Raw genomic sequence first — 131,582 nt, 5'->3', positions numbered from 1 at the left:
AGAATAGTACTAGATGAAGCTCAGACTATTAAGAATCATAGAACACAGATGGCGAAAGCCTGTTGCACTCTTCGAGCCAAACGGAGGTGGTGTTTGTCTGGAACGCCAATACAGAATACGATTGACGATTTATACAGCTACTTCAGGTTCCTCAGATATAATCCGTATGCCGTGTACAAGTCATTTTACGATACAATCAAGCAACCAATTTCCAAAAATTCTTTTCATGGTTACAAGAAGCTTCAAGCTGTTCTAAGGGCTATAATGCTGCGCCGTACCAAAGGTACTCTGATCATCTCTCCATTTCTTCGATGTTTGGTTGAGTGATTAAGGATTTTGTACTTGATCATTTCCGCTTGGTGGTAGATTTTTAGTTTTCTCTTATCATATTCGGATGTAGCTGTGCTGCAGTTGATGGTTTTTGCTAAATGTCTACTGTTCTGATATCTAGGAACAATTCTTGACGGGCAACCCATAATTAATCTACCTCCAAAGAAAATTAATTTGAGCAAGGTGGACTTTTCAGTAGAGGAGCGGTCTTTTTACAAGAAGCTTGAAGCAGATTTTCAATCACAATTCAAGGTTCTCTTTTTTTTGTCCTCAATTTATCAGTTCATACTTGGTTTGAAATTGATGTGCACTATTTGGAAAAGAAGAACCGTCTATAGCAACTCGTTGTTTTATAAATGTGACCTGGTAGTTATGCAGGAGCTTTCTTGGAAAATCATGTTCTGAGTTTTTCCTTTTGTTAAGCCTTTTGTCCTGCCAGTGATACAACAGAAACTCGTACTTGTACCTGCTAAGATGATATTTCATATCTTCTGCAGGCCTATGCTGCTGCTGGAACTGTTAGCCAAAACTACGCAAATATTCTTCTGATGCTTTTGCGTCTACGCCAAGCTTGTGACCACCCAGAACTTGTTAACGGATATAACTCGGATCCTGTTGGAAAAGTATCAGTAGAAGCAGTTAAAAGACTCCCTAGGGAGGCTCGAATCAACCTGCTCAATCGTTTAGAGTCGTCATCTGCCATCTGTTATCTCTGTGAAGTAAGTGCAGAGTAATTGATGGCTAGGAATAGCATGTCCTCAGGCTCATTATTCTGTAGTTAGGCTAGTTCTGACCATTTTTATTCTTCGTATTCTGTTACCTGTTTATCTGCAGGAACCACCTGAAAAACCTGTTGTTACGTTGTGTGGCCATGTATTTTGCTATCCGTGTGTTTCCGAACGTATCACTGGGGATGAGAACATGTGCCCTGTACGGAGATGCAGAGAAGAACTTGGGCATGATGTTGTTTTCTCTAAATCTGCCCTTAGAAAGTGCATCGCCAATGATTTAGGCTCTAGTTCTTCACAGGATAATGGTCTCTCTAAATCAGTTTTTCTAAAAAGCGAGTTTTGTTCATCAAAAATCAAAGCTGTCCTAGATATCCTGCAGTCGCTTCCCAAACAAGGCAGTCCAAACTCATCACAGCATAGTCAAATGCCTTCTTCCTCACAGCCATATGACGATGACGAGGACGATGTTACTATTTTAGAGCCAATGACTTCTCACTCATCTTCACCTAGCCAGGGGCCAATAAAGACGATAGTATTCTCTCAGTGGACTGGTATGCTTGACTTGGTTGAGCTGTGTTTTGTTGAAAATGGTATAGAATTCAGAAGATTGGATGGTACAATGAGTCTAGCAGCAAGAGACAGGGCTGTAAAAGAATTCAGCAAGGATCCAGATGTAAGTGATATATAAATTTCCAGAATACTTTTATTAGTCATTTCTCTGAAACATGGAATGTCATGGATTATCCATCTTGAGGGTCTCTAACAGTGGAAAGTTTATTAACAGGTAGAGGTGATGCTGATGTCTCTAAAAGCTGGGAACCTTGGGTTGAATATGGTAGCCGCATGTCATGTTATTCTTTTGGATCTTTGGTGGAATCCAACAACCGAAGATCAAGCTATTGATCGTGCACATCGTATAGGGCAAACTCGGCCAGTTACTGTAACTCGCATTACTATAAAAGATACAGTTGAGGATAGAATTTTAAAACTTCAGGTATTCTTCACAATCGATCAGCTCGTTCTGGCTTGGGATTTGATGTCCATTAGTTTCCTCTTCAGATTAAATGTTTATTGTAATGCAGCATTATCATTTGAATTTTTTCAGGAAGATAAAAGGACAATGGTTGCATCTGCGTTTGGTGAAGATCATGGTGGAAGCTCTGCGACTCGACTGACAGTAGACGATCTCAGATATCTTTTTATGGTCTAGACTACTCATTGTGTGCTCTAAGCGTAGCCTTCCAATCGCTGCTTGAATTAGTGTTGCATAGTACAAAATATGGGAGATTATGCCCAGAGTTTTTTGATCAGTAAGAAACCTCTTGCTGCTTTGTATCCTAACTTTAATACTGTGGCTCTCCTAGGATATCGTGTTTTGGTTTTGTGAGGCTTGAAGCCAGTCTAGGTTTTTTGTGTTTCGGAGGTGCATCGATTGGAAACATGCCGTATGTAAATAACTAAATCGTTTCATGGTATATATATCGCGTAGGAGTTTAACCGACAAATTTATTGCTGGATGATTGATACCTTTGGCACCTGATCTTTTTTTTTCATTATTATTATCATGAGAATTGTTAAGCATTCTTGGCTCTGTTATATCATGCCATTCCAAGCAATCTTTACAAAAGGCAGGTTCATGTCTGCTTTGGAAACACCTGTTTTGTGCATCTATACATTGTCCTAACTTCTTCAGCAATGTAGATGAGGTGAGAGATCCTCTGTATGTACATAGCTTGTTTCTTCATGGTGCTTTGATTAAAGCAGATGAGGATGGTTTCCTCTAGTCAGGTCGTAGTAACTGAGTCAACCAGCCTAGGTACGCCTTTACTAGCTGCTATCTTTCAGTTTGATGCCTACCTGTTTCTATGGTTTTGGACTGGAATACATATATGATGAGAAAATGCAGAGAATCCTTTTTTTTTTGAAGTGGGAGATACACTCAAACAATGGTTTAGAACAAATAAATGCAGAACTTTGCGCATTTTAGGTGGGAGATTAGGGAAGGAACCAATGCTGTAGTATGACTGATTAGTGAGAGAGCAGGTTATATATAGATATATAGATACACTAATAACAAATCATGAGTGGGAACTGCAAAGAAAGTGAAAGTTTGGCTGTGCAACAAACAGCTTTGGGTTTCAAGACGATGAATCATTAGTGTTATACACAGTAGTGGAACTTTTTATTGATTAAATGCCCTATGAAGGGGACAACATAGAAGACAATGGGACCCCTTTCATGTATGACTTTCTTTCTCTCTTTTTTTTCCCTTTAGTCATTTCTCTTTTCCATTTTTTACCAGAGGCTTTTTTTTTTTTTTTTTTGGTCGAACCAGAGGCTTTATTATATATATTGGGTTTAGTTTTCACAAGAGGTTGATAATTATGATTCATTGGTATGAATGCACGTGCTTCTCGTCGGCTAGTGCTCTCTGCTCATTTCATCTCTTGTTTCTTTTCAAGTTAACAGTGTGAACTGAAAAGAGAATTGACTGTGTTGTTAAAATTTTCAAGGTATCCAACGGCTAAGTAAGTATCACTAGAAAGAAGAAAAAGTCGGATAAAAGAAGAAAGACAAAAATTATTCTGACAGTTTTATAGGTACATTTCTGGGCCTTTTCATCCATGAATCAACCAATATTGGGTCCTGCGTTTTGAGTCTCCTGTAATTATCATGAAACCCGCTTTAAGGATTTCTTTTTAAAAAAAAAATGTGAAAGCTGAAAAATATTGGATTTTTTTTACTTTTCTTTCCAACGAACTTGTAAAATATCACGGGGAAGTAATGAATTGAAGAGGTGGATCACGTTTAAGCAAAAAAAAAGAAAGAAGAAGAGGTGAATCACGATTGTGACTAGAGATTATTAAGTTGCTTTAAATGATACCTTTCACTTTTTAAAATAAATTTCCAGCCTTTGTGGGTCTCTCTCGCTCAGGTACTCATATGTACAAACTTAAAGACTGGCACGAGATAACTTTGCCCATCAGGCCTGCTTCTTCTAGTCTCTGCCAAATCAAAAAAAAAAAAAAAAAAAAACATCACCTTTTTTAGTAAAACATATCAGATTATGTTAAATTCACACCCTTATAGAGTTTGGAGGTTATGAATGTTATAGGTCGTGTAATTTTATACGTTTAAATGTCCATTACCAATAAAAAGAAAGCTCAAACTTCAGTTCAGTGCTCATGAGCATATGACTTTACTTCAAGAGCATGTGATGCTAACTGCTTTAGTAATAAACTTATTTACTGTAGTAATGTGAACTTTGGTAAAATCAAATGGTTCACTCCCCAATGTCCTCACGCTTCACCAAAGTGTTTAAAAAAGATATTGCAATGTTTAGCCTTTTCCTGTGTATTACTTTTTGACTTGAAAGTTGGTTCACTCCATTTTGTATCTCACAAATCAAACAGTGACCCAAAATTACAGATGCTCCCAATCAAAAAATCAAGACACAACTTAGGTCAAAACATATACATTTCAGTACTCTCTCTATACTAATTATTATTACTTAATAAAACTCTCAAACCATAACCTAATAAATAAGACAGATACATATATATATATATATAGTTTGAGACAAAAGTTTTTTTACTTGCTAACAAACAAAAATCGTAAAAAAAGTTATCATTTTTTAAAAACGCTAGCAAACGTTGGGACCAAACCCAACAAAGCCATTGGCTCCGTCGAAAGATACTTGAATCCCTTCCTGTTGTATGTTCCCTATTATCGACAAACCCGTCGGAGACGCCGCAAACGCGAAACAGTACGTTCCCGAATCGTCCACCGGCATTAAGAAATTTCTCGCCGGTAATGTCAAAACCGGACCTTCCGTGAAATAGAACGATACGGTCGGTACTCGAACCGAAACAAACCCGGACAGATCATAACACGTGTCGAATATCGATACGCCGGAAGCTCGCGGCAAATTCGCTGTCTGCGACTTGAATCCGTCCCGGAAAGCCGCGTAAGCCGCCGTGGGTAATCTCGTGACGGCGGTTCCGGTATCCATAACCACACCACCGTCACCGGTTTCGGTTAAATCGAAAACCGCGTCCGGTAAAGGAATCCGAACGCCACCGACCCCAAGGCCCATGAGCCCAACGTAGTAGAAACTCGGTGCTCGCGGGTTACGAACCAGCGGGACCCACGACGCACCAACGGGCAAAGCTTCTCTCCCGAAAACCAACGAACCGGTCGACTCGGTTCCGCGACTCACTAAACAATAACCGAACGCACCGCCGGTTTGACCGGTTAATTGACCAACGAAAGACATTGAACCGCCTCCGATACCCAATAACCCGGCGGCTCCAATGAACATTCCTCTGTTCCGGTGACCACATCCCATCGCGACGTTTCGAACCACCGTCCGACCAAACGTCAGCGTTTCGAGAGCTAGTGTTCCTTTAGTGTAAGATCCGTCTCCGTACATGACCTCGTAACGACACCCGCCGGAGTTGCAGCCGGAGTTTTCGATCCGGTCGCAGACGGAAGAGCCGCAAGAGACTCCGGTGTAAGAACCGGATTTAGCCGGGTCGAAAACCGGGTCGGATTGTTTGTAACAGAGCTTGCAAGGCTGACATTGAACCCAAACCATATCGCTACCGGAATCAATCACCATGTACTGATCTCTCGGCGGACTTCCGACGCCGATTCTGACGAAGTACTCGCCGCTTCCTTGATCCATACCGGAAACCACATCGGAGCCGAAATCGTCGACCTCGTACTTGGAATTGGAAGGAGGTACAGATTTCCCAGAAATGCGGCGGAGAATGGCGGCGACTCTGTCGGAATCTCTGCGCATACGGGCATGGAGACGGTGGTGGTGGTTGCGATAACTGACGGAAGGGAATTTATCGCGGTGGAGAAGACGAAGAGTGTATTTGGACTCGTCGGGGAAAGTGGTGTTGTTGAAATCGGGAAGAGTTCCGGTGACGGAAAGAGGAGGTTGTGAAACGTCGATGATCTGAAAATCAGGGAAGGAGATAGAGGAGGAGGAGAGATGGAGATTGAGGAGGAGGAAGAGGAAGAAGAAGAGAGGAAGCAGCATTGTTTACAACGCCACCAAAACCCGTGTGGGAAGGGAGAAATTAAGCGTGAAGAGTGTTCTTGGATTTTGGGTTTTTATGTCAGACTGAGTTTTTTTTTGGTGTCGTCTTCTTCTTCTGAAAAAAAAATAGGATATTTGTTTTTTTTTTGTTTTAATTTTATTGGATTGAGTCCACTTGAGAGACTTGTGATTATAGAAATTTTTTTGGGAAGTGATGGGTCGATATCTCTTATTGCCTACGTGGAGGGTATGAGTGGGACCCTCTATCTACCTCCGTTGAATTTGGACGTCGATATCGAATTCGATCCCCTTCTCTACTTCATTCAGTACGCTCTCCCTCTAGTCTTTGGTTAAGACTTGAGAGTTACATTATATGTAGATTTTCTTGAATTCCGGTCCATTTCTCAAAATTTAAACATACGAGGTATCTTATTATATACTGTATACTCTTACATCCAGAGTTCCCGATAATAAAGTTTTGATTCATTTAACAAAATATATATCAACAATTACTTGTGAAAACTAAAACCCTTTTAAGTTTCTTTGTTTTTTTTTTGTATGAAATTTTCTTTGTTTTGTTGTGAAATAGACTTTTATTTCTTTTAATCTTCAATGTTCTAACTTTTTTTTTGGGGTTTTTAATATTTGTTATTACTTGTATTATGTTGTTTTTGCGACATATAATAGAAATGTTTAAAATTTTTATTAACATGTCTGAAAAACCTGTTCTATTAGGTATTTAAGTTGTTAAAATGTTATTGGAATTTTTACATAATTTTGAATAGACAATGATGGTTGAAATTTCGTGTATCGTGTGACCATTCAAAGTGTTGTCATGTGAGTAACTCAACCAGAGTTTTAAGAGTTAAATTGAATTTTTATTACTTCCGACTTCTGGTTATAGGTTGAATTAGAACTCATATGGCTCAAATAATTAGTTTTAAACGATCCAACGACATATAGATAGATACCTTCTCAGCTTTTGCCACAGTCACAGATGCCAATAAACAAACCCATTAATCGCCTTGAGCGTGCAAGGTACTCCACGCAGAACATTTCAAGCAATAAAGATCGTTAAAAGCGATTTGCTATGCGACCTAGACATATGTTATGTACCACATGAACTACTATGAAAAGAATCATTTTTAAGATACTGTGAAAACATAAACCTTTTCTTTTAATAACCAATGACATGCACTTGATGTAAAAAAGTTCATATATTCAATCTCCATTGCTAACGTCGAGAATTTAAGCAATGAATTGTAAGAACTACATATGTATATGTCACGATCAATGTCTATTCGTATATGATGAAAGGCACTACTTATCTCACGATCAAGGACAAAGTTCGTCGTATGAGCCAAAAACATGATTAAATTGAAAATATTATCTTTGATTTTTTTTTTAATTAACGCCAACTAAATACATATTTTGATACTGGACTTAGTGCAAGAGTAGTTCGAAAGCAAATTTTGGTTGCAACTATACATAATATGGTTTCTTAGCTCATCATTTTTGGCATATTTGTACCATCCAATCTTCTCGAACTATATTAAAACAGTGTCTAGCTCATACTTGGAACCACGAGATATTTGAAAAGTATATTGAATAAAGAAGTATACTTGGTCATTGTGGAAATTACATGGTAATATCGTAGGTCTTTTAGATAAACCTTAGATTCAATTCAGCCCAAAAAAAACAAAAACAAAACTCGCCATACAAACTGAACTAGATCCGAATTTAATCGCAATTATATGAGTTTTTGTTTGGGTTGGTATTGCACGAGAATGTGTAGTCCAATTTGCGGAAAATTGGCCTTTTTAGACCCCAACTATTCCATTATGTTAATCTCAAACCTGACTTTATGTATCCGACTAAAACATACTTACACTTCTATTTAATTTGAGTATCATACTTAAACAATGTTTCTTGTGCATAAACATACTTTAACACCAAACGTCGTTAAAAAAACCGTCAACCCTTGTCGATGTGGAGGCCAGGTCAGAGATCTCGTTCTAATGCAAAACATCATGGGGTTTAGGTGTAAACGACGTCGGGTTACTTATTTTTTTCTTCTTGTATTCTTCTTCTTCAACATCTCTACAATGGACTCTTTCTCTGGTGTCTTTCGCTTCCTTCCCGGCCAACATCTCCTCTCTAAATGTCCATCATGCCACTAAATCCCCTCTTAATTCCAAAAATCTCATCACCATCGCAATCTCCGCCGTGACGTCCACCGTTTTAGTCGCCACGCTTATCGAATTGCTCTATTGGCGTAGAAGAAGAAGAAGATGACAGGATAGTAACTTACCTGATGATAGCAAGACGTGGACAACTGACAGTAGCCACCGAGTTTATCCGCCTCCTCTGTTGGTGGCGCCGCTAAGAGGGTAGGAATAGTAAGCAGAGAACGACGGCGAACATTAGCTTAGAGTTTCTTTACTTAGGAACGATGGTGAATCCAAGAGGAATTGAGAATCGATCGGCTAGTAAAAATGGTTTGAGTTTCTTTACCAGTCTAAATCGGGAGCTTGGTTCAATAGGAGAGGAGGAAGAAGAAGAGTTATACTTCTCCTGGTCGTCGTCAAGCTCACCAGGAAGATCGACCTTCATCAGCATTTCTCCGCGCGTCAATGAGTCTGAAGAGATCCGCCGGTGGTAATCTCCGCCACAGAGCTGCCGCTGAAGACTTCTCGGGGAAGCTCTTAATCATCACCAGCGAAAGTATCAGAAAAACCAGATTATATATTCTTGAGGTTTCTATCACTGCCGGGATTTTGCCTGGCAGAAAAACGCCGATGAGAGATTAGGACCAAATCTCAAGATCTCTGGTGGTCAAATGATGTCATTTGTTTTTTTTTTCTCAGATTTTGAAAATCTGATGTAGCTGTTTACGTGGATGCCACATATACTAGATTTAACAGAGTTTGAACAGCGTTTAATCGAATGATGTTTTACGTAAAAAAAAAAAGGTTTAGGTATAAAGTTCAAATTATTTAAAATTAGGTATAAATTTAACATTTTTGCATAGTTTACGGAGGAAAAAGCCAATTTTCCTAGTTTACGGAGGAAAAAGCCAATTTTCCTCTAATTTGCTGATGCTGCAACTTTAGAACATTTCCCATTAGATATCAACATACATTCAATCTGATTAAATAATAAATTATAAATCGTGGAAAGGAAACTATTTACGAAAAGAAATGGTGCTACGTGATTCATACATGATACATTTGTGGGCGTCCCAAAAAGTTACATTTGTGGGCGTCCCAAAAAGTTTTAAAGATATCGAGCATAAAAAAATTATATATATTCAAGGGCTATTGCTATAGCATGTAATACAAGTACGACAACACCAACTACAAATAATTTGGAAAAAAGGAGAGAATATATATATATATATATCTTATGCTTGTATGCACCACACGGTCGAATGGATAATAAATTTTAATTAAATGGTCATGCTTTCTAATGGAAAAATTATAGTTGGGTATTACATAAGACATGCACCACTTATCAATAATTGAACAATTATTACATCTAAAAGTTGCTCACATTTTATAATCCAACGTCGATATATATATATATATAACTATTTAATTGTGGGCAGTTCCATACAACATGAATGTGAAAAGAATATCAAGAATTCTAGAATGTAATCATCCGATCCGGTTATGTACATAAGCATACGCATCAAAACGTGTTAACACTTGCATCAATTTGTGTATGCATAACATGATAGGCTGGTTCTGCTCATGTGTTTAGAATTATATATGAATCATATGATAGTCAATGCATAACATGTATAAATCACAAAATAACCGCTTAGGTCGCTTACTTTGTGTATTCTTGCACAAAGAATATTGTCCCAAATGATTTAATAAGTTCCAAAATTGCTACACCATTTTAGGTTTGGACTTTGGAAAGAGATTTTAAGAATTTAGGAAGGAGTTCTAAATGATTTGCTAACTTTTATAAACTTAGGGGATTATTTTAAAGTAATGGTATGTTTATTAGAACTAAAACTAGATTTTATGGTATTTGGGGATTTTTTGTTTCCATAATTTCTATGTTTTTAACTGAAAGTGAGCTCTTCAAAAGAATATACTATTGACTTTCATAGAGAGGGTGTTTTTACAAAAAGATGACAATGTTATAACACATATCATATATGGACTCTTATACCGGCTCATTAGGCCCATCAGGGCATTGTACTTAACCTAGATTCCCTATGTATTCTATATATACATTCCAGTGATTAATAAAGTTTCTAAGTTTTCACAACACGTTATCAGCACGATAAGACTCTCTGAGCGAAAAACCCTAATAAATCCGGCCATCACCAAAACCCTAAAAGCAAGTCGAAACTTAAAAGACGCATATCTTCCAAACCGTGAGGAACCAGAAGACGATCTACATATCAAATCGAAGCCCTCGACGAGACGAATCTACTGGTGAAAACCGTTTGTCGATCCAACGTCGAACGCGCCCTCACGCACACTTACAGTACACGACGATCAACCGAAAAAAAAAAAAAAACCAGATCCGAGTTTTTCCTTCTTCAACCAGCAGCTTCTCCAGTTTTGGTGATCAATCCTTGGAATTTGTAGCGGCTAACTGAGGTCTATTAGCTCCCAGTTTCATTAGCCTGTCAGAAATCCAAAGGTGGAAAAATGTATCTTCTAAAACTGAGAGCCATAGAACCTGTTGTTTAAAAAAAAAAAAAAAAAAAAAAAAAAAAAAAAAAAAAAAAAAAAATCGATCTCTAATTGATTGAAAGTGTTTGATACTCTGATGATTGATTGATAACTTGTTGATTGATTGTTTAAATTACAAGTTTATGCATGTTCAAAGGTTTTAAACTCGTTTTATAAAACCCTAATCTACAAAAACCTAACAACCGTTTTTGGCCATGTTTATGGCATAAACCTATTCGATTTTCTTCAGCTTTAATAAGCTTGTTGCAGCTTATTTGATTGTTGATTCTCTTGCTTGAAACACTTGATTGAATAAACTAAGAAAATCAACCCTAAATCCTAAGCTTGATTCACGATTTTGTAATCTTCAAAATCGTAAGTCATAATGCTTAAACCCTAGTCCTTTTCACGTGATTTCTTTGTTGTCCTTGTGAAATTATTAAAACCATCGACCACAGATCCTATAGATCTCGAAATCACATCCAAAATATGTTTTCCAAACCGTTAAAACCCTAGATAAAACCCTAATCATATTCGGCTCCCTTAGGGTTCCTTCTAAACCGCCTAAAACCGGCTAAACCTGGTTCTCATTAACCGAAATTATATTCGGCTTTAACCGATTAAATCACAGCTATTAAACCGACATCATGTTCGGGGTAACTAAAACCATACCCTTTAAAATTTACTATTTCCGAGAAAGTTCCCTCTAATAGAAAGTTTCATCATATAAAAACTTTCCTCATATAGAAATTTTCCCGACATAGAAACTTTCCTCATTTAGAAAATTACCCAAATTAGAAACTTTCCAAATTTAGAAACTTTCCTAAAATAGAAATATTCTCAAAATAGAAAGTTTCATCATCAGCATTCAAAATTTTCTCAAAACAATCCCTAACAAAATCAATCTCATGTTTCAGATGTCAAACATTCAAAAATGTGAATTCGAGGCCCTTCACGTCTCCGGGGATAACTACCTCGAGTGGGCCCTAGACATGCGCTTGTTCCTTGCATCGAAAGAACTCGATGCGTGTATTACCGACGGTAACACTGCATCCCGTAAGGGACAGTCTCAGGCGATATGTCACATACGCCATCATCTGGCCCCGAGCCTTAAGCAGCAATATCTCACTCTTGAGAATCCACTTGAATTGTGGCAAGCGCTGAAAAAGCGATATGACCATCAGAAAATGGTCCAGTTGCCTCAGGCAGATTTCGACTGGAAGAACCTTCGGTTCCAGGACTACAAATCCGTAGATGATTACAACAACGAACTCTTTCGTATTGTTGCCATCCGGAAACTCTGTGGCGAGGATGTGACAGATAATGATCTCCTCGAGAAAACATTATCCACATTCAGCACAGAGAATGTTGTGCTCCAACAACAATACCGTGCAATGAAACACACATTGTACGAAGACTTGTTGTCCTGTCTTCTCCTCGCTGAGAAGAATAACCAGCTGCTTATGAGGAACAGCGCTATGAGGCCCCCGGGATCGGCTCCTGTCCCAGCTTCTCGTCAAGAGTCCTACCATGTTCAACCCGATAGATCCTCAGATCACCGCCGTGGACGTGGTAATGGACGTGGTAATGGACGAGGACATGGACGTGGAAGACGTGGACGCGGACATGGTCGTGGCAACCGACCTAACCTCAGTTATGGTCCTGGTTGTGGTCGAGGCATCACCAAGCCGACCCGCCACACCAACCCCGATCACTCTGCTTGTACCAGATGTGGGATGTTCAACCACCCAACAAAGCAATGTCGCACCCCCAAGATCCACTGCGATCTATACCAGAAGTACGGAAAAGATCCTGCTGAAGCCAACATGACTCAACCAGTCGATGCTGCTAACCTGGAAGGTGACGACCTCCTTGATGATGAGAACACCACAAACGAGCAGACCGACCCCATGGACTATGAAACAGCTGATCTCCTCGATTAATTCAATCATCTGAAACTCTGATACAATTTGATTTTGTTCTTTATTTTTTTCATTTTGGGATTTGTTTCATTTTTTTTTTTCCATTTGCCTTTATTCTCAGACACTGCTTTACTTTATGATTTATCACATTTTCTGAATTCCTCAATACTGGATTCTATCTTCTATTCATAATGAAGCACACCAGCAAATGGAAACCATAGTCGTAGATAGTGGATCCAGCCACACTATCTTAAGAAACAAAAGTTACTTCATAAACCTAACCTATCAAACCGCAAATATTAGCACCATCGCCGGTCCCTCAAACCTTATCGAAGGATATGGCCATGCCTATGTGTTGCTATCAAATGACACACAACTTGAAATACCAGATGCTCTATATTCTCCTAGTTCGAAGAGAAACCTTCTGAGCTTCAAGGATATAAGACAGAATGGTTTCCACATAGAAACCCAAGGTCAAGGGAACAAAGAATCCCTCCTAGTCACTAAAACCGTAGACGGCCATAAACAAATCCTCGAAACCATACCCGCGCTCTCTACTGGACTTTACCATGCTAAAGTCAGTATGATTGAAGCTAATACCACTCTCAAAGCCCGGTTTACTGATTATACTATTTGGCACGACCGGCTCGGTCATCCCGGTGCAAATATGATGCGTAAACTAATTCAAAACTCTCAAGGGCATACCCTCAAAGAAAACCGAGCTTATCCTCAACACCTCATGTGCACAGCTTGTTCTCAAGGCAAATTGATCACTCGGCCTTCACCAGTTAAAATCTCTAAACAAACACTTCATTTCCTAGAAAGAATCCAGGGCGATATCTGTGGACCTATACATCCATCTTCCGGACCATTCCGGTACTTCATGGTCCTTATAGACGCATCGACCCGTTGGTCATATGTTTGTCTCTTGTCCTCTCGGAACCAAGCCTTCGCTAGGTTCTTGGCCCAAATCATAAAATTGCGGGCCCATTTCCCTGACTTCCCACTAAAGACTATCCGCCTTGACAATGCTGGTGAATTTACCTCACAAGCGTTTAATGACTACTGTATGGCCATGGGGGTAACCGTGGAACATCCTGTAGCACATGTCCATACTCAAAATGGATTGGCTGAATCATTCATTAAACGCATTCAATGGATAGCCCGACCATTACTCATGAGATCAAAGCTCCCGGCCTCAGCATGGGGACATGCAGTATTACATGCTGCTGAACTCATACGCATCCGGCCATCTAGTGAACACAAATATTCCCCATCCCAACTACTCTCGGGTCATGAGCCAGACATCTCCCATCTCAAAACATTTGGGTGTTCAGTATATGTACCCATTGCTCCACCACATCGAACCAAAATGGGACCTCAAAGAAGGATGGGAATATATGTTGGTTTTGACTCTCCCACCATCATAAGATATCTCGAGCCAACCACTGGAGATCTCTTCAAGGCCAGATATGCGGATTGCCAATTCGATGAATCGGTATATCCCTCTTTAGGTGGTGAGACAAACAAGCTGGTCAAAGATCTTTCATGGAATCAAACATCATTAAATTGGCAAGATCCTCGGACTCTAGAATGTGATTCAGAGATCCAAAAGATTATTCATTATCAAAAGCTAGCTAATCAATTGCCAGATTCCTTCGCTGACCCGACCAAAGTAACCAAATCGTACATCCCAGCTTGTAATGCACCAGTACGAATAGCTGTCCCAACGGAACAGACCCAAGTTGCTACAGAGTCTGCACCACGTCTCAAACGGGGCAGACCTCTCGGTTCCAAAGATAAGAATCCCCGGAAATCAAAGAAAGGTGCAATAACCGAAACCGGGATTCCTGCAATATCAGACATAGCCGCGGCTGAGACTCAATCTAATGAACCCTCAATGGAAGTTCGGGACGCCGAATCTCCAGGTTCAGAAGATAACAATGAGATCTCCATCAATTACAATATGTCCGGAATACAATGGAATCGAAAAGAAGTCGACTTAAATGCACTCTTTGCATACAAAGTAGCACTTGATGTTGCGCTCACGCAAGAGGATCTAGAACCCACGTCAATAACACAGTGTACACATCGAACAGATTGGCTAAAATGGAAAGAAGCCATAAACGTGGAGTTAAAGAGTCTCAAACTCAGAAACGTGTTCGGTCCGATCATCCGGACCCCATCACACATCAAGCCAGTGGGCCACAAATGGGTCTTTCTGCGCAAAAGGAACGAACTCGGTGAAGTCGTTCGATACAAAGCACGGCTTGTAGCACAAGGATTCTCACAGAGACCCGGAATCGATTATGAGGAGACTTATTCTCCAGTGGTGGATGCAACAACATTCCGATTCCTCATAAGTCTGGCCATAAGAGAAAATCTTGATCTGCGGTTAATGGATGTTGTAACCGCATATCTCTATGGGCCCCTGGACAACGAAATATATATGAGACTCCCAGATGGCATTGAACTAAAAGACAAAAATGCATCTCGAGATCAAGACTACATCAGGCTGAACAAATCCTTGTATGGACTGAAACAAAGTGGGCGTATGTGGTACAACCGCCTCAGCGATTACCTCATCAAAGAAGGCTACAAAAATGACCCCATCAGTCCATGCATCTTCATCAAGAAGTACTCAAACAAAGGATTTGTAATCATAGCAGTATACGTGGATGATCTAAACATCCTCAGAACATCTGGTGAGATCTCCCAAACAGTCGACTGCTTAAAAGCAGAATTCGAAATGAAAGACCTAGGCAAAACAAAGTACTGTTTGGGATTACAACTTGAGTACATCAAAGGAGGAATCCTTGTGCATCAATCGGCTTATATCGAAAAGGTACTCAAGCGATTTAATATGGACCAAGCTCACCCATTGACCAGCCCAATGGTAGTTAGAAGCTTAAGTGATGACCCTCTTGGTCCCAAAAAGGATGATGAAGAAATCCTTGGTCCTGAAAAGCCATACCTCAGTGCTGTAGGAGCGTTAATGTACCTGGCTAGTCACACTAGACCAGGCATATGTTTCGCCGTGAACCTCCTCGCTCGATATAGTTCATCTCCAACTCAGAGGCACTGGAACGGTATAAAACATCTCCTAAGATACCTTCGAGGTACTCAAGACTTAGGACTCTTCTATACTAACCAAAATAAAGATGGGTTAGTCGGCTTCGCCGATGCAGGATATCTATCAGATCCGCACACTGCCAAGTCTCAAACTGGCTACGTTTTTACGCATGGAGGAACAGCCATCTCTTGGAGATCAATGAAGCAGACACTCACTGCCACTTCATCAAACCATGCTGAAATCCTAGCCATTCATGAGGCTAGTAGGGAATGCGTCTGGCTGCGCTCCATGACTCAGCACATCCGCAGAGATTGTGGTATGGACGAAGACACACAGCCCACGGTGATGTATGAAGACAACGCGGCATGCATAGCTCAGCTCAAGGAAGGATATATCAAAGGAGATCGGACGAAGCACATTCTACCGAAGTTTTTCTCAACCTCAGACTGGCAGAAGGACGGCACTCTCAGCGTTCAGCAGGTCCGATCCAGTGAGAATTCAGCTGACCTCTTCACCAAATCATTGCCTACTTCAACACACCGGAAGCTCGTCAAACAGATAGGAATGTATAGACTTAGAGATCTGCAGTGATGCTACAATCAGGGGGAGTAATGCGTGTTGTACTCTTTTTCCTTCACCATGGTTTTGTCCCACTGGGTTTTTCCTGGTAAGGTTTTAATGAGGCAACATTCCCCAGCGCATTATCGAGATCCCGATTGAGTAGCTGACCCGATTCACTCGTCCAAGGGGGAGTGTTATAACACATATCATATATGGACTCTTATACCGGCCCATTAGGCCCATCAGGGCATTGTACTTAACCTAGATTCCCTATGTATTCTATATATACATTCCAGTGATTAATAAAGTTTCTAAGTTTTCACAACAGACAATATTATATTTTTCAGGATACTAGATAGATAGGATTTTACTTAGTGCCCTATTATCCCTAATTTCCACTACATTTACTCACAACTATTATCCCTAATTTCCATTACATTCAGGAACAAGAATAATGAATGTTAATGCCTTGCCGGAAGTGTCGGTATATACATAATCAAACTATTTATGCACAATTTCTATCTGATAATTCTGTCACCAAAAACAAACACAAGCTATTTATAAGCGAAACCACAAATTAGTGTAATATTATTTAGGTTTAGATCAGATATAAGCAATTTTAGAACATTATTCTTTAATGTCATTTTAGTTTGTTAACAGAACTCAGTGGAACTCACTTCTCAATGTATGCTTATAGTTTCCATGTATATTTTGTTGTATATTGTGTAACATAATACATGAACGTCAAAATACTCATATTTGTGTTTAAATAGAGTTTAACTCTCATTGATGATGAATTTTTAAAATTACAATTATCAAATATAATTTCTTCAAGAGACAAATTGACTAAATTATTGGTGTGTGTATTTTGATATATTAGAAATTCAAAACAAATTCAATGTTATTGGTTCAATAATTTTAAAATCTGGTGTTATTAGTTTTATGATTTATAAATACAAAAATTCAAATCATATATTATTCAATCCTACTGATTTACTTATGGATTTGACTTCAGAATGAATTTTAGTGTATCTAGAATGATTTTCATGTAAAAAAATACAGAGATTCAAATCCGAAGGAAAACCTACGGATTTGCAAATACAAATTAAAATCCACATGTTAAATTTAAAAATCGGTAAATTCTAAAAAAAATTCTAAATTCTATATGGATTTCCAAATCAATTAAAATACATAAACGAATAATAAGGGTACTAAGATAAGGAGAGATAGTCAGAGAAAGGCCTCCTTAACGCATGACCGACTCTTTTACAAAGGAACGGCCAGCCGAGCTGCAAAACCCCAAGATTAAGCATTAGTGGAAATCTAAAAAATTGAAAAGGGTAAAAAAAGTGGGTTGGTTACTCACGAATATTCGAGGTGGATGTTCATGAATCTCCGGTTCTCTTTGCTTTGAGAAAGTGTCACAGAACCTTCAATGAGTTGGTCTTGCTCTACGTCTATTGGGTCATAGAAATATACAATCGCCTGTCCAAAAAAGTGGTGCAACACCAAATGGTCACCAAGTGTTAAGCTACTTTTCCCAATAACATAAGCAGAGACAGAAATCGAGTTTTAAATGTAGTATCATTGATCTTCTTGATATAAAACCAACTTCCTCTGATCTTTACCATTTTAAGAGGATTTACTGAAAAGTAAAACTGACAGAAAGTTTGAGAAATCGAGGGTATCTGCAAAAAAAATGGTCTTACCTGCTGCCAATGCGTTGGAGGAGCCTCAGGAGAGGTGGACAACACGAGTGCATCACTCGGATTAGTCCTCTTCTTCTGATTTCCTTCTCCAGAAGGACTCATCGATGAAGAACCGCTACCAACACTCGTTGCACTAATATTCTTGGCAGGCGAAGAGGCCGGTCCGCTGAATTCTACGTCAAACCAAAATGCAAAACCATGCATAGGAGCTACAACAAGAAAAAGGAAAAAGCCTCAGCACATAAAAGAAGCAAGACTATCTTCTCTCTAAGATGGACTGATAACTGATGAAGGGAAAAGTGATATACCTCTCATCATTGACTTGAATTTATATCTTGCAGTAACGGAGTCTAGCTCTTGGATTTTTATTGTTTGACAGTCTATATGTTTAACCTGCATTTTAAATGCTCTATGTTAAATATAGCGGGTGGCCTCAATTATCATACCTGCGAGCTCAAAGAAATTCAAGGTAACAAGCATTAAGAGGACCGAGGAATACCACTTCTGGCCATGTTAGAACGTTCTCGCCTGATATGGACTCTACGCTAGGTTCTTCAAACGCACACTGTTTAGCTAGTTGCATCATTGCAGACACTGCAAAAAACATCAGACATCATCACTGAAATCTTACAGCCAGGTGCTTCTTTTCGACTCTATAAACTTTACTATCTATTTGAATACAAGTTCCCCAACGTGAAGGTGAGTGAGAAGCAGACACTTCAATTGATACTTATGATCTGTCTAGGAAATGACCAAACTCCCTGCCTATCGTTTTTTCAATATGACAAGCTCATATTTTAAAATTCATGCCAGCTTATTAAAAACATCCCATCAACATAAGATTGAAGAAAGCATAACTCAATTTTAACTAGTATACCAATCAAATTTAACATAATGATGGTCCCAAAGTTCAAGTTGATATAATACTTACTATCAATTCCATAAACATTGCGCCAAAAATCAATACTGTGACTGTATCTGTCAGGGTGTGAAATAGGTGCCATGTATAACTGTCAACAGAGAGTAAACATCAACATATTAATTGTTGCCTTGTTTCCAAAAAGTCATTAGACCACACTGTGATATAATATTTGAAAGGATCATAATCATACTGTTGCGTGTGATGGAAGAATTAAACCTCCAGGCTTCAACCAGCGATCTCTAGCCGTAATAACGCTTCCCAGCATACTCTAAATCACATCAACAAACAAAATACGAGAATGAGAAATCATGGAGAATAAGGTAAAGTAATAATTCAGGAGTTAATAATTTGGACATCTAACATAAAATATTATATACACAAGATAAGGAAATAACCTCATACAAGAGCATGTAACCCATCCACTCTGAAATTATAACATCAACCTCCTCGTCGATTTCAACATCCTGAAGAGCATAACAACAGAGTAAGAATTACTACAGAACGAGGGTTTGCATACAACTTGGATGTTTAACCCAACCAATCTATCTCAATAGCGGTGTAGAGGTATATAATATCCCCAATTTCCATTACATTCATTTATATCACACCTTTCGGCATACGGACACCAATTTGTCTTTTTGAAACTTATATAGACATCAACCTTAAGCATACAAAAAACCAACCAACTTGGCGAAAAGATTTTACCTCCACTCTCCCATGCAAAACAATGACCTTGTCAGATAAACCGTTGGCTTTCACAACTTCCTTTGCCTGGTGGTATTAGGAAATAAGGGGGTGAATAGAAGCCATTGTGCAAAGTAAGATTAACAAATTCATTTCAATTCTGATAGGGAACAAACAACAAATGAAAATCATATGCAGAGCTAAAAGACAGATTCATGCTAAATTCCCTGTTAGATAGATGAGCTTCATAGAATCATAAAATTTCAGAAACATTCACAATTTTTTTTTCTTGATCTGACTGATGTCGAGGGTGATACAAACCATGAAGCAAAATAGAGATTTCGATTAAGATTAAAATTAAATAATACAAACGAAGTTCGGGTCAACGTCAACTAAACTGTTTAAATTTGAAGCTTACTCCACATTTTTAGAAAATAAGACAAACTATCATCACATACTAAACATACTCCCACCAAAGGCAACATACAACACATTATATTGAAGAACTCCTTTTCTATTCCAAGTTCAAAATTTCATATATGGGTATATGGCAACATTTGATGAAATTACAAAATCCCAAACTATTCAGCTGGAACTTTTCCAAGCCAATAACAATAGATGATAAGAAATGGCCAATCTCATTGCTTCACAAAAAATACAGAAAATAAACGCTAACGAGATGATCAAGAGAAATCCTTTATGCCCAGGTTACTGGGTAAGGAAAACATCAGGAATAATACCTGGACTGCAATATCACTGGCATCTACAGCGTATACCTGAAAGAGAATTAACTTTTGTAAGGAAACACATTAACAGTATTGGCTTTACCCATGCCGTCTATGGAACAACAACAGATACATAGACACAAACAAAATATCCATATACACATGCTACATTCTTCACAACGTTCCAAATCTTTTGTAAACAAGAAATATCGAATTTTTTGAAATCGTCATCAACAATATAGTTGCGTCTATACATAACTCATACCCGTTTTGCACCCGCTTGAGCACAGAAGATTGAAAGGATGCCTGTTCCACAGCCAACGTCCACCACCACCTGTTACAAGCAATCGTTGCAGCAAGAGGTTTTCAAACAAAATGCTTAATTACCTAAACATACTTTTGCTAAAGAAGTCTTCACAACAGGAAACGAATCCTAACACAGACTAAGCAAAAACTGAAAAACAGTCCCAATTCAATTGGTGAAGATAAAATAAGAGAATCGTTCAGAAACCAAAGCAGCGAGAGTATTACCTTGCCTTGGATTAAGCTCTGATGCTGCATTATAGCTTCCCTATAAGTTTCCGTCCTTGCACGATCCTGTATCAACCAATAATATTCCACAAAGAAGTGAGAAACCCAGAGAACAGCAGAGTGCAGCGAAGAATGAAGATACAAAACAACCTAACCTTGATGAATATGAACAAGTCAAAATTCTGCAGACACAAGTTTTCGATAAATCGAACTGGAAAATCCAAATTTGGTTCAAGAACTAGAAATTATATAAATCAAAGTAATGGTTTTTCAATTCCTTTCAATCTCGAGCTCTCGGACATGAATAATGATAAGCAAAAGGGAGAAAAAAAAAGAGAAGAAGAAGAAGCGAAAGAAAGTGCCTTGATCATCTCTTCGTGAATCCCGACGTGAGCATAGGAATGAAAATAGGCAACATCGAAGTCGGTGCAAGGAGGAGGAGATTCCGAGGTCTCCAGTGACTTCTGGTCGGAAAGCTGGTCGGAAACCCTAAGCACATTGGCGAGATTGCCTCTAGGGTCACGAGCTCCGCCGCGAGTGCGTCTCTTGGCTCGGCCAAAAGAGCTGAGACCGGGGACTTGCTTCTCTTCCAACTCAAGCTCGCGGTGATTGTCGCCGTGAAATCCGTTGGTGTAATCGCCGCGAGATTGCATATTCAGGTTGAACTCAGGCAACCCAAGAGACCCTTCTCTGACGCTTGACGACGACTGTTGTAAAACTAAACTATACTAGTAAACAAAGGAGCCTCCTTTTTCTTATTAAAGTCCCCCAATGGTTTTTTTTTTAATTAATTTATTCGCATAGTTTTTGCATTATTTAACCCATTCTTTTGGGTTTCTTTATTTAATTTACAAATTGAAGGGTCTATACGTAAATAAATTGAAAATCGTCTACCAGACCAAAAAAAAAAAAAACATTTTTCATGGTTAGGTTTGAAAGAGAAAATTGATGACAAAAAGGAGAGAAACTGTATAAGTTTTTTTGTAAGAACTGATTTGAACACAATAACAGACTTAACAGTAAGGAAAACATATGTTAGGTACACTACTATTAGTCTCTCCACCACACAGATACGTAAAAGAAAAAGAACAATAAAATCGTTTTTTTAAGCAATGGTGGTGTAAATGATTTACATTGTTGAAGAGAGCCTGGACCGAAGAAGCTATAGCATAGATGAGAACACAACTATATGGTACTGACAAAGTGTTAATCATTTTTCATTGGCGACGTATAACAAAGCTACATGTTTTGGTAATTGGTATCATCATGAAAAGCAAAGGCTGCTCCAAACTGATGTTGGTGATTGTGGACGATGTATGCATATGCTCTTCTCCATGGCAATGAGAGGAGGCTAAAGATGAACCGTGACGACGAATGGGAAATATATGTTCGGTTTGGGGAAAAGCTCCATATCATAGGTGTATGATCATTAGCCTCAGTTTAGTTTACGAATGTCTGTATATCAGTATATGGTTTTTTGTTTTGTCATGTCGGTTCTAGGATTAGATCATCCTTCATTTCTTCATTTGATATTCTTTGATATTGTATGTTTCTTTGATTCTAGATTTTGAATTTATGAGTTCCTTTTGACGAAATGCAATAATTTTGTTTATTATGAATTATCTAGTTACAGTTGATTTATATTTTCACCATGTTCAAACCAATCATGCTACTTATTATTTTCGAAGAAAATTATGCAACTTACGCTTGTACGTTTCAGTTTGCAAAAACCAATTACAAATTGTTTTAAAAAGAAATAATGCAAATTTTTTTTATTAACAAACTAAATTACTCAAACTGTTTTGAAGAACATTATGTAAATTGCGATAGAAGTATAATTTCAGTATATAAATGCAACAAACAAATAAGAGTATTTCATTAATATTTCCATTAATCTGATTGCCTTCCAAAATCCATAAAATTTATCTCCCTCGCTCGATATTTGTCGCCGGAAGGAAATAACTTCGCCGGAGATTGTTGTCCGGAGGAACATTCGGAAGAATCGAGGGTCACAGAGATAATTTAAAAAAAAATGGCGCTTTTTGCTGGGGCGGTTTGATTTTCTCTTGTTTCGTTTTAATCTGTGGTAACGGAAAAGGCGCGAGGAGAAAGGAATCGTAAAAATGGGGTTTTTTCTGAATCGGTCATATAAAGCTTCTGATTTTGCATTTCGTGCCCTCTGATTTTTAGACCTTATAAACTGCCTCCTTCGTACGGACACGCTTGGCTTTGCTTGAGGTGTATTGAGTATTGACATTAGAATGGGGAGGGTGTTGGTGATGTTGACGGCAGCCGCGGCGGTGCTGGCTTGTTCGGTGGCGACGGTGATGGTGAGACGGAGGATGAAACGTCGGAGGAAGTGGAGAAGAGTGGTGGGGATACTCAAGGATTTGGAGGAATCTTGTGAGACGCCTTTGGGAAGGTTGAGGCAGATGGTGGATGCTATAGCTGTGGAAATGCAAGCTGGTTTGGTCTCTGAAGGAGGTTCTAAGCTTAAAATGCTCCTCACTTTCGTCGATGATCTTCCCAATGGGTGAGATTTGAAGTTTTTTTTCTTTTGTTGTGTTGCTTGATTGTCACATTGTTAAAGCCTCTTTTGCTGTAATTGTGTGAAACCTGTTTTTATCTATCTCAGGAGCGAGAGAGGAACTTATTATGCACTTCATCTTGGAGGCTCTTACTTTAGGATAATAAGGGTTTATTTGGGTGGCCAAAGATCATCTCTTCATGTTCAAGATGTTGAACGACATTGCATACCGGCATCTTTGTTGAATAGCACCAGCGAGGTAATAACAATGCTTTTTTTTTTTTTCACCAACAGTGCTCCGTTTATAATAACCAGAATCTCAAAATGCTCACTGTTTTACTTGATTTTGTAGGTTCTCTTTGACTTTCTCGCATCATCCTTGCAGAGGTTTATTGAAAAAGAAGGACACGAATCCATTTCGTCACGAGATGTAAAAAGGGAACTTGCGTTTACTTTTTCTTTCCCGGTCAAACAAACGTCTCTCTCTTCAGGAGTTCTCATCAAATGGACCAAAGGTTTTGCAATTAGTGAAATGGTTAGTTCAAGACGCCTGTTAATTCTACGGCTGCATTATATCATTTCATACTGTGATGGAATTAGAATAAATTATAATTTTCTGACGCACAATTTGATCATCTTCTAGCATTTTTGAGTTCGGTTTTTGGAAACCAACAATGCAAAGTTAACCATTTAGCTTATGTTCTTGACACATTGTTCCTATTACTTTTAGGCTGGGGAAGACATTGCTGAATGTCTTCAAGGAGCGTTGAACAAGAGAGGGCTAAATATACACGTTGCAGCTCTTGTAAGTGCTTTTTGTTACTGCAATAAAAATCATAACCTTTCCTTTGAAAGTTCTGCTTTTGTTTCATATTCCGTCCACAAAAATTCTCCTTAGGCATGGGGATTGGCATTGCATATCTCATTGTTTGGTTCTAATATTAGTTTCACATCACCGTTGGAGCAGGTGAATGATACAGTTGGGGCCTTATCCTTTGGACATTATCATGACGCAGACACGATTGCAGCTGTTGTCTTTGGAACAGGAAGTAATGCCTGTTACCTTGAACGAACTAATGCCATAATCAAGTGTCAAAATCCGCGCACAACTTCTGGAAGCATGGTAAGAAAATCTGCCATCAAAGTTTTAGATTCCCCTATCGGTTTGATATAAAAATATTTTATCTTATTCTTACAATGCTTTGGTCTTATTTGTTAGGTGGTCAACATGGAATGGGGAAACTTTTGGTCGTCTCGTCTGCCAAGAACTTCATATGACATTGAGTTGGATGCAGAGAGTCTTAATTCAAATGACATGGTAATGTTTTGCTAACTTCCCTTTGTTTTTTCTGTTCGTTTTATCCTGTTTTCAAGGTTTATTATCAGGTAATCAATGAGCAGTGAAGATCAATTGGTGGGTGTTTTTGATATAGGGATTTGAGAAGATGATAGGAGGGATGTATCTGGGAGACATTGTTCGTAGAGTAATTCTCCGTATGTCGCAAGAGTCGGACATCTTTGGACCCATCCCATCCATTTTATCGACGCCTTTCGTTCTAAGGTACATTTCCTTTTGTGTCTTCTTCTGTATCTGTTCAGTTTATCTATACATTTCTAAATTTAATCTTTACTCCATTCACAGAACAAATTCTGTCTCAGCAATGCATGAAGATGACACACCCGATTTACAAGAAGTAGCAAGAATCTTGAAACATTTAGGGGTGAAGTCTTGCTTTGTTCAACAATCATCAAAGACAAATGATGAATGATGATACCTCTAAATCTCATGGACTTAACGAAAGAGGCATTGATCTTGGTTTTCTTTCTGGTTCATAACCACAGGTATCGAAAGTGCCATTGAAGGTGAGGAAACTTGTAGTGAAGATATGCGATGTGGTTACACGAAGAGCGGCTAGGCTAGCAGCAGCAGGAATTGCAGGAATCTTGAAGAAGGTAGGGAGAGATGGGAGCGGAGGAGGTAGAAGGAAAAGCGATAAGCAGACGATGAGAAGAACGGTGGTGGCAGTAGAAGGAGGTCTCTATTCGAATTACAAGATGTTTAGAGAATACATGGACGAAGCTTTGAGAGATATATTGGGAGACAACGTGGCACAACACGTAGTGGTCAAGGCCATGGAAGATGGCTCCAGCATTGGCTCTGCATTGTTGGTGGCTTCATCGCATAGTGTTCGAACCATACCTTATGAATAAATTGTGCACAGATTTAGAATGTATAGTTTGATTTTTTTTTAGGCGCATGTAGCTAAGGGTAAATATTGTAGGATCTTTTATTTATTTGTTTCTTCTCCTCATGAGTTGTTAACTAAATTACGGTTTGTAAAACAGAAATAGACCCTGTAGCAGTTAAAGATGCACCAAGGCAGGACATCGAATACATAAAATGTTGACAAAAAGCAGAAGATGGCTGATTCACAATCACCAAACTAGCATTTGCAGAGAATGACAGAGATACATTGTACTATCTTCAAACTAGCAAAGCTGATACAGTGTACTATCCCCAAGGATAAAGCTAGTGCTAATGGTGGAGGTAATAGACCCATGTCTCGTTGATATTTGTTTTTGTTGCTTAATGTTTCTGGTCAATCTTTGTTTTCGTTGGTGTAGTGGATTTCTAGATATGTGTGGTCTTTTGGTCGTCAATTTATTAATTTTTTTTTTGGATCAGATGACGAACCTATTAATCCACTTCATGACTCCGAAGATGATGAGAGCTATGAAGATGATGAGGAGAGCGAATCTGATGGTGGTGACGAGGAAGCTGCTTACAATGGTAGCGGAGGTAAATAATGTTTCAAATCTTCGTACATATGGAAATCAAATAAATTGATTGAACTTGAGATATTGCTTATCCCAGTGGGTTCTTACCCCTCTAGTCCCATTTATTCCCATTTCATATAGATAGTGTGACATTTAGACATCGTGTGATCCTAATTCTGTTTGTCCTCCATTACTTAGTGGAAGATATAGAGATAAACCCGATCATCCCAACTATCCTTGGTTAGCTTTTGGTATGGAATTGCAACCTAATCATCAATAACTCATTTTCATTTCTTTTATCAAGTCCTATTGTTTTATGACTTCTATTTACTTTATTATTGCTGAATGTCTTCATGGAGCGATGAACAGGATAGGACACATTGATCCTATTATTTATTTGTTTCTTCTCCTCATGTTTTGTTAAGTAAAATACGGTTTATCAAAAAAGAAAGGGATGTAGTCGTTAAAAGGCAAGGGAATCAAGTCTTAAGGGGCCAAGGCAGGACACTGAATACATAATAAAATATTTTTAAAGAGCAAAAAGTGAAAAACGAGAGAGTAGAAACAACAAAAAAAAAACAGAAACTGCTGTTTCAGAGGCTATAATGTGTTACAGCGCAAAAAAAAGAAGCTAAAAGAGCCGGTGGGTTCAGAAAATGCGGACAAAAAACACACACTAAGGATAAAGATAAGACAGCTGAGCCTTTGCTTACTCATCTCCTTGGCCCTCATCCTTCACCAGTTTGATCATGTCGTCAATTCGCAGAATTGTTATGGCTGCCTCTGTTGCAAACTGGTCACAAAACAAAGCTCCTTTAGAATTCAAGACATCACCTGATGTTATAAAAAAATCAAGTTCATGTGAGAAAAACAAGTTCAAGTGCTTCACCTGGATAATTTTCACTTTGCTCATAGCCGGTTCGATCACTCCAGCTTCCAAATTGTTACGGACGATACCATTTACGAGGTCAAGTCCCATGCTGCATTTGCGTTTATCCCAACATAAAGCCGATGAGAACACAACATTCTCAAACGAAACCTCAAGGGGAAAAATACACACAAACAGTAATATTGCTAATTACCTTGAATAGTGCTTCTTATCAGCCTTGGTTTGTGCGGTGTGGTGGTATGCTCTTAGTTTAGCTACCAACTCGGTTGCATCCTTAGCAGCATTTACTGCAAGCACCTGAGAATATGATGAAAATCGTTGGATAATAAGACGAGAACAAAAAACAGACTTTTTTTTAATGATGAAATAAGGATTGTAGGTCGCACCTTTGGAATAATCAATAGCGCATCCGCAAATTCAGCAATTGCTAATTGTTCGCGAGAGCCCAATGTTGTAGCAAGGTGCTCCAGATACACAGACAATGCTGATTCAACTGCACCTCCACCTGCGACCACCTGTTTGACAAGAAACAGAGTGTCTTAATCCAGAAATCTGATATTCATTGTTCATTACCAAATGCAAGGAGAGTCTCTAACAAGCAGCAAAAGGATGTTACCGTGTTGGACTCGAGGGTCCTCTTGACAATACATAAAGCGTCGTGCAGTGCTCTCTCCATCTCATCAAGCATGTAGTCATTTGCACCTCTTAAGATCAAGGAGACCTAACAGACAAAAAGCTCATGACGTCATGACAAAGATAGACCAAACGCTGTGTGATAACCTTAAAAAACTTTCGGGAACAACTTCAATCGATATATTTAAGACTGATTTCTATAATATAGAAGTGTCAACAATTAAGCATGCCGAGAGTAGATGACATACCGCACTGCTCGTTTTCGTTCCTTTTATCAATACAACATCATCATCTGCGATTCTCTCCTCCACAACCTCATCTGCGGATCCAAGGTGTGCCGGATCAAATGTTTCTTCGCCCTCCATGTCAGCAAAAGTGGTGACCTAAAACAAATAACAAAGATATTAGTTAAATTTAGTTTGGCAACTTGGTTTTCCTGCATTTAGTATTAAAAAAGCATAGCTGATGAAGCACCAGGGTTGCTCCTGTTGCCTTGGCAACATGGCGCATGTCTTCTTTTCGCACACGCCTAACAGCAATAGCTCCTGCCTCTACAAAGTACTGAATTAAAAGCAAAAGAAATGAGAGTCCACAGATACTCGAATACTATACAAACTGATGTGTGCCAGGAAAGAGAGAGAAATTTTGGTGTTCAATCTCACTTTAAGCGCCATGTCGTCAATCCCCTTCGTGGTCAGAATCACATTGGCCCCAGCTTTAAGAAGTTTCTCTATCCGCTCTTTTGTCATGTCAGCTTCTCTGTAACAACAAATATTCAGAAACATACAAAAATCTGTATGAAACATGGATAACATCAGCAGTACAAGTGTACAATAGAGCCAGATATCTTAAGCTCTCTCTATCTCATACACCCCGTGGAGAAATGCAAATTTAAATGTCAAGAGAACAAATCGATCCACATTTGTAACAAGTACTCAGAATAAAAGAAACTGAGGGAAAAATGTACAACTGAGAAAATTACCTTTGACGGATCTTTTCAAGTTCTCGTGGATCGTTAACAACAACCTGGACACCTAGCTGCATTTTTGTCTTCTGCAGATTGAAGTCAAGGCAAGCAATCTTTGCTGGAGACACTCGTAATGGCATCCCTTGGGCAGCACGACCAGTATTGAGTGCATATCCATTCAACAAATAGCTGTCTTTTGCACTTTGTCCATGAGCTTTCAGAATATTGATGCCCTAAAACGTGGTAAGCAGATGTGTTTAAGCATAAAAATATCATCCTCACTCCAGACCTAATGTTTGAAACTTTGTCTGAGGACCATAAACAGACCTTAATAGGGTATTTTATCTCCCCCCGCTGATTTGTCATTTTTACTGACAGAACGGCTTCCACAACCTTCAAGAAAAATGTGATTATAACACGTCAGCCAGACGAATATTCAGAGTATTATTTCAAGAGAATATCAATGGATCCCAGACCTAATAGAAAAAGCTAGAAGGACTTAAAGTAGATATACGAATTATTAACAAAAATTTGTACCACTAGTGGTTTAATAACTAATGCTCTTTACTTCCAAGTGATTGCCAAGTAAGGAGATCAGGAAGCATACCAAATTGGCAAAGAAGTCGCTGTCACCCGAAATCAGTTTGGAGGACATGCTGGTTTTAGCACAGTTTATCAATGGAACTTTCCCAAGCTTTTCAACCTATAGAACGCAAAAAATAAGTAAATAACTGAAAGGGGAGAGACAGCCACTATGGAGAACTTACCCAATTATACTGACACAAAAATTTGTATACAGAGAGGGCCATATAGAATTGACCACATAAATCAATTTTTTCTCAAATGGTGTATATTCATTCAGAAAGAAGATGCTCAGAGGCGAAAATAGAGACCACCACAACAGTACTAACCTTGGTCACCAACTTCTCTTCTATGTATTTGCACGCTTCTCTCATTGCTAGCTGTCAACAGTAACAGAGATTATGAACACACTGGAAACACTTCTGTAATGCAAGGTCACTATATAAGAAACCATAGATCGCAACTTACCCTGTATCCACTGATTATTGATGTCGGATGTATTTTGTTCCTGACCAAATCATTCGCCCTCTGCAAATATATGCACAAGACCATTAATCATCAAGCAATTAACATGCGAAAAATATCCATAACTCTAGAAAAACAAAAACCATAGACAAAAGTACCTTCAGTAACTCAGCAGCTACAATAACAACAGATGTAGTTCCATCACCAACTTCTCTATCCTGGAGTTCAGCTAATTCGACAAGAACCTACCACAGCAAAATGCAGACAAACAGAGATCAGGGTAACTAATAATTCATATAACACACGCATAAACGATGATAAGTATGTATCAATTACCTTAGCAGCTGGGTGTTCGACCTCCAGCATCCTAAGAATAGTAGCACCGTCATTTGTAATGGTCACATCACCAATATCATCTACCAACATCTGAAAAAACAAGCCAACACAGCATGAAGCAAGATTGACCGAACTCGGCACGAGAATAAAGCAAGTTCCCATCAAGTAGATTAAGAATAAAACAAGAAAATGCTGCCGAGATACATACTGATCTAAGAAACAAAAACAGAGTCTAGCAGAATCTATAGAACTCCGATGCAAATCGAAAACCAATAAATCTCAAACAGTCGTAAAGTATTCGAATCAAATGTGCATACCTTGTCGAGTCCGACGGGACCAAGTGAGGTTTTAACAATATTTGCAACAGCTTGGCAAGCCATCACTGTAAACAGATTCATCAAATACGAGTTACATACCAGTACATGTCAAAACAAAAACAAGGAAAAAAAACCCTAGAGATCGAACACCAAAGTTCGGATGAAAACAAAGAGAATAGATTCGTATGAAGAGAAATGGGGAAATGCAAAGAGACGAAATAAGAAAGTGAGGGAGAGAAGAAGAGTACCGTTCTGAGTACGAACATCTTGCCCAGATTGCCTATCGCCGGAAATATCCGGATTTTGAGCGGAGATCGACATATCCGTTTAGTTGATTAACACTATGGAGAAGAGAAAAGCAGTAAGATCAGAGATCTGAGCTCGCGAGAGAAGTGCAGTGAGAGATTGTTCAACTTTTTAAACACTGAACAATGGAAAATGCTTCTCTAACCTTTGGGAGAGTGAGACTCCGGCGGGTTTTTAACTTTCAAGGTTTCATGGATGTACGATCAGGGTATGAACAAAGCGGCGTCGTTTCATAAGTTAGGCCCAAAAGACGATACATCCTAAGGCCCATTTGTTTATATTTAGGTCAAACATCAACTAATGGGCTTTGAGGAAGGTTCAGATATTTCTTCCTCTTCAAATCACTGTTACTTTTATTTCTAATGATTGGAACAAAGAGTTTTTGATCTGCTTTGTATGCAAGATATTGGTTTTGGTAGCGAGGAGGGAAGATTTGTGATAGTAGAATTTTTTAATTGCTAATAATATTGGCTCAAATTGAGTGAGATTACAAAGTAAAAGAGACATGATACAATGCAGCAACTATTTCTTCTGGAAAATCATACTATGGCTGATCCATTCAGGGGAGATTTAATCAGTTACATAGGCGTTTGAGAATCATGCGTTCAAAGGCTTGTAGAGCTTCTTAACCATCTTCCTATACTCTGTACAGCAGCAAACCAAAGACAGACATTAGAAGAACATTCATTATTAAATAAAAAAAAAGGAGAAACCCAGAGATGTGTAGTCTGATTACTGCTATTTTAAAATTACCTTCTTGGTTGCTCCAAAGCTGAGCTGCTTGATTGTTCAATGGTGAGCTGATGTTCGGTTCTGATCAACCAAAGACAATAAGAAACAGGAAAGTCAGATATCCGATCAAACTAACAGAGAGATTCATAAGAAAACTCAATAATTACCTCCGAGAAGGCTTTGAATTGAGAGTAATATCGTCCTCACATCGTAAGCGGATGACCATTTATCCTACAAAGAATGTGAAAAAGATCATGTTTTTAAGTACTGCTTCTCTGATATAAGGTAGCATTAACCGTAGCAAACAGATAGAGAAGCAAACGAATGTTTTGTACCTGAAGAATGTCCAAGCAAATATTGCCATAGAGATCCACATTGGGATGGAAGCAGCATGTCTCAAACTTAACCTTGGGAGGTTTGAAAGGATAATCGTTAGAGAAAGAGAGTGAAAGCCTGTACTCAGTTCCTTCAAACACAGTATCTTTGCTTCCTGTGATTGTTCCTTTCCAGCAGAAAATGTTGTCTTCCTCTGGGAAAGCCGATATCCCCGGATCACCTCCCATCTGATAAACATGAGCGTTGGATTAGATAAGTGTTCAGCTTATATATCAATAGGTCCACTTTTGAATCTTTTCTTTACATAGGAAATGAAAAAGTAGCTCACCATCAAGCCCATTAGTTCAGATTGCAGCCTGTGTTTAAGGACAAACAATGCATTAGTAAACTCCTGAATTTGCTTAACTAAAGAGGAAAAGAAAAAAGGAATCAAAGCTTGAGCAAAGAAAGAGTAGATAAAAGTTACTGAGATCTGATTAAGAATCAACATGAGGAAAACCATCGTGCAATGTTATGTGTACAGATGAATGCATCGTTTTCTAGCAAAAAGTTTGGTAGACAAGGAGAAAAACCATAAAATCCAGAAGAGAACAAGACAAGTCACAATCAGTTTGGGATCTGTCGTTTCCTTTTAAAGAAATGATGTGTATAAACATGTCGACCACAAGGAATGGATTATGCGTATAGAGCCATATGCTAATCTAATCTACCTAAAGAAACATGAAATCTATCAACAAAGAGAAATCAAATCGAAGGCTAAAAGAAATTCATTTAATCGGAGGCGAAATACCCTAAGATCGGGAAAAAGGTAGAAAAGAAAGAACCTTTTGAGAACGGATTGGCTATCGACGGTCTTAGACGGAGGAGCAGGTTGCTTCGATCCGGTGGCTGCCGGCGTTGTCTCCGCCGGAGTATTTCCTTGGTACCCATTTACCGCCGCCATCCCTTTTGGGCTTCAAAATTGACAGACCAATAACACGACAGTCGAAATTTCTGAAATTGAAATGCTTTCGCTCAAAGTAGAAGAAGAGAGAGAGATAAAGAACGTTCTACTTCTCTTCTTCCGGAGAGAGAGAGAGAGAGACGTGGGTCTGGATTATAAAACGTGTACAAGAGAAGAAACGACGTCGCTCTGAAAGCAATAACCCAAAAAGGAATAACCTAAATTTTTGGTGCATTTGAAATGAAATTCACCTACTTATGTAACGGCTAGTTGCTTTCTCCAATGATCGATCAATATTGTTTTCAAAAAATCATGAAAGAGGAAACGTAACAAGTAACTTGTCTTGTGATAAGAAAGGAAATCCAGGACATTTCCGTTCTACATGTGGATTGTTGTTAGAAAGAATGTGAATTGGAATTTTTTTATTGATTAGAAGTTTGGACTAATTGATGTTATCATGTTCTGTAAGATCAATGAATATTCACATCACAAAAGGCCAAAACAGATACATTCTTTTGATAACATTTTTTCCATATCATTTTCCACAAAAAAAGAGATCTATATAATAGTCTCTCGATCTCCAAGATCCTGACGCTTCATCCGGTTTGGAAATTACTGGAAACAAATTGTGATGATGCCTATATATACTGGCTATTAAAGTGTTCAATCACACAAAATGCACAATAGATCAAAGAGTGTGGAAGAGCGAAGGACAAATCAATGCCAGAGTTAAAGAGAGAGAGACACTTCTATAGATACATGATAACCTCGCTAACTATTTTACCCGATTGAGAAACATCAAACTAAGAAGCCCCATCAAAGATGACGACGCAAGATAAGGGAAGGAGACGTACACATCGATCATCTTTGAAGCTTAACGACTCGAGAGACTCTTTCGAAGAAGACAGGACACATACTTGTGCTGAACTTTATCACGTGTCTCATCCATTTCGGCGCCACTCTTTCGTATGTCCCCAACGATACAACCTTGTAGAGCAGCTCAGATTCTTCACCAGTTGAGTTATTTACCCAAGTTAAGCTGAATGATAAACCTGTTATGGTCAAAAGTCATGGAAAAAGATTCAAAATCAGAGCTTTTCTGGTGGCCGATGATCTAAAAACTGTTAGTTGGACCATCTTTCAAATTATAGTAAATGATAGGAAAAAGAATGTTTTTACTCGAAAACGACCCGGAGAAACATACAGTGACATAACTTTATGCCAAAAGAAATTACCGCTTGATGGATGCAAGGCTATAATACAGGCTCGTTCTTCTTCGTTATTAATTGATAATTTCATTCCTAGCAAGTGTTCGCTAAGAGCTTGAAATGTACGACCAGCAGAATTAATTGATCCATCGTCGGTTGTTTTGGAGCATTGTGGTTGAGAAACCAAGAGAGTTTCCTTGAAACAAAAAGCAACAAAGAGTATTAGTAAAAAAGGTTTGATGACTCACTGGGTGTGTGTGTGTGTGTGTGTGTGAGAAGGAAAGATGCGCAACATCCAGCTCAGAACTGAAAGGATGCAAGGTAGTTTTTTATACCGTAGATTTATGACGTATGCTACTTCGAGGTGATACCATGTCTGTTTCTACCATATCTTCTGATTGTCTGCTACGTTTTCTCATGCTTCTCGTAGTAACTTGAGAAGATTCGGGAGTCTTTCTCTCTTGTTTTCTTCCACTTTGATCTCTCTTGGAGTTGTGAGGATCTCCCTCTTGGATCAGCTCTTTTAGCTTGCCAACTTCTTCGGAAAGTGCCCTGACTGTAAACATCTCATATAATTAGTAAAAGGACAAACCAACTTGATGCAGAAAACAAGAAAGGCTCAAGAACACTCTCCAATTCCAGTTCATTATTCCTAGAAACAACTATCGTCAATAACATTCCATGATATGCAAGTAGAGGAGCAACAATCATTAGAATTGCTTCTTACTCTTTTGTTCTTCTTCGGCAAGACACTTCTGATACTCCAGACGCTCCTCTTCCCAGGTGGATCTGTGGAATAAGATTGCTATGGTTACATTCACAAGGCTACAACTTCTTCAAACACAACCAGCTCCATAAGCATGTCAGGGAAGATTAAGATACTAATATGGGGTACATGCCTGATTGAAGCTATCTCATTCATCAAATTCTCCACGAGACCCTGCAAATTCTTGTTTTCACTTTTCAAATGCTGCGTTAGGTCTTCTGAGGCTGCAAAAGCACAAAAGTGAGAAAGACAGACTAAGAACGTCTTCAAACACTTGAAAGTCTCCAATTTTGTAGGCAATAAACAACAAAAGAAGAAACCCAATTTTTCTATAATTCCAAATTGAAACTATTCCAGAGTTTGTGCACTTGATTTTGGGCAGTTTAGGATTCATAGTCGCATCGATGCTTTACTGCCTAACCAAAATGTGCATTGTAATTTGCAATCTAGCCTAACTACACATCTGATGAGATTTAAACTTCAAGCACGGAGCAAAAGTAAGAGCTTTTCCGAAAACGATAGTTCGAAATTTTGGGTTACCTGAAACAAAGTTGAGGAACTTCTCTTCTTGTTCCCTATTAACCTCATCGATTTCGGAAAATTTACTCTTCTGGAGAAAAATGAAGAGATCGAAATGAGAGCAGTCAAATCGAAACCCAGAAACGCAAAATACGAAATAACCCAGAAATTAAAATGAAAATATAAACGGAAGATCAAACCTTGAGTTTGGTGTATTTGTCGTAGAGCTTGGCGTAGAGAGCTTCCATCTCTGCGACTGAAGAATCAAATTAATTGAGACGCGACCCCGAAAAGAAGCAAAATCCAAGGATTAGAAGAAAAAGCTCACACAGTTCGATTCGAGAGAGCAGTAAGTTTATGAGGGACGAAACTGAAATTTTTTAGGCTTCCTAGGGGCAATTCGGGGTTTTTCCAAAAAAAGAAAAACAATATTTCAATCCATTTTGAAATTAGAGTACTTCAATTTTGCTGGAAAAAAAAACCTAATTACTTCACTTGATCCCATCGGAAAAGCTATGGTCGCCGGCGCCGGGAAATCGTCCGCCACCAAGAACTCCGGAAACTCGCCTGCGCTGATTTCAACCGTCGTGAATTCCAAAAAACGAAAATCCGACAGAAACCCAACAAATGTACCAGTTCGTCTGAATGAGCCACTGTTTCGCCGTCTCTCTGCCGCCGCCGCCGTGACACGCTCCTTTCTCGAAACCAACGATCTCTTCCTCCCTCCATCTCAATCTCTCCGCCTCGAATCACTCCTCTCATCTCTCCCAATCGCTCCTCCTTCACCTTCCACCTCCGCTTCCACGTGGTTCCACCGCTTCTTAATCTCCGCCGTCGAAGACGACGATCCTCGCTGGTATCTTTGTTTCCGAATGTCGAAATCCACTTTCCTCCATCTACTCTCCATCCTTTCACCTTCCGATTCTCCTCCGTCGCTTCCTTCATCCTCCCTCGCCGCTGCAATCTTCCGTCTCGCTCACAACGCTTCCTACAAATCTCTCGTTCTCCGATTCGGGTTCGACTCCATCCCCGACGCTTCCCGCGCTTTCTTCACCGTCTGTAAGCTCATCAGTGAGAAGTTAGGGAAAATCGATGATCCCAAACCTGATTTTTCGCCTCGATTGCTCCCGAATTGCTGCGGTGTGTTGGGTTTCGGGAGATTCGAGGTAGATGGGAAGCTTCTTGGGTCAAAAGGGTCAGTGATTGTTCAAGCATTGGTTGATTCCAGTGGCAGATTCTCAGATATCTCTGCTGGGTGGCCAAGCACGATGAAACCAGAAGCCATTTTCCGGCAAACGAAGCTTTTCTCGATTGCAGAAGAAACGGAATCGGAATCTGGAAGCTTTTTGAATGGATCTCCGTGCAAACTTGTGAACGGAATATCGGTGCCTCCTTACGTTCTTGGAGATTCTTGTCTTCCGCTATTGCCATGGCTTGTGATTCCTTATAATTCAAACGAGGAAGAAGACAGCTTAGAATCGTCTCGTGCTGAATTCAACAATGTGGTTCACACTGCATTGCGTAATGTTGAGATTGCATTTGCTAAAGTTCGAGCTCGGTGGCAGATTCTTGATAGGAAATGGAAGCCAGAGACAATCGAGTTTCTGCCTTTTGTCGTTACTACGGGCTGCTTGTTGCATAACTTTCTTGTGGATTCTGGAGATGATGATTTGCCGGAGGATTGGGTGAATGGTGTTGCTGGTGATAATGGTGAGATGAGTAAAGATGAAGAAGGTGAGGAGGAGATGAGGCGGTTTGAAGGAGAAGCCTTTACTGGGTCAAGGAGGATCAGAAATGCTATTGCAGAGAACCTGAGCCACGTGATTCAACTAAGATAAACTGAAAAGTAACAAGCTTTTATTTGTTTTAGCCCGATCTTGTAGATTGTGTATCCGTTTATGGATTAGAAGAAGAACTAGAGAATTTGTTGTCACAGTCTGGGACCTAGGGTTGATAGATTGTCAATGTTGATGGTTTATTAAATAGGACGAAGGTTATAAGCTTTCTTTGTTTTAGCCTGATCTGATTCTGCTGTTTTTCGTGTACATATGTTTCGGTATGTAGTTTACGGCTTAGAAGGTGAGCAATAGATTGTGTTTTGTCAAAGTTTGGGATCTCGGTTAATAGACAGTGTATGTTAAGGGTTTAATAATGGGACTAAGGTTATAGGTTATTGGAACCTTTCTATGAACAAAAAGAAAAAGAAACCTAGTTACTTAATTGGTTAACACCTTAAGCAAAGAACACTAATTGGTATTCACTAAATTATGGGATACAATTATATTAAGATTTGAGGACAACTAAAATCTTGGATCTCTCTACTTCATCACTTTCAACAGTCTTACCATACCTTATTATGAACGATCAGCAATTGTTTAAAGCTATACATATGTTTGGTGAAACTATTGTATGTATACGAAAAGACAATGAAGAAGAAGAAGATGTGGAAGTAGGGAAATAGTTTTGCATATTATTGAAGTTAAAGAAACCGGTTCTTTGAAGATGCAGCCTCACAAAAGAGACGAGGAGGAAAACCAATCAAACCAATTCAAAAAGTTCGGCAAATGCGATGGATGGCAGTTGGAGGACGAGGACAGGACTGGACGAGGATGTCATGGTGATTTCTCTACCTAAGCCATTAATTCAGTATTTTTTTATATAATAATTATTTTACTTCTCTGTTTCACTTGAGAGGGTGTATCTCCTTTTTTTTCCAGGTTTCTTACAAAGACTCCATTTTCCAAAAAGACCTAAGCAGGATGAGATGGTTTCATCAGAGGATTAAGCAGCTCATCTACTGCAGCGGCATCTAAGCAAAACACATCGTTGGAGACCATAACTTCATGACATATTCGTTGAAAGCTGTCAATCAGCTCGGTGAATAGTAACACTGCGTAAGCTTTCTTCTTCTCTTGCTAGCTTGGATTATCCCAAGTGTGTTTCTTGATATTTGGTTTTTGCAACTTTTTCTCCCCCAGGAGCATTTTTCATAGAAGCTTTGAGGTATGATTGCACCTGTGATTAAAATATTTGGTTCAATGCTCATAAGATCCACGTGGAACCTCAGTTGTCACCGTGGAGGTTAAAGATTCTTTATTCAGCTATCGAATGCTTCTTATGATCACAAGTGTCCCAAGGAACTTCTGATCCTAACATATTTTATTACATAAAAACACTTCATTTGCAGTATTTACGTTTCTTTGTACAAGAGGATACTCTGTTTCATAATGCCTCTTCACTTTGAGTCTTTGAGCAACAATGGCAGTGATGACCACTGTTAACTTTCAAAACTGTTTCATCTTAATCATCATATGCCTCTTTTCACTCATCTGTTACTCCCGCTTCTTCAAGAAACCAAAGAATGGATTCGATTAGCCTCCGAGCCCTCCTTCTCTTCCCATCATCGGTCATCTTCACCTTCTTCTCTCTCCTCTAACCCACAAGTCCTTACAGAAACTTTCCTTCAAGTATGGGCCTCTCCTCCATCTTAGCATCTTCAGTTTTCCAGTACTCTTTGTTTCCTCTGCTTCAGTGGCCTACGATATCTTCAGGCTGCACGATGCCAACATCTCCTTTCGTGGAAATCCCCCGATTGATGAGTCCCTCTTGGTTGGTTCTTCTGGATTTTTCACCGCTCCTTATGGAGATTATTGGAAGTTCATGAAGAAGCTTATGTTCACGAAGCTGCTAGGACCGCAGGCACTCGAGCGGTCACGAGGCATCCGTGCAGATGAGCTAGAACGGTTTTACATGAGCCTGCTCGATAAGGCAACGAAGAATGAGAGCGTTGAGATTAGTAAAGAAGCAATGAAGCTCACGAACAACATCATCTGCAAGATGATCATGGGAAGGAGTTGTTATGAGGAGAATGGTGAGGCGGAGAGAGTCAGGGACATGGTGACCGAGTCGACTGCCTTGACAATGAAGATTTTTGTGGCAAACTTGTTGCATAGGCCCCTTAAGAAGCTCGCAATCTCACTGTTCAACAATGAGATAATGGGTGTTTCTTGCGGATTCGACGGGTGCTGGAGAGGATTCTTGAGGAACACGAAGAGAAACTGAGCAAATATCAAGATACGGATTTGATGGACGAGTTGTTGGTAGCTCACCGAGACGAAAACGCAGAGTATAAGTTCAGTAGGAACCACATCAAGTCCTTGTTTGTGGTAAATGTTTTGACTCATTTCGTCTAGAATCCAAAAGGAACACTATTAAGTTCTGTCTGAGAAACTTTTGCTATTTGCAGGATCTTTTCATTGCAGGCACTGACACTTCAAGACATGCAACACAGTGGACAATGGCAGAGATCAATAACAACCCTAACGTTCTTGATAAACTGAGAGAAGAAATCGATTCTGTTGTTGGGAAAACAAGGTTGGTTCAAGAAACGGATCTACCAAACCTCCCTTATTTGCAAGCGATTGTTAAGGAAGGACTGAGATTGCATCCTCCAGGAGCTCTCTTTACAAGAACCTCCCGAGAAGGGTGTAGGATCAAAGGATTTTATGTACCGGAGAACACGCCACTTGTTGTTAATGCTTACGCTGTGATGAGAGACCCTGATTCTTGGGAAGATCCTAATGAGTTTAAGCCAGAGAGGTTTCTAGCTTCTTCAAGATCAGGAATAGAAGACGAGAGAGACCACACACTTAAGTACATTCCTTTTGGCAGCGGGAGGAGAGGCTGTCCTGGATCAAATCTAGCTTATATATTTGTAGGGATCGCAATAGGAGTGATGGTGCAGTGCTTTGACTGGAAAATCAAAGGAGATAAGGTTAACATGGAAGAAGCTCCAAGAGCACTGGTCTTGACTATGGCTCATCCCCTTCAGTGCATTCCTGTTGCTCGAACCCCACAATTTTTAACTTTGAATCTGCAGAATCCTAGTTCCGGACTTGGAGATGTCACATGCACCTGTTAATACATAAATATTTTATAATCAGTGTGGAATCTTGGTCGTTGCCTTGGGCGGTGTTTGCATGTCATACTTGCTTGAAACCTAGTTGTCTTGATCCTCCAAGGAATTCTAGTTTGTTAGATCCTAAGGATGGTGTATGTGACTTTGAATCTTTCGTTTTTATATAGGGTTTATGGATTATTCTGTTGATGGAGTGAAAGAGAAAAGAAGGAGATTTCTGCTTTGATTTAACATTTAAGTTATCAGAAACTGCGAATCATTTATGTATTAAACTAGCTAGAAAGGTTTTAGGTGGTCTTTGGTGGTGATCACTATGAGCTTGTTCTAATAGTTAGTTAAGTAGAGATTAGCTAACTCATGAGTCTTATTGGTAATCAATACGCAGGTGTAGTTTCCTTGATCTGAGTGTAGATAATAAATTACTAACATAAAAAAAAGATTATAGCTGTCCAACTATTTCACGTTCTTCTAAAAAGAAAGCATTATTCTAAGTAATAAAGTAAGAAACAAAGCATGGTTGGTCATACTTTATATGAGCAGATTCTTGATAATGTTCTTCTTCACATTGAGAGATAATGGCAGCAATAATCAGCGTTGACTTTCAGCAAACTTTCATCCTCATCCTCCTATGCTTCTTCTCACTCCTCTGTTACTCTCTCTTCTTCAAGAAACCAAAGGACTCACAAGGTTGTGATCTACCTCCAAGTCCTCCTTCCCTCCCGCTAATCGGTCATCTTCACCATCTCCTCTCTACTCTGACCCACAAGTCTCTTCAGAAACTCTCCACCAAGTATGGACCTCTCCTCCATATCAAGATCTTCAATGTCCCCATCATTCTCGTTTCCTCTGCCTCAATGGCCCACGAGATCTTCAGGTCCCAAGACGTGAACGTTTCCTCTCGCGGTGTTTCTGCGATCGATGAGTCCCTCGTGTTTGGATCTTTTGGCGTCATCAACGCTCCCTATGGAGATTACTGGAAGTTCATCAAGAAGCTCATGGCCACTAAGCTTCTCCGACCACAGTCGCTCGAGAGGTCACGAGGTATCCGTGCTCAAGAGCTACATCGGTTTTACAGCAGAGTTCTTGATAAGGCGAGGAAGACGGAGAGCGTTGAGATCAGTAAGGAAATGATGAAGCTTACGAACATCACCTTGTGCAGGATGAGTATGGGAAGGAGTTTTTCTGAGGAGAATGGTGAGGCAGAGAAAGTCAGGGGCTTGGTTGATGAAACATATGCCTTTACCAAGAAGATGTTCTTGGCTGCTATACTGCGCAGACCACTTGAGAAGCTCCGGATCCCACTTTTCAAGAAGGATATAATGAGTGTTTCCAACAGATTCGATGAGCTGCTTGAGAGGATTCTTGTGGAACACAAGGAGAATCTGCGTGACGAGGAGCATCAAGGTACTGATATGATGGATGTTTTGTTGGCTGCTTATGAAGACAAAAACGCAGAGTATAAGATCACTAGGAATCATATCAAATCCTTCTTCGTGGTAAATGCTCCCACTCATTATATATCGTCCATTTGTATCAAAACGAAAAATTACTTTATAAATGTTTTGAGTCTTGCTCATTGCAGGAGCTTTTCGTTGGAGGCAGTGATACGTCGGTGCAAACAACACAGTGGGCAATGGCTGAGATCATTAACAACGCTAAAGTTCTTGAGAGACTGAGAGAAGAAATCGATTCGGTTGTAGGGAAATCAAGATTGATTCAAGAAACAGATATACCAAACCTTCCTTATTTGCAAGCGGTGATCAAAGAAGCACTGAGATTGCATCCACCATCGCCTCTCGTGGTAAGGACGTTCCAAGAAAGATGTGAGATCAAAGGGTTTCACATACCGGAGAAGACAATACTGGTTATTAACGCTTATGCTGTGATGAGAGACGCTGATTCTTGGGAAGATCCTGACGAGTTTAAGCCAGAGAGGTTTCTTCTGAGTACATCATCTTCAAGATCAGGGAAAGAAGAGGAGAAAGAGCAAACACTCAAGTATATTCCTTTTGGTAGTGGAAGGAGAGGATGTCCTGGAGTAAATCTAGCTTATATATTTGTAGGAACTGCTATAGGAGTGATGGTGCAGTGTTTTGACTGGAGAATTAGTGGAGATAAAGTCAACATGGAAGAGACTTTTAAAGGTATGAATCTGACCATGGTTCATCCACTCAAGTGCACTCCAGTTCCTCGAACATTGTCTTTTTCTTTTACTTCCAGTTCCTGATTCTCAGCTTGGGAACATGTAACAATAAGTTTGCTTTCTTATGTTCTATACATCTTCTTCTTCAAAGACGTTTAGTTACATTTGTTGTCTTCATGTTTATTGTATTGAAAGTCTAACATTCAGATAAAAGAAAGCTAAAAGCATCATCATTCTAGCTTATCTATATAGAGACTTATAGATATCTGGGTTTTTTCTTTTACATAAAAATTTAATTTAGGAAGAGTCTTGAAAATAGTATATACCTGAAAAAAAAAACAAACTTTATATTTCACTAGTTCACCTCTTTTTCAAATTGAAAAGTTTAGAACTTCAAATTATCTTAATCAATCAAAGGATTTAACTTTATCCACTCCTAGAAAGTCTGTAACAATGAATTCAAAAATGTAAATTTCAATTTAAGTATCGTGAATTCAAAAGGAAAATCCTACAACGGTCGAGTGGGGTAAAGATCCGGATCGAAAAATCAGTTTCGTCATTTAAAAAGAAAAGAAATAAAAAAAAAGCAAACAAAACTTATCATTTTGCTCAGTCTTTCCCTCTCCTTCAAATTTTGAATCTCTTGTCTCTCTCTCTTTCTCACTCTCTCTCTCTCTCTCACGATCTGTGTCATTTGGAGGAGCCATGGCAGACTCAAAATGGAGTTTCCTTCCCAAATCCGTATCCGCACACTTGAAACCAAACTCGAACCCTAGATCCTCCAAACCCGACATCGAAAACGCTCCTCCTCTCGATCCAAACATCCATATTCCTGGAAAAAAATCTGTTTCTAAATCACCGGCTTTCAGGGATCAGATTGATACTCCCAATCGCCGAGGTCAAGTGTCAGCTTCTCGGGTACGTGAAAATCCCATTTCGAAGTTTCTTACTCTTGTTTGATTTTGAATTGTGGGGTTCATCTAATTTTTTGCTGGGTTTGCGTTTTGTTTCTGTGGAATTTGAACACAAAATATATCAGCGAAGGGGGATAACGGCAATGAAAACTCGCAGTGAAGTAGAAGAAGCCTCGAATCCACATGTAAAGGTACAATTTGTTTCTATTTTTGGGAGAATCCTTGCTCGAGGAAATTAAGAGACTTTGGATCTTTCCTAATTCTGGCCTGGTGTCTAATTAAGTTTTATATCAAGGTTGTGGTGAGGATTAGACCTACAAAAGAGTATTGCTGGACAGTGAAAAAAGTTTCCGAAGATTCATATTGTGTTAGGGATCGCCAATTTACATTCGATTCGATTCTCGACTCAATTCATAATCAGGTTCCGTTTCTCTCTCACTCACATATAACTTTTGTTTTTTATTTAAACAATTCTCAGAAGCCGAATCTGTTTTAAAATTCTTTACTTGTTGATGCCAGGACGATGTATTTCAGCAAATAGGTGTTCCTCTGGTTTGTGATGCATTATCAGGTTACAACACTAGTGTGCTATCATATGGACAGGTACTGAAAAGATTATGCTTTTTGTGGAGCTATGGAGACCAAATTATCACCATAAGACGTTGAAAATATCCACTATTTTTGCATTGATTTGTGATTTTTAGAATGGAAGCGGCAAGACCTACACAATGTGGGGTCCTGCAGGTTCGATGCTTGAGGATCCATCTCCTAAAGGCGAGCAAGGACTCGCGCCTCGAATCTTTCAGATGTTGTTTTCTGAAATCGAGAGAGTAAGTTATGCTTCTTACTCTTACTAAAAGCTTGTGTTAGGTGATGAGACTCTATGGTATCTGGTTCATCAAAGGTCATCACACTTTCGCCAATAATTAGGAAAAGATGAAGTCAGAAGGAAAAGAAGTAAATTATCAGTGCCGCTGTTCCTTTCTCGAGGTGCATTTGCTAAACACATATGAGATATTCTTTTTTTGAGAAAAACCTGCTTCTAGGATTTCCTAAATTATATTGCTTAATGTTTTCCTCAGATATACAATGGACAAATCAGTGATTTGATTGACCAAACCCAGAGAAACCTTAAGGTATGACTTCCCTAATCTACAGTTTTCTTTCTATATGTTAATCTTGCTGAGTGTAAAATTTTTATTGTTTATTGTCTCATATGGCAGATTAAGGATGATGCAAAGAATGGTATTTATGTGGAGAACTTGACTGAGGCATATGTAGATAGCTACGAGGATGTAGCTCAAATTCTGATGAAGGTATGATGTCAGCTTCAAATGATAAAGTTATGAATACTATGTATATTGTTTCACTAGTTTGAAACTGCTATATGCTTTTGCACACTGGTATTCAGCTTCATTGGTGTTGACTCTGTTTTGATTTTCAGGGACTTTCAAGCAGAAAAGTTGGAGCAACTAGCACAAGTTTTCAAAGTTCTCGATCACATGTCATACTATCTTTCATTGTCGAGTCTTGGAAGAAGGTATATTTAATTTTCGATTTTCTTGCGTATTCAAATCTGATGAACAATTGATCAAATATAATCTGCGCACAGGGAGCTACATCAAGGTGTTTCAACACCACCAGAACGAGCAGGATCAACCTTGTTGATCTTGCTGGAGCGGGAACAAATGAACGTGATGCTACTAAACATTGTTTGGAGGAAGAGAAATTCTTGAAGAAGTCTCTTTCGGAGCTCGGGTATAACTTTATGAACTCCCTGTGTTACTCTCGTAGGTCTCAACTAAGAAATTAGTTTTAAAAAAAAAAAAAGACAACAAAAATGAACAACTTAGTGATCTGCTAACATTGTCACTCTTACTGTTGGTGCAGACATGTTGTAGATGCACTGGCGAAAAACGTCCACCCTGGAATATCTGACCGCAGTCTTCATAAAACCTCGTGCTTGACGCATTTATTGCAAGAATCGCTTGGTGGCAATTCAAAACTCACTATCCTGTGCAACATTTTTCCGAGCGACAAGTATTTTCTTCACCTTGTTACCACTTATTAGTTAAATATAAACATTGCTGCCTGATGGTACCAAGTATAAAGATTCAATCAATATAATGACATGTACAGAGAAAATGAGAGGAAACCCAGATCGTGTGTTCTAATAGAGTTTGTTTGTGTTACGCAGAAACACAAAAAGAACAATGAGCACCCTTCGATTTGGTGAACGAGCTAAATCCATGGGAAACAAACCACTGATAAATGAGATATCAGAAGAAGATGTGAATGATTTGAGTGACCAGATTCGTCTTCTGAAGGTTTAATCTCCTCTTCCACCAACCCTTTCCCCCTTTTCGTTCTTTTCATTCAAATATTTATTTGTTTTGCAGGACGAACTTCAAAGAGCCAAAGCTGATGCTTGTCATTCTGTTGGGAGTAAAAATGATCATTTTGGAGCAAAGAATGCACGTGAAAGTTTGAATCAACTAAGAGTTAGTCTTAACCGCTCTTTGATGCTGCCAAAAATTGATAATGACGAGGAAGAGATCACAGTTGATGAGGATGATGTGAAGGAATTGCATCAGCAGATCAAGTCCTTCCGTGGCTCATTCAGTAAGAAACTAAAGAAGCTCCCTGTCAGTAGAGAGTCAGTCAGCTCTTCCTTTGTTACAGCATTCGGCGAATCAGAGCTAATGGATGATGATGAGATCTTTTCAGAAGAAATAGAAGGTGAAGATAAAGATTTGGATGAATTCAGAGAATACAATGACGACATTGCTGCAACAACAATAGATAAATCAACTGAGGAATCCAGAATAAAGAGATTTGCATCGGAAAACAGCATATCAATAAATCCTTGCCGTCAATCCTTAATCTTGCAAGAACCAATCCTATCAGAGTCTCCTAAAATCAGAGACTCTCTAAGGAAGAGCATAGCTCTTTCTTCATCATGTCTCAGGAATCAAAAAAGCATGGCGCAGGGCATAAAATCCGCGTGTCTTGGAGAGAGCCAACATATCAGGGCATCTTTACGCGGAAGCAATATATTCACAGGTTCTACAGAATCTCTAGCTGCAAGTCTGCGGAGAGGCTTGGATATTATTGAAAATCCGCTTAACCTTGCATCAAACCGATGCTCAGTTTCCTTGTCTACTGATAACCTGACCATGCAACCTTCCACAGAGATACTGCAGGATGATCGACTAACGCTGTCATCACTCTGTCCTTCCTGCAGACAGCCTTCTGAGAACAACTGTACTGTTCTTGGCAGCTCTAAATTATCAAGTGTAGTTGAGGGAGTAAGTATATCGAGTGACATAAAGCATGTTTATGGATAGCAATAAAAACTACAGCTATCCCGAAGCTAACATTGTTGGATTCGTTGTGAACCAGGATGGATATCATCAAATGCAAGGGGTTATTGAGAAGCACCAGGAGCTTGAAAATTTGTGCACAGAGCAAGCAGCCAAGATTGAGCAGCTAACACGCCTGGTAAACCAATTTTCTATCTCTTATGTCTATTGAAAATTTGATCATCACATATGGCTAAGCAAGTCTGGTTACTATTTTTTCTTCTTCAGGTAGAGCAACACAAACTTCAAAGTGAGAATGAAAAAGAAGAACTTGTTGGAGCAAGTAATGCAAAACAATCTCCATCAGCGAACAAAAATCAGGTTTGGTTGTTGTCTTATTTACTGTGTGAGAATTATGTATAGTGAAAAGGATCTGAGTGCTTATTGTAAGCATATATCCCAATTTCATGGTTTTGCAGCTTCTCAGCTGTAATGATGTTGTTGAGCGTGACCAAGCAGAAGCCATCATTGAAAAATATGAAGTAAAACAAATCCCAGATGACGACTCCCAAAAGACAAACTTTGGTATTGGCGAGAAGGAGGCGTTACTCAAAGAAATTGAGGATCTGAAAAGCAAATTGCAGAAACCTGTAACAATGTCCACCAACGAATTGAGATCATCTTTGCTGGCCCGTTCGTTTCAACTACGCAACAAGAATGCTGAAAAAGATATCGAGGAAGAACAGCTTAGGTGCACAGAAATGGAGAGCGAGTGGATATCATTGACCGATGAACTCAGAGTTGAGATTGAAACGCAACGCAGGCGCGCAGAGAAAGCTGAAGCAGAGCTTAAACAAGAGAAACTATCTGCTGAGGAGTTAGAGGACGCACTTCAAAGAGCTGTTCTTGGTCATGCCAGGTTTGTTGAACACTACACAGAGCTACAGGAGAAGTACAACGACTTAGGCTCAAGGCATAAAGCAACAGTGGAATGGATAACAGAGTTGAAGAAGGCAGTAGCAAAGGCTGGCAAAAAAGGTTGCGGTTCTCGTTTCGCTAAATCACTTGCTACTGAGCTCTCAGCACTCCGAGTAGAAAGAGAAAGAGAAAGAGATTTGTTGAAGAAGGAGAACCTAAGCCTCAAGATTCAACTAAGGAATACTGCTGAAGCTGTTCATACGGCTGGAGAAGTTCTTGTTAGACTCAGAGAAGCCGAGCAATCAGCATCAGCTGCTGAGGTAACAAACGAGATTTTCATATTTTGAATCGATGAATCGTTGGTGTGTTAGTGTGACATTGTTATCTGAGTTTTGGGCTCCCACTGTGAATATATTTGGTTGCAGGAAAAGTTCAGCGAAGTAGAAGAACAAAACGAGAAGCTAAAGAAGAAAATGGAAAAGCTGAAGAGGAGACACAGGTTGGAAGTGGCAACAATCAAACAAAATCTAAAGCAAAACACATTGCCAGAATCTGCATTACAGCCACCAGGGCCTTTGTGAATATATATATATATATATATATATTTTTTTTTTTTGGGATACTCGTTTACTTTTACTATTTCATTATTTTTTGCTGAATTTCACAATTTAAAAAAAAAATCACGTTCTGTTTGTATTGGTCCATTTATAATTTATGGATATTTCTAATTCTTGATTTTATTTGGGATTTCTAAACTAAATTCTAACAGTTAAGGCAGTAAATCTTTATGAAAAGTCCATTATGGAAGTAAAAATATACATACATGTAAGCAAGGAAACTAGAATCATAGAAGCGATGCTCGTATAGCGTAAGTTGTTCCAATGGATTTATGTTCCGATGGATTATTTAGTAAGTTCCAATGTGCAAACAAAAAAAAAAAACATTTCTTGAAACTCAGAAGCGATGCAGGCTCCTCCACTGGTGATAATTCTTTGTTTCTTTATCTTGTTTTTGTTTTAACTTCTTTCCCAAGAAATTGTCTATAATATTTCATGATCTTTGTCCTCTCCTCTAATGCTACTGCGTAACTTTATGAACAGTCTTGTGTTTTGCTTGTCAAAACTGGACTCCAAGGTTGGCAAAAGATTTGGACTAAAATATTTCAGGACATTGAAGGTAAGCCTCTTTCACTCTTAAGGATCTTCTTATTAATCAAGGCACAAGATTTTGAGAGAAGACTTATTAACGCTTTATTGTTATTCTCAAAACATGATCGATAGGTTTAGCCGTCTCCACTAGTGTCGTACCAAACAGTATGTTGGTGAATTTACATGGCGAAGTTGATGTAACGTTGATGTATTTACATGGCAAAGTCGATCCTTTGGTCTTCATTAAGAAATTATATAAAGCGAGAACTTGCACTATGCTCTACAGAATGGATTATGGATATGAAGAGAATCCAGAAGGAACCCGGAAACCAAATAATCACTTCATGGTTTTATATATCTCACAACTTCTCTTCTTTTCACTACTTGCAACACTACGTAATGGCTTTTAAATTTAAAAAAAATGTGTTATGTTTTTGGCTTTTGCAGAGATACAGATTCGAACTAAACACATTAGAAGAAGGTTGGGATAAGAGAATCATAGGAGCTTTGAAGACCATCCAAGGTCCACAAATTTTCTCTAGATCATCAACAAATTTTTGGAAAAATGTTTTAGTTTTTTTTTCCTTGATTCGTGGGTTTCGTTTCAGGTGTGTCATTTACCATAGATGCACCAACCGAGATGGTATATTTATGTGGGAACATTGAAATTGGAGTACTCATGAAGATGCTAGTGAAGACAGGCATCCATCTGTTGACAATGGACTATGGAGTTGAGTATAAAGATCCAAATTTGAAGCCACCACCCAATAAACTTGAGGCTCCGGCAAATGAAACCGAGACACAGCCCACGCAAGACACATTGCCTCCTCCTCCTCCTCCTCCTGAGGCTGTAAGTACATCAACGAAACAGCAAGCCAAATACAAGAAGCCTGGCGGTTTTAGAAGGTTTTGTTGGTTTCTGTTTTAAATGGATCATGTTTTCATGTACAACACATGTCATTGTTTTGGATACCAAATAAAGGATCATGAAAGGAAAATCCATTCTGAAAACACAAACACACATTACACAAAATCCCACTGATCATCATGTTATCATCTTACCCTAATTAGTAAATATTTTTAATATTTTCAAGAATGATTAGTAATAACTTTGTATCTATTCTTGTTTGAGCTACATTGTTGATGCTACTTTTCTATCAATGAACTCTCAAATTTTTGAATTTTGGAAGGAAAAATCTTCAGGGAATAGGTGAACCAACCAAAGTGAAATCACTTACTAACTTTCGCGGCTCTGGTGTACACACATAATAAATGGCTAAAAATTTGGAGAAACTTGATTTTGATTTAATTGGAAGATGATCACGTTAAGATTCCGGTATCCACCTTCTTTAAGCTGTTTTCAAGCTTAAATCACTGCAGTACATACATAAGGTAAAAAACCAAAATAACTCGTAAAGTTGGAATCAATATGCTCCATTTTTCTCTATCTCCTTCATTCCTTATGAAGAATAGATATATCTTTTCACTTTCAATGTTGAATTTCTCTATGTATGGAATTTCCAGTACCAATCAACCACATGGGACTAGCTATGTAATGACATACATGTTCTTCTTTCTTCTCATATAATTAACAATGTTAGCGTGCAAGCCAAACAGCTTCCTATCCGCTCCCAACGTGCCCTGATGCTACCATCAATGAATCCATATAACCTTCACATGAAGTATCAAAACTTACAACGAGAGATAAGCTGTTTTGCATTGTGTGTTAAGTTATTTAATTGCTTCAAAAAATCAATAACGTGATTGACTTAATAATTAATCCATAATCCCTTACACTATAAATATGGTATCAACATTCCAGTTTCAAAAAAGATTAAACCAAATCCAAAGATGGAAAGTCAAGAAGCTCTCGTTTACACTCTCATTTCCATCCTTTTCTTTCTCCAAATCTTGTTTTGGAAATTACTATGGACTCGTTACATTACAGTTTTGTCTACGCCGCAGCTGACCCGCCACCTTAATCCAACCAGCCACACTCTGACGGCTGAAAGCAATGAAACTGAGTTCATGTCTTATATGCTCCGTAAGTCAAAGTCCGTCAATAAAGCACTAGACGAAGCCGTTCCTCTCTGCGAGCCAGTACTCAAGATCCGTGAAGCCATGAGGTACACGCTTCTCTCGGACGGAAAACGCGTAAGGCCAATGCTTTGCTTAGCTGCATGCGAGCTCGTAGGCGGCCAAGAGTCCACCGCAATGCCCGCTGCTTGTGCCATTGAGATGCTACACGCTTCATCTCTCATCCAAGACGACCTCCCTTGTATGGATGATGACAACCTTAGACGTGGAAAACCCACCAACCATAAAGTCTTTGGTGAAGGTATAGCCGTCTTGGCCGCTGATGCACTCATAGCTTTGGCTGTGAAGCAGATAGCCACATCATCAACCTCCTCTCCAGAGAAGGTTCTCCGTGCCATTTTGGAGATGGCAAAAGCTGTGGGAACGGAAGGGCTCGTTGCCGGTCAAGCGGCTGATCTTGCCGGAGAAGGGATGAGTTTGGAGGAAAACGATGACGTGGGATTGAAGCATCTTGAGTTTATACATATTCATAAAACAGCGGCCATGCTTGAAGCGGCGGCTGTTATAGGAGGTATAACGGGAGGTGGGTCTGATGAAGAGATTGAGAGACTTCGGTGTTACGCGAGATGCATTGGGTTAATGTTTCAGGTTGTGGATGATGTGCTTGACGTTACGAAGTCGTCGGAGGAGTTGGGGAAGACCGCCGGTAAAGATTTGATCGCCGGGAAGCTAACGTATCCCAAGGTGATGGGAGTGGAGAAATCGAGAGAATATGCAGAGAGGTTGAACAGAGAAGCGCGGGAACATCTTCAAGGGTTTGATTCAGACAAGGTGGCACCTTTGTTGTTTCTCGCTGATTACATTGTCAACAGACAAAACTGACGTGACAAAGTACAATTCCTCAAGGAGGTTGGTTAGTCAATGACAGATAAATGTGTTCCATGAAAATGCACAAGTGAAGTATTACAATGATATGGGTTTCAGACTATGTAGTTAAATAAAGTTGTTTAGGTAGAGGGAGAAAACTACAATTTAAGTACGCAGATCTAGGAAAAAATTTCTAGAGACTCCTAATTAGATGGCTTCAGCCTCTTCGACCACCATGTCCTCTATTACCTCGCTCACCTACCATAGTCCATTGCATTTTTTTGAATTTTTTGTGTGAGTTTTATATTGGTCTTCCTCCTCAAATTCTCAGAGATGTGTCATCCATCTCAAAACCTGAATAAACTCCCGAGTCTTGAATTTATCAAATGTACTCGCTTCATAGAAATTAACGTTCGATTTATAATCTCAAATTTTCATATTATTATTTACTGTGTTAAATGTTGATACATATCCATATACGCGAACCAAAACGTTTTGCGGTATCCATTTCGACAGATGATAATATATTACTTCAGCAAATTGCCATTTGATAAATAATATTATGAATCTTAACATGTAGCAAGTTTTCCTAATATAATATTACTAGTTGATATTAATTAGCGTTATCAGTACCTTAAAAATTTCGAGAACGTGATTTGATTCGGAGATGAGCACGTTTAATTAAGATTCCATTTTCCACTGTCTTTTGGCGTCTTTTTAAGGTTTTTTTTTTTTTTTTTTTTTAAGGTTATGTTTTCTAATAATAAATATGTACGTACAGAAACAAAACCTCATACCAGAGTTGGAACCTTAAAATCACCTTAGAAGCTGTAGTGTTTCACTCTCAATCTTCATCTTTCTAGCTCCTCTATTGCGTTTCTTGTTTTAAATCATGCGATCACGTAACAATGCGTTTACTGTTGCGCTTGCATCTTTGTCACGTCTCCACCATCGCAGAGTCTTGACTGCCCCAAACCCAAGTGAGAGCTTTGATTTCATCTCCTATATGGCCAATAAGGCCAAATCAATCAACAAGGCACTAAACGACGCCGTTCCACTCCGTACCAACCCATTAGTACTCAAGATTCGCGAGGCGATGAGATACTCTCTGCTCTCTAACGGCAAACGTGTCAGGCCATTGCTCTGTCTCGCAGCATGCGAGCTCCTAGGTGGCCACGAGTCAACCGCTATGCCCGCGGCTTGCGCGATCGAAATGATCCATGCATCGTCGCTTATCCAAGACGATCTCCGGCGGATCTTGCCGGAGAAAAGATGATGAGTTTGGAGGGAAACGATGACGTGGGCTTGAAGCATCTTGAGTTTATACATATTCATAAAACGGCGTCGTTGCTTGAAGCTGCGGCAGTTATGGGAGGTATAATGGGAGGTGGTTCTGATGAAGAGATCGAGAGACTTCGAAGTTATGCGAGATGCGTTGGGTTGATGTTTCAGGTGGTGGACGATGTTCTTGACGTGACGAAGTCGTCGGAGGAGTTGGGGAAGACCGCTGGTAAAGATTTGATCACCGGGAAGCTGACGTATCCGAGAGTTATGGGAGTGGAGAAGTCGAGAGAATATGCTGAGGAGTTAAATAGAGAATCACGAGAACATCTTCAAGGGTTTGATTCAGATAAAGTGGCTCCTTTACTGTCTCTCGCTGATTACATTGCCAATAGACAAAACTAATGTGGCAAATTGCTATTTACTTTTATATTTTAAAAAAGTTACTAATGCTCAAAAGCTTGATACAAATTAATGTATTCAATAGAGAGGATAATACTTAATTAATGGCCCAGTGGCTTTCACTTGTCCATGTGATTAAGTCATGCGGTTCTTTGACTCTTTTTTTTTGGTTCTTCTATTTCTGTTGTCTAAGATTTCCCCTTGTTTATATGTGACGTGTCTAACTATCCTTTTGTTTTTCGTCTTGAACATATTGTTCTTTTTGTTTCTCCATGTTCAAAGTAGGATAACTAAAGTCTATCAATTTGTACTATTCATTTGACATGACATTCTGAAAGTTTACTAGATGAAACTGTAAAGAGCAAAAAAAGTAATGAATGATGAAAAAAAACAAGTGATATTAACTGATTTAGCTTATACATTTTGGTTCGCATTTCTATATTTGGTTTCAATCAAATTTCAATTTTGTGCCCACTCTATATCTGAAAACATTGTTTTTTTTGAAAGTCCAGTCTAGTTTGGAGCCTTTTCAACATTATAGATTGAAAACAAAAGCATCTATGAGCTTCTCACTTTCTTTTCCTATAAGGCTATAATCAATTTGGATTTGGGATATTGTGTATTTGCCGAATAATGCCACGACCAGCTCCTGCTTTGCAGGTAGACCTACTAATTACTTTTTATCTTCCTCTCTAAACTCCTATATATAAACATTTTTTTGTTTTCTGATTTAGTACTAATTTCTAACAAAACTCAAAAAGTTTCCCATTTATCACATTCATGTTTTTTCTTTTGTTGGAAATTTGTTATGGGTGTGTAGCTTATATTACATTTTTATTCAAATTTATAGCTTTTATATTGTAGATTTATTTGAGTGTGAATGTTATTTATAACTAGATTTTACCCCGTGCATCCGCACGGGAATTTTGTTTTAATCAAAATTTATTTTTTCTTTATAAATATAATTTTTTAATAAGTGCTATAAAAAGAATTTGTGTTTAGATATATATATTTTTTCAGTATTATTATGACCATCATGATCATAAAAATATAATTTAAACCAGATTATTTTATTAATTAAAAAGTAACTGTTATTATAAAAATATATTTCTAACTCGCTCATTTTATTAATACAAAAAATCATGTTTATAATACCATAATTCTAATCCGCCCGTTTATATTACTTTATAATATAATTATTACTAATTTTAAAATAATTTTCTCTTAATATCATCCATGCTTTCATAACCTAACAAAAAAACTTAACTTGTCCCATCAAATTATTATATAATATTAATATTTATCTATTTTTAATATGTGAAATTTTAATCTGATAGAATATGATTAAAAAATATAATAAGATATTTTTTAATCATATGTGTCATTCTGAAAATTTTATTTAAATTTCAAATATTAAATTAAATCTAACCTATATTTAAGGAAATCTATTTAAATTAATATCTATAGAATATAGATATAACCTATATTTAAGGAAATTTTTAGTTATCTAAATTAATATCTAACTTTCGAAATTAAATTTATATATATATAAAATATTTTTAAAAAAACTTTAAGAATGTTTGGAAACAAACACTAAATTTGCTTCTATTTTAATATAATAGATTAAACACAACTCCGCATGCTTATAGGAAAACCTAAGCATAAATTGTCTACAACGAACGCATCCGAGTATTTTTTTAAGTAGCTATTAATTATGTCTCGTCTGTTGAAAAATAGAGTGGGTTTGACTGCTTCATCTTCTGCAACCAGTTAAAGTTTGATTCTTCAAAACGGAAAATTAATTTTGTGATCCGAGTACATACACAATCTGGGGTACAACTAACTGTAAACAAGAAAGACAAGCTCCTCACTATTCACAAAAATTACTTTTCTAAAACATAACTCCTGATGCGAATCTAGACTCATCTACTCTTCGTGGTAAGTAATAGTTTGCTACTGAATGAGTTTAGTTAGAGGGTTCTTGGGTCTACAATATATTTTCATAAATATTATGTGAAGGCTTACTCTTGGCAATTTATGTATTGCGGACGCTCGTCTCTCTTGGTCAAGTGAATATGTGTTATTATTAAATGGCATAAGTGTAGTTGTATATATTAAAGTGTCTCCGATCCGTCATTTTGAGTAACATGGGTAAACATTAACTTCTACCTGCAAAGCATGAAAAAAAAGAAGTAATTATAGCGTTTTGCATGTATTTGGCTATATATAGATGATGGTTGATAAAAAAAAAAATGTTTTTATGAATATAAGCATCAACTGTTAAGGAGTAAATGCAAGGGTAACCAGTTGTTTGTTTCTACTACTTCTCAACTTCAATCAACCACATGGGACTAATTAATGAGATATATGTTCTTTTCGTTTGTTAAAAATGTTAACGGCCGGCCAATCCAGCTTTCTCTCGACGCTGTAATCTATGAATTCATGTAACAAAATTCAACTAGGGATAAGCTTTTTTTTTTTCCACTTTGTGATAAATTCATTGAATCTCTTCAAGAACCAAATACATGAGAATAATTTATTTATTTAACCCTATTCCCTTCCACAAACTCTCCTATAAATGTAGTATCAGCATTCCAATTTTAAAACACATCAAACTAAAGCCAAAGATGGAAACTAAAAAAACTCTTGTTTACATTCTCATTTCCATCTTTCTCTCTGTCAAATTCTTGTTTTGGAGATTCCAGCCTCGTTACACTAAAGTTACGTCTGCATACAGACTGACCCGTCACTTTAACATCCAAAGTCTAACTTCGGTCACACGCAATAAATTTGACTTCATGTCTTATATGGTCAATAAGGCTAAATCCGTCAATAAAGCACTAGACGAGGCCGTTCCTCTCTGCGAGCCAGTACTCAAGATCCGTGAAGCCATGAGGTACACGCTTCTCTCCGGTGGAAAACGAGTAAGACCAATGCTTTGCTTGGCTGCATGCGAGCTCGTAGGCGGCCAAGAATCCACCGCAATGCCCGCTGCTTGTGCTATTGAGATGCTACACGCTTCGTCTCTCATCCAAGACGACCTCCCTTGTATGGATGACGACAACCTTCGACGTGGAAAACCCACCAACCATAAAGTCTTTGGAGAAGGTATAGCCGTCTTGACCGCTGATGCACTCATAGCTTTGGCTGTGAAGAAGATGGCCACATCATCCACATCCTCTCCAGAGAAGGTACTCAGGGCCATTTTGGAGATGGCAAAAGCGGTGGGAACAGAAGGACTCGTGGCGGGTCAAGCGGCTGATCTTGCCGGAGAAGGTATGAGTTTGGAGGAAAATGATGACGTGGGATTGAAGCATCTTGAGTTTATACATATTCATAAAACGGCGGCCATGCTTGAAGCGGCAGCTGTTATAGGAGGTATAATGGGAGGTGGGTCTGATGAAGAGATTGAGAGACTTCGAAGTTACGCGAGATGCATTGGGTTAATGTTTCAGGTTGTGGATGATGTGCTTGACGTGACAAAGACGTCGGAGGAGTTGGGGAAGACCGCCGGTAAAGATTTGATCGCCGGAAAGTTAACGTATCCCAAGGTGATGGGAGTGGAGAAGTCGAAGGAATACGCCGAGAGATTGAACAGAGAAGCGCGGGAACATCTTCAAGGGTTTGATTCAGACAAGGTGGCTCCTTTGTTGTTTCTCGCTGATTACATTGTCAACAGACAAAATTGACGTGGTATATGTTGTTGGTTTAACCAACCACCCAAAAAAAAACCTAGAATGAAATAGGATTTATAAAGTAGTAAGATAACAGATATTAAGTAGTACATGAATTTCATATGGTTTGATGTTGTCAAATACATATGAGCCTTTGATAACGCATGTGGTTTTATAGCTACATGAGTTTTTTTTTTTTTTTTTACTTTGCTTATAAGTAGTTATATCATCATGATACATTTTGTTTGGTATGTAGTGAAGTGTCTTTTTTTTTTCAATATATTGCTGACAGTATTAGCACAATTTTGTTTTGATTCTTAATGCTTATCAGATTATTATTATTATTTTTTGGTAGAGATATGATGGTGCATGATACATGTAAATTTTTTTGCTTAGGTCACAAATGCATATATATATAGGGAGAGTTTCAGATTTAACCCATATTTCAAAGTCAAACACAAAACTAACCTCTTTTTTTTCTCTCTCCAACTTTGGCCATTTTCTCACAATTTTATCCTTCCCACTTAAACTATTAACGAAAATGTCATTATACATCTAATAATTCGATTTTTCTTTAATTGGCTAAAGTCTTCTTGGACCTTCTAAAGACTTTTTAATTACGAGAATGTCATCGTCTTCAATACCTTCAACCACCATGAACAACCATGAAAATGGAATAAATGCTTATCAACCAATTTTAAAGCTGTAATCAGTAAATATTTAAGCTCATTCACTCATAACCTTCCTCATTCTTTCATAATTTCTTCTCCAAAACATCTGGGCTAAGTTACAATGCCAAAAGTCATGCATTTTCGGTGATTTCTGGTTACTTAACATCTGGGTTGCTTATTTTTGTTGATATTCTGAGTTCTGGGTGCTTAAAAGAACTGTAGCCGAGCTCAATTTTGTAAAAGGTAATCGTCGCACTTCAATTTCTCCATATTTCAGTTTTTATATCGCGAAAGTAGACTTCTCGTGAAGTATTGTGAAGTCTACTAGTCAACATAAGGTTATTTTTGCAATTGACTTTTTAAAAGTAGACTTCGTTAAACTTCACGAGAAGTCTACTCGACATCCTTTGAAAACAAAAAAAGCTTAGTAGACTTCGTTTGAAGGCTCAAGAAGTCTACTAAAGAAAAGAGGTTATTTTTGTAGTTGACCGTATTTTGACTTTTTGATTTAGACTTCCGTATGAAGTCAACTGCTTACGTCAGCATACGAAGTCTACTTTAAAGTTACTTTTGTAGTTTGACCAAAAACGTATAGGTCATTTTAGTGTTTGACTTCTGTTTTTCAAAAATTAAAAAATTAAAAAATCCCAAAAAACTTCAGTAGACTTCCCGAAGAAGTCTACAGTTTGTAGACTTCTTTGTGAAGTCTACTTATTGTGTTCGGTCAATCTTGGAAGGAATCTTTTTTTGAGTAGACTTCATCGTGAAGTCTACTAAAAAAATTCAATTGCAAAAATAACCTATTTTGTTCCGTAGACTTCTATTTAAAAAGTAGACTTCAAAAGTAGACTGCCAGAGAAGTCTACTCTTACATGAAGTCTACAATAGAAGTCTACTATGTTAGTCAACGCATTGGTCAATTGCTAAAGTAACTTTTTTTGCCTAAAGTCTACTTTTGAAGTCTACTGAAGGAAAAGTCAACAGATTGGTCAATTGCAAAAATGACCTTTTTTTTAAGTAGATTTCATTAGTAGACTTCTCGATGAAAAAGTAGACTTCTCCTCCAGTCTACAATTGAAGTCTACTATAGAAGTCTACTTTCCTATGTTTTTTTAAAAACGCGTTTTAAGCAAATGTATAAACTATTTTTCAATTTTTTTGGTTTAGAACTGCTTTTTAGTAAGTGATTGAACTACCCATTGAATTTTTTTTTTTTCATTGGATATTTATTGTTCAATCACAAGTTTCAATTTTTTAGGTACTTAGCTTATCAAAGTAGACTTCTCCTCCAGTCTACATTCGAAGTCTGCTTTAGAAGTCTACTTTTGACGTTTTTTTAAAAACGCGTTTTTAGCAAATTTATAAACTATTTTTCAAATTTTTTTGTTTAGAATTGCTTCTTAGTAAGTGATTGAACTATCCAGTGAATTTTATTTCATTTCATTGGATATTTATTATTGAATCAGAAGTTTCGATTTTTTAGGTACTTAGTTTATCAAAGTAGACTTCGTCGTGTAGTCTACTAATGTTCTTTTATGTGGCTTTAGATATAATGTGTTGTCTTAGGTGATAAAAATACATAACATGACCAATACACTTATGCTCATTACAAATGATGACCAATAGATACCATTACACATTGTACCTTTAGAAAATTTATTGAAATGGTGGATAAAAAGCCTGAGTTGGTGGTGTTAACTTACTTACTCACTACCAGATTCAAGCATATTTTCTCTTGGCTCTAAGAAAATTGTTGTTGAATTTTTATTTTAGAAGAAGCAATAGAACTCTTTGATGAATTTTTTTTTGTTAAAACAGAATTCTGTAAAATCTTTATTTTTTGTTTTTTACATCAGAATTTTAAAAGAGTGTTAACAACATTTTAACGTAAATCACAAGTTAACTATACAAAGTAGTTTTTTGATTACAAGATCTGATGGAACAGAGTTTAGTCAACCAATGAGATATAATTTCTTTCATCAGTAGACAATAAAACTTTTTTAAAATCTACTGAGTTCCTGAGCTAGATCTGTACAACAACAATGCTTCTATCAGAGTAAAACCATAAGGAAGTATATATTGTGAAGCCAACATACAAAGGAAAACAAACAACAAGATCACACTTTCTACATTTTCCTTCATGTTTCTGTTAAAAAGCAAATGAAGCTACCACCTTTCATTTTCTCAAGAACTTGATCTTTTCTTCACACCTTTCATTTTCGCAAAGTACATGACAAAATGGGAACCCATTGCCGGTGTGATCAAATATGCCCCTAATGTGTGAAACCCAGCAAGTCTACAAAGCAACAGAGTCAGATTTTTTCAGCTTATTATACAGATCCAAATGCAGAATACTCAATCCCAAATTCGATCAGGAAAACTCATCTAATATACAAAGGGACGACTATCAGGAAGAAACGAATCTGTATCCATGGAACTGAACTTGAATGATTCCATGTTACCACCTAATTGATCAAAAGTTAAGAGCTTTTTGCAAGACAAGAGCAAGAAATCCTCTCGGATTAAGCAATAATCCAAGTAATCCTATCTCTAACTAGAAATGTGAATCAACCCTATTCGAACATAACCAGCAAAAGTATCGAACTTTTAATGTCACGAAGCTAAAAACGAGTAAAACAGATTAAGTATGCTACGATTTGTGGTAAGTAAAACAGATTAAGTATGCTACAGATTAAGTATGCTACGAAGGAGAAAGTGTTGGACTCATTACTTTCCTGTAAACGAGTTTTGATATCTCGTCCGATTCAGCGATCGAAGGCGCTGAACAAAACCCATCGTTGCTTTCCGAAGCTTTAACAAGACCTTGATAATGAATGAGAAGTCCTGATTAGTTACACCGTATGCACAAAAACTTTATCAAAAATCTAAGATTTCTTCTTACTGATAATGATGAAGATGAATAAGTGAAGTGAGCGCATTTTCGCTGAGGATTAGTGGAATGAGTCAGGTTCAATGCTATCTCAACAGCAAAAACTCCAAAGTCAAAGCAGAGGGATTTCGAAAACCCTAATCTGAACCCCAAATCTCAAACATGCAATATGAATATGAATCAATACACTCAGAATTATCAAACCCACTAACCTGTTGGTACTGAGGGTAAGCGTAGACGGTAGGAACCGGGCCAACATGCTGCGGATTCGTATAACCTCAACACATAAGTTTAAGTCTAAGCATCCTCAAGCCCTTGATTCTTACAAAACGAACTCAAAATCTCTCCAGATCTCTGAGCTTCGAAAAAAATCGTGAGAGAGGCGATGGAGGCCAGAGGAAAAAAGCCGAATTAGAGAGTCTCTTTGGGAAAATTAGGGTTTTACGAGGATTCGTTGGTTTCTATAGTAGGATAAAATTTCCGGTTAAAATAGATATTTTTGGTTTAATTTTGGTTTAATTTCGGTTTAAATTTCGGTTAGGTTAATTTATTCGGTTTAGTAGACTTCTACTTAAAATAGATATTGAAGTCTACAATTTTAAAAACCTAAATAATAATTTTACTTCTACTTAATTTAAAAACATACATTTCCATTTACCAATGTGAAAATATAATTTTTGTGCATTTAGGTTACGATTACGGAATTTATGATGGTAAATTTCATACCAAAATATTTTTTTATAAATTTTTTAATTAAATTTACAGATTTAATTACTTAGTAGACTTCATTTAGATAAAATTAGACTTCATTTCATTTTAGTAGACTTCGTCAGGGAGTAAACGGTAATTAGGACATCCATTTTTTGTTTACTTATACAGGATTAAATGGTCTTTTCACTATCCCTTTAGGTTATTTCTGCCAAATATTTTTTCAAGGGTCTACTTTTGTATTCAAAATCAAGTTTTGGGTTATTTTTAGCAAAAACCTCTATATATATATATATATCTGCCTAAATTTTTTTCCGCAATTACATGCTTTGCCCAGTAAGAACCATAAACTTTTGGTTATGTAGATGCATTCCGAAGCACACATAATATCTACATCTGGTTAAACCGGTGAGAGATTCAGCCTTTGAAAATTTGCTTGCCAGATGGTGATGAATTGCATCAAATCATTCAGAAGATGTAGTGGTGGGCCTGGCGGCTGGTGGTTTTAATGTAGATACGAAATAACTTCATAGATTAAAATGTTGCTATAATAAGAGAATATATACTCTCCCAAGACATGAGCAAAGTGTTCAAATAGTGACTATACGTGAAAGTTACTTTGTCGATGGAAAAGAGTTTGGCTCTTGAGTCATTAGACTTTAAGAAGTCAAATGTTACAGCTTCAAAATTAATTCATGTTGTAGATTAAAAAGCAAAAAATTGTGTTGTTTATACGTGTGCTGTTTTCCAATGGCATCGATGTAATATGTTAACGTAAAAACCGAGAAAACCAGTAACCAAATATCAATCTATTCGAATTAATTCGGTACATTCACTCTAAACCGGGTAACTGAGGTTTCTTCATATGTAGCAAGTGAGGGTTGGTCAAAACCGACGTGGCATAATTCAATTTTTCAATTCTGTAGTTGCTTGTAGATCCCGAGTAAATCGCCATTTTCGTCTTCTTTTCGAGCATCTCGTGCTTTTGTTCTCCTCTATAGCACAGTAGCAGCTTCATCATATTCCGAGGTTTTGGGCAAAAATGGATCCTTCAGACACGGAGAGTGGTAGCAGAGGTTTTGAAAACCCAGATTGGGAAACCGAGTTTAATCGCTTCGAAGAGGCGATTTCGTCTGGTCCTGCTCCAATTCGTGTAAGATCCGTTTTAAAGCTATCGGATTTTTCGAATCGAGTACCCGAGTGTTTTCTATCCAGTGTAATCCCGATCCTCGCCGGTCTTCTCCGTGTCTCCGATGATCCCAACCGTTCCGTTCAAGCAGCCGCCGCTCATTGCTTGTTTTGTATCGCCTGTCGCGGCGGCGAAATCGGCGGATTCGCGATGTTGATGGGAAGGTGCGGTGTCACTGCTGGCTTGTTAGGGTTGTTGCTTGAGCCGAATACTACTAATAGTCATGAGTTCCGAAGGGTTTGGGTGAAATGTTTGTGGAGTTTAGTTACTTTTGGATCTTCGATTCGAATTGGCTTGGCTAGGTTAGGTGGTTTAGAGATTGTGATTCGTGAGCTGAATACTTGGGAAGAAGATTCAAGTAGATGGTATTTGTTAGAGATCCTTAGTGCCTTGACGACGATACGAGAGAGCAGACGCGTTCTTGTTCATACAGGAGGGGTTAAGTTTCTTGTAGAAGCGGCTAAAGTTGGGAACTTGGCGTCAAGAGAGAGAGCTTGTCATGCAATTGGATTGACTGGTACTACTAGACGAGCACGGCGAATGCTGGTTGAAGCAGGAGTGATTCCAGCACTTGTGGATCTATTTCGAGATGGAGATGAAAAGGCAAAGCTTTTAGCTGCTAATGCCTTAGGGATCATATCTGCTCAGACCGAGTACATTAGGCCAGTCACTGAAGCTGGTTCCATTCCTTTGTACGTGGAGCTTCTCTCGGGACGAGATCCCATGGGGAAAGATATTGCAGAAGATGTGTTCTGTATACTAGCTGTAGCTGAAGGTAATGCTGTTTTGATAGCTGAAGAACTGGTGAGGATCTTGAGAGAAGGAGATAGGGAAGCCAAGTTTGCAGCTTGTGATGTGTTGTGGGATCTTGCGGGTTATAGCCATTCTGTGTCTGTTATTAGAGAGTCTGGCGCGATTCCTTTGATGATCGAGCTTGTGAGAAATGGGTCACGTGAGTTCAGGGAGAGGATATCTGCAGCTATATCTCAGTTGAGTTACAATGAGAATGACCGTGAGGCGTTTTCCGATTCAGGTATGATACCAATTCTTATTGAATGGTTGGGAGATGAGTCGGAAGGGCTTAGGGACAATGCAGCCGAGGCACTTATTAATTTCTCTGAAGACCAAGAGCATTATGCTAGAGTGCGTGAGGCAATAGGCCATCCTGTGTTTCAGAGTATGCAGAGCAGGCTTGCTAGAATCCGAGCTTCCCATGAATTGATGGTTAGGTCAATGCGAAGGGTTACAATCGACCATCTTTCCCGGGATCCAGATCCTCTATGATCTGATGGGCAAATTCAGCTCTCCAACCTGTTTTGATGTATGTTTATATAATCTGACTTTGAATGAAGACTCAAATAATGTTTGTTTTTTGCGATTTTTTGTTTCTTTCCTTGAGATGTTTGTATACATTTACCAGAAGATATAGACTTTGAATACTTCGTCTTTGATCTTTTTCATGATTGATCATCCAGTGGTTGGACCATAGGAATAGACTACTTTACTAGTATATTTCAGGGAGTTGCTGTGCTCGTAGCTAACCAAGGGACATTGAGCTATGCAGCAATGCGGTGTAACAGACTTGTCATCGACCTGTGGCTTCTGAAGTGCCATAGCATGCTTTATTTACCAAGATTCTGAAGCTGCTTGACCAAATAAGCAAATAGAATCTAAAGCAAAACACTTAACATTTGATTGATAAGCCGAATCTAACAAAGACAAAAGAAAAGGAATTTTATCGTTGATAAACTCTAGTCAACCAACCTGCAGAAAACTACCAAGCTATTTTTTTTTTTTTTTTTAACTTATTCTAGTTATCTATTATGCATAGTTTCCATTTATCTAAGGTTTTCCTTTTCAAACAATATGTAGCCTATCGAAGGGCAAGCTGTTCATGAATCTAGAATTTAGGACAAACAAAAGAACAGCTCTAGAAACCCAGAAACGATGCAGGCTCCTCAATTGGTAAGAATTCTTTGTTTCTTTTTCTTGTTTATGTTTTAACTTCCTTCCCAAGAAATTGTCGATAATTTTCTTGATCTTAGTCCTCTAATAGCTCCTGCGTAACTTTATGAACAGTCGTGTGTTTTGCTTGTCAAAACTGGACTCCAAGGTTGGCAAAAGATTTGGACAAAAATATTTCAGGACATTGAAGGTAGGACTCTTCACTATTAAGGATCTTCTTATCAATCAAGGCACAAGATTTTGAGAGAAGACTTATTAACACTTTATTGTTATTCTCAAAACATGATCGATAGGTTTAGCCGTCTCCACTAGTGTGGTACCAAACAGTATGTTGGTGAATTTACATGGCGAAGTTGATGTAGCGTTGATGTATTTACATGGAAAAGTTGATCCTCTGGTCTTCATTAAGAAATTATATAAAGCGAGAACTTGCACTATGCTCTACCGAATGGATTATGGATATGAAGAGAATCCAGAAGGAACCCAGAAACCAAATAATCACTTCATGGTTTTATATATCGCACAGCTTCTCTTCTTTGCACTACTTGCAACACTTATTAATGGCTTTTAAAAATGTGTTGTGTTTTTGGCTTTTGCAGAGATGTAGATTCGAACTAAACACATTAGAAGAAGGTTGGGATAAGCGAATCATAGGAGCTTTGAAGACCATCCAAGGTTCACAAATTTTCTCTAAATCATCAACCAATTTTTGGAAAAATGCTTTAGTTTTTTTCCTTGATTCGTGGGTTTGGCTTCAGGTGTGTCATTTACCATAGATGCACCAACAGAGATGGTATATTTATGTGGGAACATTGAAATTGGAGTACTCATGAAGATGCTAGTGAAGACAGGCATCCATCTGTTGACAATGGACTATGGAGTCGAGTTTAAAGATCCAAACTTGAAGCCACCACCCAATAAACTTGAGGCTCCGGCAAATGAAACCGAGACACAGCCCACGCAAGACACATTGCCTCCTCCTCCTCCTCCTGAGGTTGTAAGTTCATCAACGAAACCGCAAGCCAAAAACAAGAAGCCTTGCGGTTTTAGAAGGTTTTGTTTCTAATGAATCATGTCGTCACTAGAACCATATGATACGTACATTTCCTACTCACATGTGTGTTATTTATCATCTTTAATCACTGCTCATCTCTTTACTGTTTAAAGAAATGCACAATAACACTAAATTATATATCTATCGCTAGTAGACTACTAATTAGCTCTAGTCTTCTGAATGTGCTGCATCAATAAATTGGTTAACATATGGGAGAAATATGAGTTGATTTGAAAATGAGCACATACACGAGTCCACTGTCTTCTGGTGTTGTTTTAAGTTTAAATCACTGTAAGACATTATATGATCACATGTTTAAGTAGTGAATGAAAACGTAAATATTTAAGTAGACTACTCATCAATATTATAATCAACCACATCTGGGACTAACTAATGCGAATTTTTTTTCTTTTTCTTATAACAATGATATCGTGAAAGCCAACAGCTAATGTTATCAGGGTAGAAGAATCTTTGCTCTTTTTTGGTTGTTTGAAAATAGCTCAATAGCACATTCTATAATTATCTCAAGTATCATCATATCAAATAAAAACCCTCCGACTATTATCTTATAGATGCATAGAAATAATTAGTTAGAACAAATGACAAATCACATAAACAAGGATTGTTTAACTAAAAAGGAGAAAGAATCGAATGGTCACCCTAAAATCTCTCTAAAAATCTAAACAATCTTTAGACAGCACAAAGGCAAACAAAAACAAGTTTTGCGAATTGAGATACTTGGGTTTTGTCTATTCTTGGTGGGTTTTTGTCCTCTCTCTTCTGTTCATTCGTTTTTTCTCTTGTCAGGAGAGAGAAAAGAGAGAGAGAAAAAGTTTTTTGGGATCGAAAAAAAGAAGAACTCTTGTTGAAGAATCGATCTAAAGCGCGTGTTGGCTGCAATGCTAACTTGGGAGAACCCAGTTTGGCTTGCAAGTAACACCGCCTTGACGAAAAAGCTAGCCTTCATTACATTACTCATCATCGTCTTATGTCCGGTCACAAGGGTCCTGTCTCAGCAGCAGGCCGAGGTTGTGCCAGGTTCAGACGCAGATTGCCTCTTAAGATTCAAAGACACTTTAGCAAATGCCTCTGTCATTAACAGTTGGGATCCTTCAATAGCGCCTTGTAAGAGAAACTCAGGGAATTGGTTCGGTGTTCTCTGTTTCACTGGCAATGTTTGGGGTCTACAGCTCGAAGGAATGGGCTTAACCGGGAATCTTGACCTTGAACCGTTGGCTCCAATCAAGAATCTAAGAACCTTGAGCTTCATGAACAACAATTTCAATGGTGCAATGCCATCTGTCAAGAACCTAGGCTCGTTGAAGTCATTGTACTTGTCTAATAACCGGTTTTCAGGGGAGATACCTGCGGATGCGTTTGATGGTATGCATCATTTGAAGAAGCTTCTCTTGGCGAATAATGCGTTTCGAGGCAAGATTCCTTCTTCTTTAGCTTCTTTGCCAATGCTTATAGAGGTGAGGCTAAATGGGAATCAGTTTCAAGGAGAAATACCTGATTTTAAACAGAGAGATCTTAAGTTGGCTAGCTTCGAGAACAACGACCTCGAGGGACCTATTCCTGAAAGCCTTCGCAGCATGGATCCTGGCTCCTTTGCAGGTAACTAAAACAAACATTTCAATATCTACAAATGTTTGGTAACTATTAGAGTTCTTGAAAAAAAACAGAATCTTTCTTGTTTTGCTGAACATTGCAGGGAACAAGGACTTGTGTGATCCTCCATTAAGCTCATGTTCAGTGGATTCAGAGCCTTTTCCAGATCCCCCTCCTAGTCCCACGGAGAAGAACAATTACCAATCTCTCTTCACGATTGCAATTGTTTTGATTGTCATTGGGATACTACTAATGATCATAGCGCTTGTGATTTGTGTCCTTCATACAAGAAGACGGAAGTCCTTGTCGGCTTATCCATCTGCAGGACAAGACAGAACAGAGAAATACAATTACAACCAAACCGCAGACATTGAGAAAGCCCCGGACTCTGTTACGAGTTACACTAGTAGGAGAGGAGCAGTACCGGATCATGGGAAACTCCTGTTTCTGCAAGATGACATTCAAAGATTCGACCTTCAAGATCTTCTAAGAGCTTCTGCTGAAGTTCTTGGAAGCGGAAGCTTTGGCGCATCTTATAAAGCTGGGATAAATAGTGGACAGACGCTAGTCGTGAAGAGGTATAAGCATATGAACAATGTTGGAAGAGAGGAGTTTCATGAGCATATGAGACGGTTAGGGAGATTGACCCATCCGAATCTGTTGCCTCTTGTGGCTTACTATTATCGTAGAGACGAGAAGCTTTTGATCGCTGAGTTCATGCCAAATCGTAGCTTGGCAAGCCATCTTCACGGTATGTAAAGATTAGATTTTGTTTTGTCTATAAAAATTGTTACTTTAACGGTTTTAAACGGAAAAAAAATGCTCTGTTTCAGCGAATCATTCTGTGGATAAACCTGGATTGGATTGGCCAACAAGGCTAAAGATTATACAAGGAGTGGCTAAGGGTTTAGGTTACTTGTTCAATGAGCTACCAACACTCACGATCCCTCACGGTCATCTCAAGTCATCGAATGTTGTACTTGACGAATCATTCGAGCCTCGCTTAACGGACTACGCGCTAAGACCGGTGATGAACTCAGAGATCTCTCATAACCTAATGATCGCTTATAAGTCGCCAGAGTATAGCTTAAAGGGACATATAACGAAGAAGACTGATGTTTGGTGCCTTGGGGTTTTGATCTTGGAGCTTTTAACGGGTAGGTTTCCGGAGAATTATCTGAGGCAAGGGTATGATGCTAACATGAGCCTTGTGACTTGGGTGAGTAACATGGTTAAGGAGAAGAAAACGGGTGACGTGTTTGACAAGGAAATGACGGGGAAGAAGAACTGTAAAGCAGAGATGCTAGGTCTGTTGAAAATTGGGTTGAGTTGTTGCGAAGAAGATGAAGAAATGAGGATGGAGATGAGAGATGCTGTGGAGAAGATAGAGAGGTTAAGAGAAGGGCAAGAGTTTGATAATGATTTCTCAGCTTTGACGCACAATGTCTTTGCTTCTCGGCTAATAGACGACGACGACTTTGGTTTCGCGATGAATCGATGATGACTTGAAAAACAAATTTGTAATCTTGATGCAAGAAAGAGATTAATCTTCGTCGGCAAAGCTTCAACGAGAAAGAAAGTTTTGGGTTTTTTGCTTTTTTTGGGAAAAAATGTGTAAATGCAAAATCAATGAGATGTAATGATTAATCATGAATTACCCAAAATGTTTCTTTTTTTTTTGTTCTTCATTATGTAACTTTTCCAGCCTTTTTTTTAATCACTCCTCTTGTCGTGTAAATCCATTTCATAGAGTTTTTGAAAGTTTATTCACTTCTCCATCTGATTATCCCCCACCAAAATTTAAGAATTGAATCCATGGGCAAGTAACATCACTTGAGATAGTTGTAAAGATGTGAAATTTAGAGCTAAACTTGTTTTTGGGGATTGTTTTGAGGATAAAAAGTTCCGAACTTTTGCTCGAAATTGTAAAGATTTGAAATTTAAGGATAAATTGGATTTTGGGGATTGTGTGAGGATAAAAAGTTCCGAACTTTTGCACGAAATTGTAAATGTTTGAAATTTAGGGCTAAACTGGATTTTGGGGAGTGACTAACTACTATTCCGCGACTACCCGAAGCTGTCGGAGAGAGCTACGGAGAGAAAGATGATGAGAGATAGAGAGAATGAGCGGTAAATATTCTCCATTGTTGTTCTTCAGTTCACCACTGAATCCCAATTTTCTAATTTGGGGGAGAAAATTTTTCGAATCCCTAATTTAGGAAACACCGCAGGTTTTTTTTTTGTTTAGTTTTGAGAATGAAACCTTCCAAGATGATAGAGGTAGGAGAGCCTGTGAATGGAGATATTGATTTTGGTTATATGCGGGGATTTGCAATCAAGGGTCGTAAGCTACTTTGTAATCGATGAAGTCCCAAAAGGGAAACTCGAAGAAGAAGAATGCGAATTCAGGTTTAGTCGCTGTAGCAGTGGATAAAGACAAAGGAAGCCAACATGCTCTCAAATGGGCTGCTGATCATCTTGTCTCCAAAGGACAAACCATCATTCTCCTCCATGTTCTCCTCCGATCATCATCTGATTCAGGTCTCTCTCTCTCTCTCTCTCTGCCATTTATCTTGTTGCTGCCTGAGTTTTCAAGATTCTGTAGAGACAGATTTTGTTGTGGCAAATGGTGTTTGCAGTTGAGGTTAACGCAGAGAAACATAAGCAAGCCGAGAACCTTTTCGTGACGTTCCATTGCTACTGCAGTCGAAAAGAGGTAAACAAACTGCGATAAGTACTATCTCTTCTTGTCCTCCTCGCTTGCTTTGTTTTCTAACAAATTAGGCCTTGGCCTTTATCTCTCGGTTGATAGATACAATGCCTTGACGTCACGCTTGAGGACGACAACATTGTCAAATCCCTTGCGGAATATGTTTCCAATGGCGTGATTGAGAATTTGGTTCTTGGTGCCCCGTCCAGGCATGGCTTCATGAGGTATTTTTTGAATATGAATCTCTTCCTCCTAATCAATTCGGATCCTTATGTTTGTTTCCTATCCGCGTGAAGGAAATTCAAGATGTCTGATACACCGAGCAATGTAGCCAAAGCAGCACCTGATTTCTGTACGGTTTACGTCATTTCTAAAGGGAAGATATCATCTGTCCGCCATGCCACGCGAACTGCTCCTTATCGGTCTCCGCTTATGGGTCAGATCGAGAATCATTCTGCAATCTCTAACTATGAAAAGTTCAGGAACACCATGAGCTTTAGAGGTATAATTGTTAACAAGTTTTTTGTTGAGGATTAACCACATGAAACCGCACGCATCTTGAAATTGTTCTTTCGCTGCTACAAGCAGATAGGACTCCGGCAAGGCCTTCGGTTTCTAGCTCCATTGAAGACTATGGAAAGTAATGTTTTCATGAGAATATTTTTCTTTTGTTTCGCCAAGAAACTGATCCGTTTTTAAGGAAAAAAACATAATCGTTCTTTCTTTTGCGGTATTACCATCAACAGGTCACCTATGGCGAGGAAATCAAATTACGCAAACTCGTTCTTTGATTTGTCAGACTCGGAAAACGACATATCATTTGTATACTCAGGCAGGCCAAGTACCACGAGCTCAGGCCGGCCAAGTACCACAAGCTCAGGCAGGCCAAGTACAACGAGCCGGCCAAGTTTAAGCACCAACGGAAGGTCTGACATATCTTTTGTGAGCTCAGGCAGGCCGAGTACAAGCACTAACGGAAGCCCTTCCTTCATCTACGACTTTCCTGATTCTGGTCTAACCCCGAGAATGTCGACGGGCTCTGGACAAAGCGTTGGCTCTATGCGTCTAGGAATCAGGTTTAATGACACCAATATCCAACATGATTTCTCATTCGTCTCACAAGATAGTGGTCGGTCATCTTGTTCTTGTTCACCACAAAACTTGGTAAGATCCGTTTTGATTGGTTATAGATAGCAATATCTGTTTTGCAGAATGGTATAACTATATATGTTTTTCTTGAAACGTACAGGAAGAAGTGGAAGCTGAGATGCGAAGATTGAAACAGGAACTGAAGCACACAATTGACATGTATGGATCAGCTTGCAGAGAAGCACTAGCAGCAAAGCAAGAGGTAAACGATGTAAAATGAAACCCGTCCTTGTATATATATTATTCTGCAGTGTTGACTGAGAGAAATTGAACTTTGAAATCCAAGGCGAAGGAGCTCCAGCGTCAGAAAATGGAAGAGGAAGGATGGGTGCACGAAGGACAGTTATCAGAGAAATCTACAAAGTCAATAGTGGAAAAAGAGAGAGCAAACAAAGCTGCCATGGAAGCTTCTGAAACAGCAAGCAAGATAGCAGAGCTCGAAAATCAAAGAAGGGCCATGGAAGCTGGAGGTTCTTTCTCTGATTCCAGTTTAAGGTATCGGAGGTATGTTATTAGTGAGATTGAAGAAGCCACAAACTCATTCGACAAGGCTAACAAGATAGGCGAAGGTGGATACGGTCCCGTTTTCAAGGGTCAACTTGATCATACCCCTGTTGCTGTTAAGGTTTTGAGACAAGATGCCGCTCAAGGAAGATCTCAGTTTCAGAGAGAGGTAACCTGACTTAAAGCAAAAGCATAGAAATTTAGAAAAGAATCCGACTTCGGTTTAGATATGGACCAACCATTAAAAAGTTTCTTGCAGGTAGAAGTTCTTAGCTGCATAAGACATCCGCATATGGTGCTACTTATTGGAGCATGTCCAGAGTATGGAATGCTTGTGTATGAGTATATGGCCAAAGGGAGTTTAGCTGACAGGCTCTACAGGAACGGGAAAACGCCACCGCTTTCTTGGGAGCTCCGGTTCCGAATTGCAGCCGAGGTCGCGACGGGTCTGCTCTTCCTTCACCAGACGAAACCCGAGCCTATAGTGCACCGTGATCTCAAACCTGGAAACATTTTGATTGACCAGAACTACGTAAGCAAAATCGGTGATGTCGGATTATCCAAGCTAGTTCCTGCAGTTGCTGAAAACGTCACGCAGTGTCACGTCACGTCAACCGCTGGGACTTTCTGTTACATTGACCCTGAGTACCAACAAACCGGAATGCTTGGTGTGAAATCAGATGTCTACTCCTTTGGTATCTTGCTTCTCGAGATGCTCACAGCGAAAAAGCCTACTGGTTTGGCTTACACCGTTGAGCAAGCGATGGAGCAAGGGACATTCAGGGAGATGTTGGACCCAGCAGTGCCTAATTGGCCGGTTGAAGAAGCTTTGTCTTTGGCAAAGATTGCACTTAGATGTGCACAGCTGAGAAGGAAAGACCGACCAGACCTCGGGAAAGAGGTTTTGCCAGAGCTCAATAGACTGAGAGCTCTTGCAGATGCGAATATGGAGTGGATTCTGTTCAACTATAGCAGAGGGCCGTCACCAAATCATAGCTCAGTCTCATTGCCACCAGTTGTGAGTCTTGAAACTGCTCTTAGCAATTTCAACGTTTTTGGTTTTATCCACATATTCTCTGAAAGTGAAAATCTGTGTAATGCTTCTGTTGCAGGACGAAATGAGCGTAATCTCGGATAGCTCAAATACACATTCAAGTACTTTATCGGACACGGAGAAGAACTTAGGTGCATTAGAGAATCTTTTACTTTAGTTTTCAATCATCTTCTAAAACATTATTAACATGTGTTTTGTCCATCAAATCTAAACACTTTCTCCTCTGCTACTTTTTTGGTTGTTTCAGACGAAAACGAAGAGGATTAGCATTCTTGTCTGTTGAAGGAGAGATGGAGTGAGGCCATTCTTGTATCTTTTAGTTTGCTTAAGCTATGTAATTATGAATATTTTGTCTGTATATGTTGTGTAAACTTGTAAAGAAGAAATCAATAGGAAAAACAAATTGTTAGGTTTGTAATAGTTTTTCAGAAAGACGTAAACTCTGTTTTGATATGTAAGACGAATTTTGGACCGCACAGTTCTAAATGCTAATACTAATAACTTCTAAATCGAGAGAAATTGGTAAATTATTGTCTAACAGCTCATTGGTTTCAGTAAAAACTGCTACTGAGCTATATAGCCTCAATTTCAGCAGAACCTGACGCAAGAGTTTGCGATCATGACTCATATATCTTCCCATATTTAGTTGAAATACTCAGTTCCTACGCATCTTCTTTTCTTTTGCGTTATACTAGAATCGTTTATACTAATATCTAATATCTAATATTAGTGCTAATATCTAATATCTAATATCTAATTTATAGCAAATATCTAATATCTAATATCTAATATTAGTGCTAATATCTAATATATAATATCTAATATTAGTGCTAATATCTAATATCGAATACTAGTGCTATAAATTTAAAAATGGAAAAAGAAATCAAAATTCTCCATTTTATTACTTTTATTTATGCACATCAATTTGGTACGTAGTGTTTTTGTGGACAAATAATAATCTAAGGAAATGAGTAAAAGTTATATATATAGGTGTATATACATATGTAGAATTGTTTCTTGTTTTTATCTTCTCATTAGTCACTAATTAATATGCATTAATTGAATTCGTAGAGGTTGGTTACAAGAAAACTAAAGATAATAATAAGAAAGGAAAAAAACACAACAAGCTAACAAACAAAGCAATTAACATTTCAAGGCAGTTAGTTCATATCATGCAAAGTGCTTAGGTGACAACGTCATGCGTTACTTTTTGAGTCCACAATCAAACTCTCATACGCAAATTAGTGTTAATGGCAAAAACATTTTGCTATATAAACGAGCTATACACTATGATATTTTTTTATCACACTCAGATTCAAGAACATTTACAGAGAGAAAAAAAAAGACAGTTCTTAAGAAGTATTTTTTCCAAACAATGTCTTCTCTTGGTCACTTTCAGATTCTTGTTTTTCTTCTTGCTCTGCTTATCTTCTCAGCCGAATCTCGCAAAACCAAACTGCAAAACAGTGATGAAATTGAATCTAACGACGATAATGCACAAGGCACACGATGGGCTGTTCTAGTTGCTGGATCAAATGAATTTTACAACTACAGGCATCAGGTTTTTTTTTTTTTAATTGCTTATCAAAAATTTTAATTATAAGAAGAAAAAATAGTGGTGCTAGAGAGATTCTATGAACTAAATTTACCGTTTGTTTCCTTCACAGGCTGACATATGCCATGCATATCAGATACTTCGAAAAGGTGGTCTCAAAGATGAAAACATTATTGTGTTTATGTATGATGATATCGCGTTTCACCCAGAGAATCCAAGGCCTGGAGTTATCATTAATAGACCCGATGGAGACGATGTTTATCAAGGAGTTCCTATGGTTCTTATCTTTACTTCCTTTGTGTATTTATATCTATATGTTTAGTGTTAACAAATGGATATTTAAAAAATTTGTTGGTCTCTTTTGTTTGAATAGGACTACACTGGAAAAACTGTTAATGTGACAAACTTCTTCAATGTGTTACTTGGAAATGAAAGTGGCATCACAGGAGGAAGTGGCAGAGTTTTGAAAAGTGGTCCTAATGATCATGTCTTCATCTACTATGCTGACCATGGATCTCCTGGTTTACTAGGTATTGTATTTTACTTTTACCTTCAATCCATATCTATACTTACTAAGATGTTTCTCTTGATACTAATTAGTGGTTTCTTGATGTTTATTATATTCTCAGCGATGCCCGGTGAAGAAGAGCTCCATGCAAAAGATTTCATTAATGTCTTGGAGAAGATGCATCATCAAAAAAGCTACAAGAAGATGGTACTAAATAACTCAAATCATTCACTGGTCATCATATCTAGCATTTATATATGTGTTCTGTTCTTGAATCTTTTTTTGAGGTTTATTTTTTTTATGTGTGTAATGATATAGGTGATTTATGTTGAAGCATGTGAATCTGGAAGCATGTTTGAAGGGCTTTTAAAGAACAATCTAAATATATTGGCTGTGACTGCTGCTAATGCAAAAGAGAGCAGTTGGGGAACTTACTGTCCTGAAACATATCCTCCTCCTCCTCCTGAGTATGACTCTACTTGTCTCGGCGATACATTCAGCATCTCTTGGCTTGAGGACAGGTACTGCAAATAATTCTTTTTGGACTATTTTGAATGATTTTATTGTTCTTCAAGACTTATGAGAATCACTGTTTTGTTTTTTGGGGACAGCGAACTTCATGACATGAGCAAAGAGACTTTGGAGCAGCAATACAAAGCTGTAAAGAGAAGAACAGGATCTGATCCTGAACCAGGAATGACTTCTCATGTATGCCATTTCGGAACAGAGGAGCTTCTCAAAGACTATCTTGTCTCTTACATTGGAACCAATCCTGACAACAAAAACTTCACTTTAGCTGGATTCACTTCTCCACCAATCTCTAACTCAAGCTTTGTCAATACACGCGATATTCCTCTGTTATATCTCCACAGAAAGGTGAAATTTTTATTTTTTCTATAGCGGTTATACGATCTATTAAAAGAAAGAGGTGTTTGTTTGATGTTTCTTTATATACAACGCAGATTCAAAAATATCCACTGGAGTCACCTGAAAGACAAGAAGCTCAGAAGAAGCTATTTGACGAAATGAATCACAGGAAACAAATCGATCAGAGCATTATAGAGATTCTGCGACTTTCGCTTAAGCAAACCAATGTCTTACATCTCTTAACATCCACAAGAACAGCAGGACAACCTCTTGTAGACGACTGGGATTGCTTCAAGACTATGGTAACAACGATTGTTTCTCAAGTCTTGTTTACTTGTGTTCTAAGCAATTGTCGATCAAACTGATGTATATATATGATTAAAAATGGCAGGTCAATAGCTTCAAGAATTACTGTGGAGCAAAGATAGATTACGGACTGAAGTATAGTGGAGCGCTTGCCAATATCTGCAATATGGGAGTGGATGTGAAGCAAACTGTTTCAGCTATTGAACAAGCTTGTTCCATCAAATGATGTGCAAAAAAAACATATCTATTCAAAATAATGTGATCGACTTATATGAATAAGAAAAGTTATTCCAAAACATTTTTATTGTGGAGATGGGTTGATGTCTATTTTTACATAAAAAAAAAGTTTTAGTTGATAACACGAAATTCTTGGTCTTGATTTGTGAATTGGAATCACCGAACAATAACCTCGTACCAACTGTACGGTACAGACGACTGTGCTTGGGTTGGTGCCAATAATAGTCTTTTGATCCATAGCTTGTTTACCAAGAAATAAAAGGCAGACAGATCATTTAAAACGAACCAAACAAGGAAAAATAAGAAACAAGAACAACTAGGGTTTCTTTAACCTAGCTTGTTTTTTATTTTTTGTTATTTTCTATGAGGATAACAGCTTTAAGAATATCTTTACAGTTATCTATGAACTATCAACTGCAAAGTCCTTTGACTTTGATAGATATATGAATGAATCTTTTTTTTCTCAAGACACAATTTTCCTTTTGATTTTTGCTACCTTTTGAATCTTTCTTTTCGATTTTGATAGTTCTTTGTGACTATATATAGTCAACAAAAATGATTTCGCTAGATTTCATCATACGTCTGAAGAGCCTGGAGAACAGACGAAACAGAAGGTCCGAACCAAACGTTAAGGATCGTCTTTTCTCAGGGGAGTTATCGGACGGTGGCAGACGAGCCAGCGATGGTGTCCCGAGAGGACATCTTGCGGTCTACGTTGGCCGTGATGAGATGCAGAGGTTTGTGATACCGACCAAGTATCTTCAATATCCTGAATTTAGGGTTTTGATGGACGAAGTAGCGGACGAGTTTGGTTATGACCATGAAGGAGGGATTCATATTCCTTGTGAGGAAAGTGTTTTTGAAGAGATTTTGATTAGATACATGTCACATGACAAGAAGAAGTAAGTGACTAAAGTTGTACAGACAATACATAAGTATATAATATAATCATCTTAAAATTTCTTTCTTTCTTCTTTCATATTTGGCATTTTCATCGAATATTTTGGTGGGTAACTCTGTGTTCTTGAACAACATTCTCTACTAAAGAGATCAGGTTTCTCCTCCTCTGCATAGGCAACAAAACAAAAACACAGACATTTCTTGGTAATGCATAATGCCAACTCATTTTATTATAAGAGAGAATCAATTAAGGAACAAAAATAATGCCATGTTCCTTAATGGTATCGATCACAATCCCTAGCTTCCCTTCAATTCTTTCACCCTTTCTTGGCTCATAAGACACAGCATAGACGTCTGCTTCTTTTGAACGCTCAGCTATGAGCTTACCGATGAGTCTGCAAGCTTCGTCATCGACAAGAGAAGGTATATTGGTCCTTATATCTCTTGCGTTTGTGGTGGCCACCGAAATGACTTTGCTTGTTGGCCTATGCATCACTTTGGCGTGTATGAACTTCCTGGAGAAGAAGACATTCAGCAAAAAAGGCCTCATGTACATGTCTGTTCTTTGTTTCCATGACTTCTTGTTGGGTCTTTTGGCTGCTTCACCACGTGATCTTCGAGTCCACGCGGCTTGTACAAAAGATTCCTTAAACAATCCATCAGAAACACATTGTAAGAAAATATGGTGGGAACTTTCAATAGCAAAAAGGATTCTTGAACTAAAAGACTAAATTCATATAACTGGAAAAATAAGACAAGTCTGAAATCTGAATCATTAGGTGATATTTGGTAGAAGAAAGAATAAATCTTGAGATACCCCAACAGATAAAGAAATAGACTTTGAGGAGAATCACTCTCAAGCATGACAATAGCATTTCCGTGAGAAAATTCAAAGCTTCAAGTTTCATGTTCATGAAGATTCACTAGTACCCTAGATTTTGACTTTCAATCCACAAGATCACAATATTTCGCCTAAAATGAACAACGAGCTCAACATACAAGAACACACACACTAAGCTAAAAAAAAGCACAAAATTTACGACCCAGTGATTATGCACAGAAAACGCAATAAGACGTATTTACCTTTTTGACAATGGGAGATGAGATAACAGGGCCGATTTCGATGGAGAGTCTGGGAAATGAAGATTGCCATGAAATTGAAGAGCCGAGTTTGCTAGAACGGCTTGGCCGATTCAGGCTCGAGTCGAAGGGGACGAGTGAGCAAGTCGATGAGACCAAGCAAGACATCTTCGTCGAGCTTGACTGTGAGAAAGTGGTTTCAGAGGAGGAAAGTATTTGATCGGATAAGGCTCGGCGGCTCGATTCACCGTGTCTCGTTAACGCTTTTCGATTTACAATTTACAAACCGTGATCTAAAACCCCGAACCGAATCGGCTGGTTTATACCAGATAAACCGGATCGAACCCCAACATACCGGTTATGTCTTGTTTGCAAACAGAAAAACAAAAGGATATTTTCGAGAAAATAAAGGGATAGAAATGAGCGTTTTGATTCGTCAAGTGAGAGGTGTCAAAACAAACACAATGAGAGGAACAACATAAACCCTAAAGCTTAAGTCTTCAACAGACTCTATTTCGTCTCTTTCTTAAATAAAACTCTTCATAATCTGATGTTTTTTTATTTGTTTTAGATTATAATTATGTTTAATTGAATATTCTCACTTTTTGCCCTTTTTTGTATCTCTGTCCTCTCTCTGATAAATTCTTTCAGAGAGAATAAACGGAGACAGAGAGAGAGAGAGAGATTTAGTGGGTTTGGGGAGGAAATGGCAATGGTTGTTCCAAAAGAAGGACTTGTGGTTATGGAGAACGTTTCTGTTTCCTCCTCTCCATCGGATTCTTCTCTTCGTCTCCAACCTCAGTTTCCTGACTTCACGATTCCTGTAAAAGTGAGTTCCTCTTTTCGAATTATATAACATTTAAATTCAGCTCCTTTTTTTTTGTTACTCTGATCCTGTCTCTCTGCTTGTTCAAATACTGCTTCGTGAGTTTTAACAATCTGTGTTGTGTTCTGGTACTACTATCTTCTTTTGATATGCAAGTGCCAAGAAGCTGTTGCTTAATCTCTATTGGGAAGCACTGTTTTTACGATTGGATGATCTGATGAAAACCATTGTAATATTTCTCTCTGTTTTGGTTTTTGATTTTTGCTGATTCAGGATTTCTTCAAGTCTAGAGAGGCACGTGAGTTTCTTAGCGGGGCACTAGCTGGAGCTATGACCAAAGCTGTTCTTGCTCCACTTGAGACAATAAGGTCTGCATAATCCACTTACTTGTTATCTCCTCATTGAATCATTCCACTTTTGATGTTTACATTGTTGTGCTTTGTGAAATCTGGCAGGACAAGAATGATTGTTGGTGTAGGATCGAAAAGCATTCCAGGTAGTTTTGTGGAAATCATACGGAAGCAAGGGTGGCAAGGTCTTTGGGCTGGCAACGAAATCAATATGATCCGTATTGTTCCGACCCAAGCGATTGAGTTGGGAACGTTTGAGTTTGTAAAGCGTGCAATGACATCAGCGCAAGAGAAACTGAAGAAGATTGAGCAGGCAAAGATTGAAATTGGTGACTTTAGTTTCAGCCCGTCCATATCTTGGATCTCTCCTGTTGCTGTGGCCGGTGCAGCCGCAGGTATCGCCAGTACACTTGTTTGCCATCCTCTCGAAGTCCTCAAGGTAATCAAAATCCGTTGAGTACTGCCAAAGGTAAAGCCTTTCTTGTTGTCATTAGTGTCGAAAGAGACTGAGTTTATATTCTGATCTTTACCAGGATAGATTGACTGTGAGCCCTGAGATTTATCCAAGCCTGAGCCTTGCAGTTCCAAGGATATTCAGAGACGATGGAATCCGTGGATTCTATGCTGGCTTAGGACCAACACTGATTGGGATGCTTCCATACAGCACATGTTATTACTTCATGTACGACACAATGAAGACTACATACTGCAAATCCAAGAACAAAAAGGCTTTAAGCCGTCCAGAGATGCTTGTTCTTGGAGCTCTAGCCGGTAAATAAAAGGTTTCTTTTTAGTGTATCTCCTGACTCAAATCATGCTTGGTGCTCATTGAGCTGTGAATGGTGTCAGGTCTAACGGCGAGCACTATCAGCTTCCCATTGGAAGTGGCTCGGAAGCGGTTAATGGTGGGATCTCTGAAGGGGCAATGTCCACCGCACATGGCTGCAGCGATAGCAGAAGTGGTGAAGGAAAGAGGAGTGATGGGACTCTACAGAGGATGGGGAGCAAGTTGCTTGAAAGTCATGCCGTCTTCAGGGATCACTTGGGTCTTCTATGAAGCCTGGAAAGATATTTTACTCGCGGCCAATACCAAACCACTACTATAATGACGACTATTGAAACTTAGATTACCATTGTTATGATTTACGGAATTTGATGGCTTGGCTTTGCCCCATGAGATGTTTTTTTTGACACTTGGGAGTGTTTTGATTCCCATGAGAAGTAAGAAGCTGAGTTCTGTTTTCGTTTAGGCTAAACAAATCTGTGTATTTCTTAGCAATCAAAAGAAAAGAGCAAATCAATTTTAACCACAATTATGTCCACATCATATACATAAACCATCACACTTCCATTCTTAGATACACGCATATATGTACATAAGCATTTTCAAATACATTATATAGTTTTTCTAAGTTTGTCCGAATCTGCGTCCCATATGTAAATCTTCTGTCTAACCTTCTGTTCCTTCTTCTGAGGCTTCACTCTCTGCAACAATGACACATCAAAAAGTTCAGAACTTTACAGCACAAACTCATATTGATTGCTCAGTTTATTGGTTTTTAAGAAAAAAAAATACCTTCACCAAACAGTTGTTCGAATCGGGCTACTATGTGTTTCCCATATGTGTATTTCCTCAAACTCTGGAGATGAATTTTCATTCGCTGCACCAGAATCTCCCTTTGCTGATCTTTACTGATCTCCAAGACTTTTTGGACCACGTAATTTGCAAACTGATCCTTCATCATCGCCTGCAAAAGAAAAAATAGTGTTATATATATATAGACCAACATGGTTATACGGAGAGCTTTCTAAGGATTGTGATCTTACCAGCAATTGATTGTCTTCCTCGGATTTTCCCATTATCTCTTCAATCAGCAACTCTCTCTCGGTACTATCAGCATATTCCAGACACTTCTCCACAACGTTGGACGCGTACTTGTGCTGACTCATCTGAACAACATTCCCTGTCAACTTCTCAATGATCTGTCTCCTTTCGTCGGGCTTCCCTCTCTCCAGGACATGCTACAAAGCAAATCGTAAAGCCAAAACCCAAGATTAGGAACAAAGTGAGATACAAGAAAACGCCAGGAGAGACATTGATCCGAGTTTAACCAAACCTGAGTAACATAATTCCCATACTGATCATGAGCAAGAGCAAAAGCGGATTCCAAGATTTCATCGATTATACAACGAGTCTCCTCATCATCTGAGCAATGCTCCAAGATTCTCTACAGCAAAAACAAAAAGAAAAAGAGTTTAATATTTCAAGTCGAAAACACACAAGAGAGACACAAAAAGCCTCACTCTTATCCATTTACCTGGATAACTCGGCACCCATAAGGATGAGTAGAAAGAGTGGCAACTTGACCACGGAAAGCTGCAATTACGAATCCAAGCCTACCTGCAGGCATACTCTCAATACACTTTTGAATAACATGATTTCCGTTTTGATCTCTAACACACTTCATCACATTCCCATCGAGCTCACGAATCAGTTCTGTCTTTTGGTCAACATCTATCACTTCAAGGGCCTATAAAAAAACTCATACGGCACAAACAAGTACATAGAAAGTTAACAACCATTTACTTGAGATACTGACATTGATTTGGGGAAACTATTATTATTAATTTACCTTTTGTATTACACGACATCCATACATTTGCAAGCTTAAAGAAACCATCTGACCAGCAAGTTGCTTCACAAGTTCTTCCCTCTGCGCTGGAGTTCCATGTTCTATGAACTGATCCAAAAATCACTATCTATCAACAAACTTATTGACCAGAAAAAACTATCCAACTCAAAAGAAAAAATGGCTCACTTTTTGGATAACATAATTTCCAAAGACGTCGGTCATCAACTTTGAAGCTTGTGGAAGAACCTCACTGAAAACAGATGCCTTCTCCTCATCAGAGCAGTGCTCCAACTTCTGTTGAATAAACCGGCTGCCATGCTGATCGACGCTGAAGTTAAGAAAAATGAGTAGCAAAATGATATCTTTTGATGCTTTCAAAACACTAATTCAGAATTTAAGAAAAGGATAGATATCAGAATAGAAACACTGCCTGAATTCAACAACACGTCCTGCGATATCAGACAGCTCGAGTTTACGAGCATTTGGAGACTTGAGTTCATCAAGAAAAGAATGTCTCTTAAAATCATCGACGACACTGTTGGCTCCTCCTCTGTTCCCTTGCCATCCACCAGGGTAGATCCCCGTGTTTCTACTTGGTCCTTGTTGATGATACCTTGTTTCACTTCGTCTTCCAAAGTGGCTCATCATCCCACCAACCGGTGAGGATGGCATCACTGGACTAGCAAGAGGTGATCCCGGATACTGCGGCATGACTCTTACACCCGGCGGCACTGCAAAGTAGTTTCCCATGTGCCGCGGACTTTGCAACCCGAAACTCGGACTCCCTGGACTGTTGTGAGGTTCAAGATTTGCCATAAAGCCAGAAGCTTGTTGGTCTTTTTGCCCAAAAGAATCAGTGCTGCTCTGAAACGAAGGAGCATACGCGTCTGCTTGAGCCTGTTGATAATACTGCAACTGAAAAGGATCCACCAGGGAAGAAACGTTTTGTCCAGTAGGTGGTACTCCAGGCAGCAGGCGAGCGTTGTTGTAGCCAGCAGGAGAAGTAGATGAGATATCATATGGCATAGGAACAGTCGCTTCAGGAGATGGATATCCACTCATATATTGAGGGAGGATACCAGAGGCAGGAGGGTAACCGCTATAGTTATACTGCGGGAGGTACATACCCGAGGACTGAAAGTTATGATTGTAAAACGGGCTCAGAGATGTCATATACGCTGCTGTTGATGTATACATAGGAGGCTGGGCCAAACCATGAGGAGATTGGAAATTCGAGTGTACCTCGCCAGTTGCAATCTTTGGTAAGCTCTGCATCATGTCGTGTGTACCGCCCATCCTCGGATAGGCCATTTGTTGTGGCGAACTAGGTTGAACTTGATACGATGAAGGTGTATATTGCACAGGCATTCTCCTTCCCTGAGATTGTTGTTCTTCTTGGTTCCTCCTAATTCTAGAAGCAGCGGAGGATGGAGAAGAAGCACCAAAAACAGATAGATTGTTGTCCTCGTGGTTCGCTAGCCTCGCGTTTGTTCTCTCTTTCTGTGCATTAGTAGAACTTTGTGAGCTCAAACCAGTGGTGAAAGGATCTTCACTAGAAATAGCATCCATGGAGAGGGAATCTGCCTCCCTTAGCAGACTTATATCAGACTCCGGTAATCTTCTTGTGTTTTCTGAAGCTATACCAGAGGAAATGGTATGTCTGTCTTCTGCTATTGGACGATTCCCTGCCGATTGAGGCCGCTTGAACACAGAACAAAGTGTAAGAGAAAGATCTTACCTCATGTGAAATGAAGTTTAGTAACAAATGACAGAATCAAGGAACCATGTACCTGAACCATATCAGCGAAGCTCTTACGACGACCAGCCAAAGCAGAAAAAGGTTGTTGTTCACCTGATGCTGTCTCATCCTCAGGCTCCTCTCTATGTGTCGAAAGGGCAGTTCTAGAAGAAAGCAAGTTGGATCTTTTCCCCAAACTATCCCAAGAGGATGTTGGACTCAGGTTACTATCACCAATCCCACTCAAATGGCGCACCAAGTGCTGATTCTCACGTGATATTAACGGAGGAGGAAGTCTTGGATTCAAGTTGATGTTGGACAAATAGTAAGCTACATATGCAGGATCGCTACGTATCTCTTCTTCAGAGTCATAATTCTCAATAGCCCTACTTAATGCTTCAGAGTTACTACCTTCCTGCTGTTTCAAGAGATTCCTAAGAGCTGCAAATGAACCTTCCATGCTAGGCGGTGCGCTTCCACTCCTACTCGGTATTTTTCCGGTATGATCACCACTATTATCCAATCTATTTCTTTTCATAAGAAACCCTAAATCTTCAACTGCCATATCTAGTGAACCAAAGATCCCACTTTCCCTAGAAGCCTGCCAGTTTTTCATATGATCATCCTCCACCATTCTCATAGCGCTCTGCGTCGTCATACTTTTCTATATCACCAAAAAAAAATTCAAATTTTAGACAAAAGAAGAAACACAAAGTGACCATAACACAAAGAAGCAAGCGAAAGGTTCAGAGTGATTCTGCAAAACCAAAGCTAAGAACTTTAGGATATGATCCTTGTCAAGTGAATTTCCTCAAGGTCTCAAATTTCGTATAACCGACTACATATGATTGAAATCTACCCATCAAGGATCGAAATTTCAGACACGAATTTCCCATTTCCTAAGCTAAAAAATTCAGTCAACTCACATAATCAGCAAAAACACAGAAGATCATCAAAAGAAGCCATCTTTTTTTAAAGTATACGAAACCGTTGGACTCATTCATCAACCTCGTTACAAACAGTAAATCGTATCCATAGGCTATAATCGGGGATCAAAATAAAAAAACACCAACTTACTTTATTTTTTATTTATTTTTGTTTCTCATAAACTAGCTCCTGGCATGACTTGTAGAAGAAAAAAAAAGTAGATAACCGATGCAGAAACAGAGAAAGAGATGGAAAAGGAAGCAGAGTTAAGTATACCTGATGGTGATATTCAAGCCTCCATGAAAGTATTTCTCGCAGAGCTCGAAATAAAATGTCGCAAAGAAAGAAGAGACCCAGAGAAAAAGAAAGATAGAGAGATTAAAACTAAACCCTTTGAAAAATTTGTCCCAAGGGCTTCGTCGAGTCACCAAGTCAAGGAGCTATGTGTATTTCTTTTTTTTCTTTTCTCGGCAATTATTGAGATGTTTGTTAATCTTTAAATACCTAAAATTCATTTTCAAGTGTTTCCGATATCGTATTTTAACAACATTACAAAATTCAGCAGAATCACGACGGATTCGCACACAAAGATGTCCTCCTAGATCAACAATGACTGATATACCCTGTCAGGTTCTTTAACGGTGGTGATACAGCAAGCCCTTTTTAGTCTTTTTGTGTTTCCTCCAAATTGATGACTAGGTTTGCCACGTGTTGACTCTTCTAATTGAAAGAGATAGGTTCACGTGGCTCTGTCTCTGTTGCCTGTTGCTACCACCAAAACACACACTCTGTTTTTTTTTTTCCTTTTTTTGGATGCACACCTGCACAAAATTTTAATTTCAATGCTAGATTTTTTCATAAGAATTTATGTAAACCAAAACAGTTTCAGATTTATACGTTCATTTATAGTTTCTTAGGATTTGGTTGAATATGAAACATGGAAAAGAAAGGAAAAGTCCTTTAATGACACATCAAGACTTTGTCCAAAAACAACGAAAGTGATAGCAGAATAAGACTTTTCCATCACCATCATCATCATCATCATTCATCATTCATCACTATAGATTCAGTTTCCCATCTACAAGACAACATTGGATTCTTTCATATGTGCTACATCCAAACGACAACAATGAAAATGGTCCCTAACTAGTGAATCTCAGACCAAAGCTAACTGTTCTTAGATTTGAAACCTTAAGGCAAAGAGAATGAAGCAAATAGAACACACAATTTCTTCATTGATTTGTCTGCACAATAAAAATCATTGTGAAATTTTAAGGGCACAGTTGATTGGACTGGATTTTGATATCATTGTGTGTTCATCATTAATTATCAACAAGGGAAAAGAATTGGAGATGGGTGTCTTTGAAGCTTCCCTAGAGAAAAGTCGAGCTTTTTCATCTTTTCTTCACACCATAGAAGATGCTCTTTGCTGATTTTCGCCATTCTTAGAACCCGAGATGCGAGTTTGATGTCAATGGCTGCAAACAAGAGTTGAACACCTTCCCATGTTTGAGGCCAAGATTTATTTCTCAAACCTTTTGTTTTCTTCGAAAGCTCCTTCGCTTTCACCCTCTTCTGCAAATTGTTTTACAGGGTCAAATCTTACGAGACTTTCAAAGAAGCATATACAATGCTTCTAAGAGATAAACGTTAACAGAGAAAATCTTACCTTTTCAACAGATGACTGAACCAGTTGCAAAGGGGTTGTAGAATTCATATGGTTATTGTTGTGGTTCCCAAACAAGTGAATAACCCCATTTGGTTTCTTCTTATCCATTTTCAAGAAAACGTTGAAAGTAAGGATCGAGCTCTCGATGATCTTGATGAGATCATCAGCGATGACCATGAAGTCTGTATCTTTCTCCATCTCCTTTTTATCTGACCCTGAGATGTTTCAATATGATCAACTTAAAAGTGTTCACATTATGGTTTTTCAAGCGGCGGAAAAGCTGAGGAAATCATACCTTGAATCTTGGGAGCTTGAAGTAGCTTAGGCATTGCGTTTCTGGCACGAGCATAAAGCTCAGCTCTTGTGCCCTGCTCAAATGGTTCATTCTCTATATACCTCTGTAGTAAGACCAGGAATTGCTGAAAGTGTTGAGCAGTGTGGTTGTAGCAAGTCTGGGTCTCGGGTTGGCATGAGATTAAGTGGCTCAGCTGCGTGTATTGACAATGAAGTGCCTCCCAAGTGAGGCAGAGTTGAGCAACATAAGCTATCTCTAGATCCTGATAAGGGTCCATCTCTGCCTCCTGCAAATGCTCGATATCTTCCTCGGGAACATCGGTTTTTTTCAGGGAAAGACATCGAAAAGGAGATGACAGCTTCTTCGATGCAGATCTTGGCGATGGAGTTGAAGGACTTGGAGCAATTCCAATGCCTAAGAAAGTGAAGAATTACTATCAATGGAAGAACAATGCGTAATTGAAGAGCAAAGTTAAGGCATTTTACAATCCTAGTGTTAAGAGATCAGTCCATTTTAGCTTAACCACTGAAGATAAGAGAACAAAGCAAAGAAGCTTTTTTACCAGTTTCTTTGAGCTGCTGAGAGCTTAAGCGATCAAAGAAGAGCATACGCTCGCAATACTTTTCATAGACAGCATCAAAACCTCCCCACCATTGAAGTCCTTCAGCGACCACATCTCTCCACTCACTTGAACACTTGTCTTCTCCCTCATCTTCTCCTAAATAAGATTCCTCTTCTTCCTCTTCATCTTCTTCAGGTATCAACACCATGAAACTGTTTCTCCTCAACTCCTTAAGCCTTCTCTTAACCTCATTGGTAATGAAATCATCGTCGTCATCTTCGATCTCATCTGCTTTTGCCGAATCTGTCACACCAGCTACAGTGTTCTCACTCCTTGCTAGCTCTTGCTCCTGTTTCTCCTTTTCTAGGTTTGGCTTCCTGGACTTTCGAAATTTTCTGACTTTCAAGAAATCCATTTCCTCAAAAACCACTTGGAGGAGTGTCTTTGGTTTAAATCCTTAGATCTAAATTCAGATTTCTTTGCATGAGCAAAAAATAAAAAGAGATTATTTTTGGCGTTTCTCTTCAGCCACAACGGACTTTAACAGTTTCTAAGGAATCAAAGAATTAACCAAACCACAAAATGGGGGAAAATGAATGAATCTAGAAAGATCTCACAGAATCATGACCCAAAAAATAAAGCCCTAGAGAATCAGAGAGACAGACAGACAGAAAATGAAAAGACTTTGAAAAAAAGAAAATTTCCACAAGATCAACAACAGCATTTGTCTGAAACTTCAGATTCGATTAGTCTCTTGCTCGCATTATCTGCTAAACCCAACAAACAGTCCACTGAAACTAACACTGAGAAAGTGTGAGTGAAAAGAAAAAAAGTACACAAATTTAAGTAAGTAAACAAAACTAAATTGAAAGATGAGAGAAATGTTGAACCACTTGCAAGAGAGAGAGAGGAAGAGAAAGCTTTTATGGCTTAACTCAATTCAAGTTTTTTTGGGTAATTGGGGAAGAGGAAGCACAATATAAATGTGAGAGACGGAGGAGGACGGGTATTGATTTCTAAACAGATCTCATTAAATTCATTAATAATAACTTATGATTTCAAATTCCAAAAAGAAACTACATAATCTTTATTCTTTTTTATTATACCCCTTCCTCAAAATTTTCCATTTCCGGTCAAAAACTTGAAAACTCCTTACAAAGAGATTCGTCCATGGGTCAACCTGACCTTTTTTTTCTCATGTGTCGAAATTATCTTTTACTTTTCCTTAGGTTTTTTATTCCTAATTGAAAATGATTATCATTTGAAAAAAAAAAAAAAAAAGAAAGGTATTTTACTCTTTTTGGTTTGGTCTGAGAAGTGAGAAGAAGAGAGATCTATCATCTATGAACTAAGTGGCCATTTGGGAGAAAACAGTACAGAGAATATTGTCAGAAAAGCCGCGAAATCTGTTGTCCTTGCATTTGCCCCCCTCTCCTCCTAATTTACCTCTTTGACCCTCCTCCTTATCTATATCTACGAGTTTGTCTTATGCTCTCCGATGTAAATATGGGCTTTCCCAAATGTTAGGCTTTTTACTCTATTGGGCTTTTTTTATCAGTCATCTATCAGTCCCACTGCTACTCCCTACATTGGTTATCTTTTTCTTCTGATAAAACCGAATTGGTATGGTTGAATGGGGTCGGAGTAAACCGACTCGGAGAGCATCTGGTCATGAATTTGATGAGATTCAATTAATTTTTTATTTACCCTTTTGTTTGTGTGACTCTGTTTCTTTCTCTCTCTCTCTCCTCTCAAACCCGTTTCTTCTCAAGGACTGACTTCTTTCTGGTAACTTCATTCGATCGTCGTTTGATTAAACATTTATACTTCTGCTTCAATTATATTCCTCAGCTGATATAACCGAAAATCATCTTAACCGTGTCAATTTGTGCCATGTCTCGTAGTTTGTGTTGAGCAGTCCATTCTGGTAACGATCAAAGTTTGAGTTTTTCAAAGATTCTCTGGGCTTTTGATATATTTACTGAACTTGCTTTGGTCTTTAAACTGAACAAATTGGTATCCCGATTTATCTGTAAGCTCTGAGGAAATGCTTTTGGGTTATGGAAAACTAGTTAGCTTTGGTCGTTTGTCTTATGCAAGTTGGATATGTTTAATTTTTCTTTTTTTTTTTGAAAGATGGATTTTTTTTTTAATTTGCGGTTTCCATATGCAAACATCTCCAGTGCTCGTATATAGTTTGGATTTTTCTAGGTTTGAGAATCTTATAGTAAGCTTGAGCTGTCTTGATAAGCAGCTAGTGCTTTGTTTGGCTACTCTTTTGCTCCTTTTGACTGTTGTAATGCTTTTCCCTGGTATACTAAGTTACCAAATGAAAACTACTCAAAATGTTCTGTTAAATTCAGTATAATAATTTATTTGAGTGTGATCATTTTTAAAAAAAAAGAATTGAGTGAAGTGATGTTTTTCTCCGAGTGTAGTTTCTGTTGAGTCATTTCCTGTTTGCTGTATTATTTGTGACATATATTTTGCAGAATCATAATGAACCAAAATAAAAACAACGTTGAGTTGACGAAAAATGAAGATAGTCCACTCGGAAACCTTCCAGAGGAGATCTTGATAGAGATAATTATCAGAGTCCCAATATCAGAGTGGGAACAAATATCTTGTGTTAGAAAACAGTGGGCTAATTTGTTCCGAGGAGAATCCTTGTGGCAAGCTGCTCTTCATCGGACGTATCCTCTTGCTAGCCAAACTAAAAGATGGACTGGACCAATCCGGCAAGGATTAAGCAAACGGTTGATATCTATGGAAAAGCTAGCTGAACATTTTGTTTTTCTTTAGAAATGTCTATGGTTAGATTCAAGAAACTCAATAGCCCTCTTTAGCTGCAGGAGATTTATGGCTTTATACATCAGCAGAAACATACTAGATGTTGATACAGACATAGATGAGATGTTGGGACATATTTACTTGTTCTTTAAAGATCAGCTTCAACTTTCATCTACGCCTGCTTCAGGGGTTCTTCATGGAACTCTGATCGGTAATTACGCAAATTCACTGCTTAAAGAATCTCAAATGTTCTCTGCTAATGACATTTAATCTTTTGTTCTGATTGGCCAGACCAATTGATTGTTTGTGGCAAATCGAAAGAAGAAGCTGATGAGCTCGCGACAAAGATTTGGCTGGCTCTTTTAGACAATTTAGAGGACACGAAACATACGTTTACCGTGCTGAAATCCATTGCGCAAGAATATGACGTAAGAGAGGAAAACTTGAAGTTCTCATAAACCTCTTTTTTTCCTTGGAGATAACTAACTCACTCTCTGATAAGTGCGTGCAGGGTTTTCTTCCATATCCATATTCAAGACCGATCAAAGTCCAATGGAAAGTGTTTGAGAAACTGTTTGTGGATTTCCGCGACTTGTTTGATGATCATTCAGAGTACTGCGACCTAATAGGAATCGCCAAGAAGAAGTTTCAAACAATACCATATCTTTGGTTAGGCTATTAACTAACTTCAGCCAAAATGTCATTCTAAAGTCTGCATCTTTGTAAGAAAGACGTCTAAAACTGCAGATTCTTTGGCCATGTAATATTCGTGGTTACTTAAGCAAAACAAACAAAAAGTCAAACCCAACAACGACTCTTTGTTGACTATTTTAATCTCTTCCCTTCACTAGCAAAAACGTTTGTAAACTCCAATTTACTTACTTCGTCTTCTTCTTCGAAATGGCTCTCACGATTCTTGTTCTCTTCCTCTCGGCGACACTGACCTTGGCGCAATCCAAGGATGTCGGACACATCTCCGTGCTCGTCTCTGAAACCGGTCTTGAATTCGCGAAAGATTTCTTCATCCACGAAGTGATATCCACGACGATTCCAATTCAGCTACCAAACATCGAGAAGAAGGTTAAAATCCCTCTAATAGGGAAAGTTGGGATGGGTCTATCGAATATTCAGATTTACGCGGTTGATGTTCAGTCGTCGAGGATTGAGACTGGAGAAGATGGAATCGTTTTGAGTGTTTCAGGTGCGACTGCAGATTTGAGCATGGATTGGTCTTATGCTTATAAAGCTTCCTTCTTTAAGATTTCTGATCATGGAGATGCTTCTGTTAAGGTAAAGTTATGTGCTTTTTGAGGTGGGTTCTTGAATTTTTTTTTTTTTTTCTTGTCTTGTTCGTTTTATGTTCTGAAGATTATCGAAAACCAAATTGGGTCTTTTGTTATGTCCATCTCATTGACATTCTTTTTCATCAGAAGAAGAAAAAAAGCTTAACAGCTGATGATGATTCTGATGATGAAGGTTAAAGGAATGGATTTGAAAACCACTGTCACTTTGGTTGATGATAATGGAAGTTTAAAGATTGCCTCGCGGGAAAGTGATTGTAAAGTGAAAAGCATCGGTATTCATATCAATGGTGGTGCTTCTTGGCTATATCAAGGGTATTGTTGAATATCACTTACAGGTTTTCAAATCTCAGTTTCTTAAGACATGCATGCAACACATTGTTACTTTATTATTATTCTTTTTGTTTACAGGGTGGTTGATGCATTTGAAAAGAAGATTATTTCAACAGTTGAAAATACTGTTTCTAATAAAATTTTGGAGAAGATGAAGAAGCTTGATACTTTATTGCAATCACTTCCAAAAAACTTAAAGATTGATGACAACGTTGCAGTGAATCTTACTTTTACAGGAAACCCTGTCTTGGGTGATTCGTCTGTTGAAGTTGAAATCAGTGGTTTATTCATGCCAAATGGTGATGATGTTAGAGTTTCAGGATCTCGTTCTTCATCCTTTTCTGGTGGGGTTAAACGAATGGTGGCAATTTCGATAGAAGAGGAAGTTTTCAACTCTGCAACATTTGTATACTTCAATGTAAGTTTCAAAAGTTTGATAGATCTATGGATTGATTGATGAATTTTAGTGGACCAAACTTTTTGATTGGTATGATCCAGGCAAAGCGGATGCATGTGGATATCGAGGAAACAAAGAACGGGTCAAGTCTAAGCACATCTGACTGGAAACTCATCCTTCCAGAGCTCTACAAACAATATCCAGATGTTAAAATGATGCTGAACATGTCAGTAACATCTCCTCCTGCTGTTAGCATCACAGAGAATGGAATTGATGCTACGATTCATTTAGAGATATCAATCGATGTTCAAGACTCTGGAGCAGTCTTATCCGTAGCAAGCATATCATCTGTATGCTAATAATAATAATGCCCACTAAACAATCTACTATAGAAGCAAGTCCTTAATCACTAAAAGCCAGAGTCTGATTCTTATTTGCAGGTTCTGAATGTTGCGTGTTCTGCAGAAATTGTAGAGAACAATCTAGCAGGTAGCCTCAGGCTAATAGATTTCAATGCAACGATGAAGTGGAGTAGACTCGGTGAGCTTCAAGCAAACTATATTCAGGTAAAGTAAAGATGTTGATATAGTTAAGACTGAGACTCTTGCTTGGCACTAAACTGGATTTTTCTTGCTCTTGTTAGGATGTGACATCGAAGGTTCTTGAAGCCTTATTTCTGCCATACGTAAACACACGCCTTAAGAGAGGATTCCCTTTACCATTTCCACACGGTTTCACGATCAAAAACACAGAGATAGTCTATGCTAAAAGTGGCGTTAGGATCTGCAGCGATATAGCCTCTTAATTTATATGAGCGGTCTCAAGGTTATTGATACTTGTGAATAAGCTGTTGCTATTTCTCTATTAGCTGCGTTGCTGTAAATTGTAACTAAGACATAATACCAGCATGTATTTATTTCTCAGGTACTAGTTCGAATTCTCTTATGTTCCTTGTTACATACTTACAAATTACATGTTACAACATTTATAGTGTATATTAGCCCTCCATACTCAAGAAATTAGAATTCTTATTGTAAACGAGGTCGTTTTCTTGCTTAAAAGTTTGCTAAGGTTACTGTTCGTAGATGATAAGTATTACTGGTCATGTTCTTATGTTAGTTGACCTATTCTCTTCAGCCACAACGGATTTAGACCAACAGTGATTAACACGTCTTCCAAGAAGCCAAAATTTTTTAATTTTTAATTGGAAACACGTCTTCCAAGAAGCCAAAAATTTAATTTTTTGATGCTTAATACTTATGTTTTGTGATATACACCATTATCAAGTCAGCAGCACTCTTTATATGTCTTTTATTGCCTACAAAAGTCTTTTAAGAATACAAATGTGCATTTATGCTCACAAGGGCAGTTTTAAGCCAAAGGTGAATGTATACTTAGTACTAACTGTAACCACATAGATAACAAAGGGATGATAGAGAGAATTAATCATAAGGGTTTCTGAAATTTTTCAAGAGCTCTGGAATGTCATACCCCAACATATCATCAACAGTCTGCAACATTTTCGGCTTTAGCTTCTCAAACTTGTCGATGTTGTAGCCAATTAGCACCTCCCTGAAATGCTCCACATTTGGGAAATCTCCTTTTGGTAAATGATGCTCTCTTTGTACCTGTTTTCATATCACACCCACAAAGGTCAAAACACGCATTGGTGGTATTAAGATTCTCAGAATCAGAAATTCGCATATTGTATTGTAAGGATCCTTGGAATCAGATCAACCTTTCCAAACACGTCTTCCAAGTTATCTATCAGTTTCTGTTGAGCTTTGGCTTTTCCCATTATGGCTGGCATCTCCTTCTTCAAATGGCTGATGATGTACGCATGTATCTTTGCAGCTCTTGCCCGTTTCACAAACTCGTTTATCTGTTATACAGGAAATATCACGGTTAGATCCAATCGGAGGCCGGGAGAAAGTGAAAGTTGAACGGTTCACACTCACTCGACGATCACAGGCTTTTTTTGGAATGTCTTTCAAATCAGAGAGAAGGTCATCTTGCTCCATTTCAAATAATTCTCTCCCAATTGGACCTGTCGCAGCTTCGTTTATGGGTTTATCACTGAACGAACTGTACAAAGCAGGCAAACAAGGACATCAAAACATAGATTTCAGTTTCACACAAAGCAAAACACTGCCAATGAGTTGGAAAAAACATGTACACTTACCCAATGTAGACACGGACAACCTCAGGAGTATTGAGAACTTTCCCAAGTGACCACATGAGAGCTCCATACACCCTCATCAGCTATACAAGATATGGAGACAGGCGTCAAGGTATTAGAACATGGAGAACAATAAGGAAATAAGGAACAAAATAAGAATCGGTAACAGATTTTGGCTTCAACCTGCTGAGTGTCGACTTGGTCTGCCTTATTTAGAACAACGCGGATCTTGTCATCATGACCGCGTAAAGATGAAATAACACGCTTGAACTCATCGCTTACATCCAGCTTGTGTGGGTCAAATAGGAGGAGGATGAGATCGCACTTAGAGGCAAACCATGATGTGACACCGGTGAATTCATATGCTCGCTGTGTCCGTTGCTTTTCCCCTGATAAAACTCCGGGAGTGTCGACAAATGTTACGTGCTCCAGCAGCTTCAACAGAGATGAGTAGACCAACAATTATCAGCAAATTAATATGAGTAAAACAAAGAACAATCTCTTTTTGGAAGCATGAGGTTAAGCATACAGGGTGAGGCATCTGAGAGCATTCAAACTTCGACAAGAAGGCAGTTCCAAAAGTTGTAAGACCACTGAATGGCATATCTGCTTGAACTGCTACTGTGTTCCCTGGAATGCTTCTTTCATCAGGTCCAGACTGTGAAACACAATAAACAGATCGAAGTCACCCATCAAGAGAAGTGATAATGAAGTAATCTAGCTACCATTGTCAACCACATTGTATAGCGGAAGATGATGGATCAACGTTACATCCTCTCACAAATGAAACCATGGCGAATTACAAATAAACATACCATGACAACGACAAATCTGTCAGTTGTTGGTTCTGGTCCAATATGAGCTCCTGAAAAATATAGTAGTTGAGGTTATAAGAAGCTGTTTTATGGTTAATCATTGACCTGTTAGTAATTCTTATTAAACATCAAAAGTAGTTAGGTCCCCGAACGAGAAGGAGAGAGGATAAGATGGACAACTTGCCTGGATAATTAGCTTTAAGCAAATGCTTAATGAATGTTGTTTTTCCTGTGGAGTACTGACCCAGAAGCATTACCATAGGTTTCGCATCGAAATCACTGTTGGTCTAAGCAAAACACAAGTAATTAGTTCAATGGTCAATATAGTTTACAACTCGATAGAATTTGGAACTTAAGAGAATTGTTGTTATAAGAGTACCAATAAACAGTGCCTAACTTACCAACAAAGGGGATACAAAATCGTTAAACCGATAAGCAACTTCAAGTGGCTTCAGCTTCTGAATGTATAACCTCTTCAAGCCATCGACTATAGATGTTACGGAGGACAGAGAAATCTGAGAACAAAATAATATTCAGTTTACACAAACTATAGATTTAAATTAACTAAAACAGTTATTAACTAATAGCTACGAAAAACTTGACAGAAACTCCACCAATGATCTTGAGGAGAACCAGTAAAATATTTACCAAATATGGGAGTATACGGAAGGCAATAAATGGTTGGTGGTTAAATAGACTGCGTGGAGCAAAACAAACCTTTTTTGAAGATTTTGAAGAGAACCAATGAGCTGTAAGTGATGTATCTGCAGCAGGACTACCTGAGTAATTTGAATCAAATGAGATACAAAATTACAAAATTTAAACCACTGGGTCTAGTACAACGAAATTCTTTGTACCATTCACACTAGGATCACTTGATTTTGATGAATGCTTCTTCTTCTGTGTTAAATGAACAGCTGTAAGTAATATTTACTCAAACTCGAAACACATAAATTGGAAATTGCAGGCCCAATACTAACCGCCATCAATACACCCAGACCTTCCATGATGGGAGGATTCATATTTTTGAAATCAACTGCAATAAGCCAGAAATGTTTCAGAAACAAGAACAATATATTAACTGTGGAAAAAAGGATAGCCCTAGGAAAATAGTATACAGTGAGCATATTGAGATGAAGACAGCACTTAAGCGTGACTTCGGAAAAGAAACAAAATAAGGACTCATGCTTTTATCCCTTTACCGTCGCTATGAAGAACTTCATGCGATATTTCATGTCCAGTTTGAGCCAAAGAAACGAGCTATAATGTTGGAAAGTAACAATAGATTAGAATTCACAGCGAGACATAGACATTTTAAATGAGAGATGTAAAATGGAACTCAACCTGCATAGCAACAATAAACTCTTTGAAACCGAGATACCCCTGTCTCTTTGCATCTGCAATTGCCCAGACCTATCATAAAGTCAGAAGAGAAGAAGCATTAGCTTCACTGTTAGCATCTTTTAGAAAATTGACATGAGATGGCATCTAAATGCTTTGCCAAGTGACCAATTACACACAACAATATCATAAACCCCCAAAATCCTGCGACCACATAACTCTGTGTAGAGCATGATCACAAACAATTATTACTTGGGATAAAGCTATTGAGCCTTTGCTTCAGAAATCAATACCATTCAATCAATCAATCATGTGTTTCCTCTTAAATATTGACTTTTTAAGTAAACTATCAGCATAGCATCTTCTCTATCCTCAAGTGAACTTGTTCAATCATTGGATAAACCCCAGAGAATAATAGCGGCAATAATTCAACTTATTAATAAGAAGATTCCACAAGTAACCAAAGCAATCAATTCAACACAAAACCTTACCTGCTTCAACTCCGGTCGAGGCAAATTCGACATAGAGAAGAACTTGATCGCATCGTTACCAGTGATGCGGCCATCGCCGTCTGCTCATTTCACCAGACAAAGAAGCTCTTAGCGCATAAATTGAATAAGGAAAAAATCGTAGATTGAAGAAAAAAATGACTAAATCAAATGAGACCTGAATCGGCGAATTCGAACCACTCCTTGTAGATCATTTGATTCTCTTTGGAACAAGAGCCAGCTGCGATGGAATCGATCTCCATCTCCGATTGGAAAAAACTATATTAACAAACTTCTCAGGTGTGAATCCAGATTTGAGGATTTGCAGATATTGAAGTTAAAAGGAGAAGGTAAGCAAAAACAAAAACAAAAAAGTCCGTTTTGTATACGTGAGATTACGGTTTCAGAGAAAGCGGGTTCTTCGTCTCGACAGCAAGGGAGGGGAAAGAGAATTAGCAATGCAAAGGACGACCCTCTATTTTCATAAAGTTTCACATTTGCCCCAATACTGTTGATTTGTCACAATAACCCAATATCGATGCGAAAGATTTTCTGTCTCGACTCAATTAATATTATAGTTGCTGCTTGTCCATAAGCAATAAAGAGTGGTTGCTTTAATAAGTGACGGTAAATACTCTGTTTTTGCCAACATGGTAAATATACTAGATACGTACCCTTTTTCTCAACATGGTAAATCGTAAATACTAGATACGTACCTTTTTCCCAACATGGTAATTACTAAATACTTCAGATTTTAAATAAAAATGAGGAAACTTGTTTAAAGAATTTGAGAAATCTGATGTTACTGAATGATTTATTTACACCTAATCAGGTTTTTGTTTTAATTTTAATTTATTACCAGCAAAACAAAAGAGTCTTATTAGTTTTTAATACCATAAACGTACCATATATTTTAGAAATTTGGTATCTGAGATTCCAGAGCGATTTGTAATTTGTACTTAAGTTCCAAAGTAAATTGACTGAGTAATGTGGAAAGCAGATTTAGCAAGCAATATCACAAATTAAAATACTGTATATAACAAGTTCAATCAAAATCACAAAACAAAGATAACTACAAAGACATAAAAGTTGAAGACCAATCTAATTTACTGTAAGATATCTCGTTTAACACATGAAATCTATTACAAAATCGACATATTAAAGAACAAACAAGATGATTTACAGTGATAGAAAGAACAAAATTAGGAAATGTTATATGTTACAGAGAGCCTCTTGTGTACACATAAATAGCAGGATCCTCCTCCAACAAGGGAGCCAAAACTTTGAGAGCTTTTATGATCCAAAGAATGATTCAAGAAGAATGATTCAAGAAATCCCAATGGTCTTACCCAAAAGCCAGAGAACAAGCGACATTTCAATCCCAAATATCGTATGAAGAGTACTTCTGTCGAGTGTAAAACCAAACACCGTGATTCCTGCTCTATTGTTCTCAAAGTAATTCACTGCAAAATCCAACAAAATGTTTTGAAGATGAGTATATATAGCAAATAGATGTGAGATTTGGTGTGGATGCAGAGGCATATATCTATATATGTACCTAGAGCTTGTCGCTTTTGGAACGATATGGTACTATAAGCATAAGCAGGGATGAGATCGTTGTTATCGAAATCATCTTCTTCATCTCCATAATCCTCACTGTCGTCTGTATCTCCAGTATCAACATCTGTTGAATAGAACCCGTGTCCGCTTGCTCTATCAACAAGCCTTGGAGTCTCTCCATCCACTGTCTCAAAAGATTCTATTGTCGCGCAGACATGCCATTTGGCTGCAAGGCAAGTCACCGCCTGAGCCTTGTGTGTGATCTTTGAGGCACTTCGTAATAGAATGAGCAGCGCAGTGACCAGCGTCATTGAACATAGCTAAAATGCGTACAAGAATCAAGAGTAAGCAAATGGTTAAAGAAGCAAAATTTGTCATCAAGATCAAATAGAAAGTAAAACAAAACTCACTGCTAGTTCTCCAGCTCTGTAGATATTCAATTCAGCATATGCCTTAGTGGTGATAAGCAGAGAGTAAAACTGACTGCCAGTGACAAGAATCAATGACAACAATATGAAGGTTCGGTATCTGTGGCTGATGATTCTCAAGTGACGTCTGATGCGGAGATGTTCAGACAAGATGGAACCAACGTCTGAATCCATCTGGAAGACCTGAGCAAAGTCTTGTAGCCTAAGGATCTGAAGATGGCAGATGAGACGGAAGAGGACACAAACAAGGAAGATCACGGTAGTTCGGTATAGCCACGAGCAGAGCTCCATCATACAAGCGACTGTATCACTCAAGATAACGTTACCGAGGAAAGGAATCTGAGATGCGCCTGAAGCGTACCACCATATCTTGTATGCGCTCATCGCTAAGAAACATGGAGTGACGAAGTAGGAGAGAATCTTAAGCGATCTCTGCATGACAAAGAGTAGTGATTTCAGAGAAAGTTATAAACATGGTGCTACAGGCTAATTCCATAAAACAAAGCTAAAGAGTATAATGCTTGTGGAACAAGTAAAAAGAGAGCGATTCAAATTACACAGCTATAGGAAGACTTATGAAAATCCTAAGATTTATTGCTTCTGGATCGAGACGCAAATGGGTTTTACTGTAAAGTCCAGATGCAGCTAAATTCGTTTCCAGATTTTGAATTGATCAAAAATTTCTACAGAAAACGACAGATTCAAACTTTTCGGATCGACATATGAGGAAGAAACCAAAATGATCCTCGTGACCTGTTTTAAATTTTCCAATGGTAGGCCACAAATTCCCAAAATCGAGCGATTCCACCGACAATCAAAAACCCAAATTCAATTTGGTAACAACAAATCAAAACCCAGATTTCCAGAAGCCAATCAATGATGCGAAATTCGAAAATCCTGGAATCGAAAATGAGCAACAAAAAAAAACTCACGTTGAGCTGATTGGTGTAGCCTCGGCGAACAGTCTCGCTCTCGTCCCAGAGCTTATCGAAGAAGAGGAACCGTCGGAGACCATACTTGCTGACGAATCTGGAGAGACAGAGGAAAGAAAGGGCAGCGAAGCTGCTGAGAGAAAGCTGAACCACGGAATCGTACGGCCTCGAGTGATGGCTATCGCAGTCGGCGCAAGCGAGCATGAAGTGAGAGGTCACCGGAACGACGAGCGTGAAGAAAACGAACATCGACCAAGAGAGAGCAGCCGTCCATGGGCTCGACTGATCCACGCACATCCATCTCAGATATTTCCGGAAACTCTGGAGCTCGTCCTGCGCGTGCGACACGCAACGCGTGAACTTGTTTTCTCGGTTAATCAATGGCTCTCGTCGTCTTCCTCCTCCGTCGCCTCCTGCTGCGGTTCCGATGTCGATGTCCGCCATGGACGATCGCTCGGGGAGATTGATTAAGAAAGGCTCCGAGAAATTAGACGAGAGGCTCTCTGTTTTTTTTTTTTTCTTCTTCTCTATTTTGGTATTTTTTTAAAAAAAAATGATCTCGATTGATGACGCGGTTGGAAGAAGAAGGCAGAATCAGGAATAGCTAAAATCGTTAAGGTTATTTATAAATGATTGATGCTAACGTGGCTTTGACATATAAAACCATTGTTCAAAAAATTGTATAAAACTAATTTTATTATTATTTTATATTTTTGTCGTATTATTATTTTATATCTTAATCGGGATATCTCAAGTAAGAACTTAGACTAATTTTTCGAGGTTTATAAGAATTTATATTTTTTTTGCTATTAAAAATTTCTTTGAAACAGGTTTGAACTCAACCAAAAAAAATATTTAAAGTGAACCATTAGATCATCACCAATTAGTTATAAACTTAATTCTAAAGCAGTTACTATGATATTTTAGAAGATTTAAGATGTGTATTTGTTTTATATGATATATAGGTTTTATGTTGTATAAGTGATGTTTTTTATTCTTTAAATAAGGTTTAGAGAGAGATAATTACTTAAAGTGATGACCAAATTTCGTGGCTTAGAAGTTTATTGAATACTGATCTGTTAATCTAAGTATCTAACTTTTCTAGTTTCCAAATTAAAAATTCAGTTTTAGTTTTGACTGGAATGAATATATGAAAATTTTTGAGTATTTGTAATAGCATTTATTATTCTCGGTTACTGAGGGTTATATATATACTTTTTTTGATAATGATGAGGATATCAAAATAGAAAGTCTAACCATTATTTTTGTCAACGTCTAAAATGTGGGTTTAACAGACGATTTTGTGCACTACCATTGTAAGATTGACTTTTGTTTCGCATTAAAACAAAAAGAAATGTAGATTTGTGCTCATGAGAAAATCCTTTTTTCTTTTTTGAGAAAAGGCTTTAAATGTTCATGAGAAAATCATGATTTGACAGACACGGGGGTATCGCTGATAAAGTACTTTTATTATGGAAATTTAGAAGAAAAAAAATCTAGATTTTTGGTTATCAACTAGAAGTAAGTGTGCGCTCAATTTTTTTTTTGTTATTATTTATTTAAAACCTTACTAGCATGCAGCTTATTGTAGAACATGTTAAATTTATCAAAATTTGAAGACTCAATTGATGTAATCAGTGTAATTGTCCACATTTCTTATTTTTAAAAGCAAGGATAAATTCCTTAGTTGTCTTATAGGCTTACATATTAAAATATTATCAATTTATCGGCGGGAAAGAAATACGTGGCAATGAATAAGTATTTGAAAAACATGAAGAGATGCAAAAAGACAAGATGCTAGTGAACAATAGAACAAACAGGCTGTAGACATTGACATGTGATGTGTAAAATTTAGGCCGTAGATTCCGCAAATCACCGTAGGTATACGGCGCCACGTATATTGTTAAGCTGTTCCTAATTACCATTAAATTAATTTGATATCTTAAACAAAGGATAAATTAACACTCCCAACTTGTTCCCTTAATTTTCAATGATACGATCACTTAAAGAATTTGAAGTCCCCGGCGGCATGTCTTAAGTTTATTGGATGGGTGATCGAATGTATAAGTTCAAATAAACAAAATTTATAATAATTGAATTTATTCGAATAATTCATGGGCTTGGTTTGATTGCTTGTGACCTTGTGAATGGCTATCCATTCGTGTCTGCGTAGTGGGCAAACGAAAACTTTTTTAATATCCTAAAGTCAATACTTTAAGGATTTTAATATATTCGTCATTGTTTTCTTGAAATAGATAGATTGCAACATCTTTTCGATTGTTAACTACATATGTGGAATTGTTTGATTTACGAATTTTTGTTCAAGCATCAACACCGCAATATAATGTTGGATTTTGATTAAAAATTGTTTTCGAAATTGTATGTGTACATGGATCGACTACAAATCTTTAACTTCTTATTTTGGTTTAGTGTTTGATCTTGGAGAGAGTTAATTATCCATCGACTCTATCTGCGGAAAAATTTAGGATCCTACTGGTTTAGTCTTCAAAATGGTTTTGACTTTTGCCGCTTTGTATGATTTGTGTAATCAACATCAATAAAATCCTCAGATGAAGAAAGAGAGAGAAAGAGATCCATAAATATTTATTAATAAGTGATAATTTGCAGCTAAACAGTAAAACAATGATTTAAGAAAAAGGAAAAAAAAATCGAACACATTAAACTTGAAGCTTTGTTATATGTCATATCAACTACAAAATTTTCTATGGTATATAGATTCGCATATGCGTTGATGTTTTTGTGTGGTTAGATGACCAGTTAAGTTTTTGGTTGAAAACATTTGGTTGGTCTTTTATCACATTGACTTTTTATTTGAGATTTGAATAGAAACTAATTTATGTCTGTCTACATATTAGCAAATAGCAATGATCAACATATGTACAACTGAAAGTCTAAAACTCATAACCCCCTCAATTTTTTTTTTCTTTTTGATAGACTCATCTTCATAAAGAAAAAAAAATGGCAACGGCTGAAAAGTCTGATATGGTATTAGAGGTAATTTCGTGACTAAATTGAATATTACTTTTCAAGTAAAGAGTAGAAACGGGCCGGCATAAGCTTTTATGGGCTGACAGAATTTCTGTCACAGAAATACAAATCGTGCTCAGAACACGCAAGGCCACTAAGCCATTTCTATTAAATTTTGTTTATACATGTTTCAGACGTTTGTCTGCAATCTTATTTTTCCAACAAAATACGTCTTAATAGGTTTATCAATACATAATTAATAGTTTAGTTGATTATATATATTTGATGGGTTCTTTTCCCAACATGTGTTTGTAAATGAAAAGGGTTAACCAAATCAGTGAAAACAAAATTTTACATAAACAAATTACAAAAATAAACTAGATTCTACATTATGCATTTGCACAAAAAATTATATTTTTAATCAAATTTTATAATAATATTATTTGTGTTTTCTATAAATATAATACTTTTTAATAAATGACACAAATATATATTGTATTTAGATAAATTTATTTTTTAAATTCATTTATTTTGATAATTTCACCAGAAATATAAAACAATAATTTTAACTCATTCGATTAATCTATAAAACAATAATTTTTAACTCGATCATAAATATAAAAATATAATTCTACCTTATCCGATCATATTACCATATAATATAAAGATTTTTTATTTTTAAATTCTTAAATATTTAAACTAATCTATATATCTAAGAAAATCTAAACTAATTAAATTAGAATTTATTTTTTTCTAAACTATTTTTAAAAATAAAATTGATAGTGAAAAGTATAGAAATAACATATCATTTAGCATTTTTGTCATTATGAAAATATTATTTAAATTTAAATATTTTAATCTAACATAAATTAATATTTTATTTTTGATTTTTATAAAAATAACAACTGATTTTTGTAATTTTAATAATTAATCTAACATATATCTAAAAAAAATCTAAACTAACTAAATTAAAATTTGAATTTTTCGAACTTTATTTTAAAAATAAAATTTAAATATATTATTTTATTAATTTTTAAAAATAAATAAAACAGATAAATCAAATTAAAATATTTGTTTTTTTGTAAAAAGGCATAATTAAAATATCAAGTTCTCGAAACCCTCAGTTCAAAAAATTAATTTTCACAAAAATATTATTCTGTTTCTGTTTCTAAATATACTAACGGTCGAAACCCTCAGTTCTCGAAAGATCATAATAGGAAGAGATCATTGTATATTAGGCTCTATTTTTTTTGATCAAAGGAGATCACTGTATATTAGTCTCAGTTCCATAAATTTTGAAGATAAATCACAATCTCAAAATTCCAAATTCAGGTTTTTTTAATTTTTTTTTTACCAAAATTCGAACCCAAAAAGAAAGCGACTTGAGAGTTGAGATTGGTTCAAAGTAATAAATCTTTATAGTAAAGAACAAGGCATCATCATGACTTCTTATATTCCACAATATCTTTTTACCAGAAGAAGCCCTACCCTCAAACAGTAAAAAAGCTCGATTTTTGCTTCAAACATAAAGATTCACTGTCTGGATCCGTGGCAGAGAAGCAAAGTACGTAGATACCAAATCTGGAACAACTCGACCAGCAAATTGTAATCAAATGGTCAAACACACAACGAATTCTACCACCCCAACAGCATTTACAGATCAACATCATCTCAGCCACCAAACTTTAACCTAAAGATTTGGCCTTTGTCCATTGAGCTTTATCGATCACCCAAATAAATCACCACCACATTGACCATTCCCATCTCTCTGTTGTTCAAAACCCAAACGTTGATTGGGTACACGAAAGGGAAAGCCTTTCTTGTGTTCCTGCTGCATCTAAAGAGATGAATGAAAAAAACTTCTGGCTTAGCAATGACAATGAGTATTCCAACTTCTTTCTTCGAATCACCCCAATTAGGTGGCCAAGGAACTTCACCATCTTTCTTCCTTCTAGCTCCTTAGCACAAGGTCAAAAAACTTAAAAATCGTCTGCCTTTGACACGTAGCTTGCTTCCATCTCAGAGCCAAAACTCAGTCACAAGAAGCAGTTATGTTTACTTCTTGAATAGAAACCCTGACAAGGACAAAGGACAAACAAGAGTTTGTATCCTTTGTGGTTGTGTAACATAGCAATGTATATGTGAAAATGCAGCTTCCTACTCCAAACCATAAGCACATCAGGGATACTCTAATGATGAAGAGAAATCTACAGATTTTGGAATTGGATCACTTAGAATCATCAGCTATAGAATGTTACAAGTAACAAAGGGTTGATCTATATAAGAAACAGACAAATGAAACCCAGATCTGGTTCTTACAGTAACAGATCTTAACACAAGCTCTCTCTCTCTCGCTCTTTATCGTCATTATCTTCATTGTCGATGTAATTCACAATGACAGAATCATCATGCTCACTTTTTTTTTTTCATCCTTTTTTTTTATTTATCGTTCTTTTTTTACTTTCAATATGAGATCAAAGGAAATGAAGAAAAAAGTTCTTTTGAAAATTGGAGATTTTTTTGTTGTAAATCATTGGATCTTGTTGGTTTTTTTTTACCCTCAAGATCAGAGACGTAGATCGGTGCAGTGGAGATCGTCAGTGCCGGCGAACAAGTCAACGCCATCCAACGGCGGAAAATTAAGATCAAACTGAAACGGCGGTTTCCGGCGCGAAGACGAAGAAGCGATATCGTCACCGTCGTCAACAACCGACGAAGACGAATCGCAATCGCTGTGACAATCCTCCGGAGCCACCGGTGGAGTCCGCGGATACCTCTTCGTCGCAGGCAACGGCTTAGCCACGGAGGAAGACGCCGCTTCAATCGTCGTCGGCCTCGGTCCACTAAACGATTTGACGGTGCTGCTCATGCTGCTACTCGCCGGCCGACTGATAATAATCTGCTGGTCCTGGAAGTTTCCTCCGCCGTATAACCGGTGGTCCATAAACGGATCGATCTGGCTCTGATTCGCCGCGAAAGGAGAAGCAGAGCACATGTTCTGATTCTGATGATTCTGGTAATTGAGTGGTTGGAGAGGAGAAGAAGGTGAACAATCGATCGGGAAATTGGTCTTGGCCTTTGGACCACGGAGGTTACGAGCGGCGGCATCGTAGGCTCGAGCGGCATCCTCGGCGGAATCGAAAGTACCGAGCCAAACTCGAGATTTCTTTAACGGATCACGGATCTCTGCCGCGAAACGGCCCCAAGGTCTCTTCCTAACGCCTCTATATCTTGGCTCCTTGACAGATCCGTTGTGGTTACCGGCGGGTACGGGAAGGGCGGGTCCAGCGATGGAAGAGCCTCTCCCTTTCCTCATGGAGAAGAAGAAGATGCAAAACCACGAGTAATGTTGATGGAGAAGAGATCTGTGTGTGTGAAGAAGAAGAAGAAGGAAAATTGTTGAAAAAGAGGAAAGATGAGGAAGATGGAGGAACAAGGGTAGCGATTGGAAAAAATCTCTCTTCAGCATAAAGCCATTTTTGAAAAAAAAATATATTAAAAATAATTTCTTTTTTTTTAATAAATTTTTATTTTATTTATTTATGGTTGGAATTAGCTTTTTTCCCTCTCTTTTTTTTTTCTTCCTCTCGATTTGTTCTCTACCTTCACGCCCGTCCCACAAGACCGACCAATTCGTTTTATTTTATTTATTATGGAGCATCATTTTCTCAAACTTCGATTCTTTTTTCTTTATGCTTTAAACTTTTTTATTCGATATATGTAATGTTGAGAAAAACGATTTTCATTTTCGGGTTTAAAACCAAAATCTAAAAGACTTAGAAAAGAGTTCACAAAAGAGATGTCTCGAAATGCGAAGAAAGCAAAAGAGGGTAAGCACTTGCTCTCTCTGTCCTGACCCTGACCACTATATTAGTTTATTATTAATCGCTTAAAGACCAAACAGTCCACCATAATGACTAAAACACCCTCGTCTATTATATTTATTTTTTATATTTGAATTAATAATCATACTATATATAATAGCTAGCCTCGAAATTATTAAGTGAGGTCTTCTCTTTCGTTGGGACCCTACACGAAACGAGACGCGCTTATCGTCATCGTCGTCTCTCCCGTGTGAAAAGTAAATGCTGTTGAGGAAATGCATTAATGCAGAAACACAGATCTGTTCGTATAAACTGAATTCGACTCTCTCGTTTTAATCCAATTCAATTAAAAGAAATATAAATTCTCTAAATAAGAACACACATTTTTTTTTGTGAAAAACAAATCAACTTGCTCTCACCTTCATTTTTTTTAACCAGGCTAAAAATCTTAGTTGTTTCTCCATGCAGATTATAATAGCCTACTGAGGGATTTGATGAGCAGTTTAAGGTTTTTTCTTGTGGCCTCATCGCCTGTGAATCCAAGAATATCTGAGCTTATGCTCTACAATGAAAAAATCAGAAAAAATAACCATGTTAACATTTTTTTTTCCTTTTAACTTGTCAAAGCTTCTACATTTTGTCTGATATTTGTATACGAAGAACATAGTTTACCTCGACGTTCTTCAAAGTGTAAACCAAAGTGTAGATTGACTTCTGAATTAGTTCTGTATTCTCAGGTGTTATAATCGACGAATGAACCTTTCTGCAATGTAACAACAATGCAAAAGAAATTTTTTCTGTCTTATGTAAGAAATTCTGGTCAAGAAAATTACATTCTCAGTCTTCTACCATATTATCTAATCACCAAGTTTATCTCTCAGTCAGACATTAGTACCTAAACGGGCTTTTACATTAGTATCTAAATCTTGTTCTAAAGTTAGTCCACAAATAGATTGTCAAGCCACGGAATGTAATAAAAGCTGAGATGCAATTAAATTTGTTCTACATGATGTATGGTTTAAGACCGTGCTATTACCTCTACCTTATTGTCTATTTCTATAATGAGGTTGGGAATTGTTTGACACTTGCACTGTGAACTTTCTCAGAGAACTATCTTAAAGTGGCTTTACAGATGTACAATAATCAATAACGCCAAGACTATTAGTATCCAAAGCCAAATTCTGGAGAGTAAGAGCCATTACCTCAAATCGTCAGAAGCTTGGGTCAGGCTTCGAGTTAGATACTCAACTTCCTTGAGCAAGCCGCTATCACGAAACTCAGAGAGCAAAGGTTGAGCATCTTCAGCCATGGCTTGAATCTGTGACAGTACTACATCAAAACCAAACGCTTACGCATGAGAATCCATCTTTTCTTTTCAATCTTAAGAGTATTGAAACTTTTTTTGAATTAGTATAAATTAGATCCAGCAAAGGCCACCAAAAATACTCATATCACCTTTCTGAGCAATGGTTTTGCTTCTTCAATAACTGACGCAGCTCTCTCAGCAAGCGAATAAGTATTAGCAACACCAATCTCCTCTACTTCACGTCCAATACGAGTGAATATTCCAACTAGTGCATCTAAACTCACTCCTTGCTCTCCCTTTATCTTCTGCCTATCACAAACAATCAGACCTTCTTCACCACAATCCGGATGCAGAGGCCCTATTGAAGGTTCCGGTATTGGATCCCTCGGCGTTATGTCGATCATAGTTTCCATTAGAAGACCAGACTGATTCACCTCAACCAGTGAATTCTTAGGGATGATAATCTTATCATCCTCAATCTACAAAAACACAAGACCCCAACACATAAGAAACAGATGTCACTGTCAAAACCAGATCAAAACACCAAAACCATACCTCAGCAACAGCTTCAATGTTCTTCAAGGAAGGATTAACACGAATAACCGTACCAACGGTCACACCACGGATCCTAACTGGTGTTCCCGTGCATATGCCAGAGGCTTGACTAAGCTCAAACACGGTCTGATATTTCCTGAACTTGGACCGCATTTGAAACCCTCGCAACCAAGCCCAGCTAAGAGCAAGAAGTGTTGCTCCAGAGACGATAAACAAACCAACTCCACCTTCCCAAACGCTTCTCTTACCAAACCCAAAATCACTCAGAGGTCTTAAAGTCTGTCTCCATATATTCCTAGGCACATCCAAAACAACCGTGAGCGGATTCTTCCCTTCATCAGACGATGGTTGAGTATGTCCGGCGTCGGAATTGGATGCAGCTCTGACCAGTAAATGCCTAGTTCTAGGTTTCGGTGGGAGATAAGGAAGCCCATTGGGAGAAGCTCGAGGGCAAGCAATCATGGAAGATGATGGCATTAGTGATGATGGGACTTGAATTACCGGATTCCCAATCATCTCCAAAATCAAAATTAAAAAACTAAACTTTATGCAGTAAAGTTCCAATTTTTCCGAGCTGCAGCTGAACGGGATTAATGAGGGGGCAAAACAAAAAAGAAAAGAACATGTGAATTGCGTGAGACTTCTACTTTAACGATCGAATTACAATTCGAAATTAGGGTTTATGGGAGAGCGAGATATACCTGGGCTCGAAGTTTATCACGAACTGGTGTCGTGAATCTGAGAATGGCGTCAAAGACTTGCCGCTGGGATTTGGACAGAAGAGACGGAAAATCCCATGTGTTATATTTGCTTGCTTAATAATAACAATTAATTGATTAATTAACTAATTCCAAATTGTAAAGGGAGTGTGAAACCTCTCTCAGACCAATTTAAGAGAAGGAGGGCCAAATCCGTAATAATCGAAAAGTATACAGTTAAACTAAACTTTTCTCTCTCTTCACAAGTGGGCAAAATTTCTGAACAGAAGTATACTTCTAAAATAACTCCTTAATTAATATATGAGTAATTATAAATTGATTAATAAAAATGAGATAAACCAAAAATATGTGATAATTGAGAATGCATAATAAGTTTAGATTATGGGTCTTACTTATTTCTCTATATAGATAATAGATTAAGGGCTTGCTGTAAACAAAAAGGATAATAGATCATGAGTCTTTTTTATCAAATTTAAAACATTAAAAAAAAAAAAAATTCCTTGGACCCCTAGGCCGTCGTCTCTCTCGCCATGGGTTAGAGCCGGGACTAATCCTCTTGTCACAAACTTGAGATTCAGTTCATTTCAGGATATACCTTGAGGATCATCCATCACCAGCCAACAAGCAGGAGCTTTAGAAGAGCCATTCTAATAAACAAACCGTTCTTTGCTTGTCTGAAGTAGGCAGCTCTTGGATCAGCGTCAACATCTGGAGTGATCTGAGCAAACATAATAACAGAGACTGAGGATTGTGTCGTGTGGTCTCATAGAGACAAAAAAAAAAAAAAAAAAGAAGATAGTGTATCGACTCACTTCATCCAATCTCGGTAAAGGATGCATGATAACAGCATTTTTCTGCATCACTCCTAACAGATCCTTGTCTACGATATACTTCCCACGAGCTGCTTCATAAAGGTCAAGCCTTTCTCCGAACCGCTCTCTCTGGATTCGGGTTTGATAAACAACGTCACACTTGGATGCTACTTCCATTAAATCTGAACTTTCTTCCCATTCGACCCCATTTGATGTCAAATAGTCTTTTATATCATCCTACAATTAAAAGAGTAAAACATTTTAAAGATGGAACGCTACAGACCCAACATTGTTTTCGAGTACATTAAGCCATTTTCTTACAAGTTCTCTGAAGGAAGGTGAGAAGTTTAGTAAATACTAACCTTCATCTTAACAATTTCAGGGGAAACAAAGTAGATCTTCACGTCTTTAAATTTGGCAAGCAAGTATGCAAGCGACCGGACTGTCCTTCCATTGGCAAGATCTCCAACTAAGGCTACACTGATGCCATCCAGTTTTCCGATTTCACTTTGGATGGTATACACGTCCAAGAGAGCCTTCACAACAGTAACAGTATCAGATATAAGAACCAAGCATGTAGAAACCAACATGTCTGTTTAGAAAAGAACTAAAACACTAAGGTTTATGAACACAACACACCTGAGTAGGATGCTCTCCAGGGCCATCACCTGCATTAATGACAGGTATGTTAGCAGTAGCTGCAGCTTTTCTTGCAGCACCGCTTTCAAAATGTCGCATCACGATTATATCTGAATAACCCTCCACCGTCCTTATGGTGTCTGTCAAAAATAACCCAAAAATAATCTAAACACAATCAACATTTCACAATACCAATTAGAAACTAGCTGCCAAGATGGATACCTTCAAGTGTTTCCCCTTTGGCAGCAGACGAAAACTCTCTAGCGTTCTCAGTAGTTAAGACTTCCCCTCCCAAGCGTTTCATGGCAGATTCAAACGAGAGCCTGGTACGTGTAGAAGGCTCGTAAAAGAGCGTAGCCATTAAATAGCCCTTGAGTATTTCACTCTGAGAAGAGCTCTTTTCTATCTTTTCCATTTCGCGTGCAACATCGAATATAGCACTTAGCATCTCCCTATCAAACTGTTGCCCTTCAATCACATCACTAAGTTGAAATTTCTTCCCAGCCGTAAACGATTCCCTCGTCTCAACTTGCATAGCATGACACCTGATACCTTGGATCGGAGCAGTGTTTGGGGTCAGATTCCAAGTAGCATTTTTCTTGGGATTCCTAGAGGCAGGAAATGAAGTCAAACAAATCTTTGAACTGTCAAAGGGACTTGAGAGATTGCTTGAGAAGTCAGTGCTGCAGGCTAGTGACTTAGGAAACACTGAGGCACCAGAAAGTGTGGCTGAAGTAAGTAATGATGTGATAGACATTCTGATAGGAAGCTGATTCGTTGAAGGGATTTGCTTAGAGACAACTTCCAGAATCTGCTAAGATTACCTACAACGGCATGTAGAAAAGACGCTGAAATTAAAAATCTCATAACTTTAAACACGATAGCAAGAATTCAATACGTATCACTTTACAGGGACCCCCAAAACAATCACAACAAAAGGAACTACCAAGTTTAGCAGTGAAACATGCTGATATTTGGTATGTTATCACTTTCTTTTGCATATTACGGACATAGCAAACCAGAACTAACCAATGCTTTCACATTTGTTTCCACATGATTTTTTTTTTCAAGAAAGCCAAACCACACTTAAATCCTGAATTCGAGTGCACTAGTTGGATGCTCTCGGCTTTATAAAACAAACAAAAAAACTTGGTTGCTCTATCTCTATCCTTGATCTCAAATAAGATAAGACTAATGAGATTAGATTGGTGCAGCAACTTATCATAATCCGAAACTATCACAAAGTTCAATCTTCAATCAATTGTAAACCAAAAAGCGAGGAAACAAAATACAGGATCATAACAAACGGATTTTCAAAATTCAAAAACCTGCACAGACCTTAAGCAGATTTTGAATCAGCGGAGGAAAAATTGTCCTGTATTTGAAATTTTCTAAGAAACCCAAACCACACTTAAATCTTGAATTCTAGTGAAAGAAAAAACCTTGGTTTGCTCTATCTTATCCTTGATCTCAACTAAGATAAGACTATTGAGATTAGATTGTTGCAGCAACTTATAATAATCCGAAACTATAACAAAGTTCAATCTTCAATAAATTGTAAACCAAAAAGCGAGGAAATAAAATACAGGATGATAAGAAACGTATTCAAAGAATTCCATAAACCTGCAGAGACCTTATGCAGATTTTGAATCAGCAGAGCAAATATATTTTTGCGGATAGGTAGGGAGACTCTGGCTGGTCGATGCAACGCCGGGAGTGAAATTGATAGCGATATGAGGAACAAAAGAAGGAATCAGCAGCGTAAGTCGGAGATCGACGACGAGAAATGGAGCGGCGGCCGGAGGAGGAGCGTAGGGTTTTAGAAAAGGAAACCAGAGATGACGAAATTTGAGACGTTTTTGGAATAGCGGAGGGAAAAACGAAACGGATTAGGACAAAACCAAATCAACAAGAAGACTCTTTAAACTCTTTAATGTCTGTTTTATTTTTGTTGGAAGAGCAAAGTGGGTAAATTATAAATTAATAGCTTACAAGTCAGTGGGCTTTTTAAGGCCCATAACGATCCTTCTTTCTTTCCGGTGAAGCCCAGCTAGAGATATTAAGCTCTGCGAATTTTCACAGAGTGAATCTCGATCTTAATGTTATTAACAATCAAAGTTGTGTGGATTCTAGAGTTTATCTTCATATTTACAATCTGACAAACAAAAAGAGAAGTGTTATCGGTACAAAAAGGAAAACAAATCCAAACTTTTACATGCATCAAAATCCCTACTCTAAAAATACAAAAAGAAAGTGAAAAAACGCCTAAAAATATATACAACATGACAATATCCCTGAAAATCTCAATTAAACCTCTGGTATGCTCTGCAAAACCGGTCTCCATGACCGTTGCTGATTGAATTCTTCGTAGTTATTGACCTGTTGATGAAAGGTCAAGTCATCGACGCTGACTTTAGTCAGCAAATCCTGGAGCTGCTTCTTCGTGAGCCTGATCTTGATCTCATGAGATGGATCAGAGGATTTACTGTCGCTTCTAACAACTAATGTTTTAGCCTTTCTTGAGGTTTTAGAGCTATGACGATCTTCTTCATCTTCTGTGAAGAAATCATCCCAATCTTCACCAGCCCAGTGCATTTCTGACTCATGCCTTAAGCAATTCCCCATTATTTTTTTTTTCTTTGGAGTTTGGAGGTAACTGGTAAGGGAATATTTATATATATATACGTAGGTGGAAGCTGGTGAGATATTGAAATCATGAAAAGGAGATAAAAGATTAGATCAATGCCACGTCAGATTTTCAGACTACTTTTATCCTACGTGGACATGTGTTTGTTGAACTCACCGTCACCAGCTTTTGTCCTTGTTTTCATTTTGGCTTGTCAGCTCGGCGGGGATATTTTTGCTGGTTGCATTATATATATTCCCAAGTGTGCCGGTGAAAATGCAATGCCCATGAAAAAAAAAAAAGAAAGAAGAACTATAATAATTTTGTAATACCTAACGTGACGTCTAACCAAAACAGAAATCAACACGAAAGATTGTATAGCACATGCCTAAAGAGAACCACATGTAAAGAAGAAGATCCAATAGTCCACATTATCCATTACTCAGATACGATATTTTATATGAAGATAGTTTCATTTCATTTATCAGTTTCTTTTTTTGTTAATTTCGTATACGTATGTCATCAGTTTTTGTGCATGTTATACTGTTAGTTTGTATGTAACTCTTATTATGCGACCATCCACCTCTCTTTTTTCCTGAAATGCTAACTTTAATTATATATTAGCATATTAGCATAAAACTAATCATATTTTGTATTTTCACGATTTTCATTCAAGAACAATTTAAGCAATACTGAATTTATCAACGTGTAAATCTATGAAATGGTCATCAACAACAACAAATTATGATAACATTATAAGATCGCGGCCATAACATTAAAAATATGACATTTGATCATTTATTTGTTATTATTTAATTAGTCTCAGAACAAATATTTTCCCAGCTCTTTATAATAAAAAATTGAAACTTTAGAAATGTGGATCGAGCCGAGCTAGGAGGAAGCCGAGTGAAGTGAAGTGTGAACACGGTACTTGGGGAGGGATCTTCAAAGTGTGAACCCAAAGGGAACAGAATCTCTGAGCCCAAAGATGCTCCAACTCAATTTTCAATTACTCGATTAAGCCATAACATATTATTATACACATGCACGTCTCCCACCTTTACTTCCATAGTTCCATTACCCTCTTTCTCTCTCTTTTTTCTTTTTTTTGAAATACTTATATGATCTTGGATTACTCGGTTTACATGTTTTTTATTTTCAGATCTTTTTATAACCTTTTAAAAGAGGTATTATTTATTTTCAGATTATCTGTTTTTAAAATGTAAGTAATTTGTCATTAGACCATTAAAAGTTATTATTCAACTAATGTTCTACATTAACCACTTGTTTTTGCATAGTTTGTTCTACAATCGCCATCATGCCCACATTTTCTTCAGATTCAAAGCCCTTACTTCTCTCAGATTCAAAGCCCTTACTTCTCTCAGATTCAAAGCCCTTACTTCTCTCAGATTCAAAGCCTTTATTTGTTTTTCCATTTTTTTTTGGGGGGGGGGGGGTAAATTTCAAAGCCTTTACTATTCACTTTGTATCTAAAAAAACAAAAAAATTAAGGACAAGTGATTGGTTTACTTTGTAGAAATATTATGTGGTACTCAAACTTGGACATGGTAAAAAACAAACAAAACTTTGACACGATACAAGATAAAAATAAAACCATCATTCTAACGATTTGATCAACTAATAGCACTTTATATTTATTATTCGTGGAAACATATATCAATTATCACATACCAACCGATCTTAACATCAGTAACCCTACAAATATATATGTAAGTTGTGACTCAACAACTAATATACCATAATTATTATTCATAAAAGTCAAAAGCTCAAAGTTGGTGTTACATCAAACTTATCCCACTAGGCCACTATACTACAACTAGCTTATTTTTTCTGTAGTATCGATCAAAAGCCCGAAGTTGGTGCTACATTGTCCCACTATACGAGTACTATCTTATTCTATTTTTCTGTAGTATCGATTATCACTTGATCCATATGCCCGTTTTAGTTTTCTAATGAACTTGAATTGTACAATATGTTGGCTGATTCACATAAACAATTAATAGTGTGGGTTGATCTATCAATTTCTCGCAACCTCTAATTCAAGAACAGGAATTTGATAAGACCTCTTGTATTCTTACAAATTGTTAATTCTAATTGTTCGATTTGTAAATAAGAATTAGAGTATTGGTGTTCATACCACTATATAGATTCGATATTCCTGATTTGTCAGTTAAAAATTTAAAATGATGCCACATTTTAGGTCCATTTGAAAATATATGAATGTGGTTCAACGGCCCTATACTTACATGAGAAAGTAACCGAGCAATGCGTTGCATGCCTACAGTCCTGGTCAGATTTATGTGTTTCAACCTTGTAATATGTAATAAGGGGACCTATACTCCGCCTCAGTAGAAGACATAGAGACAGTGTCTTGTTTCTTTTTCTTCCAAGAAATTGGAGATGGACCAAGAAGAATAATGTAAGAGCAAAGGGAGCGACGCGTTAAAGGACAAGCATTATAATCCGAATCGCAGTAAGCAGTAATCCGGAGATCAGAATCAGCACGAAGGAAAACACCTTGACCTGGACACCCTTTAAGATAACGAACAGTGCGTAATGCCGCATTCCAGTGAGATTGTAGAGGGTTCTGCATAAACTGAGACAGGATATGAACCGCATAACATAGTTCGGGCCGGGTAAAGGTCAGGTAGGTCAGTCGTCCCACCAGTCGACGATAAGCTTCGGGTTTTTCAAGAGAAGAACCAGTAGCCAGTGAGAGCTTGTAATTGAGTTCAATGGGTGTGGACGCTGGTTTAGAGCCAAGTAAACCTGTTTCAGTAATGATATCTAAGGCGTACTTGCGCTGGGAGATGAAAATGCCATCAGTATTGCGAGCGACTTCAATCCCAAGGAAATAATTGAGCTTTCCCAAATCTTTCATATGAAAACATTGGCTGAGATAATCCTTGAATCGTTGCATAGTAGAAAGATCATTGCCGGCTACAATGAAATCATCAACATAGATCAGGATGTGAAGACAAAGCGTCCCTTTCACAAACGAGAAGTGAGAATAGTCTGCTTTACTCTGTTTAAAACCATATGCCAGAAGAGCTGTACGAAGTTTTGCAAACCAGCAACGAGGAGCTTGCTTAAGCCCATAGATGGATTTGTGAAGACGACAAACTTTCGATGGATCAGAAGATTCAAAACCAGGGGGTAGCCGCATATAAACCTCCTCATGGAGATCACCGTGCAAGAAGGCGTTGTGAACATCCATTTGGTGGATTTCCCATTGCTTGGCAGCCGCAACTTCGAGAAGAAGACGAACAGTGGAAGGTTTAGCAACAGGAGCAAAAGTATTGGTGTAATCAAGCCCTTCACGTTGACGATTACCAAGAGCCACCAACCGTGATTTGTAGCGAGCTATCTTGCCATTGGAGTGATACTTGATTTTGTATACCCATTTGCTACCAATCGCTTTCTTGCCGGGAGGAAGAGTGGTAATATCCCACGTCCTATTTAATTCCAAAGCAGAATATTCATCCTTCATTGAATTATTCCAAATATCATCAAGCATGGCCTCTTTGTAAGACGTAGGTTCAAAGGATGTCGTCAAAGCCGCTAAGAAAGCCTGGTGACAAGAGGAAAATTGCACGCGTGATAGATAAGCAGCAATGGGATAGGGAGTGTTACCTGGAACCGTAGTAGAGAGACCATGATCAGGAGTTTAAGGAGCGAGAGAGGGGTTTGGAGTTAGCTGAGACGTGTTGACGACAAAGTCGCGTAGTAGGACGGAGGGCTGTGGGCGACGATGACCACGTCCAAGTAACTCAGGAAGACCAGGCGAAGGAGCATCAGTTGGAGCAGAAATTAGCTCAGTAGAAGGGGACTCAGGACGATTCTGGTCAGTAGAGAGATCGTGATGATCTGGTAGCGTTAGTGGGGACGCAGATGCGTCAGCCGAGTGAGCATCAGTAGTAGTGTTAGGCACATTAGAGGGCAAAGTCAACGACGGGGTAGGAACCGTAGAGGATGTCGTTGCAGGTGCAAGCGGAAGCAACCATTCATCAAATGCGACGTCTGGCTGAAAGACTGGTGGTGTAACATACTCACCGGTAGAAACTCCGGGAAACTGATCTTCGAAGAAAATCACATCCCGACTGGAAAAGAATTCATTGCTTTCAATATCATATAGATTCCATGCTTTCTTGCCGTAAGGGTAACCTACAAAGAGACACTTACGACTGCGATCTCCAAATTTGTCTTTATCACGGGCACGTCGATGGGCGTAGCATAAGCAACCAAACTTTCGCAACAGATCATAAGAGGGAACAGACCCATGGAGGAGTTCGTATGGTGTTCTACCTTGGAGTACTAAAGTTGGCGTTCTGTTGATAAGATGCGCAGCAGTAAGAACGCTTTTGCCCCAAAATGTGATCGGAAGCTTGGCTTGAAAGAGTAATGCCCGAGCGATATTGAGAATGTGACGATGTTTGCGTTCGACACGACCATTTTGTTGGGGTGTGTCAACGCAAGACGTCTGATGTTCAATTCCTTTCTCACGAAAGAAAGATGAGAGAGAGGTGAACTCGGAGCCATTATCTGAGTGAACAATCTTAACCGGTTTACCAAACTGTTTCTCACTCATGGCGCAGAAGGTGTGCATCAAACTTTTAACCTCTGATTTTTCCAACATTAGATAGATCCAAACAGCTCTAGAATAGTCATCAACAATTGTGAGAAAGTATGCAGCACCACAAGAAGATAGAGTACGATAAGGACCCCACACATCACAATGAATCAAGGCAAAAGGTTGCAAAGCTTTATTAAAACTGTGACCAAAAACTTCTCTAGTTTGTTTAGCACGAAAACAAATATCACACGGATGCGTGTGACCAAAATCAACTTTTAAGCTATCAAAAACGGGTAAAGATGACAAAGCTTTATAAGAGGAATGTCCAAGTCTTCGATGCCATAGAAGGGTAGGAGAAACGGTTTCCTTGCCAGTCCGATGAACTCTTGCAACTGTGACACCTTTGAAGTAGTAAACCCCCTCTCGCTCTTCACCTGCTCCAATCAGGGTCCTCGTAAAACGGTCCTGTAAAACACATAGTGTATCAGTAAAAATAGCAATGCATCCAGTCTGCTTTAGTAGTTTGGATACCGAAATCAAAGTGCAATTGAAATTCGGAACATAAAGAACATTGAGAAGATAATAGTCCTTGCTCAATGGTAGCGTGCCCATCTTAGTGCACGTGAAGCGGTACCATCGGGAAAGGTAACAGCAGAGGGAATGATATCAATAGTATCCCGTAATAATGACAAATCTCCTGTCATATGATGCGAAGCACCATTATCGATAATAACGTCAGTAAGTTTTGTTTTACCAGACAAACGATCCGTGGACAAGGAAGTCTGCTGATTTTGAAGTAGAGCAATGAGAGCAGCGATTTGATCTGAAGGTATAGCTGCAGAGGTAGTGTTTGCGGCAGCTGAGGACACGTTTAAACGACCATGACCACGACCGCGAGAACCAGAAGAACGGCCACCACAACCACCACGAGAGGACTGTCTTGGAGTAGAGTGTTGCCGTTGTTGCTCGAGAAACCAGTCCGGATATCCGTGAAGAAGGAAACATTCAGAAGCTTCATGACCCTTACGTTTGCAATGGGTGCAAAAACGGTTTGGGTCGTGGCTCCGGGAGACAGCTGCAGCCGCGGTAGCGGAAGGAACAAGTGCAGAAGAATCTGTTTGAACAGAGAATCCAACAGCATCTTGTCGTATCTCAGAGGACCGTGTTTTGGCATTGTGTTGCTCAGCACGAATCACCCGGGAATAGACGCTGTTGAGATCAGGTAATGGATCTTCATCGATAATTTGAGAACGGATTGTGAGAAATCGAGCCTCGTCCAAACCAAATAAAAATTTGTGGACCTTAGCATCGTCACGTTCCTTCTCAAGTTCAGTAGAAGCAGCGCAAGTGCACGGCATAGAAGACTGAAAAGTCTGGAGTTCCTCCCAAAGTTTTGAGAGGCGCCCGTAGTAGTCTTGAACAGATTGCCCGTTCTGTTTGCAGTTGTTAATCTCATCTTGAAGCATATGCTTGCGAACACCATTATTTGACGAGAAGCGGCGTCGAAGAGATTCCCAAAGTTTGTAAGCATCAGGTACGTGAGCCACCGTAGAGCGAACCAGTGGATCGATGGACGTGCGAATCCATCCAACGATCATAGAGTTAGTTGCGGTCCAGCGAGCAAGATCGGGGTTCGAAGTAGGTTTTTGGATGGAGCCATCGAGAAACCCAATCTTCTGTTTAGCTTGGAGAGAGTTCCAAAGCTCGGTGGCCCACTCTGAATAATTATCACCACGAAGCAGAACCGGTGTGATTAACGCGCCGGGATTGTCCGAGGGATGTAGAGAGTAGGGAGAGTCCGACGAAGACGAGGAGCTCTCCGTGATAACAGGTGTAGAGGTAGAAGTAGGATGACCAAAAAGGTAACATTTTTTATAAAATGTTAACATTTTATTAACTATCATTTTATTTTCGTGAGGAAGAAGGAGATTTTAGGTCAAAGATCTTTTGTGAGCTCTGATACCATGTAATAAGGGGAAAAGTGTCTGTATTATTGATATACAAGAGCAAGTATTTATACAAGATATGTCCGATAGTTTAGGAAAGAAGATAACATCGTATATTCTAAGACTTATCAATAAGTTATATTTCCTAATCTCTATATAATAGATTTAATTATTACTTTTCTAACTAAATAGAAATACTTTTACCATAATTTTTTCAATTAATAATTTATCTCTCTTTTTAAAATACTAGTTATAATTATATTCATTATTTATGATAAATAAAATGGCTTTTGATTTCTTTTACTTGAACGAATCATATATATTATAAGTAAAGTAAAAATTTGGTTTAAAGCTCTCTCATTGAATTTCAGAGTGACTAATTACCTTTTACCCCTCCTTAAAATTGTTTTTAATTTAAAAAAATAGCAAAAAAATACAAAAATTTGTTTACAACTAAAATCACGATTATAATATAGGCTGTAATAATATTAAATCAAATCAAACACATGATTTTATCTCAATCTGATCAAAATCTACGATTTTATCAAATAAAAAATCACAATTTTTACAACTAAAATCACGATTTTTTAAAACAAAAATAAAAAAACAAAATTATTTTTTATAAAAAATATTCAAAATCGAAAATCATCATATATAATTATGTTACTCCATAAATCTTTAAGTAAGTCTTGATAAATACTTAGATATTGTTTTTTAATAAAAATATATATATGAATTATCCGATTTGCATAAATTTTAAAGATTTTTCAACCAATTTTTTTTTTCACTTATACAGTTGTAATGTTTGGCGATCATGTAAGCTATATATTTCGTGCGTTTCACATTAGTGATCTTGTGACTTCTTAAAAAAATAGGTTTTGTGCTGTTTAATTTTCTATTCGGTTGTTATTTTTGTTTTATATTCGTTTCTGTTAGCTCATGTAGATCTACATTTTTTTATATATGTTAGGTGATACCTTGTGTCTTCCCTTTTATAGCTTTCAGGAATATATTTTGTTCTGATGTGTATTAGAAGTTGGATTCTATTTATATTTTATAAATTCTATTTATATTTTATAAATTCTTCTTATTGATAATAGCGTTTGACGTTTTTTTCTGTTTAGGAGGTGGTGTTTTAGCCGGACTTTCTTGATCGTTGATTGTTTAGTTTTACTGCTATACCGAAAGGTAACATTTTATTTTCTTTTTTGTGCTTTAGGTTTAGATTTGTGATTTTTGTATTAACTATCATATTTATGTTTTATATATTAGCCAGTTTTGGTGCACTTTTTTTTCTCTTTTCTTTCTCTTTTAAAAATCGAAAATCATCATATATAATTATGTTCCTCCATAAATCTTTAAGTAAGTCTTGATAAATACTTAGATATTGTTTTTTTAATAAAAATATATATATGAATTATCCGATTTGCATAAATTTTAAAGATTTTTCAACCAATTTTTTTTTCACTTATACAGTTGTAATGTTTGGCGATCATGTAAGCTATATATTTCGTGCGTTTCACATTAGTGATCTTGTGACTTCTTAAAAAAATAGGTTTTGTGCTGTTTAATTTTCTATTCGGTTGTTATTTTTATTTTATATTCGTTTCTGTTAGCTCATGTAGATCTACATTTTTTTATATATGTTAGGTGATACCTTGTGTCTTCCCTTTTATAGCTTTCAGGAATATATTTTGTTCTGGTGTATATTAGAAGTTGGATTCTATTTATATTTTATAAATTCTATTTATATTTTATAAATTCTTCTTATTAATAATAGCGTTTGACGTTTTTTTCTGTTTATGAGGTGGTATTTTAGCCGGACTTTCTTGATCGTTGATTGTTTAGTTTTACTGCTATACCGAAGGGTAACATTTTATTTTCTTTTTTGTGCTTTAGGTTTAGATTTGTGATTTTTTTATTAACTATCATATTTATGTTTTATATATTAGCCAGTTTTGGTGCTTTTTTTTCTTTCTCTTTTATTAGTTGGGGCTGAGTCGAGCCTTTTTTTTTGTTTATTGATTCTTATCTGTCTTAATTTTTTATTGTTTTTGTTTTTTCTTTCTTAGGTGTCCGCGTTTTATTGTTTCATCTTGCGATGCAACAGATTTCATTTGCTGGTGATGAAGATCTAGATTATGGTCATGAACCGAACCAGTTCTCGAAGTCAGATAAGAGCATTTAATATGTTTTAAAAAATTATTAGAAAAAGATTATGTATTCTGTTTTGTGGTGTGGGCTCTTGGTGACGATTCAGAATGGTCTATAGGACATACGGTGTCGAAATCCCTCATGGCAATGAACGTGAGTTCACCTGGTTCTTGTGAAGGTTGCTAAGTTGATTGAACTTTTGGAAGGTACATGAAACTTTAGAAGAACACGTACAAAAACACAGGTTTAATCATCTGATTATGGATTATTACTTGATCTGATGAATCCTAAATTTATAACAGTTCAAAAGAAGCTTCGGTGAACGAGGTGCAGAACATGGTGGTTGTGTTTTATCCAAGACCCCACATGTCGCTGCCGAGAACAAAATAAAACAAACTAACAAGGAGTTTAGTTCCAGCAAAAATGTTAGTCCACTTGGCATATTCTTACTCTCAAAGTCAAAGTTAGTTCTATTGATAATAATGATGATACATGAACAAAATTACTATTTTTTATTCGAACATTACTTTATTTGAATGGGTTTTGTGTGTGTTTTGTCTCTTATGTCCAGTGTTGGGATATTTTTTTATATTGGTTTATGGTTTTTTTATGTTAGTTATGGGTAAAGACAGAAGAAAAAAAGGTAACTATTTGTACTTTGATCTTCTGCACGTTTCTCCGACTGAAATCTTTTTCGTGTGGAATGTTTTCATCTTATGTGTTTCCAGATGAGTTTGAACTGATAATTATTAAATGTTGTTTTTGGATCAGAGTAAAGCTTTTCTTGCTTAAGTTTCACAAAAGATGTAAAATTTATGTTTAAGTAGCTAAAACTCTAAATTTTCTTAAGTTTGTATGTTGGAATGATTCAATTCCATCTAATTTTGTATTTTCTTTATTTTTCAAAATTATTTAATAGGATAACAAATAAATATTCTAGCACAACAATGTGAAAGAAATCAATGATAAATTATATACAAAAATCTGCAAATCTTGGGACCGTGAAAATATCACAACCCTTTTGTGAAAACTCTATTTTACTTAAAGTCTTATTTTGATATATTTTTAATTTTTGATATTTTTATTATTAGCATAATTAAGAAATTTTGACAATTTCTTTTTTGGTATATATGTTTAAGCTCTTTTTTAAAGTTGATTACCCAGAAACAGTTTTAATTGTTTGAAATGAGCAAGCTACAAAAGTTAATGCAGTTTTTTTATCTAACAATAAATATAACACATATTTAAGGAGAGTTTTAAGTTTGAAATGTGTATTTATCTTTTTTTTTTTAGCCTCAAAAGATATAGAGTCATAAAAAGTATGAAAAGTACGTAATATGAAAAAAAATCATAAAGAGAAGAAGAATAAACCGTATAAACAAAAAAGAAGAAGACGAATGTGTTAAATAAGAAAAAAAGATGTGAATGATAAATTTGAATAAGAAATATGGGAAGAAGAAAAAAAATGAAGAATAAGACATGAAAAAAAAAACAAGAAAAAATATGGACAAAAGAAGAATAAGGATAAAACGATGAAGAAGAAAGAAAAAATAATGAAAAAAAAATAAGAAACAAAAAACTAGAATTTATCTTAATTAAATTAGTTTGTAGATTATTCAGTTATAAAATATTTTTTAAGTAATTAATTTTAGATTGTGTTTACTTTTTAGTTAACTTTATTTGATTTTTATGTCTTAAAGTTGTTTTAATTATTTTCAATTTATAGCATAATTTTTTTATTTTTTTTGTTTTTAAAACCTTTTAGCCCGCGCAAGTCGCGGGCTAAACACCTAGTACATTTAAAAACAGGAACCATAAGAATGAGGGAAATTTTGCATTGAAAAGACTTGAATCATAATACTTATGATTTAAGAAAAAAAAAAAAGTAAAACACAAAAGACATTTTGCATCCCATGAAAGAAAAACACAACGATGTTACAATATTATGCTTTTCAAGGTTTTAAAGTGCCCCAGGAGAGTATAGACACTGCCTCTATTTCGACCTGCACAATCAACACATCATCCACAACGAAACCCTTTGATGAATCTTCGGATCAGAAATAGGCATGAACTCAGTGTAGCCCCACCCGAACGGAAGCTGAACCAGTTATCAACTGCTAAGAAAAAACACATAGCACATATTAGTTATCGTGATGACCGAAAAATATATGTTATATAGGAATGTCACTATAAGAGTAACAGATTAAAAAAAAGGCCTTGTCAATTGATATTGAAATGGAAGATCACTTCAGTAGTTGCGAATTGATTTTATATGAAATTAGATATACAAACAAATAATGTTCACAATGCACTTACTTGACTTTTCCACAAAATTATGGGATTGGCGGTTGTTAAGAACACGAAGCTTGGCTCGAGCGTAAACCTTGTCATAAATATCATATTTTGCCTCCTCCGTTAGGACACGGTTTAAGTAAACCGACAAATTTTTTCCTTTTTTAGCGCCATCACCATTTAGAAAGATTTGTAATGTCCTAATCAGCATGTAAAACCTTGTTAGTTACAACTTAATTAACACACTACAACAGCAAGGTTTTATTAATTACTGCAGTTAACATTTGTGAGTCTCACCAACTATATGTTCCTTCGAATCGGAACTCCTCTGATTGGTTATTGTTTGGAAGTGTCGAGAATCCAGGAATATACCAGGTGTATGTTGGTCTTGGAAAACTATTAGTGATGGAGAAAGTTTCCTGCGGTGCATAGGGAAATTTAGCGAAGATATCAACGCCAAACTCGCATTGGTCGTCGTAGAGGTATCCATTTTCTTCGTTGTTAAATGTAGCTAGAGGAAGAACCCTTGGTAATCCCCAGATCGTGTTGTCTGCATTGAATCTATGTGTATCGCAATATGCACGTAAACACCACGTAGATAAAAAAACCTAGGAAATGCGAAAATATTTCCACAACTTTGATCGAAGTAATCATTCGAGGTGTCTAGGGAAACGTATAACGAAATGTACCCTGTACCATTATCGTCCTTGTTCTCCTCGGGGTACACAATAAGTGTCCTGTTTCAATTTGTTTTTTATGACATTAATTGTCGATCAAAAAATTTATGGATCAACAAACAAACTTCTTCTATATATAATAGAGTCGCTTGAGAAAAATATGGTATACCAAAGTGCTACATCTGGTAAGAATGATTTAAATATTGTGCACAGGTCACAAGTGTTATAACCCTGAGTATAGATTAATTTGACTATCGAACAATTATTAAATGCCCTTATTTTTTTGAAAATTAATAAGAAAAGAAAATATATATATATATGGTACGTACAAAATTTGATCACAGGCCTCAAAACAATCAGATTCATATCTATCGACGAAGGGAGACTCCACGAGTGTGTGGAAAGACTCGATCTTGATAGAATAACACGAGGGAGGACGATCTACGAAACCCGTCAATATGCTCGGTGATGAGACTTTCCTTTCACGTGATGAAACCTGAGTGCGGATAAGTTTCTTAGAATCACTCTCCGGGTTTGGAATTGGTCCTGCAAAAGAAGTAGTAAGAAGTCTTGCTCATCATTACTTAATTCCAAGAAATTTACTTTAGATCTAAGATAAAAACATATTTTTTAAACATGCATATAATACAGACTTAACAATTAACTTAATTAAACAACATCTTCCAAAATACTTAATAGGTATGAATTTTGAAGAAAAACGTACTTGATGAATCCATGACTCCAAGATCTGAATATGAGTTTTGGTCTTCCGAAGTACACTTTTAAAAAAAAAAATTAATGATAAAAAATGCAACAAAACTATGTGTTATCGCTGCTGAGGGATCATACTTTTAATTTATAGAGATTGCATGTATGGGGATGAAGGAGGGTAGCGGCTGGGAATGGTGGAACTAAAAGCATTAGAAAAATATTTAGTGGTCTTAAAAATATTAGAGTATTTAAGAGTTAATTAATGGTGTTTGATTTTTTTATTAAGTCTTTTTTTTGTCATGTTTTGCATTTTGTTTTATTTTTATTTTTATGCTACACTTGGTCTTCTTTTTTCCAACCAAACTAAATAATATAGCATGTGAAATGATTCTTCTTCATTGCCTCATACGGAGTTTTACTATAAAATAGAAGTTATAAAAGAAGGTTATAATTGTGAAAGACAAAAGAAATATACAGTATAATGGAAAAGGCAATTTGGAGGGAATAGCTACTTGTATCTTTGGTTTATTTGGAGTCCATTGATTTTGATATCTTCAATGTTTAATCCATACTATTCTGATCTAGTTATATATTCTAAAGTGCATCTGTTTTTCTTGCAGTAAATCCACCAAAACTATAATTACGATCACTTTCAACAATTACATCTTTGAAACATTTTTTGTTTACATCTTTTAAAAATTTGAATCTCATATGTTCTGATGACGTTATGAGCACCAACCAGTATGTAAAACGATTTATCCATTTTACATAAAAAGGAAATTTTTTTTTATAATAAAACCTTCAATTGTGATGATAATCCTAAAACCATTAGAGAAAGACGACGTAATAATGTTTGAAATTTTTAAAGTCTTGTTTTTTCATATCATGTTCTATACTTTAGTTATAATATTTTCAATGATACACTTGATCTTTACATTTCAACCAACGTAATGTCTCTATTATGTGAAATGAATTTTTTTTCTTCCTTTAACAGCTAATATCCAATAATTAATGGAAGCTTTGTTCTCTCGGATTTATTCATCGTCAAAGAAAGAAACTCGTGAATCTAAATTATCTGACGGTTAAATAGATTATGAAAGCTGTGATTTATAGCAGTGTATATATATACGTGGTGTTGCTGATAAAAAAAAAGCCTATATTCAAATAGTAATGTAGGAATGTAACTAACCAAAAATCAATAGCTTAACTAGTAAAGATTTTAAGCAAAATTTAGAGGTTGTTAGTTCAAGTGGTTCTTAGACGAAACACTACAATCACACACTTACTTATTTTATTTTACCAAAAAAAAAGACTTATTTTACATCTACAATCACACACTTGCAACCAACGAAAAGTCAGCCCCATCGGTGCCTATATCTACTTAACAACGTTTTGTTTTGCCGCGATTGTCTATATTTTTTTTTTAATTACCAGTGACAAGTATATTTACATATTTAGTCAAAAAAGTATATTTACATAAATATTCTGTCGGACATAGTACCTATTAATAACAATCTAATATGTATAAATGATTTCACCCGTAATCAATTAAGCGTCAAATTTAATAATCTCTTGACAACTCAAATTTGACTAGTTTTCACTCCCCACCAACCGATCGACAGCACTTCTTGTTCATTAGATTTTTTATTTTTATTTACAAAGATTGTGATATCCTTTGATAGTTTTCAATCGTTTCCTTTCAGTTCGATTCCCGCTAAGAACAAACTCGCTTTTGTTGGTTCAGTTGACTCGAGCTTCCACCCATACTTTTAGCGTGGTGTGTTTGTGTCCAACGCAAATAGTAGTCGGTTGGTTGAAACGGTGAATCTTTCTTTCAATTTTCCTCCCAAATATGGATTTTGGTTTCTTTTACTTGAATTCATGTCGGGAGAAAGAGGGAAAATAATGCTATCAAAAGACTATGACCAGAAAAATCTGAATCTAATAAAAATTAAACACAAAAACAAAGATTGCATTTCATGAACGAAAACAGCTCTATATATATATATATATATCGCTTATTATATAACTGTTACAATATTATGGTATTCAAGAATTGTAACTAGCTAGGGAGGTACTTGGTTGAAGAAATGGCCTCCATTTCGACTTGAACAACCAACATATCATGCCTAACGAAACCCTTTGCTGGATCTCTGAGATCAGAAAGAGCCATGAAGTCAGCGTATCCCCACCCGATATTTTGTGGACTAAACCAGTTATCAACTGCCAGAAAAAGAATACACATACTAGTTATCAAGGTGGTTAAAAATGTTAGAAATCTCACGCACTGAAAGTAACAAAGACATAATACAACATAATATAATAATATTTCATCATTCACTGACAATTGAGATGAAAATGGATACAAAAAAAAATGATCACTTACTTGGCCGTTCGAGGACATAATTGGATTGGCCTTGGTTAGGGACACGAAGCTTGGCTCGAACGTAAATCTTGTCGTAAGGCTTTGCTTTTAGTAGCTCTTGTGGGCCAAGGTTTAGGTAAAGCGACAAATTTTTGCCTTCGTGAGCGCCAAAACCATTTCGAAAGACTCGTAAATTCCTAATTATCACCACGTAAAAAAAAAAAACTTGTTAATTAATAAACATTTGGTCTTAATTACTGCAGTTAACATTTGTGAAACTCACCAGCTTTTTCCTCCGATGGTGAACTCCTCTGATAGGTAATCGCTAGGCAGTGTCGAGAATCCCTGAATAAACCATGTGAACCTCGAGTTTGGAAAACTCTTGTTGACGGTGAAAAGTTCGGACTTCTCAAAGAGAGGTGGAATGATGACATCAACGCCAAACTCACATCGGTCGGTATCGTAAAGGTATCCATTTTTCAGGTTATTAAACGTAGCAAGAGGAAGAACCCTAGGGAACCCCAACATGGTATTGTCTACATTGAATTGCCATACATCCGAATCTGCACGTACGGTAACACCACGTAGATAGATGTTACTGTAACTATATATAGAGAGAAAATGTCAGTTTCCTTTTATTGACACATGCATTAGTCTGATAGAATTAGTAAACCTTGGATTGTAAAGTACTTCTTCTGTTTCTTGTTGAATACGTAAAACCTCAAATCTGCGGGAACCACTTGACCTGGAGAGACGAGAGTTGAGTTGTCTATGGCGACGTATAGCGAAATGTACCTTGTACCGTTATCGTTCTTGTTTCCCTTCGGATACACAATAAGTGTCCTGTTTTTCAATTAATGTGAGTGTTTTTTTTTAAAAAAAAAAATTATTTATATAGAAAAGATTCAGCAAAATGGGACATCAAGGTGCTATGTTAATTTGGTAGAGACTATTTACGTTGTATGGACTCACGAATATTATTGTTCCGGGTCTAGATAAGGACAAAGGCCCATAATATTTTAGATAAAAGAATAAACAAAGATGGTACGTACCAATTGTATCTGCCGACCCTAAAGGGACGAGATTCATATCTCTCGGTGTAGGTAGACTTCATGAGTGTGTTGAAAGACTCCAATTTGATTGAATAAGACGATGGAGGACGTTCTCTCAGACCTTTCACCGTGCTCGATGATGAGGCTTTAGTATCACGTGATGATATTTGAGTTGGGATAAGTTTCTGAGAACTATTCTCCACGTTTGGGACTGGTCCTGCAAACGAAGAGGTGATAAAGAGACAAGACAAAAGAGAAATAATACATAATGTATCTTTGTAGTAACTCATCATGTCAAAGATTTGTGAATGAAGTCTAATGAGAGTGTGAGACTTGCTCATGATTATGGTATGTGTGTGAATACGTATATATATATAGAAGGGGAGAATGGTTAAGTAGATGCTTAGGGAGGTAAAAAACTAGTGATATTTGTGCATGATATTGTTTTATTTGTGCCTAGTGTACCAGTTGGTAAATTAAATTTGAAATCCTTATCTGTTTTGATAACGCGTTTACATTTCATCATTGACTTTTGAGTTTATCTAAATTTTAGGATGTACCCATAACTTATTTGAAGGTTTGCTGGAATAATGGATAGAAAATAATCAAGTTCGCATAATCAAATTTATAACTAAAATTAAGTTCCTGACTTTTAGAATTTAATATCGTCAGACCTGGGGCCAATCAACTATAAAAAACTGTTAATCTTTTGTGGTGATCCTGTAAAGAAATAATCATATGTCCATAATCATATATACCATTGGTCATTGGATTCGAATTCGAATCATGTAGCTGAAGCAGTGTACTTTAATTAGTTTAGTTAACTGCACAGTAAACTTGTAGCTGTATGCACGTAATTAAACTTGTTGATCAATTAATTTTCTACTAGTTGATTATCCGTACTATGTGTCGAGTAAATATTAATTATAATTCTCGAATATACAAATATAATATGTATAAATATAGCTATAAAAATATTAGCTGATATTTATAATTATAAATATATAATAATTATACAATTATAAATAATGATCAAAGTTATATTTATTTTATAATACAATTTCAGAAATGCTAGATAATTATTAATTTTATAATTAATTTTAGTAGTATTTTTTATATAAATAAATTACATATTAAATATACAAAATTAGATTAATATATTCTATCTAACCAGTCTAACATCAGACTAAAATATTTTTATTTGATATAAAAAATATGAATTATAATATAAATAAAAAATTTAGATTTTATTATTATTAAATAGATAATAAGATTATTTTTTAACAAAATTAAGATTAAAGAAAGATGAGATAAGAAAATAATGTTTAGTAACATAAATAATATTATGTATTAAATTTTTATTAATATGTTGATAAAAAATAAAAAGAGAGAGAATATCTTTACAAATTAAATGTTTAAGTATTAAATATATATTTGATATAAAATAAGATTTAACCAAATTAATGTTAATGGCATATAATGTAATTAATCTAGTAAATTGAGTCTAATTTCAAAAAATCATTAAAAACTCTTTAAGATTAAAAATTGTTAATAACACTTAACACAAAGATTCATTTTTAAGTGTCTTTCTTAAATAATAATTAGATTTTAACCACGTGCGTCCGCACGAGAATGTTTTATTTTTTATTTCTAATAAAAGTTGCATTTATCCTTTTTGTTTAGATATAATTTATTTTTGTTATTTATTTTTTTAAATAAAAAATTGTTATCATATTTTAATTTTAAACAGTAAAATCTGTATATTAATAGAATAAGAGTATACATTAATTAAGTATACATTGATCTAATGTTAATTATAAACTTTGTTATTATGTGAATTTAGATTTACACATAAACAATCTATATATCTATAAATTTGCTAATCCATCCGTTTAGTTGTTTAAAGTATTTTTAATATCTTACATGTTTTGACAAATTAACCCGTATAAGACTATAATTATAATTGTATAACTCTATAAATATTTACTACTAATATGGAATATATGGACCAATTGATTATGAAAAAATATAATAAGATATTTATTTACTATTTGTGCTATTAAAAAAAAAAAATATATATATATATATATATATATATAAATGTGCTATTAATTTAATTGTCTCAAATCATCTTAATATCTTACATGTTTTAATAAATTAACTTATAGACCTTAAATATATATATATATATAACTCTAATCAGCTCGATCATATTATTGTATAATATAAATATTTATTCATCTCAAATATTTGATATTTTAGACCGATTGTTTATGATAAAATACGATAAAATATTTATTTACTATGCATTTTTATAAAAATATTATTTAAATTTAAAAATTTAAACTAAAGCTTTCTTGTATTTAAGAAATTCTAAAGTATTAAAATTATTATCTAAATTTTCGTAATAAAATTTAATTATATTTTTTTTGAATTTTTTGAATTTAAATTAAATTGAATGCAAATTTTTGTAACTAAATTTAATTGAATTTCTAATAATTTGAAATTTAAATTAAAGATGACCTAGATTTTAGGAAATCTAAAAATATCTAAATTAATAACTAATTTTTATAAATTAAATATAAAAATAAAATAAAATATTATAAAATAAACTTTGAGAGTGTTTGGATGCAAGCACTAAATGTGCTTCTGTTTTAATAGAATAGATAGAAGATTCCCTACATCCTAAGATATACATAGAAAATGCTTAATTTATTTAGAACGTACCGTAGAAACGCTAGTTGTGTACTTGTGTTATTTATGTGAACAAAACTTCAAAAACGTCTCATTTTTAAAAAGAATGACTAAAACAAGAGTGATGCAGTGTACATTAGATTTAAGTATAAAGTGCGGCTTCAGGCTTCTACGTACTCAATACATATGGTTTTAACCATTTGGCCTAAGAAATTCGCATATAAATATAAAGTACAAGAGATGATATTCTCATATAAATTATAAAG

At 37.3% G+C, this 131,582-nt stretch overlaps 32 protein-coding genes and 1 pseudogene across 37 annotated transcripts in view; 18 read left to right on the top strand and 15 right to left on the bottom strand.

The window, feature by feature from the left end:
* LOC18025218 (helicase-like transcription factor CHR27) overlaps window positions 1-2,557 on the top strand; it is a 5,663-nt gene extending 3,106 nt beyond the window's left edge. Inside the window, exons 5-10 of the mRNA XM_006406365.2 lie at window positions 1-283; window positions 452-582; window positions 828-1,049; window positions 1,165-1,734; window positions 1,846-2,055; window positions 2,167-2,557. The exon at window positions 1-283 is cut by the window's left edge and continues 696 nt beyond it. Of these exons, the coding sequence (XP_006406428.2) occupies window positions 1-283; window positions 452-582; window positions 828-1,049; window positions 1,165-1,734; window positions 1,846-2,055; window positions 2,167-2,271 (1,521 nt within the window). The 3' untranslated portion in view covers window positions 2,272-2,557. The remainder of the gene's footprint in view (window positions 284-451; window positions 583-827; window positions 1,050-1,164; window positions 1,735-1,845; window positions 2,056-2,166) is intronic.
* A 1,873-nt stretch (window positions 2,558-4,430) lies between these two features.
* On the bottom strand, window positions 4,431-6,182 carry LOC18025217 (protein ASPARTIC PROTEASE IN GUARD CELL 2). Its single transcript, XM_006406364.2, has one exon. The coding sequence runs from the start codon at window positions 6,109-6,111 to the stop codon at window positions 4,705-4,707; it is 1,407 nt and encodes a 468-aa protein (XP_006406427.1). The 5' UTR covers window positions 6,112-6,182; the 3' UTR covers window positions 4,431-4,704.
* An 11,206-nt stretch (window positions 6,183-17,388) lies between these two features.
* On the bottom strand, window positions 17,389-21,656 carry LOC18025216 (probable protein arginine N-methyltransferase 6). The gene is made up of 13 exons (XM_006406363.2): window positions 21,295-21,656; window positions 20,933-20,998; window positions 20,667-20,735; window positions 20,417-20,452; window positions 19,698-19,763; window positions 19,388-19,456; window positions 19,183-19,260; window positions 19,002-19,080; window positions 18,570-18,664; window positions 18,379-18,463; window positions 18,071-18,279; window positions 17,728-17,846; window positions 17,389-17,650 (listed from the first exon to the last, which is right to left on the bottom strand). The coding sequence occupies exons 1-13, from the start codon at window positions 21,583-21,585 to the stop codon at window positions 17,608-17,610; spliced, it is 1,305 nt and encodes a 434-aa protein (XP_006406426.1). The 5' UTR covers window positions 21,586-21,656; the 3' UTR covers window positions 17,389-17,607.
* Window positions 21,657-23,065: 1,409 nt separating this feature from the next.
* On the top strand, window positions 23,066-25,671 carry LOC18025215 (hexokinase-4). The gene is made up of 9 exons (XM_006406362.2): window positions 23,066-23,465; window positions 23,568-23,718; window positions 23,812-23,994; window positions 24,190-24,264; window positions 24,427-24,582; window positions 24,679-24,777; window positions 24,893-25,020; window positions 25,102-25,180; window positions 25,302-25,671. Exons 1-9 carry the CDS (start codon window positions 23,194-23,196, stop codon window positions 25,668-25,670), a joined length of 1,512 nt encoding a protein of 503 aa, XP_006406425.1. The 5' UTR covers window positions 23,066-23,193; the 3' UTR covers window position 25,671.
* A 1,029-nt stretch (window positions 25,672-26,700) lies between these two features.
* Window positions 26,701-30,899, bottom strand: LOC18025214 (T-complex protein 1 subunit alpha). Its single transcript, XM_006406361.2, has 17 exons — window positions 30,675-30,899; window positions 30,427-30,491; window positions 30,110-30,199; window positions 29,932-30,018; window positions 29,777-29,836; window positions 29,638-29,688; window positions 29,334-29,429; window positions 29,054-29,119; window positions 28,742-28,959; window positions 28,422-28,518; window positions 28,234-28,320; window positions 28,008-28,142; window positions 27,743-27,847; window positions 27,513-27,641; window positions 27,320-27,423; window positions 27,127-27,217; window positions 26,701-27,030 (listed from the first exon to the last, which is right to left on the bottom strand). Exons 1-17 carry the CDS (start codon window positions 30,745-30,747, stop codon window positions 26,947-26,949), a joined length of 1,638 nt encoding a protein of 545 aa, XP_006406424.1. The 5' UTR covers window positions 30,748-30,899; the 3' UTR covers window positions 26,701-26,946.
* A 267-nt stretch (window positions 30,900-31,166) lies between these two features.
* LOC18025213 (ubiquitin-conjugating enzyme E2 19) lies at window positions 31,167-32,898 on the bottom strand. The gene is made up of 6 exons (XM_006406360.2): window positions 32,625-32,898; window positions 32,129-32,156; window positions 31,800-32,027; window positions 31,632-31,695; window positions 31,486-31,545; window positions 31,167-31,376 (listed from the first exon to the last, which is right to left on the bottom strand). The coding sequence occupies exons 1-6, from the start codon at window positions 32,741-32,743 to the stop codon at window positions 31,330-31,332; spliced, it is 546 nt and encodes a 181-aa protein (XP_006406423.1). The 5' UTR covers window positions 32,744-32,898; the 3' UTR covers window positions 31,167-31,329.
* Window positions 32,899-33,302: 404 nt separating this feature from the next.
* On the bottom strand, window positions 33,303-35,564 carry LOC18025212 (golgin subfamily A member 6-like protein 22). Its single transcript, XM_024159750.1, has 7 exons — window positions 35,437-35,564; window positions 35,258-35,327; window positions 34,851-34,941; window positions 34,679-34,740; window positions 34,287-34,507; window positions 33,979-34,147; window positions 33,303-33,795 (listed from the first exon to the last, which is right to left on the bottom strand). Exons 1-7 carry the CDS (start codon window positions 35,482-35,484, stop codon window positions 33,605-33,607), a joined length of 852 nt encoding a protein of 283 aa, XP_024015518.1. The 5' UTR covers window positions 35,485-35,564; the 3' UTR covers window positions 33,303-33,604.
* A 152-nt stretch (window positions 35,565-35,716) lies between these two features.
* LOC112088920 (protein ALP1-like) lies at window positions 35,717-38,428 on the top strand. Of its 2 annotated transcripts, XR_002900769.1 has the most exons (4): window positions 35,717-37,082; window positions 37,745-37,853; window positions 37,954-38,130; window positions 38,215-38,428. XR_002900769.1 is itself a non-coding variant. In XM_024159410.1 (2 exons), the coding sequence occupies exon 1, from the start codon at window positions 35,752-35,754 to the stop codon at window positions 37,072-37,074; it is 1,323 nt and encodes a 440-aa protein (XP_024015178.1). In that variant the 5' UTR covers window positions 35,717-35,751; the 3' UTR covers window positions 37,075-37,082; window positions 37,745-37,879. The 2 variants fall into 2 exon arrangements, 1 of the variants encoding a protein (XP_024015178.1); XM_024159410.1 differs by lacking the exons at window positions 37,954-38,130; window positions 38,215-38,428 and having other exon boundaries at window positions 37,745-37,879.
* A 60-nt stretch (window positions 38,429-38,488) lies between these two features.
* Window positions 38,489-40,318, top strand: LOC18025211 (cytochrome P450 705A22). Its single transcript, XM_024159409.1, is given in 3 exon segments — window positions 38,489-39,244; window positions 39,247-39,402; window positions 39,483-40,318. Coding segments are annotated over 3 exon segments (1,581 nt in total). The 5' UTR covers window positions 38,489-38,494; the 3' UTR covers window positions 40,158-40,318.
* A 411-nt stretch (window positions 40,319-40,729) lies between these two features.
* Window positions 40,730-42,381, top strand: LOC18024902 (cytochrome P450 705A22). Its single transcript, XM_006406357.2, has 2 exons — window positions 40,730-41,650; window positions 41,737-42,381. The coding sequence occupies exons 1-2, from the start codon at window positions 40,730-40,732 to the stop codon at window positions 42,379-42,381; spliced, it is 1,566 nt and encodes a 521-aa protein (XP_006406420.1).
* Window positions 42,382-42,984: 603 nt separating this feature from the next.
* LOC18024901 (kinesin-like protein KIN-12F) lies at window positions 42,985-47,778 on the top strand. Its single transcript, XM_024159457.1, has 16 exons — window positions 42,985-43,215; window positions 43,337-43,402; window positions 43,507-43,632; window positions 43,731-43,814; window positions 43,916-44,041; window positions 44,142-44,201; window positions 44,294-44,347; window positions 44,435-44,527; window positions 44,656-44,751; window positions 44,824-44,969; window positions 45,102-45,251; window positions 45,409-45,538; window positions 45,611-46,519; window positions 46,614-46,712; window positions 46,802-46,894; window positions 46,993-47,778. Exons 1-16 carry the CDS (start codon window positions 43,003-43,005, stop codon window positions 47,776-47,778), a joined length of 3,231 nt encoding a protein of 1,076 aa, XP_024015225.1. The 5' UTR covers window positions 42,985-43,002.
* Window positions 47,779-48,394: 616 nt separating this feature from the next.
* On the top strand, window positions 48,395-49,507 carry LOC18024900. Its single transcript, XM_024159236.1, has 5 exons — window positions 48,395-48,412; window positions 48,532-48,617; window positions 48,767-48,926; window positions 49,027-49,102; window positions 49,188-49,507. Exons 1-5 carry the CDS (start codon window positions 48,395-48,397, stop codon window positions 49,505-49,507), a joined length of 660 nt encoding a protein of 219 aa, XP_024015004.1.
* Window positions 49,508-50,430: 923 nt separating this feature from the next.
* Window positions 50,431-51,498, top strand: LOC18024899 (geranylgeranyl pyrophosphate synthase 10, mitochondrial). Of its 2 annotated transcripts, XM_024159458.1 has the most exons (2): window positions 50,431-51,091; window positions 51,170-51,498. In XM_024159458.1, exons 1-2 carry the CDS (start codon window positions 50,431-50,433, stop codon window positions 51,496-51,498), a joined length of 990 nt encoding a protein of 329 aa, XP_024015226.1. The 2 variants fall into 2 exon arrangements, with proteins under 2 accessions (XP_024015226.1, XP_006406417.1); XM_006406354.1 differs by having other exon boundaries at window positions 50,431-51,498.
* Window positions 51,499-52,375: 877 nt separating this feature from the next.
* On the top strand, window positions 52,376-53,169 carry LOC18024898 (annotated as a pseudogene).
* A 2,624-nt stretch (window positions 53,170-55,793) lies between these two features.
* On the top strand, window positions 55,794-56,855 carry LOC18024897 (geranylgeranyl pyrophosphate synthase 10, mitochondrial). Of its 2 annotated transcripts, XM_024159680.1 has the most exons (2): window positions 55,794-56,442; window positions 56,533-56,855. In XM_024159680.1, the coding sequence occupies exons 1-2, from the start codon at window positions 55,794-55,796 to the stop codon at window positions 56,853-56,855; spliced, it is 972 nt and encodes a 323-aa protein (XP_024015448.1). The 2 variants fall into 2 exon arrangements, with proteins under 2 accessions (XP_024015448.1, XP_006406415.1); XM_006406352.1 differs by having other exon boundaries at window positions 55,794-56,855.
* A 5,160-nt stretch (window positions 56,856-62,015) lies between these two features.
* LOC18024896 (U-box domain-containing protein 4) lies at window positions 62,016-63,744 on the top strand. The gene has a single exon (XM_006406351.2). It carries the CDS (start codon window positions 62,152-62,154, stop codon window positions 63,580-63,582), a length of 1,431 nt encoding a protein of 476 aa, XP_006406414.1. The 5' UTR covers window positions 62,016-62,151; the 3' UTR covers window positions 63,583-63,744.
* Window positions 63,745-64,245: 501 nt separating this feature from the next.
* Window positions 64,246-65,329, top strand: LOC18024895. The gene is made up of 5 exons (XM_006406350.2): window positions 64,246-64,263; window positions 64,378-64,453; window positions 64,557-64,771; window positions 64,863-64,938; window positions 65,022-65,329. Exons 1-5 carry the CDS (start codon window positions 64,246-64,248, stop codon window positions 65,327-65,329), a joined length of 693 nt encoding a protein of 230 aa, XP_006406413.2.
* An 887-nt stretch (window positions 65,330-66,216) lies between these two features.
* LOC18024894 (pollen receptor-like kinase 4) lies at window positions 66,217-68,529 on the top strand. Its single transcript, XM_006406349.2, has 3 exons — window positions 66,217-66,934; window positions 67,032-67,679; window positions 67,762-68,529. Exons 1-3 carry the CDS (start codon window positions 66,217-66,219, stop codon window positions 68,427-68,429), a joined length of 2,034 nt encoding a protein of 677 aa, XP_006406412.1. The 3' UTR covers window positions 68,430-68,529.
* Window positions 68,530-68,826: 297 nt separating this feature from the next.
* Window positions 68,827-72,810, top strand: LOC18024893 (U-box domain-containing protein 35). The gene is made up of 11 exons (XM_006406348.2): window positions 68,827-69,469; window positions 69,568-69,644; window positions 69,741-69,862; window positions 69,935-70,140; window positions 70,227-70,278; window positions 70,385-70,802; window positions 70,888-70,989; window positions 71,074-71,460; window positions 71,551-72,309; window positions 72,404-72,476; window positions 72,593-72,810. Exons 1-11 carry the CDS (start codon window positions 69,292-69,294, stop codon window positions 72,610-72,612), a joined length of 2,394 nt encoding a protein of 797 aa, XP_006406411.1. The 5' UTR covers window positions 68,827-69,291; the 3' UTR covers window positions 72,613-72,810.
* Window positions 72,811-73,653: 843 nt separating this feature from the next.
* Window positions 73,654-75,879, top strand: LOC18024892 (vacuolar-processing enzyme delta-isozyme). Its single transcript, XM_006406347.2, has 8 exons — window positions 73,654-73,906; window positions 74,013-74,177; window positions 74,274-74,430; window positions 74,530-74,615; window positions 74,727-74,929; window positions 75,020-75,284; window positions 75,371-75,577; window positions 75,667-75,879. The coding sequence occupies exons 1-8, from the start codon at window positions 73,721-73,723 to the stop codon at window positions 75,805-75,807; spliced, it is 1,410 nt and encodes a 469-aa protein (XP_006406410.1). The 5' UTR covers window positions 73,654-73,720; the 3' UTR covers window positions 75,808-75,879.
* Window positions 75,880-76,111: 232 nt separating this feature from the next.
* On the top strand, window positions 76,112-76,734 carry LOC18024891 (auxin-induced protein X15). The gene has a single exon (XM_006406346.2). The coding sequence runs from the start codon at window positions 76,374-76,376 to the stop codon at window positions 76,722-76,724; it is 351 nt and encodes a 116-aa protein (XP_006406409.1). The 5' UTR covers window positions 76,112-76,373; the 3' UTR covers window positions 76,725-76,734.
* Window positions 76,735-76,915: 181 nt separating this feature from the next.
* Window positions 76,916-78,096, bottom strand: LOC18024889 (50S ribosomal protein L18). Its single transcript, XM_006406345.2, has 2 exons — window positions 77,802-78,096; window positions 76,916-77,364 (listed from the first exon to the last, which is right to left on the bottom strand). The coding sequence occupies exons 1-2, from the start codon at window positions 77,964-77,966 to the stop codon at window positions 76,966-76,968; spliced, it is 564 nt and encodes a 187-aa protein (XP_006406408.1). The 5' UTR covers window positions 77,967-78,096; the 3' UTR covers window positions 76,916-76,965.
* Window positions 78,097-78,271: 175 nt separating this feature from the next.
* On the top strand, window positions 78,272-80,230 carry LOC18024890 (probable mitochondrial adenine nucleotide transporter BTL1). Its single transcript, XM_006406343.2, has 5 exons — window positions 78,272-78,627; window positions 78,898-78,992; window positions 79,080-79,413; window positions 79,508-79,745; window positions 79,824-80,230. Exons 1-5 carry the CDS (start codon window positions 78,505-78,507, stop codon window positions 80,078-80,080), a joined length of 1,047 nt encoding a protein of 348 aa, XP_006406406.1. The 5' UTR covers window positions 78,272-78,504; the 3' UTR covers window positions 80,081-80,230.
* A 23-nt stretch (window positions 80,231-80,253) lies between these two features.
* On the bottom strand, window positions 80,254-84,747 carry LOC18024888 (pumilio homolog 5). Of its 2 annotated transcripts, XM_024160013.1 has the most exons (11): window positions 84,549-84,747; window positions 83,398-84,009; window positions 82,850-83,308; window positions 82,038-82,741; window positions 81,794-81,935; window positions 81,608-81,715; window positions 81,293-81,505; window positions 81,092-81,202; window positions 80,802-80,996; window positions 80,551-80,722; window positions 80,254-80,459 (listed from the first exon to the last, which is right to left on the bottom strand). In XM_024160013.1, exons 2-11 carry the CDS (start codon window positions 84,001-84,003, stop codon window positions 80,425-80,427), a joined length of 2,745 nt encoding a protein of 914 aa, XP_024015781.1. In that variant the 5' UTR covers window positions 84,004-84,009; window positions 84,549-84,747; the 3' UTR covers window positions 80,254-80,424. The 2 variants fall into 2 exon arrangements, with proteins under 2 accessions (XP_024015781.1, XP_006406407.1); XM_006406344.2 differs by having other exon boundaries at window positions 82,038-83,308.
* Window positions 84,748-85,387: 640 nt separating this feature from the next.
* LOC18024887 lies at window positions 85,388-87,797 on the bottom strand. The gene is made up of 4 exons (XM_006406342.2): window positions 86,799-87,797; window positions 86,237-86,650; window positions 85,942-86,156; window positions 85,388-85,847 (listed from the first exon to the last, which is right to left on the bottom strand). The coding sequence occupies exons 1-4, from the start codon at window positions 87,211-87,213 to the stop codon at window positions 85,602-85,604; spliced, it is 1,290 nt and encodes a 429-aa protein (XP_006406405.1). The 5' UTR covers window positions 87,214-87,797; the 3' UTR covers window positions 85,388-85,601.
* A 717-nt stretch (window positions 87,798-88,514) lies between these two features.
* LOC18024885 (putative BPI/LBP family protein At3g20270) lies at window positions 88,515-92,631 on the top strand. Its single transcript, XM_024160014.1, has 10 exons — window positions 88,515-89,554; window positions 89,651-89,799; window positions 89,880-90,016; window positions 90,100-90,257; window positions 90,440-90,878; window positions 91,065-91,204; window positions 91,301-91,640; window positions 91,721-91,969; window positions 92,060-92,185; window positions 92,263-92,631. Exons 1-10 carry the CDS (start codon window positions 89,298-89,300, stop codon window positions 92,422-92,424), a joined length of 2,157 nt encoding a protein of 718 aa, XP_024015782.1. The 5' UTR covers window positions 88,515-89,297; the 3' UTR covers window positions 92,425-92,631.
* Window positions 92,632-92,914: 283 nt separating this feature from the next.
* LOC18024884 (EH domain-containing protein 1) lies at window positions 92,915-96,865 on the bottom strand. Its single transcript, XM_006406338.2, has 16 exons — window positions 96,621-96,865; window positions 96,446-96,525; window positions 95,958-96,026; window positions 95,816-95,873; window positions 95,594-95,649; window positions 95,471-95,513; window positions 95,331-95,392; window positions 95,015-95,128; window positions 94,798-94,900; window positions 94,614-94,663; window positions 94,328-94,456; window positions 93,982-94,233; window positions 93,802-93,881; window positions 93,578-93,704; window positions 93,358-93,501; window positions 92,915-93,247 (listed from the first exon to the last, which is right to left on the bottom strand). The coding sequence occupies exons 1-16, from the start codon at window positions 96,703-96,705 to the stop codon at window positions 93,062-93,064; spliced, it is 1,638 nt and encodes a 545-aa protein (XP_006406401.1). The 5' UTR covers window positions 96,706-96,865; the 3' UTR covers window positions 92,915-93,061.
* Window positions 96,866-97,457: 592 nt separating this feature from the next.
* Window positions 97,458-99,927, bottom strand: LOC18024883. The gene is made up of 4 exons (XM_006406337.2): window positions 99,363-99,927; window positions 98,413-98,862; window positions 98,001-98,322; window positions 97,458-97,905 (listed from the first exon to the last, which is right to left on the bottom strand). The coding sequence occupies exons 1-4, from the start codon at window positions 99,804-99,806 to the stop codon at window positions 97,769-97,771; spliced, it is 1,353 nt and encodes a 450-aa protein (XP_006406400.1). The 5' UTR covers window positions 99,807-99,927; the 3' UTR covers window positions 97,458-97,768.
* A 4,684-nt stretch (window positions 99,928-104,611) lies between these two features.
* On the bottom strand, window positions 104,612-105,800 carry LOC18024882 (ethylene-responsive transcription factor 7). Its single transcript, XM_024159917.1, has one exon. The coding sequence runs from the start codon at window positions 105,664-105,666 to the stop codon at window positions 104,917-104,919; it is 750 nt and encodes a 249-aa protein (XP_024015685.1). The 5' UTR covers window positions 105,667-105,800; the 3' UTR covers window positions 104,612-104,916.
* A 641-nt stretch (window positions 105,801-106,441) lies between these two features.
* Window positions 106,442-108,834, bottom strand: LOC18024881 (protein TRIGALACTOSYLDIACYLGLYCEROL 2, chloroplastic). The gene is made up of 6 exons (XM_006406334.2): window positions 108,737-108,834; window positions 108,036-108,615; window positions 107,630-107,959; window positions 107,377-107,492; window positions 106,847-106,937; window positions 106,442-106,736 (listed from the first exon to the last, which is right to left on the bottom strand). Exons 2-6 carry the CDS (start codon window positions 108,549-108,551, stop codon window positions 106,644-106,646), a joined length of 1,146 nt encoding a protein of 381 aa, XP_006406397.1. The 5' UTR covers window positions 108,552-108,615; window positions 108,737-108,834; the 3' UTR covers window positions 106,442-106,643.
* Window positions 108,835-109,107: 273 nt separating this feature from the next.
* Window positions 109,108-112,074, bottom strand: LOC18024880 (aspartate carbamoyltransferase, chloroplastic). Of its 2 annotated transcripts, none has more exons than XM_024159562.1 (6): window positions 111,829-112,074; window positions 110,428-111,029; window positions 110,206-110,345; window positions 109,929-110,102; window positions 109,567-109,803; window positions 109,108-109,472 (listed from the first exon to the last, which is right to left on the bottom strand). In XM_024159562.1, the coding sequence occupies exons 2-6, from the start codon at window positions 110,960-110,962 to the stop codon at window positions 109,365-109,367; spliced, it is 1,194 nt and encodes a 397-aa protein (XP_024015330.1). In that variant the 5' UTR covers window positions 110,963-111,029; window positions 111,829-112,074; the 3' UTR covers window positions 109,108-109,364. The 2 variants fall into 2 exon arrangements, with proteins under 2 accessions (XP_024015330.1, XP_006406396.1); XM_006406333.2 differs by having other exon boundaries at window positions 111,839-112,074.
* A 231-nt stretch (window positions 112,075-112,305) lies between these two features.
* Window positions 112,306-112,840, bottom strand: LOC18024879. Its single transcript, XM_006406332.2, has one exon. The coding sequence runs from the start codon at window positions 112,828-112,830 to the stop codon at window positions 112,513-112,515; it is 318 nt and encodes a 105-aa protein (XP_006406395.1). The 5' UTR covers window positions 112,831-112,840; the 3' UTR covers window positions 112,306-112,512.
* Window positions 112,841-127,267: 14,427 nt separating this feature from the next.
* Window positions 127,268-128,961, bottom strand: LOC18023996. The gene is made up of 5 exons (XM_006406330.2): window positions 128,623-128,961; window positions 128,244-128,413; window positions 127,854-128,133; window positions 127,592-127,767; window positions 127,268-127,428 (listed from the first exon to the last, which is right to left on the bottom strand). The coding sequence occupies exons 1-5, from the start codon at window positions 128,913-128,915 to the stop codon at window positions 127,268-127,270; spliced, it is 1,080 nt and encodes a 359-aa protein (XP_006406393.2). The 5' UTR covers window positions 128,916-128,961.
* Between the last annotated feature and the right edge of the window lie 2,621 nt (window positions 128,962-131,582).

Source organism: Eutrema salsugineum, unplaced genomic scaffold (genome assembly GCF_000478725.1).
Source record: "Eutrema salsugineum unplaced genomic scaffold, Eutsalg1_0 scaffold_13, whole genome shotgun sequence".
NCBI lineage: Eukaryota > Viridiplantae > Streptophyta > Magnoliopsida > Brassicales > Brassicaceae > Eutrema > Eutrema salsugineum.
This window is presented reverse-complemented; position numbering and strand designations above follow the sequence as displayed.

Bases quoted from the DNA above. Each gene is read 5' to 3' on its own strand.
- LOC18025212 (XM_024159750.1), bottom strand. From the start codon at position 35,484: ATGGAAGCTCTCTACGCCAAGCTCTACGACAAATACACCAAACTCAAG. The intron at 35,328-35,436 runs GTTTGATCTTCC...ATTTTTCTCCAG, and splicing joins ACAAATACACCAAACTCAAG to AAGAGTAAATTTTCCGAAAT. The intron at 34,148-34,286 runs GTATAAAAAACT...TTTTGTTTCAAG, and splicing joins GCATACGTCATAAATCTACG to GAAACTCTCTTGGTTTCTCA.
- LOC112088920 (XM_024159410.1), top strand. From the start codon at position 35,752: ATGGTCGCCGGCGCCGGGAAATCGTCCGCCACCAAGAACTCCGGAAAC.
- LOC18024900 (XM_024159236.1), top strand. The intron at 48,927-49,026 runs GTTTTATATATC...TGGCTTTTGCAG, and splicing joins AACCAAATAATCACTTCATG to AGATACAGATTCGAACTAAA. The intron at 49,103-49,187 runs GTCCACAAATTT...GTTTCGTTTCAG, and splicing joins AGCTTTGAAGACCATCCAAG to GTGTGTCATTTACCATAGAT.
- LOC18024890 (XM_006406343.2), top strand. From the start codon at position 78,505: ATGGCAATGGTTGTTCCAAAAGAAGGACTTGTGGTTATGGAGAACGTT. The intron at 79,414-79,507 runs GTAATCAAAATC...GATCTTTACCAG, and splicing joins ATCCTCTCGAAGTCCTCAAG to GATAGATTGACTGTGAGCCC. The intron at 79,746-79,823 runs GTAAATAAAAGG...GAATGGTGTCAG, and splicing joins TGTTCTTGGAGCTCTAGCCG to GTCTAACGGCGAGCACTATC.
- LOC18023996 (XM_006406330.2), bottom strand. From the start codon at position 128,915: ATGATGAGTTACTACAAAGATACATTATGTATTATTTCTCTTTTGTCT. The intron at 128,134-128,243 runs GTTTACTAATTC...CCGTACGTGCAG, and splicing joins GAAGTACTTTACAATCCAAG to ATTCGGATGTATGGCAATTC. The intron at 127,768-127,853 runs GTGAGTTTCACA...GGTGATAATTAG, and splicing joins ACCATCGGAGGAAAAAGCTG to GAATTTACGAGTCTTTCGAA.
- LOC18024885 (XM_024160014.1), top strand. From the start codon at position 89,298: ATGAACCAAAATAAAAACAACGTTGAGTTGACGAAAAATGAAGATAGT. The intron at 90,017-90,099 runs GTAAGAGAGGAA...AAGTGCGTGCAG, and splicing joins CCATTGCGCAAGAATATGAC to GGTTTTCTTCCATATCCATA. The intron at 90,879-91,064 runs GTAAAGTTATGT...CTGATGATGAAG, and splicing joins ATGGAGATGCTTCTGTTAAG to GTTAAAGGAATGGATTTGAA.
- LOC18024901 (XM_024159457.1), top strand. From the start codon at position 43,003: ATGGCAGACTCAAAATGGAGTTTCCTTCCCAAATCCGTATCCGCACAC. The intron at 44,752-44,823 runs GTATATTTAATT...ATCTGCGCACAG, and splicing joins TTGTCGAGTCTTGGAAGAAG to GGAGCTACATCAAGGTGTTT. The intron at 45,539-45,610 runs GTTTAATCTCCT...TTTGTTTTGCAG, and splicing joins ACCAGATTCGTCTTCTGAAG to GACGAACTTCAAAGAGCCAA.
- LOC18024879 (XM_006406332.2), bottom strand. From the start codon at position 112,830: ATGGGGAATTGCTTAAGGCATGAGTCAGAAATGCACTGGGCTGGTGAA.
- LOC18024897 (XM_006406352.1), top strand. From the start codon at position 55,794: ATGGAAACTAAAAAAACTCTTGTTTACATTCTCATTTCCATCTTTCTC.
- LOC18024887 (XM_006406342.2), bottom strand. From the start codon at position 87,213: ATGGATTTCTTGAAAGTCAGAAAATTTCGAAAGTCCAGGAAGCCAAAC. The intron at 86,651-86,798 runs GTAAAAAAGCTT...TCACTTTCTTAG, and splicing joins TCAGCAGCTCAAAGAAACTG to GCATTGGAATTGCTCCAAGT. The intron at 86,157-86,236 runs GTATGATTTCCT...GAAACATCTCAG, and splicing joins TCAAGCTCCCAAGATTCAAG to GGTCAGATAAAAAGGAGATG.
- LOC18024881 (XM_006406334.2), bottom strand. From the start codon at position 108,551: ATGATTGGGAATCCGGTAATTCAAGTCCCATCATCACTAATGCCATCA. The intron at 107,493-107,629 runs GTGATATGAGTA...GTACTGTCACAG, and splicing joins CAAAACCATTGCTCAGAAAG to ATTCAAGCCATGGCTGAAGA. The intron at 106,938-107,376 runs GTAATGGCTCTT...GTTACATTGCAG, and splicing joins CAAGCTTCTGACGATTTGAG to AAAGGTTCATTCGTCGATTA.
- LOC18024902 (XM_006406357.2), top strand. From the start codon at position 40,730: ATGGCAGCAATAATCAGCGTTGACTTTCAGCAAACTTTCATCCTCATC. The intron at 41,651-41,736 runs GTAAATGCTCCC...TGCTCATTGCAG, and splicing joins ATATCAAATCCTTCTTCGTG to GAGCTTTTCGTTGGAGGCAG.
- LOC18024892 (XM_006406347.2), top strand. From the start codon at position 73,721: ATGTCTTCTCTTGGTCACTTTCAGATTCTTGTTTTTCTTCTTGCTCTG. The intron at 74,178-74,273 runs GTTCTTATCTTT...TTGTTTGAATAG, and splicing joins TTTATCAAGGAGTTCCTATG to GACTACACTGGAAAAACTGT. The intron at 74,431-74,529 runs GTATTGTATTTT...TTATATTCTCAG, and splicing joins TGGATCTCCTGGTTTACTAG to CGATGCCCGGTGAAGAAGAG.
- LOC18024899 (XM_006406354.1), top strand. From the start codon at position 50,431: ATGGAAAGTCAAGAAGCTCTCGTTTACACTCTCATTTCCATCCTTTTC.
- LOC18024882 (XM_024159917.1), bottom strand. From the start codon at position 105,666: ATGAGGAAAGGGAGAGGCTCTTCCATCGCTGGACCCGCCCTTCCCGTA.
- LOC18024888 (XM_006406344.2), bottom strand. From the start codon at position 84,003: ATGACGACGCAGAGCGCTATGAGAATGGTGGAGGATGATCATATGAAA. The intron at 83,309-83,397 runs GTACATGGTTCC...TCTGTGTTCAAG, and splicing joins GCTTCGCTGATATGGTTCAG to CGGCCTCAATCGGCAGGGAA. The intron at 81,936-82,037 runs GCAGTGTTTCTA...TCTTAACTTCAG, and splicing joins GGACGTGTTGTTGAATTCAG to CGTCGATCAGCATGGCAGCC.
- LOC18024884 (XM_006406338.2), bottom strand. From the start codon at position 96,705: ATGGAGATCGATTCCATCGCAGCTGGCTCTTGTTCCAAAGAGAATCAA. The intron at 95,874-95,957 runs GTTGAGTTCCAT...CCAACATTATAG, and splicing joins AGTTTATTGTTGCTATGCAG to CTCGTTTCTTTGGCTCAAAC. The intron at 93,248-93,357 runs GTTGATCTGATT...ATATGAAAACAG, and splicing joins TGGAAGACGTGTTTGGAAAG to GTACAAAGAGAGCATCATTT.
- LOC18024895 (XM_006406350.2), top strand. The intron at 64,454-64,556 runs GTAGGACTCTTC...CATGATCGATAG, and splicing joins AATATTTCAGGACATTGAAG to GTTTAGCCGTCTCCACTAGT. The intron at 64,939-65,021 runs GTTCACAAATTT...GTTTGGCTTCAG, and splicing joins AGCTTTGAAGACCATCCAAG to GTGTGTCATTTACCATAGAT.
- LOC18024883 (XM_006406337.2), bottom strand. From the start codon at position 99,806: ATGGCGGACATCGACATCGGAACCGCAGCAGGAGGCGACGGAGGAGGA. The intron at 98,323-98,412 runs GTGAGTTTTGTT...TACGCATTTTAG, and splicing joins ACAGAGCTGGAGAACTAGCA to CTATGTTCAATGACGCTGGT. The intron at 97,906-98,000 runs GTACATATATAG...TGGATTTTGCAG, and splicing joins CCAAAAGCGACAAGCTCTAG to TGAATTACTTTGAGAACAAT.
- LOC18025215 (XM_006406362.2), top strand. From the start codon at position 23,194: ATGGGGAGGGTGTTGGTGATGTTGACGGCAGCCGCGGCGGTGCTGGCT. The intron at 23,466-23,567 runs GTGAGATTTGAA...TATCTATCTCAG, and splicing joins GTCGATGATCTTCCCAATGG to GAGCGAGAGAGGAACTTATT. The intron at 24,265-24,426 runs GTAAGTGCTTTT...CCGTTGGAGCAG, and splicing joins ATATACACGTTGCAGCTCTT to GTGAATGATACAGTTGGGGC.
- LOC18024891 (XM_006406346.2), top strand. From the start codon at position 76,374: ATGATTTCGCTAGATTTCATCATACGTCTGAAGAGCCTGGAGAACAGA.
- LOC18025214 (XM_006406361.2), bottom strand. From the start codon at position 30,747: ATGTCGATCTCCGCTCAAAATCCGGATATTTCCGGCGATAGGCAATCT. The intron at 30,492-30,674 runs GTACTCTTCTTC...ATCTGTTTACAG, and splicing joins AGATGTTCGTACTCAGAACG to TGATGGCTTGCCAAGCTGTT. The intron at 28,519-28,741 runs GTAATTTTCTCA...TTGTTGTTACAG, and splicing joins CTTGAAAAGATCCGTCAAAG to AGAAGCTGACATGACAAAAG.
- LOC18025216 (XM_006406363.2), bottom strand. From the start codon at position 21,585: ATGCAATCTCGCGGCGATTACACCAACGGATTTCACGGCGACAATCAC. The intron at 20,999-21,294 runs GCACTTTCTTTC...TGGTTGATACAG, and splicing joins TTCACGAAGAGATGATCAAG to GATCGTGCAAGGACGGAAAC. The intron at 19,764-20,416 runs GTATTATTCCTG...TAATACCACCAG, and splicing joins CCAGTGATATTGCAGTCCAG to GCAAAGGAAGTTGTGAAAGC.
- LOC18024894 (XM_006406349.2), top strand. From the start codon at position 66,217: ATGCTAACTTGGGAGAACCCAGTTTGGCTTGCAAGTAACACCGCCTTG. The intron at 66,935-67,031 runs GTAACTAAAACA...TGAACATTGCAG, and splicing joins GGATCCTGGCTCCTTTGCAG to GGAACAAGGACTTGTGTGAT. The intron at 67,680-67,761 runs GTATGTAAAGAT...GCTCTGTTTCAG, and splicing joins CTTGGCAAGCCATCTTCACG to CGAATCATTCTGTGGATAAA.
- LOC18024889 (XM_006406345.2), bottom strand. From the start codon at position 77,966: ATGTCTTGCTTGGTCTCATCGACTTGCTCACTCGTCCCCTTCGACTCG. The intron at 77,365-77,801 runs GTAAATACGTCT...GGATTGTTTAAG, and splicing joins CATCTCCCATTGTCAAAAAG to GAATCTTTTGTACAAGCCGC.
- LOC18025213 (XM_006406360.2), bottom strand. From the start codon at position 32,743: ATGGCGGCGGTAAATGGGTACCAAGGAAATACTCCGGCGGAGACAACG. The intron at 32,157-32,624 runs GTTCTTTCTTTT...CCTTAAACACAG, and splicing joins AGCCAATCCGTTCTCAAAAG to GCTGCAATCTGAACTAATGG. The intron at 31,546-31,631 runs GTAATTATTGAG...TTGGTTGATCAG, and splicing joins AATTCAAAGCCTTCTCGGAG to AACCGAACATCAGCTCACCA.
- LOC18025217 (XM_006406364.2), bottom strand. From the start codon at position 6,111: ATGCTGCTTCCTCTCTTCTTCTTCCTCTTCCTCCTCCTCAATCTCCAT.
- LOC18024880 (XM_024159562.1), bottom strand. From the start codon at position 110,962: ATGTCTATCACATCATTACTTACTTCAGCCACACTTTCTGGTGCCTCA. The intron at 110,346-110,427 runs GTATCCATCTTG...TATTTTTGACAG, and splicing joins CAAAGGGGAAACACTTGAAG to ACACCATAAGGACGGTGGAG. The intron at 109,473-109,566 runs GTGAGTCGATAC...ATGTTTGCTCAG, and splicing joins CTTTACCGAGATTGGATGAA to ATCACTCCAGATGTTGACGC.
- LOC18024893 (XM_006406348.2), top strand. From the start codon at position 69,292: ATGAAGTCCCAAAAGGGAAACTCGAAGAAGAAGAATGCGAATTCAGGT. The intron at 70,803-70,887 runs GTAAGATCCGTT...TGAAACGTACAG, and splicing joins CTTGTTCACCACAAAACTTG to GAAGAAGTGGAAGCTGAGAT. The intron at 71,461-71,550 runs GTAACCTGACTT...AGTTTCTTGCAG, and splicing joins GATCTCAGTTTCAGAGAGAG to GTAGAAGTTCTTAGCTGCAT.
- LOC18024896 (XM_006406351.2), top strand. From the start codon at position 62,152: ATGGATCCTTCAGACACGGAGAGTGGTAGCAGAGGTTTTGAAAACCCA.